At 43.0% G+C, this 128,926-nt stretch overlaps 8 protein-coding genes and 1 long non-coding RNA gene across 16 annotated transcripts; 6 read left to right on the top strand and 3 right to left on the bottom strand.

The window, feature by feature from the left end:
• Positions 1 to 2,107: 2,107 nt before the first annotated feature.
• Positions 2,108 to 4,141, top strand: LOC119023559 (potassium voltage-gated channel subfamily A member 3). The gene has a single exon (XM_037105601.1). The coding sequence runs from the start codon at positions 2,490 to 2,492 to the stop codon at positions 4,107 to 4,109; it is 1,620 nt and encodes a 539-aa protein (XP_036961496.1). The 5' UTR covers positions 2,108 to 2,489; the 3' UTR covers positions 4,110 to 4,141.
• Positions 4,142 to 4,236: 95 nt separating this feature from the next.
• On the top strand, positions 4,237 to 9,212 carry LOC119023560. The gene is made up of 3 exons (XR_005076291.1): positions 4,237 to 5,617; positions 7,579 to 7,653; positions 8,300 to 9,212. It is a non-coding gene; the product is annotated as an uncharacterized LOC119023560 (long non-coding RNA).
• Positions 9,213 to 16,947: 7,735 nt separating this feature from the next.
• On the top strand, positions 16,948 to 25,245 carry kcna2b (potassium voltage-gated channel, shaker-related subfamily, member 2b). Of its 4 annotated transcripts, none has more exons than XM_037105603.1 (3): positions 16,948 to 17,354; positions 18,274 to 18,415; positions 19,029 to 25,245. In XM_037105603.1, exon 3 carries the CDS (start codon positions 19,135 to 19,137, stop codon positions 20,626 to 20,628), a length of 1,494 nt encoding a protein of 497 aa, XP_036961498.1. In that variant the 5' UTR covers positions 16,948 to 17,354; positions 18,274 to 18,415; positions 19,029 to 19,134; the 3' UTR covers positions 20,629 to 25,245. The 4 variants fall into 4 exon arrangements, with proteins under 4 accessions (XP_036961498.1, XP_036961499.1, XP_036961500.1 ...); XM_037105604.1 differs by having other exon boundaries at positions 18,210 to 18,415; XM_037105605.1 differs by having other exon boundaries at positions 17,984 to 18,411.
• An 8,812-nt stretch (positions 25,246 to 34,057) lies between these two features.
• Positions 34,058 to 50,063, top strand: LOC119023583 (potassium voltage-gated channel subfamily A member 10). Of its 3 annotated transcripts, XM_037105644.1 has the most exons (3): positions 34,058 to 34,330; positions 43,795 to 43,836; positions 45,882 to 50,063. In XM_037105644.1, the coding sequence occupies exon 3, from the start codon at positions 46,045 to 46,047 to the stop codon at positions 47,767 to 47,769; it is 1,725 nt and encodes a 574-aa protein (XP_036961539.1). In that variant the 5' UTR covers positions 34,058 to 34,330; positions 43,795 to 43,836; positions 45,882 to 46,044; the 3' UTR covers positions 47,770 to 50,063. The 3 variants fall into 3 exon arrangements, with proteins under 3 accessions (XP_036961539.1, XP_036961537.1, XP_036961538.1); XM_037105642.1 differs by lacking the exon at positions 43,795 to 43,836; XM_037105643.1 differs by lacking the exon at positions 34,058 to 34,330 and having other exon boundaries at positions 43,354 to 43,836.
• A 13,014-nt stretch (positions 50,064 to 63,077) lies between these two features.
• LOC119023544 (patatin-like phospholipase domain-containing protein 2) lies at positions 63,078 to 67,620 on the bottom strand. The gene is made up of 9 exons (XM_037105564.1): positions 67,413 to 67,620; positions 67,088 to 67,320; positions 66,620 to 66,685; positions 65,861 to 66,073; positions 65,371 to 65,431; positions 65,060 to 65,284; positions 64,394 to 64,511; positions 63,781 to 63,903; positions 63,078 to 63,276 (listed from the first exon to the last, which is right to left on the bottom strand). Exons 1-9 carry the CDS (start codon positions 67,618 to 67,620, stop codon positions 63,078 to 63,080), a joined length of 1,446 nt encoding a protein of 481 aa, XP_036961459.1.
• A 3,675-nt stretch (positions 67,621 to 71,295) lies between these two features.
• Positions 71,296 to 77,453, bottom strand: etv7 (ETS variant transcription factor 7). Of its 2 annotated transcripts, none has more exons than XM_037102645.1 (9): positions 77,173 to 77,453; positions 76,793 to 76,940; positions 76,519 to 76,683; positions 76,278 to 76,436; positions 74,396 to 74,503; positions 74,118 to 74,255; positions 72,542 to 72,684; positions 72,354 to 72,454; positions 71,296 to 72,253 (listed from the first exon to the last, which is right to left on the bottom strand). In XM_037102645.1, exons 1-9 carry the CDS (start codon positions 77,203 to 77,205, stop codon positions 72,109 to 72,111), a joined length of 1,140 nt encoding a protein of 379 aa, XP_036958540.1. In that variant the 5' UTR covers positions 77,206 to 77,453; the 3' UTR covers positions 71,296 to 72,108. The 2 variants fall into 2 exon arrangements, with proteins under 2 accessions (XP_036958540.1, XP_036958539.1); XM_037102644.1 differs by having other exon boundaries at positions 74,396 to 74,527; positions 77,173 to 77,452.
• A 145-nt stretch (positions 77,454 to 77,598) lies between these two features.
• Positions 77,599 to 80,302, top strand: zgc:194242 (uncharacterized protein LOC100005854 homolog). Its single transcript, XM_037104996.1, has 4 exons — positions 77,599 to 77,902; positions 79,071 to 79,327; positions 79,429 to 79,609; positions 79,722 to 80,302. The coding sequence occupies exons 2-4, from the start codon at positions 79,073 to 79,075 to the stop codon at positions 79,916 to 79,918; spliced, it is 633 nt and encodes a 210-aa protein (XP_036960891.1). The 5' UTR covers positions 77,599 to 77,902; positions 79,071 to 79,072; the 3' UTR covers positions 79,919 to 80,302.
• A 250-nt stretch (positions 80,303 to 80,552) lies between these two features.
• On the top strand, positions 80,553 to 113,443 carry ube2t (ubiquitin-conjugating enzyme E2T (putative)). 2 transcript variants are annotated; one of them, XM_037104995.1, is made up of 7 exons: positions 80,906 to 81,079; positions 81,345 to 81,453; positions 82,068 to 82,137; positions 82,560 to 82,665; positions 82,789 to 82,887; positions 83,514 to 83,597; positions 83,929 to 84,199. In XM_037104995.1, exons 2-7 carry the CDS (start codon positions 81,345 to 81,347, stop codon positions 84,043 to 84,045), a joined length of 585 nt encoding a protein of 194 aa, XP_036960890.1. In that variant the 5' UTR covers positions 80,906 to 81,079; the 3' UTR covers positions 84,046 to 84,199. The 2 variants fall into 2 exon arrangements, with proteins under 2 accessions (XP_036960889.1, XP_036960890.1); XM_037104994.1 differs by lacking the exons at positions 83,514 to 83,597; positions 83,929 to 84,199 and adding an exon at positions 113,013 to 113,443 and having other exon boundaries at positions 80,553 to 81,079.
• LOC119023223 (leucine-rich repeat-containing G-protein coupled receptor 6) lies at positions 84,275 to 125,137 on the bottom strand. Its single transcript, XM_037104993.1, has 18 exons — positions 123,659 to 125,137; positions 109,375 to 109,446; positions 102,658 to 102,729; positions 100,721 to 100,792; positions 96,867 to 97,082; positions 96,614 to 96,685; positions 93,373 to 93,441; positions 92,840 to 92,911; positions 92,622 to 92,693; positions 92,171 to 92,239; positions 91,697 to 91,768; positions 91,356 to 91,421; positions 91,170 to 91,241; positions 89,912 to 89,983; positions 89,021 to 89,146; positions 87,547 to 87,701; positions 86,674 to 86,754; positions 84,275 to 86,562 (listed from the first exon to the last, which is right to left on the bottom strand). The coding sequence occupies exons 1-18, from the start codon at positions 123,901 to 123,903 to the stop codon at positions 85,307 to 85,309; spliced, it is 2,931 nt and encodes a 976-aa protein (XP_036960888.1). The 5' UTR covers positions 123,904 to 125,137; the 3' UTR covers positions 84,275 to 85,306.
• Between the last annotated feature and the right edge of the window lie 3,789 nt (positions 125,138 to 128,926).

The following is a 128,926-nucleotide window of genomic DNA, read 5'->3' as shown; positions in this document are numbered from 1 at the left end:
TTCAAGTTGGGTAAAGCCTTCAGGGGATAGATGAGATGCAACGTCTCCAACAGCCTCCGCATGCAAAGAAGGCGGGTTGGGAGTTCCCTCACATTTCCCACATTGATGGGCAACTTCTCAGATTAGTCCAGTCATCCGACTCTCTTTTAATTTGATCAGGAGGAAGCGGATGCTCATGAGCAGCAGGCAGAGTTATCCATCACAATTAGTCCAACGTCTCTTTCCCTCCGTTTGGCGTTGTGATTCCACCACTTGTTGGTTTGTTGTCTGAGAGTGTGTTTGCATGCAAAGAGCGTGACGGTAAACACTACAGAGTGTGAACGTCTGAGGAGCGAGCAGAGAGCTGCTGAAACGGTTTATGCCATTTGCCAACTATTTGATGTTTTCTTTGCGGTGAGGAATCGGCCAACCTTCATGCCTGCGCTCTCTCATTTTATTATAAGCTCACAAATCCACCACCACCCACCCACCTACACCTCCCCACAGACACACACACACACACAGGGGAGTAAACACAAGTGTCTGGCATTGGCAGTACTTCTGAAGACCTTCGTGTCAGATTGATGTCCTCACCTTGGGAGACTGTCCTCATTTTCTCTGATGCACTGTATATATGTGTACACACACTCCAAATACTGACCATACAGGTTTCAAATACAGTATGGTAACCTGTTTGACAATTTCGACCAGGCTCAATTAAGGACGTGCAGCAAACGTCCCCAGCAGGACTTGGAACAGCGTCATTGCTGTTCTTGGTTCCCATGGTAACTCTGATGTCACTAGGGCACCTAGACATAAAGAAAAGATTGACAAGAGGAACCAATAAAATTTAAAAAAGTAGAAAACAATGAATTTTCTGATTAACTCATGAGTAACTCGGCATTTGAAAGACGGCAGCGGTTGCGCTGCCAGATTTCTCCAACCTCTTGTGTTTTTCACCGAGCTTTAGTGCTGCTCACTGCACTGCTTTGTCTCCTCCCACACGGGTTGACTTAATCAGTGATTGTTTCTGCCTGCAAGAGAGCTCTGCCACGGAAATATTTTTGTAAAAAAAAAAAACGTCAGAAAAAAAAATCAACTTTTGGTCTCTGGTAACTTTCTGTTGGTTTTTCATTTCAGGACCTCGGACAGCAGCACCCAGGGGTGTCGCTTCAGAAATATCCCTGCAATTTGTATCACTAGACAGTAAAATGATTGTTCGAGGAAGTCCCCAGAGAAACAACTGATGGCTAAGAAATCTTCTATCGATTGATATCTGCCTGCAATGTATCACTGTTGCACTCAATTTTCTTGCCTTATCTTGTACAATAGTGATGAAACGTGGGGTCAAGTGTCCATACACCCAGAGTTGGTCTCTTTAAGGCTTTAAGACACTCAGCGCAAAGTTGTAAAGTTGGCCGGACATTGCTGACAGTCCATGAGAGGAGAAACAGGTCAGGTTTAGGTGGTGATGGTCAGGATTACTCTCTTTCACTCTGCCTGTGTGAATATATCCAATCTGTCACAGGACCAGCGATGTTGTGTACCGTCCTCACCCTTTTGACATTCACAAGATTGGCCCTTGAATATTACATGGAGGAAGTGTCCCTCCATGTCACGACCATCAGGGTTTTCTTCCGGATGTGGTGCTCATACTACATATTTGATATTCTTCCTGATATTGCTTTTTGCTTGAAAAAGACACGTCTCTCTCTCACACATCGACCTGTTTGACCTCTCTGCCGGCCCCGCCCTCCCCACTTGCTCCTCTTTGCTCACTTAAACACGTAGCATCACCCCTCTGTGACTCAAGCATCAACTGTACCTCTGATCTCCGATGCGATGCCAGTCATTAAAACCCTCATTTTTGCGCGTAACGAAGAAACCGACGTTACGTTTAAATTCTGTTTCCAAGTTCTTTTAATCTGACCGCGATGGCACACCCAAATCTGTTCTTGGATCAGACAAAAGGCTGTGCGTAATGGCGCAACTCTTAAGGCTGTCCCGGAAAAAAAAAAGAAAAGAAAAAAAGAAAATGAGGCTCTGATATATTTATGAGTAGCCTATTTGAAAATGTCCTATCTGTGGGCAAGTGACCTTGTTTAAAAAGAAGACGGATTGGACTCGTCCTGCAAGCGTGTGTGTGTGTGTGTGTGTGTGTGTGTGTGTGTGCTTGAGCGCGTGTCTACAGGACGGAGAGAGGGGCAGAGGGAGGCGGGCACGCCCAAACGATGGTGTTGAATGATGCCCGTCTGTTGCTTCTTGTGTACATCGGTGCGTCCTGCGATTGGCGGAGGACAGGGAAAGGTACCCAGCGCTGGCGCGCCGTGGGCGGGTGGTAGGCTTGTTTATAAACCCAGATCTCTCCCTGTGGGCGGGAACAGCAACAGTAGAGAGTGAAAGTGAGGCAAAAGAAGAGAGAGAGGGAGAGAGACGGTGGAGGAGACGAGGCTGTGGCGGCGGCTGTGGTTGACCGGGGTTCGCAGAGGGGGCGAGGCGGCCGCCCCTGTATGCGTCTTCAACCGCGCATGGACGACCACCTCAGCCTCCTGCAATCACCCCCGCCGAGCGCGACCAAAACCCGGGGCGACAATCTGGTGAACCACGGATACACCGAGACAGAGGCCGACGTGATGACGGTTGTGGCGTGTGACAACATGCTCGAGGAGTCGGCGGCGCTCCCGGGCCACCACTCTCTGGACCGATACGAACCGGACCACGAGTGCTGCGAGCGGGTCGTCATCAACATCTCAGGGTTACGCTTCGAGACGCAGCTCAAGACTCTGTCCCAGTTCCCAGAGACGCTGCTGGGGGACCCGAAGAAGAGGATGAGGTACTTCGATCCCCTCAGGAACGAGTACTTTTTCGATCGGAACCGACCCAGCTTTGATGCCATCCTGTACTACTACCAGTCCGGCGGGCGCATCCGAAGACCCGTCAACGTGCCCATTGACATTTTCTCTGAGGAGATCCGGTTCTATGAGCTGGGCGAGGAGGCTATGGAGAAGTTCAGGGAGGATGAGGGCTTCATAAAGGAGGAAGAGCGGCCGTTGCCGGAGAATGAATTTCAGAGACAGGTGTGGCTGCTTTTTGAATACCCAGAGAGCTCGGGTCCCGCAAGGGGCATAGCGATAGTGTCTGTCCTGGTCATCCTCATCTCCATTGTCATCTTCTGCTTAGAGACACTGCCGGAGTTCAGGGACGAGAACAGGGACCCGATCACCATTGCGCCTGTGATTAACGGCACGCTCCCGTATTTCGTCAGCCCCTTCTCAGACCCGTTCTTCGTGGTGGAGACGCTGTGCATCATCTGGTTCTCCTTCGAGCTGCTGGTGCGCTTCTTTGCATGCCCGAGTAAAGCCACGTTCTCCAAAAACATCATGAACATCATTGACATCGTGGCCATCATCCCCTATTTCATCACCCTGGGCACAGAGCTGGCAGAGAGGCAGGGAAACGGACAGCAGGCCATGTCGTTAGCCATTCTGCGCGTAATTCGGCTTGTCCGGGTGTTTCGCATCTTCAAACTCTCGCGTCACTCAAAGGGGCTCCAGATTTTAGGACAGACTCTGAAGGCCAGCATGCGTGAGCTGGGCCTGCTGATCTTCTTCCTGTTCATCGGTGTCATCCTCTTCTCCAGCGCTGTTTACTTTGCTGAGGCAGACGACCCAGAATCGGGTTTCAACAGCATCCCGGACGCATTCTGGTGGGCTGTTGTCACCATGACCACCGTGGGGTATGGGGACATGCACCCCGTTACGATCGGGGGGAAAATTGTGGGTTCTCTGTGCGCCATCGCCGGTGTGCTGACCATTGCCCTGCCTGTACCCGTCATCGTCTCCAATTTCAACTATTTCTACCACAGAGAGACAGAGGGCGAGGAGCAGGCACAGTACCTGCACGTGGGCAGCTGTCAGCCTCTGGCAGACACGGAGGAGCTGAGGAAGACTCGCTCCTCTTCCTCACTCAGCAAGAGCGAGTACATGGTGATAGAGGAGCACGGGATCAACAGCGCGTTCAAGCAGCAGCCCAACTTCCCCACCACCAACACCGCCAACACCACCACCACCGCGCAAAACAACGCGCAGAATTGTGTGAACATAAACAAAAAGATTTTCACCGACGTGTAGCCAGTGAGTCACGGCCCCGAGCGCAGGAGGGTGCAGAGGGTGGGGGGGGGGAGGCGAGCCGAGGCGAGGCGAGGTGAGGTGAGGTGGGGTTTTTTGGGGTGGGGTGGGGTGGGGGGAGTGTCAACACACAGCTGGCTCTGTCGTTGCGCACCACCAGCGTGTGTGGAAGCAGCGTGTGGATCAGATGCAGAGAGAGGCAAAACAAACAAACAACAAAACCCATGTCTGCTCAGAGACGCCGCTTTGTGCTCCATTCAAAGAATCAGGATTTTTCCATTTCAGCGATCCGAATTCATAATTCTGTCTGGTTCCATTCGCGCTTGGAGAGAGAGAGAGAGAGAGAGAGAGAGAGAGAGAGCTCCCCGAGGTGTCAGGCCTACTATTCCTCTCTGAGTGAGGACCTGTTGTGCAGGGTGCAACAGCCCACGTGTGACCACAACAGGTAGTGGTAGAGGCTTTCTAGCTGTGAAAGATGAGTGCACATGTACGCTCCTCGGCGGACACTCACATTGTATTAACATGCGTTATGAGTCGTGATTCAGTCAGTCATAGCCTGTGTATAATATTCAGAATCATTTAGATGTGTGTGTGTGTGTGTTTAAACACCTGTGACGTCTGAAAAACACAGTTCTGCTTATATTATTCAATTAGACCGTTCTGTGCTATGCCTTAATTGTGCGTTAAAGTCTAGTCCAAATGCTACTGTCTTTTAAACAAAACATAATACTGTCCTGATAGGCTTTTTAACGCGTAAACGGCACCATACACACACACACACATGTGGCCCCGTCGACAGTTAGTGTGTGTTTTCATCGGGGCAGGACACACGTGAGAGAGGAAAACACAGCGCGCGCGCACACACACACACACACACACACACACACACACACACACACACACACACACACACACACACACACACAGCGATCAAAGATGGCGCGTGCTTCTCTTTGGATGCCTCAAATATAGCCCGCTGTGATGCAGTCTCCATGGTGACGGTCGTTTCCTCGGTAACCCCGGTCACCGTTGCCATGGCATCCTTGTTTCCACAGTAACCTCCCAGATGGCTTGGAAGCTAAATCGAAGATCCTCATCGAAACAGGCTTTAATAAGACTGTTTTATTTTTTCCTCGCGTGCGTAAAAAAAACACGAGCCCAACCATACCCAGCGCCACTATCGCTCACCAAAGAGCTCGGCCCACTGGCTTAAACACAAATTGGAGTAAAAAAGAAAGAAAGAAAGAAAGAAAGAAAGAAAGAAAGAAAGAAAGAAAGAAAGAAAGAAAGAAGTCTGTTTACGAATTGCCACAATGAACTGAAAATGAACCGGGCACAACTCAGAGAGGCGATGATGAGCCGGGAGAGAGAGCGATAGATAGAGAGAGGATGGAGGGGCAGCAGCGCGTGAGGAATTATGAATGGGACTGGGAGCGCATTGTGTCTGGCTGTCTGGAGTGCGCTACTGCGGGCGCCCAGCAGAGGCTGCTGTTCTCCCACTGATGAAACTGGTGAGTCTTTTTTTTTTTTCAGCACTGTCATGCTTCTTTACCATTAGCCACGAAGCCAGTGTTTTTTTTTGTTTTGTTTTTTTTCTTTTCTTTTTTTTTCTTTCATGTTTGCAGATTTACATCAGTGTTTCAATTCAGGCAGGTCAGCCCAATTTGGAGTGTGACCCTGAACAAAAGAAAGGGCATCACCACACACAGGTGCAGATCACATGGAGTCCTTATGATCCATGCATAGGTTTTATAGTTATTATAAAACATGATGTAAGTGAAAGATCACTGTGTTTTTTTGTTTGTTTGTTTTTGTTTTTTAATCCTTAATACTCAACATTACAGTCTCACATCAGTTGAGGGTTTCATATTTAGGCTCCCCGTCAGCCTCAGTATGTGGGCTTTCCTGGGCCTGATGCTCCTGCAGTGTTCCCAGGTTTTCTTAACCTTCAGCTGACTTTGTTCATGACACAATAAGGGCACAAACCGCGTGCACCCACCCAGCTGGCCTCAGCGCTGCCTCCTGGTGGCCAATCACCATCTCCTGCCAAAAGAACAGGTGGCTGCGCCTCACTGTGTGACCTCGTTCTTCTCTTGCCATTGACATCAAAGAGACACAAAGGTCAAATAACCCCGAGATACCAGACAGCAAGAGCAAACAGACTGTTTGATGAACAGATATTGTTTAATGAAGGCTGTATATTCTGTGTTTTATTTGCTGAAATGGTAAATTATGACTTGTGTGCTTATAACAACTCCAAAAAACACTTTTGGATGCTAACCCGCTGAAAACCTGCCCTTTTTTCCCTGCAACATAGACTTGTCTTGCTGCTGTCCCTGCAGATTTATGTCTAGATTTATGTTCCATATCGTCTCCCACTGTGATTAACTGATACAGGCGGTGAGAAGGAAATAAAACCTCTACAGCAATGCTATGAATTAGTGCGACTTGCATGAGCACATGTGTTGTGTCGCTACACTAATAATATTTATACCTCTGCAGTCATGGCTGAGTAATAATTAGGGCGGTCTCATTAGCTGGCTCAGTCTGAAGGCAAAGTGGGAGGTCCCACAGACCGACCTCTTCACTGATTATTCCCTTTCAGTTTTGACCCCTGACCTTGACCTCGTATTTTTGTCAGTGAAAACATCCATACAAGTCATCAGTTAAATGGCCAGCTCATTTCACAATTCGCACAAAAGCGCCAGTGAGGGGAAACACTGGTCTATTGATCAGTGAGCGGGATATATCACAGAGGAGATTTGTTTATTATCCAATGAGATTGGTCAGTCTGGAAGCTATTCTCATGGCCTCAGGCAGAATGGATAGTCAGAGACAGAAACAAAGACGTAGTGAAGTACATTACTGTGCGATTGCACGCTCTTCTCTTCAGTTCTTTTTCTGTCCACATGTGCTTGTGTGCATCTCCGCCGCTCGCTTGAGTGTTACATTTATTTCTGTCAAGGCCTAATTTCCTCTCCTTACCTCTGCGCCTCTTTCTTTATGTTTACTACTGTATAGACGTTTAGTTGATGCTCTGATTCAGTGTAATTTGCAGTAAGTGGGTCATTAGGATGCACATCTACTTCACCCAAGGACAGTTTAATGGGAAATGAGGCTGACAGAGGAAATGTTCCCCTTCGTGTTACAAGATAGTCTCTCTCCTAAAGTTAAAAAGTGCTTCTCTCCTCTCCTCTCCTCTCCTCTCCTCTCCTCTCCTCGCTTCTAATCTACTCTTCCCTTCCTCCTCTCCCTCTGAACTATCGGTGTTTACAGTTTGATTTTTGCATGAGTGATAATGAGACAGCAGGGAGAAAAGGCGCAGCCTTGCGTTGTTAATAAGACCACCGAGCTGTGTGATGGGTCTGGCTACGCTGTGTGGCTCTAACAATTTTGCTTGTTCTTTTTCTCCTCCTCCTCCTCTTCCTCCTCCTCCCCCTCTACCTCATCTTCCTCTCTCTCTTTCTCCTAGGTGAAAGTTGTTGAATTTTTTTGCACAGATCTCCTGGAAATCCTGATGATCCCAGTTAGACTGCCTCTCTTTTAGGTAAATAGATTGTATTTTGGGGAGGGGACAGTACAGCCCAGCCGCCAGGGCAAAATGTTGGCAGTTAACGTTTCTGCAAACCACCATGTCCACATTTGTAGATGTCATAGGACGTGTACCATACCAACATTTCTATATAACATTTGCATTACATGTTTACGAGCTGACTTTCATACCTTGAGGTGAAGGGGATGGTGGTGGACTTAAGGTGACGTGACTGGAAGTGTTTCAAGATTTGAGTGACCACTAGATATGTTTTTAAGGAGACCATTTTTAAGCTATGTTTGTGGCGACAAATAATAGATATAGGAATTTGTGGCAAACAAAACAGGTATTTTAAGCAAAAACGTAATGTCCTCCCAATCCTAAATACGTGTTTTTTGTGCCTATACCTAGCTAGAAAGTAAGTGGGGTTTTTTTTCACCTTTTTTTCTTTTCTTTTCTTTTTTTTTTTTTTTTTACCAAATTTTACCTAAAGATACTTGAGTTGTAACATATTGAATTGTTAAGTTTTAGCATATCCATGGTTTGCAGAAACATGCATTGCCAACATTTATTCTAATAATTGAGAGTGGCTATGACATGGGTGAACTGTCTCATGTTAGAGAGGTATAGATTCCCCATTGACCTTTTTTCTTTCTTTTAGGAGCGCAGTGACTGTGGTCTTCCTGTTGGGCCCGGTGGGCCAAAGTTAAGAGTTGAGACAGAGCTCCCACTGGATCAATTTTAACTTCCCTACCCTCATCCTCCTGACTCGTGTCCTCAAACCTGGCATTCTAACAAGCGGTGCTTAGCAGGTCTCCCCCTCCGGAGGATCACCACTCAATCCAAAATGCAACAAAATGCAATCGCAAGAATAACAGATGCATAAAAATATCACACGTACGGTTTTGTAGCTGCAGTTTTCGCGACTGCTTCTTTTTCTGGAGACAATACGTTAGAAGTGGAACCATCACAAGATCAGAAGTGAACCAGGCAGTGACAGAATTCAGCTGGAACTGTGTTTTGGACTCTGACATATCTCCATACTGCTTTCTATATACAATTCAAAAGGACAGATACAGGAAACAGCCAGCAATTTGCAAAGCACATCTAATTCCTGGACTTTACACAGATTTCTACATTTCTTCTGTCTTCATACTTCTGGGTAATGATATTCATTACGGACATTAACTGACAAACAGCTTTTTGCTTCGAGTCAAAAGTGGCAAAGTCTGAGGCCACCTGTGATTTGCTGATATGAAACTGTGATACCAATCAAAGACTGTTAGCCATATGCCTTTCTTAGCTCTGTGTGCTCTGTATTGCTAATACGTGAAACACATATGTACGTGTGCTGGTCGCAGCTATTCCCCTGACACGGAGAACAATACAAAGGCATGCACACACAAATGCAGACACAACAAACACACACATGCCTGTGAATAGCTCTCTTGTATCCCAGAGTGCACAGGTGTCTTTTCGGGGACGGGGTAGAATATTGTCAGGGGAAGGCTGTGTACACTGGTATTTGTTCTGTGTTACTATGTTCCGTCTTTAACATGACCCATATAAAGAGATTATGAGCTGTAATGTCTTTATTTGCAAAAGGCCGCAGCCTGCGTTCACTCAATTACTGAGGTAATGGTGCTCATTTGTGTCTGGGAGAATATCAAGGTTCAATTGCTGATCACTGACCTGCGCTGAGTGACTTTCTACCATGTTGCAAACGACTAGCGACATTTGAAACTGCACGACCTCCCCAGTGTGGATGTTTCTGTACAGTTAATCCACATCAGTCATTCCCCTCCGTTGTGTTAATTTATTGTGAAATTTTAAGTAAGGGCTGATTGTTTATACAGCAGGGCGCTAGATCAAGTGATTGCAGTACATTCATAATGTAAAAAAGAAATGCTTCAATTGTTCAAAATTACTCCAATTTCCTAAGTTAATTGAGGCATTAATATCCATTGACACATAGCGTGCAGCAAATGTCAGTGTTAAATAAGTGTTTCCCATGTGGAGCCTCACACAGTGACAGCCATTTAGAAGCGGGCAACGTTGTTTGGCAGCACTTCAGAAGGCCCATTACAGAGAAACACTCACACAGAACAGAGGTCTCCTCTGGAGCTGTGCTCGACCGACAGTACAAGACAACTTCTCTTTAACAGGGTGTGTAGGCCAGTTCTTCATGAAACCGTACTACAGGACAATAGAACAATAAGAGACACTATTCTATCTGACAGGACTGGGGACCCTCACAAAGTGACATTCTTTGAGGAGTGAGCAGCGTCGCTCGGCTTGCAGCACTTTAGAAGGCCAAATCCAGAGAAACTATCAGCAGACAGAACAAGACAACCTCTCTCTAACAGGGTGAGAAGGCCAGTTCCTAATCAATGGGACTACGGGACAATTAGAATGATAAAAGGCACTATTCTGTCTGACAGAAGGAAGGGGGGCCCCTAAGACGGGACAGCAGGTCAGGGGACCCTCACATAGTGACATTCTTCAAGAAGCGATGAGCGTTGCTTGGAACAGAAGTCCCCTCTGTGGTTGTGATCAACAGCCAGAACAATACATCCTCTCTTTAACAGGATGAGAGTGAAAGTGTACTGCAGCAAGATGAAATAAAAAGGACATTGTTCTGTAGACAGAAGGACTGGGGATTTGTATTTGGCTTGGAAAAAGAAATGGTGATTCCCAGCTTTTCCCAGAAGAACATAATCTCCATTTGAAACAAAAAATCCAACTGGACCTTAAAGAGAGCTGAACTGTGCATGAGCCCAGTGGAAAACTTCATATCATGCGTGCCTGTGCAGAGGAGATAAATATTAACATTCTACCAGAGGTTTGCAGCCATCACGCTGTCACCCTGTGTACGAGCAAGTGTGCTTTATTGCTCCAGAGAACCCTGCAGCTCGCTAGTAACTCTGCCATCCCTCTGGGCTATTGTGTGTCCGCGAGAATCAAGCTGCCTTCCTTTAAGGCATATTGTGATGTCGCGGCACGTCCGGACTCAGTGTTTATCATTCCAGCGCAATTATCCCGCTTTATACTCTTTCTCTTCCAGGCTCGTTGCCCGTAATCTTTCGCTTACTAAACACGCTATTTAAACATACAACCGAGATTGCAGAAAATACCCGTGACATCATCGAAGCTCACCGCCAGCCATGGCGCTACATCAGGAAATCTCCATAGCAACAAGGGAGAGTTGTTGGAAGGTATAGAAAGTGGCCACATAGAACAGAATCAGCCCTCTACAGGTGCAGGCTTGAAGCTCTCAGCACAAACTTTTGCAGCTTCCATGTGGAAATGATGTCTGAAAGGGATGGGTGCTGCCATTCTGAACTTCTCTGCTTAGTACATTGTGTTTTATTGTATATATGTGCGTGCGTGTGACTGGCAAAGGATAAGTGTCTTGCCTCAAAGGCAGATTGGGTCACAACGTGCAGTGACTCCTCCACAACTCTTGAGCCAAGATTTGATTACTGTAATTAAACTAAAACAACATAAAGGATAACAGGTATACAAATACCAAGAACAGCTGATGATGAAAGAATATATTAAATGATTTAAATATTTAAAGCAACATTATGTAGAAACTGGTTTATTATGTGATTTGGCGCCCTCCCACAGTTTCTGCTTGCAACACCACTGTTGCAAATATAAATCCCAGGTCTGTAACAACTTGTAATGAGTTCATGATACAATATTAGCCCATCATCACTTTTTAAATGATAACTTCGCCCAAAAACATAAAATCACTCTAATGCAGAAGATCAGTTTTTGCCGCCACCTAACGTTTCTGTAGCTTCGCAGAAAAACAATGTCGTAGCATTCTGCTAAACAGCTGAAGTAGATCAGGACTTGTTTTAAACCCCCCCCCACACACACACACACACACACACTAAAATCGCTCCATACAGCTCATCCAGTGTAATCCCAGTCTGGGGAAGCCCCAAGATCCAAAATGAATTGAAAGGGAAATTATTTACATCGTCAGTGTAAATGCTAAATGTTCCACTATGTTAACCAGTTAGACACTAATTCTGCCTGTCTCCTGTTTGTGGCTGAGAAGGTGGGTTTTAAAGCTTTCTTGTTTAAAATAGCTGCCCGCTGCAGCAGACAGCAGCACTAGGAGAGCAGTGAGAGTGAAGAAAAAGGAACATTTTTCTTCATCCAAAACTAAAGATGTCATTAAGTTTTAAAGCCCTATGGGACAATTATCACATTTTAAGTTATATACAGTAGATAAATTGGATTTGACTTGAGCTGATTTCATTGAAGACCCTTTAAAGGCTTTTCAAAAAATCTATTAATCTTTTAATAAACCGCTTACAAAAAAAATAGGCATATGCATGATTACAAAACATACCTAACAGAACATAAGATTAAATGTTTTCAAGCTGTCCTCTTGCCACCTTCACCTTCTTTCTGTGACATTCAATGGAGTGATCTTTACACGCTCACGAGCGGAGCCCCACTATTGGCAGCTGGGAGGGATGGTTGCTAAGGAGGATGATGCTGTTGCTAGTGCTTCGGCATAAATCAGATTACTCCTGGATGCTGATTGGCTAGTCACTTCAAGTTTCTAGCCACAGGAGACACACGCAGACATATGTTCGATACAAGCACAGAAAAAAAAACAGCAATCTCGGGCACACACATGCAGGCACCGCAAAAAACATTCGAACCCGGATGTTAAGACGTGCTTTTTTTCCCCTAGCTGCTGGGAGGAGTGATCGGCTGCCAGTCATCTCAGTTTTTGCTGTCACAGCAAACAGACAGATGGTGGAGAGGATGATCGTTCGAAACACACACACAGACACGGAGGGAGAGAGAGAGAGATTCTGCTGCTTGACTGAATGACTCATCACTCTGTCGCTGTGACCTTTATACGCTACCCCTTCCACCTCTATTGTGCCATCCCTCCCCGTCATTTTCATTTTCTGCACACCTCTAACCACATTTCCTGTCGACTCTGTTAGTCCCCTCACTCCATCTTCAGCCAAACTTTCTTTCCTTTAATTTCCTTAGCGTGACTGCACATTCATTCAGCATTGGCCAAGACTCATTGTCAAGGATACCTCTGCATCTAGCATAGATATTCATATACCTCGTCGTCATGCCGTGTGGATGTTATTAATACACTCAAAACTTTCCTCTCTGAGCTAAGCCACACCTCCGGAGTTACTGTCGGTCATTGATTTTTCCTTGTTTTTCGAGCGGCTGACAAAAACAACAGAAAGTGAAACCGCATCGAGAATCAATAGCGGAGTACTCTACTCCAAAGGTAAGGACACATATCTCATCGTGAAAGCGGTGATCATCATCGGCCTGGCTGCTCTCAACAGGCAGGTAGAGAACCTCCAAGGTTAATCTCTAAATATAGCCGGGACCCCGGGGGGAGACATGCAGGGAGGGAGATAAATGAGCGGGAAAAGAAGGTTGATGGGTCAAAAGAAGCTAAAGCGGGGATTTAAGTTCCTTGGCAGGTTGTCACGGAGGAGAATCCCTGTTGTGGAGTGCTATTTGGAGGCAAACATGGCATGCATGTTCGGAAAAGGGGGTGGCACGTGAAGCTGTCATGCAGTAATTTAGCAATATTAGTATAATAGAGACAAAAGAGCCACGCTGTGTAACAGGGATAAACAGAGGTTTAGTTTCCTGTCTTGCAGCTTTTAAGTAACATGGAGTTTTGACTTTGTATGAATATGGATGTGAGCTGGTCATGCCGATACAGTAGCTTATTAAATCTGTGTGCGTACCCTATGTGTGTGAGTGATCACCTGCTGCAGCACCAGCAGAGGTCACCCAGGAAAAAGCTCCTCCCCTGCAGTCTGCTGTCAGAAGTTGGATCAACACTCCTGTCTCTCCACCTCCCTCTCTCCCTTTCACATGTTCTGCTGCAAAGAGAAGGGTGGAGGTTTTAGGTGTGCAGATCTGCTGACTCACACACCGATGCACAAATATACTAATCATCTCGACAGAATAATTTGTGTGGGACTGCGGTGAAATTATTCTCTTAGTAAATTAATTGAATGAGTTGATATCACAGGAATGATGGGTTTCCGTGCAACCCCTGCATTTCCTGTTGCGTATTCGATCCAGAAAAAAAAATATCAGTGTCCCCCCACACAGCTTGCGCAGATTTGAATTTTAAAACAAGGTGTTTCGTACTGTGAAAAAGTTCTCAGACAAAGCAGTCATGTGGGGTCATTAGTTTGAAGGCATTCTTAAGTTTCTCTGTGTGGTTCCATTTGGTCTGCTCGGCTGAACACAAAACAGAATCAATGGTGCCACTCTGAGACTTGGCACAACCTGAAGGTGAGAGGGAACTGGAGACACACAACTGAGGATCTCAAATGATTACAGGGTTAATGGCCCTAAAAAGTTTGGGTCAAATTTGTGCCAGCAGAGGGGCAAGGCAGGGGAGAGGCAAAGGCAGGCACATTTTTTAAACCTGTCATACAGACAGTATACTGTGCACCGCTCCTGCCTCAAAATGCTTTACATGTTCATAATCACTGGCCTAATAATGTGGGTTATTTGTCACATGACACAAGATGTTTAGTTACTGATTCACGTTTAAAGTCTTTTGGTTATTAATATTATTTATATTTGAAAATTCTACTGATGTGAACAGTGGAAATTGAAAAAAAGTTTGGATTTTGTAAATGTTTTCGTTTCAGATGTTTTAAAATTGAACAGTGAACACTGGCAAGGGGAATTTTAGCCTTGGACACCGACAAACTCAATACTCAACTGAAAATCAGTCGCTTGTCTAGTGCAGAAGAGAGTTGGTCAAACACCAAGTTCGACACAATTTTTCTCTTTTAAGAGCCACACACACGCAGCACATAGATGTTGACTGAGGAGAGACTGCCTCCCCTTTGAAATAAAAGGAAACAACACATTCAATTGTAACAGTCATATGATATCTCTCACTTTCTCCCCAATAAGCCTAGTAGTGTGCCAGAGTCATATTCTAAATCAAAGGACGAGTCCAAGTCCGAAACTTGCAGGTAATACTGGCACTGGACAGTTAAAACACAACACATTGGTCAAACACTGTGCTAGTCTGAGGCATAAAATATGCCGCAACCTGTGAAAATGCAACAGTTGCATTTAGAAAGCAAGAGGCTGTTAATCAGTGTGCTGAGGAAGCCAAATTGATATTTAAGTCTACCAAGGAATAACTACCCTTTACCAAATATGAAGGCCAAATTGACCTGCAAAGAAAGAACGGCGTGAAATTGAACTCAACATATAATAATTCCAGCTGGGGGCCACTGTGCTCCTAGTAAAAAAAGTTAGCCTGGAGCCCTTCTACCTAACTAACTAGTCATGGTTATAAACTTTACATTTAAACATGAAATGTTAAGTGTATGCAAACTGTAAATGCCAAATAGTTAAATCAAACATTACAATCATGAGAGGATATGACTCACCTTTCCCCCAATCCCAACAAACTCAATCCAACATCCTATTCTCTTAGTGCCCCTTGCTGCTAGTAAAACTGTAATAGATGACTGCTTTGAATGTGGTGGTGGATGATAAATCATTACACGGCTGACACCCAGCATTGGATATTGGTGGCTGGGTTCTTAGCTTCCCTGCATTTATAATTGGACCCTCTTCATTTACATTCACGGACGATGAGGATTAAAGAGTGCCCGGCCATCAATCAGCCCGTTTATGTAAAAGTGTCAATAGCTCCTCATTGAGACCTTCAGCCTGAGTAGCAGATTGGTTATGAGCAGAGTGAACTACTGCCGCAGTCCCAGTGGTCCCATGTCGCCATCTTAATCAGTCTTTTGACATTTCAATCGGTGAAGGATTGCATATTATGCTGAACCTGTCCTTGGGCAGAGCAGGGAGAACACATGAGGAGGAGGCCATGTGGTGTTTCTCCTGTATTCTTTAGGGAGTTGTTGGGCCTCTTTTTCTTTCTCGTGTGATTGCCGCTCTCTGCCGTAAGACATATCTGGGATTTCACCTGGCCCACTTTCAAGCAGTGGAGGAAACCTTCGCTGTGAGAGCTGATCCGGTAATGTAATCGTTGGACTCGCAGCATAAACCTCATCTTGTTTGTGAGATCTGCTAGCATCGGTCCTGTGTGTGTTAGAATTTGTGGCTGCATGTGCTCATTAGGTCCGGGCAGTTATTAGCAGACTGCGATACAGTATGCAGGTCTGTAAATGAGCACAGAATAACCAGAGGCTCAACAAATTATACTAGAGCCTGCCTCTGAATCACGCAAACACTGAGGACCCCACAGGCAGCAAACACATTTTATTACCTCTGCAGAGGAGCTTATGTTTCCACCCGTGTCTGTTTATTTGTTTGTTTGTTGGTTGGTTGGTTTGTCAGCGGGAATACACAAAAACTACTGTACAGATTTCCAGAAAACTTGAAGGGAGGACAGGTCTCAGCCCAGAATAGACCCCATTAACTTTTGCTGCAGATCTGGATAAAGGGACAGATCCAAGGATTTTGTTCTCACTTTCTTTAAAATTGCAAGAAAGGGTGTTTCTTAACAATTTCTCAGGGATTAATTAATGGGTCTGGATGAAAAAATCAGGCACATTTAGTTGGCGAGTATCTATGAGTGACTACAATTTTATGTGAAACCAAATAAAAATCTGAATCTAGTGGATTTAAACATGTTTCAATTGACATTAGATCAGGCTCGATTGAATTAAAGGTGATATGTGGATGTGATGGAGGATGTACCTCTGCTAAGAACAGACCCCAATGCATTTTTAAGACGCAAGATCGTAAAAAGCTGGCATTATATATTCAATGTTGCTGGATTTTTGTGAATTTCTCGGGAAACATTGCATGGATCTTGAATTTTGGTGAAGCAGTTACTGGTAGTTTATAATTTAAACTGATATCGGAGTTTCACTCTGGTTTGGTTAGGCTTCTGGTAATATGTTATGTTCCACATTCGTGCAGACAGAAGAAAGGAAGCACAAAAACAGACAGGGATGCATTGACACATGGGCCTCAAGCCATTAGAAACGGGAAATGACTCAAAGGGGTCAGGAGGCGGGTTGACCCGGGATTTGACCTGTTCACAGGGTGGCCACAGCATGCACAGAGGGGATGCCTGCATGCTGCCTGCACAATCCCTCACTCCTTCAATAAATCGCCCCTGGTTTTAGATCAAAAGCTTCTCCCTTTGTTTTTTCTGTGACTTCTCTTTGCCCTCACATCCTTGCAGGTCAACAGAAATCATTACATTGTTGGTGATGTCAACTGATGCACTAGAGAGGAGAGGAGCTCTATTCCTCACCCCGCTGTCCCGCTTCTACCTGTGCGTGTTGTTTCAGTCTGTTTTTGTCCTCTCCTGAGACGCGCGTGTTTTGTTCAAAACGCCGTTTCCACCCCGCGGCGAGAGCGACGCTTCCCCTTTAATGTGTAGCAGCGAGGACAGGAGTGTCGGGGATGGGGCGAGGCGCGCAAGACGGCTCTTTTAGTATGCGCTGCGATGCCCGACTGCAGCCCACGCGTCCCAACTATGGCGAATTATGGTGAAATATGAGCGTCGTGGGAAGAAGAGATGGTCGTGAGGAGATGACACAGACGCTGGACAGATTGGTGAAACAAAGGGAAGGAGGAGAGCTATGAAGGAGCGGACTCACGACCTCAAGGCACCTTAAAAGAGGAGACAAACGGAATAAATGTAAATGCGTCTGCGCACCAAGAGAACCAGGGTGAATTCCTGCATGCCATTATCTGAATTAACGCTGTAGTCTGTCAGATGATGCTATGCTGCTTTGCTGTTAGTGCATGGAGGTGGTGGTGAGGTGGTGGTGGGGTGGTGGGGGGGATCTTGTTGTGGCTGTGAATGATCCACACAGGAGAGCGGCTGCGAATGGCTTGAGCATGTCTGGCACCTGCCTCTCCAAACTAACTCACCCGCGCTCGCCGGTCAACTCCCAGCACCGACATGTAATGTTTGAACATCCGAGTGCATGAACTGGAACTTGCTTTTGTTACCGATTTACGAGAAACGCAACAATAGTTGTTCAAAACATTTTTTTTAAAAAAACGCTGTCAGAGGAGCTGCGTGATTCCATGGAATGCGTTGTGAACATACGCCTCCATTTGTTACTAATGTGCATCACTGGTGTTTTCATTTGGATAACACCAGTGAGTCAGAAAAAAAAAGAAAAGATGATGCATTCAGGTGGAGGAAAATGAGAGAATAATGTTTTAACGAGCTAATAATAATAATAATAATAATAATAATAATAATAATGATAATAATAATAATTTAGATGAAATGTGAGCGCCTCACTGACAGCTGAAACCTTCCTCCCTTCCTCCCTTCCCTCCCTAGTAAGTCTCTGCAGACATCAGCCTAGAGGATCACCTTTCCTGTTGATGTAGCAGCATATTGTTTTTTTTTTTTGAAGTACGGGGGGCGGCATGATTCGCTGGTGCCAGCGTTTTAAGGCATACACCACTTTATTCACACACCACCAGCACCAGCACCACCACCATCACCGTCGCCCGCCGCCAGCTTCAACCTGTAGCCTAACTCAGCATGTATCTGCTGGTCACAGCTGAGGGGAGGGAGGTAACTTGTCCCCCCCCCCCTCTGCCACTCCCACTGCTACGTTGCTGCAGAGCCGGAGGTTCGGGTGATAAATGGCCAGTGGGAAGGAGCTGCTCTGACTGAGGAGGCCGACTTTTGAGCGGACACTTTTCTGCTGGGGAACTCTGTGTGAGGACACGCTGTCACCAGACCCGCGAGTGTCAGAGCGAGTAGGTAGGACTTGTTGATTTAGTTTCTTCTCCTTGCCTGCCAAAACTCTACCCAAGTATGATAACGTGGCTGTATGTCTCCATACACACACACAATGAACTATTCATTTGATCAGTGACTTTATCAAGTGTTACTCAGCTTTTGTTTTGTTTTTGTTTTTGTTTTTTTTTTTGGAGGGGGTGTTTGTCATATATATAGAGAGAGGAAATTCATCTCAGAGATCATATGGAGCACTCAGCACATAATCAGATTTGTTGGTTGTAATTGCACCCTGTGAGAGCTGATACAGTATTACTGGGCGAGCTTATTGATCCTGCATCCTCATATGAGAGAGAACTCATAACCTAATACACATAGACACAACGGAGCCAATTCTCTCAAATGGTTCTGCTCCCTGCCCGTTTTTTATTTTCTACCACCCTGCTCCTGCCTATCTGCATTTTCTGGGAATTACTTTCACTTTTGGTGTGTGCCAGGATCTTGTGTTTTGATAAGACGAATGTCTCAGAAATGCAATAACTTGCAATAAGTCGTTGGATTTGCATGCTCAAAATCTAAATGAACATTTCGGTATTCATTATTGCAGCTTCTCTCTGCTCTTCTCCCTGTCCCGTAGCTCACCACAGGCAGATCTGCCTGCACCCAAACCAGAGCCTTTATCTCCTCGTGGCCCAAAGTGGCCCCACCCTGTCTGAAACCTGCAGGTCCCATCTTCCTCCAGAATGACAGTTGCTACCAGCGACCCTGCGGATGAAGCGGCGGCACATCCGGGTCAGCCTCATGACCAGTACGACCCGGATCCGGATCATGACTGCTGCGAGAGGGTCGTCATCAACATCTCAGGCTTGCGCTTCGAGACGCAACTCAAAACCCTCTCCCAGTTTCCCGAGACGCTTCTGGGAGACCCCAAGAAAAGGATGAGGTATTTTGATCCTCTCCGGAATGAGTACTTTTTTGACCGGAATCGACCGAGTTTTGACGCCATTCTCTATTACTACCAATCAGGAGGGAGGCTGCGCCGGCCTGTTAATGTGACCCTGGACATTTTTTCCGAGGAGATCCGGTTTTATCAACTGGGTGAGGAGGCTATGGAGATCTTCAGGGAGGATGAAGGTTTCATTAAGGAAGAGGAGCGGCCTCTGCCGGAGAATGAGTTTCAGAAACAAGTGTGGCTGTTGTTTGAGTATCCAGAAAGCTCAGGTCCTGCCCGCATCATCGCCATCATCTCTGTCATGGTGATTCTTATCTCGATCGTCAGTTTCTGTCTGGAGACGCTGCCGGTTTTCCGAAATGACGACGAATACAATTATCCATTCCAGGCCATTTTGAACGGCACCTTTATCTATGAGGGCTCAAATTATTTCACAGATCCCTTCTTCATCGTGGAGACACTCTGCATCATCTGGTTCTCTTTTGAGTTCCTGGTTAGGTTCTTTGCCTGTCCCAGTAAAGCTGGGTTTTTTGGCAACATCATGAACATCATTGATATTGTGGCCATCATCCCTTACTTCATCACCCTGGGCACAGAGCTAGCAGAGAGGCCAGAAGACAGAGAAGCAGGACAGCAGGCGATGTCTCTGGCGATCCTCCGCGTCATCCGCCTGGTCAGGGTGTTTCGTATCTTTAAACTATCTCGTCACTCCAAGGGGCTGCAAATCCTGGGACAGACTCTGAAGGCCAGCATGCGTGAGCTTGGCCTCCTCATCTTCTTCCTCTTTATCGGTGTGATCCTCTTCTCCAGTGCTGTCTACTTCGCGGAGGCAGACGAGCCAAACTCCCAGTTCAGCAGCATCCCCGAGGCCTTTTGGTGGGCCGTGGTTTCCATGACCACCGTGGGCTACGGAGACATGGTCCCAACGACCATCGGAGGCAAGATCGTGGGGTCTCTGTGCGCAATTGCCGGTGTGCTGACTATTGCCCTGCCTGTGCCTGTCATTGTGTCCAACTTCAACTACTTCTACCACAGAGAGACAGAGGGAGAGGAGCAGGCACAATATCTAAGTCCAAGTGTGCACAAAGCCAGCTCAGCTGACGACCTAAAGAAGAGTGGTCGGAGCGGCAGTGTGTCCTCTCCCAGTAAGTCTGACTATGTGGAGATCCAGGAGGCCGTGAACTACAGCACCGAGGACTTCAGACTCGAGGGCATGAAAACAGGAAACTGCACCCTGGCCAACACTAACTATGTGAACATTACTAAAAAGCGTACGGATGTGTAACGTGAGGCACTGTAGATGCTGAGCTCTATGGAGATTGTAACAGGGAGGATTAAGGTACGACTCCCTGTGTTGCCCAACGCACGGTTCCCAGAGTGGGAGTCCAGAGCAGATATGTGAGATAAACGTGGAGAAAAAAATGTCATTGGAGAAGACTTCATGTTCTCCCGTATGCTAAGGCGCATATCATAGGACTGCCACCCGTCTCATTTAGGACATTGTCAGTGTCTGCATGGTGTTAGTCTTACCTGTGTGACAGTAGTCGTCCTGCTCGCATCAGTAGCCAAATAGTAGCCTAACCAGTAATAATCAATATTAACAGTGTAAAGGGATCAGTAGTTTCTAACTTCTTGCTCAAACTGCCTAGAGTTGATGCACGATAACAAGAATTAAGATCAGCATAACCTTTATTTTTAACCTATTAACTTGTGATCATAAAAGAGGCCATACTATCAGCACTCGTGAGCAACTTCAATCTGCGGCTCAAACTGCCAAGGTCCCGACTCAGAGAAACATAAAATCAACTAGATCGCAGCTGATCTGTCAGGGAGAGTGCTGAATTTGAGCAGCAGAGAGCGAGCGATACTAATATGCTTTTGGCCAACCGGTCATTTGTTGCTTCCGTCTGCCAGAGAAGAAGCACTCGCGTCCCTCCCCAGGCCCTCGCTAGATATCGCCTAGTACAGGCCAGTGGTCTCTGTAGACGTAAATGACAGCGCTGTGCTGTGATTCTGGACCACAATAGCGCACCACCTTCTTCTTCCTGCCAGTTCTCCTTGATGAAACCCAAGTGGATTTACAGTTTGTACACTCTCAGCCGTGACTCTGCCTTTCTTTATGGTTCCAGCCAGTGCACGCTCGCAGGTGAACAGAGGAAATCTCTCCCTTTTTTTAGACATGTTACTGTTGTTCATTTGATTTGCTGAAGTATAGCTTTTTTTTTTTTTTTTTTTTAAATGATAAGATGAATGTGTGCTTCTCAACTTCATTTTTGTCCAAGGTGGACAGACAGATAGTGAAAAAAAAGTTCTCTGTAGAGTTCTGAGTGAGTGCCTATTTCTCTGTCCCCTTAACTGCACCGTTAAGTGTCTCTCCAGCTGCCACGTGGGTCCAAGTGTTCAGTTTAACACCGCTGTGCAGCGTTAAGTATCCCTGTTACTGACTTCATAGCATTCCATGTTTGTAGAAACAGATGAAAATGAGATAAAGCGTAAACTAGGGTGAGATTTTGGTTTACTTTCAACACACGGTTCATGGCAGATAAATTAGCTAGTTTTATGTGTTCGTAATAAGGACACAGCTCACTGATGATTAAAATTGATCTATGACACCTTTTAAGGTCCATGTATTGTCATTCCGGCAAAGTCAGCTTTGTATTTTTCAGTCCTGCTGGAGAAGCAACTGAATTGCTCTTACCTAATTGAAAGGATAAATCACTTTAGCCTTTCATGCCTTCTTCACCATTAACAAAAAAAGAGAGAGAGAGAGAGAGAGAGAGAATTTGGTTGCTATGTGCTCTTCCTCATGCTAATGGAAGTCGGGGGAAAGTTTATTAGTCCATGAAACATTTCTGGACCTTCACAGCGGCAGTGCAGCATTGTCCTTAACAAAGAAGAAGATTGGGTCTTGTCTGAAAATATAAAATACAACTGGAAAAAAAAAAAGAAAACAGACGATGGGTCCTCACAACCCTGACTTGCAGTTAAACTAGAGCACCCCTGTCAGATGCTCTTGCTTTTAGCCATAATTTCTTCCATTGGTCTCCCGATTGCACAGTGACATAAAACAAGCAGGGTTTTTTATTTTTTTATTTTGTGGGAGCCCTCCACTCAGCTCAGTTTGCAGATGAAACAGGTCCCCATTCAAAACTTCACTCATCTCGCTGCAAGGCTTCAGCGACATTTGACCCCTGCCTCATTTGCTTGTCCTCCTGCCTCCACTCTGCAGACTATAATCCAGCATCAATTTATTCTTCCTCCTCGTCTTTTTGTTCTGCGAATTTTAGATTTTTTACTCTTTGATTTTTGTGGTAAAACAAGTAACTATTCGCTAAGTCAGTTTTTTAGGAGAATGCTGCAACGCCGTTTTGTGTTGAAGCTCCAGAAATGTTGTGTGGACTAAAAAAACCTCACCCGACTTTCAGTCCGCACGCAGGTGAGTATATGATGACTGCATTTTGTCATTTTTGGGAGAAATTAGTCGAATTTACCTGCCAATGGACCAAGTAGAAATGAAAAGAATATTTACATTATTTCACTGTTGGATTTTAGAGTGTTTCTGTCTTGAATACCTGGTGACCGGAGACGGATGCGCAGCCACCTGGCAAATTGTATCTTGGGTTTGTAAATGATATTACTGTAATTTGTGTGAGTATTTCTAGTGTCTATTTTTTGCTACTCAGTTCGAACAATCATTCCATCGCCTGCATTTTGCTATGTGTCCTTCACAACAGACCTGCTATTGTAGCGCTGCATGAACTATTCACTCTAGAATGAAGTAGTATGAATAATACTTAAATAGCAAAGTTGACATACATATATTCCTATAGCTATTGAAGTACTGGTGCTATGTGCAATATACTGTATGAAGGATGTGTCATGCTTTCCATATGCTTCTTCTTGCCATTGGTGTCGGAAATACTGTCGATCTATGTGAAGCGGAGAGGGTTGTCGCTATTGTAGGGAGGCTTGGGAAACTACATCTGAACTAAAATCTCAGACAGGAGAGGAAACAGCGAGCCACATTGACTCTCGCACCTATGATCCACAGCTCATACAATAACTAAGGTACTGCTCCCTTCAGCTTTAACGTCTTTGTAGTCACGGCCCAGTAGCTGTCTTACAGTGAAAGCACAACAACGAGATACTATCTGCTGCCAGCCCAGTGGATGCACACAAATCCAAACAGTCAGTCAGTCAGTCAGTCAGTCAGACTTTTTGCTCAGCCAAGTGTATCATAATGCTCCAGGGGACTGTCTGAGTGCCCGTTTCTCTGATGTATAGGTCCATCATGCTCGGTGTGTGCTGTTGTTTGTGCAAGTGTATGTGTGTGTGTGTGTGTGTGTGTGTGTGTGTGTGTGTGTGTGTGTGTGTGTGTGTGTGTGTGTGTGTGTGTGTGTGTGTGTGTGTGTGTGTTTGAGAGACTGAGGAAGACAAAGAGATTGCCAGAGCAACAGAGGGCTGAGTGTGTAGCTTTTAGAGACAATGGGGTAGCACTGCTCTTCTTGACTCAAGGCTAGAATGACTGTAGTGCTCTGTATACTCTGCTCCACCCAAGGCACACTGTTTACAGCCTGTTTATATATTCCACAGATGCATACAGTACATTAAACAAAGACTACTGAAAAGGAATGCCAATGTAATGCTCACATGAGGTGAGATCTATGAGCATGTGTTGCTGCACTATCAGCCACGGCCAGCTGCTGGGTATAAAAGAAAGGAAAGGTTGAGAAGGGAGATATTTTAATGAAAGTAAGACAAACACTGCCCACAACCTCCTTTGCTGTTCTTGTATTTTTCTAACCTCTTCTCGAACACCTATGTGACTTTACGTGGCTTGAAAACTTTGTCTGTACTGCCGTCTCTTCCTCTCTCGTTAACCAAGCACACTACTGAAGTGACACTATGTCAAGACAAAAAAAAAAAAAAACAGGACAGCACATCAGGATGATCTGAACTAAGGAAAACCAGTCTTTTGATACCGGACACACCTTTACGGCCACATCTGCTGTCAGGATGGATGCCTGTGGTTCTGTCGATGCCACGAAGTGAACGGACTTGAGCCCACTGCTGGTGGTGAACGCACGTAGCCATGTAAACAATGTATGTAAGAGTTTGAACGGCTGCTTTCAATGATGTCTTAAAAGCTTCAGCTTTAAAACGAGCTTCTGCCATGTACAGATTCCTGTGTAGCAGGGAATCGAAGTGTATGCTTGCTGAATTAATCCTAAAAAACTAAAGTTGTATAGTAGTTGGTGGATTAACTCTTAGGTTTTATATGCTCCAGGGACTAACAGTGGAAGTGTATTAAGAAATCCAAAAGCAAATATAATTTCTATGAGAACTTAAACTTGTTTGTGTCATCAGACGCTGTATAATTGAACTGTTTGTTTTTTTCACTGTCTTTTTTTTTCTTTTTTTTTTTTCTATTTGAATGTCATTATCGGCTCACCTTTGAGCCTTGCACAGTGCAGGGGCTGAGGCTTAACCGAATACACATGCAGCCTTCAGTCAAATGCATTCTGTCTGTACTGTCTTAATACATATTTACCCCAGGGCGACCGCCTGCACTTACTCTGCTTCCTCCTCTTCCTCTAACTCCTTCAGCTATTTGCCAGTCTCAAATGTGTGTGTATGAGGGTGAGACAATCCTCAGCCTCTTCACTGTATTGCGGTCATGGTGGCACTCAACTATCTGTTTAAAAAAAAAAAAAAGAAAGCCTGTGTTTTTCTACTATTGTAAGGAAAAAGACTGAACCATTAAGCAGATTGTCTGTTGCTACACATGAAGGGAAGTGTGGATCTGAATACAAAGAGATACTTTCATCAGACAAAAGAATTGTAAATTATAAAACGATGATGAACAATGATGGTCTTATCAATAATAACACCTTTATGATAACCTCAAGCTACTGTTGTGTCTTTCTCATGCATTTCATATTTCATGAAGATTCAAAAACACAGAAAAGATCAGTTTGTCTCAACGTGTTGCTGATGTAATCATGCCAGCTAAAACTAGCTGCTGGGCTCATTGATTATCAGCATTGCATTATACTTTGTATGTCCAGAAACAAACAGAAAATTATTCCATAGTTTCTTTTTCTTTAGTTTTTTTTTTCTTTAACCTTGATTAAACCAGGAAAAAGTCTCTCTTTCCAGAGAGTCCTGGACAACACAGCCAGTTGAACAAAATCTGTGTTTCTGGGTCGGTCTGGTTTTGCTACTGATGTTTCTGTCCCTCTGGGATGGAGCGTCACCCACTGAACATGCACATGTGAAAGAATGTATTTATTTTAACCAAAGACAAATGATCAAATGAAATGTTTACATGGTTATTAGGTGCTGATATTTTCTCATCAAACCGATTATCACAGGTTTACACATTCAGATTGGGCCAGATTGCATCAGCTTCTTCTGACTAAGGTGGCTGTTTGAATGTAATCCAAGAATTTACAGTAGATCCTGTGGCAAAACATTGCAAAGTCACTGAATCATGAACAGTTTTTAACATATCCGTACTCTTGCGTTCATAAAATATTCATCCTTGATGCTCCTCGGGCAAATCAAACAAAAGCCGCTCGAAAGACAAACCTGAAAGTTCCATAAACAATGTAAATTGATGAAACCACCGGTGGAGCCATTACCGAATGTGTATGTGAATCGAATATCGACCGTCACGTCCTCAATGTTTTTGTGTCTCGCTCCTCTCCTTAAGTGAATCTGATGCTCTCTGCGGTCTACTCTGAAAGCGAAGTGGTCTATTTATAAAGCCAGCAAGAGAGGAAGTGAGGCTGAGTGTGAGGAAGAGCGAGGAGAGCAACAGCTCTTGACCCCTGGTGCAAAATAGAGTGGGACATGTACAAACATTTTCTCTATCAGTGCCGTTTCATAGAGTCCAACACTTCCCCTGGCTGCTGGAAATGTTTGTCTCTCCTCTTGTCGTCTCCCCCGTCTGCTCTCGTCACTGCTGCTCGAGTCTGCTCTCTCTTTCCCTTTCTGTTATTTGCCCCTCTCATGTTTCATCTCCCACACGTTTTCTCTTGTGTTCGTCCCTCTCCAGCAGCGCTAAGCACCAAAGTAATGCACAATGAGTGATCTGATTCTCCTCTCAGACGTATATTAGGGGGAGTATAATGCTCCCTCTGGCCGTCTCAGTTGGCCGGGTTCCGGTATATCAGCTGATGACAGTGGCCAGGCAGCTTTCCAAGATGACTGCTGGGTATTGATCCACTGATTGCTGTTTGATTAGAAATGTCTTCAACATGGCTTCGTTAAAGTTCTTTTTTAAGGCAGCCAGACAGCCAGTGTTCCATCTTTATCCCATGTCTGTGGTTTATCATGTTGTCAATGTGTGTGAGGTTAAAGGATAAGTTCATCCAAAAATGAAAAATGTAGTTGTCATCTACCTACCCTTTATGCAAAAGGGAAGTCGGGTGAAGTTTTGTAGTCCACAAAACATTTTTAGAGATTCACAGCAAGACAGCATTGCAACATTCTCCTAAACAACTGAAGTAGAAGAGGGTTTGTTTTAAAGGAGACATATTATGCAAATGTTCAGGTAATTACATTTTTCTTTTCTCTTCTTTTTGATTTTGCAGAAAATTTACATGCTTTAGTGCTAAAAAAAAAAAAAAAAAAAACGCCAGTTTTTTCACACTGTCCAGTGCTACAGCACTATATTCCCCCTCTGTCAGAAATGCTCTGTTTTAGATCCTGTCTCATCTGGTGCCCCTGTTTTAAAATCAGTTCTAACCCTTGCTTCTAGAGACTTGGATTACACCGGAGACAATTTCTGTGTTGTTTTGGTTGTTTTTGGGTTTTTTTTAATATATTTTAAGTAAAGTTCTCATCTCTCAGTTCAGCTGTCTGATAGAATGCAGCAACACTGTTTTGCTGTGAAGCACAAGAAATGTTTTGTGGTCTAGATAATTTCTCCCGACCTGAGCAAATTCTGACAACATAATTTGGGTGATTTTGTCCTTTAATCCCAGGTCTTGTCACGACTAACAATTTTATTTTGTCGGCAACGATTTACAAAATAATTTAAAGTGTCCTTAAGAAAATACTGATATGAAATATTGCTAAAAGGTTTTCCCAACCAGTTTCTCTCTTAACTGGATGTCAGTTTGATGGACACAAGTGCACTTGTGTTTGCATGCTTTATGAGGCAATATCCAATAGACCCAGTAAATGCCTCACATGCTGTGAACATTAGCCAACTGAGATATGAGTTGATTTATAGACCAATTCATAGTCAAGTTAATTGCCTGTCAACCTGAACTTTATTTGTGACACACCAGGTCCCATAGGGGAAGCCTGTGTACGTCCTGTTCACACATCTGTACATTCATTCATATGCATGTGCATGTTCATGTGTACGTGTGTGTGTGTGTGTGTCTAGAGTAGGGGAAACCCTTTTTTTCATCACTCCTCCCCCAGCCGAGGATGCCCCCTGTATTAACCTCCTCTATAAATAGCCCTGCAGCAGGTTTCCTTTCTGTATAGGGAATATCTCCTTCATGTTTAGGTAGTTAGACTGCCAGAGGGCTGTGTACGTGGCACAGTTTATATATAGGTATAGTGGAAAATTTAAGATTTTAAATTATACAGTAACCCAGATGCAGGGACGATGCGAGGTTAGAATATGGAGTGAAAAATAGCGGGGGTGGAGTGGGAGCGAGGCTCAGACTTTGGGAATCAGAGGAGGTGGATGAATGAGGAAAAAAACAGCACACTGGGAGAGCTTCAGCCTGTCAATGTGTTTAATGAGCTGAACTGATTTACGGGTCCGGCCCACATTCTATAGGCTGCTCTCCATCATATACCTTTACTTACAGCCACAGACAGCAGCACTGCGAGGGTCTCCCCTGTTATCTGGTCTCCGCGGAAGATCCATTTATAGCACAGAGTATCTGTTTTACAGTTAGCTGTGTTTGACAAAGTGATTCCCACTATTTAAAACGCAAATTTGAAGTGATACTGAATGGGATAGACATTATGTATAATGAATTCAGCATCTTGGCGTTAAATCCGTATGCAGCTGACTGTCAGTTAGTCCAGTAGGTAAGGACACCAATTCATATATATATATATATATATATATATATATATATATATATATATATATATATATATATATATATATATATATATATATATATATATATATATATATATATATATATATATATATATATAACCTAAATAGATTGCCAGGATATCACATTTCATACTTTAGTACATTGAATTCCATAATCTTTATGAAGTGCTATTTGTACAGGCGACTTTCAATTTTACCACTTTTGCGTGAGTACGGCTTCAGAGTACTTATACAACTGATTGATTAGCACAGCAGTGACCAAGACTCTCAAAAATCATGCATGTTAAAATAAAGGAGAAAAGGAAACCATGCCGCACCCAACGTTGCTTTTCCAGCATTTACTTTGTTGCAGAATAGAAGGCAGCCAGCACTGTCTGAAGTGCAGAACCTTAGCTACCCTGGAGATGACCTCTGTGCCTTTTCTGGCTATCAGACTATGAAGGAAAAGATGCCAAAATCCTACTCGGCTAAAGGGTACCAATTAAAATAGTGATTTCAAAGTCCTGCGAGACTCAGTGTGTGTCCAGACTGACAAACAGCATGACTTCTGCTAGCCCTGTGGCTCTCATGAATGGCCTGATGCAGTGAACTTGCATCACAGGAAGAAAACACATCACGATATTAGGCTTGACGCTACATCTCTGCATGCAGCAGCGTCTCGGCTGAGTGGACAGAGGGTAACCATTCCTTTACCACAAACACACTCCTCCATCATTTATTCCACTTTTGTTATTCTGTCCACGAGCAGGCATGTGGAAAGCTAAATCTGGGATCCTTTCTCTCTGTTTGCAGTACAGGAGAAGTGTTCAACGTGTTTCACACCTTTGACACTGTGTGCATGAAATCAGTTGTGTCACATTTTAGATTTGTTGCATTAAATGCTGTTAACAGTAAGTGTTCAAACAAGGTGGTCCCTTTATACATGACAAGCAAGCCCTTCTTTTTCTTTTCTAGAGGGGTGTCTTTAGAAGAGGAAAACAAACACTGAAAAAAGACGGAATAAAAGAAGTCAACAGAGAAAATGTATGACATAGCTTTCTTATTTTTCTTTCATTGTTATAGAATGGGACAGTTGTTTCAGTTTTGCTTTCCTCGTTTTATTACAGTAAAGAGAAACTGCTCTGCGACTGTCAATATCGGTTAACAGCTTGGACACGCTGTTGCTAAAACATCTCAATTCCAGTATCCAAAAATAAACCCATTTACATGAGGGCAGAGAGATTTTCTTCTCTGATGTTTAAACGTGCTGATGAGCGTCAAGGATTCTTTCATAGTTCTTGTTCTGTCCACGTTGTGTGTGTGTGTGTGTGTGTGTGTGTGCATTTAAGTACAATAATCCTCACTACAGTGAGGAAACAGGCAAATGATACCCACTTCCTCTCCTCTCTTTACCTCCACCCACTCATTGCTCACAGACATTATATGGGGGGCTTAAAATATCTCAACCGCATAAATAATTCATAAATTCAAAATCCATGTTCTACAATCCCCCCTGGTCTCCATTTTGGTTTTCCCTGTCTCCCTTTTTCTCTCTTGGAATGTATATTCTGTCCATCTCCAGGTGTGTTTGTGGATTTCTGTGTCACAGGTCCCAGTTTGCTTTATCTGGGCGTGAGCATCAAGTAAGCAGTGAACTTAGTAAGGACACACAGTCATCTTTGAGTGATTGTAGAGATGACCGCCCACACAAGATAAACACAGATTTGCAAATGTAGACACACAAGCTCACTGGATACACACACACACACACACACACACACACACACACACACACACACACACACACACTAATGGTCTTCATACCTCTTAGTGTATTGATCAAGCATGCATCAGACGTGGATTACATAATGGGCTGGTGATTGAGGAGCATTAGCAATCAATGCTTACTTAGCTTTGGTAACTGTATCTATAACTCAAAGGTTCATTTACTCTGCCTCCATCTTTTTGTCCCATGGTTCAAACATCCAACCAAAGAAGAGTGAGGGTATAATTTTTTAAATTATAGCTGTTGTGTTGAGCAAAAAGCACACAAACCGAAGACACTATGGCAAGACAGGAAGATGTGACAAAGAGCAATTGTTAATGAGCTAAAGCTTCATGCAAAAACAAAAGGCGGGTGATGATAGCAAAAATCCAGGCGCAAAAACACAAACCAGGTACAAACCATAATGACAAGAGGAAGGTGGCAATAGCTAAGTCCGTAGGGACCTAGCTTGGGGACTTGAAGTTCGCTGACTCAAGTCCAACTTTGACCAAAAAAAGTATGTTGGAGAATGCTAGTTCATATCCTGGGCATTGCACAGTCAAGGTGCCTATGTGTGGCAGCCCCTTCACTCATCTCCTCTATACAATGCATGTGTGTAATGTGAGTCATTATAATGGTATTGAGGGGGGGAAAAATACACAGGACTGAGGAGCAACATGTACAAAACCAACAAGGGTGATGGAAGAGCACAAGCTTAAATGCACAGGGGCTGAATTTCAAATACAAAAACAGGAGATAAAACAAGGAGAGGCTTTCAACAAAAAGTAGGAAATCACAAAACAAAAACTCAGCATCATGACCACATCATCCTTTAAAGGTTCGGTGCTAAATATTGTGTTTTCATCAGTGTTTGATTACCTTAAACTAAGAATCCTGTTTTCTCAGACAGAGCCTTTGTACCACAGGTTCCAGCGTCCTCCATGTTGCACAACCATGTTGCTGCAGAAGCCCAGAAAAATCACTGCTGCTATAGAAAGACACTTTCTCATTTCATCACAGTCTTAGCAGCCACTGTATAAAAGAGTGAGATGAGGGGTGTTTAGTTGGTTGCAATCTGCAACCCCACCACTAGATGCCACTGAAACCTACAGGCTGGGACCTTTAATGGGTCACAAACTTTTTTAAGAAAATCTGTGATACGGCTTGAGAGAGACCAGGCAAGAAACAGGGGACAGGAGGCTTGAAACCATACCAGTGACGGATGAAGCAATTTGCTGAATTAATGCAGAATAATATGAACGAGTAAGCTGTTTATTCCCCCAGGAAGAAATACAATATAAACCAGAAGCATAATTTAACAGTCTTGCGCAAAATCTTCCCTTTTCTGTTCCATTCTCGTGAGCTTTTGTCTTTGTAGTTCTGCGTTTGGCCTACTTTTTTAGTGATTCTGATGGGAAAGCAGAGCAGAGACAGAATGTTGGCAGTAGCAGTTTTGGGAGAAATTGGGAAAAGACAGACGAGTGAGTGAGCGAGTGAGAGATGAGCAGGCGATCAGGCCTGTTAAGACATGCAGAACTGGCTTCCTGGAAGTCGACGTCCCTGCTCGTGAATATGGAGCGAGGTGGTGGAAACGCACATAAACAGGCAGAATGATCCAGACTTGTGTGGCTGTGCAGTAGAAGATGGGCTAAAGAACTAGTCTCAGGGATGCATCTTGAGAGCAACACATATGCTTTTCATTCAATATCTGAGAGTACTGGGATGGCTCCTGTTTCTTATCTGAAGTCCTGGTTGCCTACGTCTAGTCTGGCTTATTGTATTATCATTAAAATCTGACCCGAGCCTTTCAAGAGGAAATCCACAGTCCAGCAGCATTAAACAACTTGTGTAGGCAGCTAAGAGAGATGGGCAAGGTCTCAATTTTCACGTTCACACACAGTCTGAACAAAAACATACATTAGGGGAAGTAGAAAATTGATAGAAAGTGCAAAAAAAAAAAAAAGACTCTCTGTGAACAAACTGTGTTCATTGCCACCAGATGCCTGCAGAGGGCAGCCTGTCCACACTGTGGGCTACTTGACATGTGACCGTGTACCATACTGGCTCAGTCAGTCAGGAGCCAGACAGTGGCATCTCTCTTCCCCAGCCAGAGGCTCCAGGGGTCAGCCAGCGGAGGTGTACATTTAGAGGGTGATGATGGCAACTTATGACTGTGAGCAAAGCTCAAATCAATCCTCCACAACCACAGGAAGTTTACACCTTTGACCTGCATGGCCCTAATGAAATGCAATATAGGTACTTACTTATGCAATAAATACAACAATGGAATGGAATGTACAATAAGACCATGTTAAAGGAAGGTTCATTATCATTAAACAACACTTAGATGGCCACATGTGTGGGTCGCAGTAAAAGTCCCTCTGCTTGCAGTAAAAAAATATTTTATACAAGCAAGTTCAACATAAGAGATGAAGAACACAGCCAACAATCCTCTGTATAGTTCTGCAGTCAAATATTGTCAGTTTACAGTCTTTAAAAAGGAGAACTCCACTCCAATCCACACTGGTTTCACATTTCAGAGTTGGTAAAAAGGTGAAAAGTAGCAGAAAAACTGTTGTTGCTCCGCAGAGAGATGCACAAAGTCTAATAAATGGCCTCAAGTGATGTTACTTGAGTGGGCGTTGGTTGGGGCAGAAGACGAAGTTGAACATGAAGAGAGAGGTGCGATGTGTGGACTGAGGCTACCCACCGTTTATTTCATTTGGTTGTTTTCTTCCCAAAAGTTACCAAGAAGGGCTTGCTGGGAGATTTGTTTGACCAGCGGCGTTGCTTGCCCCCAGATGCCTTTAACAATCTGCAGACGTGCATCAACAACAGCGAGATCAGATGAAAATGTCAGAAAGTAAAGGAGGAGCTGAAAAGCTTAGAGAGAAAATGAGGCAGGAAAGATAACTTGGTAGCTATTTGATTTGTGATTTTCTTTTTCATGGGAAAAAGTATCAAAACAACACATTAAGACGTGACATCTGTAGGGGTTTCTGGCGGACTAACATGCTTTCCTACATCTGGAGAACAAGATTTGGAGGCCGGGGCATCACTGCAGCACGACAGTACCTCATTATAATGTTGTTTTTCTCGCACATTTTACCTTTGACAGAAACTTGCAGCTTCTTATGGCTTGGATATCGCACTTATCCATATTGCAGTATCAATATTTCGACATATTGTGCAACTCTAAAGGAGCACAATGATAATAATACCAGCTCAGAATATGCATTCAGTCATGAAAATATATGTTTATATTTATTTAGTTTGTTTTGATCATTAAAAAGTAAATCACTGAAGATCTAATCAAATTAAAATGTATTCCCCACAACTACACAGTGTAACCTTAACTGTGGGTGATGTACAGAAAGCATCTGATTAAAGTTAGACTGCCTCACATTAACTCCAGATGTGCTCTGAAATGCATTTGTGCACAAGGAGGAGGACAGTCGGGCCCCCAACGCTGGAGCCAATTTAGACAAGGAATTGCTTTGCAGCCCTGTGTGGGTAACATTAGCAGCTGCCTTTGCACACATGGGCACTTCAGCATTGTTTACTGTAAAGACAGACTTGTGAGCCTGTAATCTGAAATACATTTAGATGCTCTTTGCTTCAACATTGTGGTTAGAAACGAGTAAAGAAAGATATTATGGCTGATGGTGGTCAAGAGAGCATAAAGCAGTCTGGCAGAGGTTAGGAAACATCCCTTTTTTAATCTCCTTAGTCCCCCCCTCACTCTCTCTCTCTCTCTCTCTCTCTCTCTCTCTCTCTCTCTCTCTCTCTCTCTCTCTATCTATCTCTCTCTCCCTCCCTCCCTCCCCCTGTCTCTCTCCTCCCCTCGAGATAAAGCGACACAGCTTTGGTTGGAGGACGAAGAAAAACAGGGATTTTGCGAGCGGGGAATTGGCCAAATTAAACGTAATCATGCTGTTGTTATATCACTCTCACATCTGGCCCCTGGGTGATTGGCCGGGGCACCTCCGCCGTGCCTGCTGTCTGTGCGGTCAGCCCCGGGGTGACAGTGACAGGAAGCGCGCTGTGGTCAGTCGATCCAGAGCGCACTAACCATGCCTCCGGCGCGGCCCGGAGCACCAAACTTTCACCAACAGCGTCTGCGGGATCGTCACGGTGCTGAAGGTAGGCCGCTTTCCTCTCCTCCAACCACCTGTCGGAACAAGTGCTCCAGGTCCCTGTGTTGGCGCTCATAGTGCGTTTTTTTTTCTTCTCTTTCTTTATGCATCCAGCTGTTGCGCAGCTGCACGAGCGTGGCTCCTGTGCGTCTCCTGCCTGGACCACAGACACAGCACAGCTTATATCTGTCACTTTAACGCTTTTAGCTGACTTTGTTCCACAATTAAATGGGAAGGTGAAAAGTTATGCAAACAGTTTAGAGGGAAAGGACGTGCAGCTTATGCGTTAGAATCAAGAAACCTACAGATTTAAGAGTCTATTAAGATCCATCATTGCCTGAATCATACATAACACAGTTATCATGTTTGGTGCTTTATTTTTGCCCCCTTTCCATCCCAGTAAACCGAGACTTGATCTGGCCGATAATCTGAGCTGATATTCAGCATTTGTTTTTCGATTATTCAGATATAATAACTGAATTTAAAATGTGCGAATTGGGCTCTGATGCAGCATCCTCCTTTTTTCGGAATCTGCAAAGTAACTAACAATCTAATAAATGTTGTGGAGATGAAGTTTAAATTGGAAGAAAATGGAAATACTCAAGAAAAGAACCTCAAATTGCTGCTTGCTACTTGTGCTACAAATAGTGCAGCAGCACTTCAGTAAACTGCTTTGCCTGGAAGTTTCTTTTCATTAATGGTTTTTCTAATGTTTGACACGACAAGCTTCTTTTTGAAAATGTACATCAGTTCAAAATGTTGGTCTCCTTTATTACTAATAATCCGTATCTGAATTAGCCCTGAAATAAGCATATTCCTTCATTCCATGTTGTTAACTACCAACATTAAAGTGTCTTAAATGTTCTAACATTCCTGTTCTTTTGGTTTGTTTTTACATAACATTACATTAATTTGGATGATGCTTTATCCAGAGCAACTTAAGAAAACTTGGAAGATAAAATAGAACACAACAGAGTGGGACCAAACTAATATAATGTAAAGTTTCCAAAAGTAGATTAAATAGAAAAGAAAAAAGTCACACATGTAAAAATACTAATCATACTGCTAGCCAATCATATCTTAAGAATAATGGGGTGGCCAATCAGATTTCAGGGCTGGCCAATGCCACCCCAGACCCGCCCTTCTGAACCCTAATTTTTAATTATTGTCAAAGATGCTCAGGATCAAGGAAAGCTGGAACCTCACCTTGCATTATGAATGTAATATTTAATGAGTGTAGGCTATCATGCGTATTTCATGGGTAAACCTTGATCTGGAAAGAGGCTGATATAACAAAAGTAAGAAGGATGTTTAATTTTGACACGTATGAGAAGTGACACCTTCGGGTGAAGAACCCCTTGTATTACTTCCTGCCTCTGTCTGGCCCCTTGACTGGAATAATGCGACCCCAGTTTGACTTAATATTTAATGCCATGTTCTTTTTGCCTTTGTCTGATGCAGGCGTTCATGCAGCCATCTACACATACATCCTCTTTAATTAAAGTTCGGTCTGATTCCTTGAATATTTAAACGTCTCATTTACTCCCTCATTCCTCCTGGAATCGCTAACAACTCAGCTGAGGCCCTCCATCTTCCACCCACCTATCATGGCACGCACGCACACTCCATTTTGTGATCCAGTCACACTCTTAAAGTTGGAGCAAAAAGCAAACAATTGCTATCCTTTTACCACCATCAGCAACCAAAAGCCATAAATCCCTATATTGTCTTGCTGAGCACCATCAGTGGTTACGTTTTCATGAACTGCACCAGTAAGCTTGATGCTTGGAGCCCTTCCACACCGTTCAAGTTAGCAATCTGCTACGGGTAGAGAAAGTCTTTAGGGATCAAAACTGGTAGAGTATGCATATGGTTATTTAGCAAGCAGATGTGGAGATTCACTCAATATGCATTGTGAAATCTGTTATCTGTGTGTGTGTGTGTGTGTGTGTGTCTGGATAATGTGCACGTGTGTGGCTTGTTTGTGCGCCACCTTAGATTAGCGATATGTAATGGAGAGTCAGACCAGATGGCCATATTTTCCTCGTCTAGATCTGGCACAAAAAAGAGCTTCTAAAAAACCAACATAATATTCCTGTAAATGAGACGGATTTAATCCCCACTGTGGAGAAGGACGGCCGGGGCGGGGGTGGTCTGCCCAGTAGACGGTGGGAGGGGTGAGAGTGAGTCTGCTTCACTGCTTTTGAGGTCAAATGAAATCATAACATTTGACCTTTTGACGGTACCGGAGGTGTGCTTCGGCACGTTGCTGTTGCTCGTGTAGGCACAAGCAAAGGTGCACAACATGGACTTGAAATATAACTGTGTTTTATGCTGCCTTGCTTCATCAAGAAATCCAGGAACGTGAGACGTCTATGACCAAAATGATGTAAATGTTCTCCATTGTGATGCTACCACGGTACGATGTCATAGTCGTGCTTCTGCTGGGCGAAGTGTGAGTGCGCCCTAAGAGAAGCAACTGTTCACTTGAAAACAATAATGGCAGCTCCTCAAGAGTTTAGTGCAGGTGCTGCCATAGCAGAAGTTTTATCAGAACTGGAGAGTGTATTTCATTGAAAGAGGATGGTAAAGATGTTTTCGCTCTTCTCTCTACCGTCTAACAGTCTGATTGACCAACAGGCACCACTGGTGGTAGTGATAGCACTTTGCTGCTGTAGATCTGATTGGTTGAGGTTAGCCCATGATAGCTAGATATTTTAATTTTTTTGTTCAGTCCCTTTCTTTTTCCCAAAAAAATTCTAGTAGCGCCTTTCCAGATGGCTCTGTGTAACAAACCATCTGGCACTTCCAGTTTGCAAAAACACTAATTTGCTCATTGTTTTTTCATTGAACTGCATTGCCGTGTACTTTTCACCAGGCATTACGCAGTAGCCTGAACAGCAACAACTATTAGATGTTTAACTTCTGCTTAGCGCTGAGTGAGAGGCAGGTGCTGTAGATCTGAAAACTAGTTAATGAAGAATTTGGGGAAAGGCTTCAAGTTGTAAGCCCAGGTGAGTTGGAACATAGAAAAAAAATCAAACTACTATTGAAATCTTTTGATTTATTATTTGTATGATGACCCTGTGTACTTGCCCTCAGTGTTGTCAGTGTATAAAGATGGCCCATGTGCTGTTTTTAGATGCCCTGTGGGAAGTTTTTGATTGGGCTGTACATCGTTGGTGATGTTGTTGTTTTGTGTGTGTGTGTGTGTGTGTGTGTGTGTGTGTGTGTGTGTGTGTGTGTGTGTGTGTGTGTGTGTGTGTGTCTTGTCAGAAGGCCAAGGGAGGATTTTGGTCCCAGCTGCTGTGCACTGGGACTTGGCCTGGAGCCTACAGACACACCCATGTCAGCATCAGTGACATCTTATGAATGCCTCGTGGCTGCACGTAGACCACAAATCTGCTCCAGATGCTACAGATGTCTGGAGCAGGGATGGCTAAAATGGGTGAAAAAAAAACATTATTTAATGTCAGCTCTCTTCAGTTCACCATTGAAACTGATGCATTTGTGAACAGTTTAAACCTTGGAAGCTTAACATACTTCAGTCACTCTGGGCTTTGGTTAATAATCAAGCTGCGGTTTCTCTCAGAATTATCTTCTTCATTCAATAACAACACAGAGACACACAAGCATCCAACTTCACATCAAGAGCTTTTTACATCAAAGAGAATTACAAGTCAGATTTCAAGCTGCCTCTTAAGTCTCCACAAAACTGTGACAGGTGACATCATACTGACGTAGTAAGGATGGCATGGCACTGAATTTTAATCTGCACAGTGCACCAGGGGAGGAGCTGACAAAACTGTGTTTGTGGTTGTTCAAACAGGTGAATATATACAGAATAACTAGAACATATTCCTTTAAAAAGTGTTTTGCCAGATCTTTGCTCACTTTTCTCTCCACACACACACTCAAACACACACTACAGGACAAACATCACCTCATATGACACACGCTGAAGATCATTGAGGGGCCATGTTGTGTCTATTTTTAGCTCCATTAATGAGAGACAGCACTTGGCTCCGGTCGTACAAACTGAATTACCAAATGGATATTTTTTTAATTCATATTATAGTAAGTGATTGAAAAGCTCACGAGTGGGACGAGGTGATGGTATGCTAAAAAAAAAATCTGTTATTCCGATAATAGATGTGTGATAATTAAAAATACATTCTCAACTGCCATCTGTACGGCTGTCTGTCACTATGACTTCCAGGAGAGAGGCGAAGAGAGAGGAAGGAAGTGCACGAACGTGGCTAAATGTCGCAGGAACTAAACTTTGAAACATTAACTCGTCTCATGTCAGAAAGACTTCATCTTTGTCAGTGAGGCCCATGACCCCATGCTACTTCACAGTGTGTCGGCATTTTTGATTGTGTCACCAGTAGTGGCAGAAGATTTATAGTGTGGCTTTACAATGAATGAAAATAGCTATGAATGCTTAATAATTGATAATGGCCTCATTCTTTTCTTAGAAACCGTTTGCTCACTCATTCTCTGTGTTGTATCTGATGCATCAAGAAGCGGTATTATATTTATCCATGTAAGTGTGTGTGTGTGTGTGTGTGTGTGTGTGTGTGTGTGTGTGTGTGTGTGTGTGTGTGTGTGTGTGTGTGTGTGTGTGGAGAAGGGGGGTAACCCTCCCTGTTCATGTGCCTATCTGTGATGGCTCGCTGTATCTGTGTTGATCTGACGGAAGAGATCCCTCGGCTTATAGCACTGAGCTGCCCAGCCTGTATTAATCTGCTTAATAGGTCCAAAACTCTGGTCCAAAAATACCAGCTCTGTGCCCTCACACAGCAGGAAACCCCACACCACATCACAGGAGCATGTCAAAGGGTCCAACATACAGTACAAGTTCAGTCGTACTGTATTTACTGTAAACTGAAGTGAAAATGTCTCCCCTCGGTTCTTTACGCAGAATAGAACGTTAACGCCTACACACTTCTGTGAGCGCACTTAGCCGATACACTGACTGAGCTCAGCTGCAAACATCTGGCACGCTGCAGATTTATTCTTGTGAAAATGAATATCATTCTGTAAAGTATGTTGGACTTCAGACTACAGTCATTTAAAGGTGATTGACAGCTCAACAGTAGAGTGCAGCATGGGCTCTAAATAAAAGTAGGGATGCTGTGTAAAACGTGAGTAAAAACCAAATGCAGTCATCAGCCGGTGTAGTAATATCACACAGTCCCTGTAATTCACAAAGATGTGAACCTACCCAGCCTGCCGAAGACTTCCCTTTCATACCCAATCACGAGACTATCACCTGTTACAGATGAACCTGTTAACCAGGTAAATCGGGTCTTTTTGAGCATTCACTACAAGTGTTCATATTAAGTGTGTGTCTTTATAAAAAAAAAAAAGGATTATCAAAATGTCACATTATGTTTTATTTATGGTTTACACATCATCCAGACTATTTAGGGACTGGGGGTGGAAATAGATACAGAACAGTATGCTGTTAATTCAGTACGATTTAATACATCAGTTGCTGAACCAAAATCAGGGTTCTGCTAAATAGGATCTGGATCTAAGGATATTCTGTGATATGTTTCATGTTCATGAAACCCTTCTCTGAATATGTATAACCGTATTTCTGACTTGTGTACACTTCTTGAGGTTGTGTTGAAGCGTATCATATACACTTTATAGTTTAGGACAGTATTTAGTGCAGTATGGTATGATATACCTCTGTGCAGTACAGTGTAGTGTATCAGTAATACAATGAACACAAGAAATCAGAGGGGATACATTAACAGTATTTAACAAAACAGGTCAACTTGGATCAATTGTTGGACTTTTATGAAACCTCTGACGTCTCAGATCTGAGCCCTTAAAACAGCAGCGTTGCTCCCCAACTAACAAACTTGACATTATGTGTTGGCTCTTAATGGGGAGGAAGCATATACCTGACTTAAATCAGCTTACTTGGAGAGACACCACGTCTGCATTAAGTGCAAACACTGCGCCTTTACCACACCTCCTGAGACAGTAACATTGGTGTTACAACTGTTTACATTGCAATTAGCGAATTATCAATAAAAGCAGAAGAGGTTAAATGCTAGCAAATGTCACACAATGTTTTGAAGTGTAGGGTAAATATTCGTAATACATGTAAATGCATTTTTTTGCCAACCTGCAGGGAAAGGATTGCCTCCCGGTTAAGCTAGATCTGCCTGAACATCTGTTCATGTTTACACACCGCGGTGAGCTTACTGAAATGTACAGCAGCTCAGCGCAGCATGCAATATTATATTTATGGTGCGGATTCCCTTATTGTCCCACTCAGAGCTTTTTTCCCAGCCAAATGCATGCATTAGAGCATATGGTTCTCGCACTCTGACTGCCCCGTGGGTATTAATAGCATGGCAAGAATATTCGGACCACCGTGGGTTGGCTTGGGCCCCATATGACACCTCTTGTTTTACGCTGTCCTAACACGAGTCAAGGTGACAATGCCATTGTAGAAGCTTTTCATCCTCACAGCTTCAGAGCACAGCTGCTGGAGTTTTTTGTTTTTTTTTCATGCATATGTCAATGTATTGGTACACTTATCCTAAGTCATGTCATGTCATTGTCCGTAACCACTTTATCCCTTTTTCAAGGGGTCACGGGGTTTTTGCTGGAGCCAATCCCAGCTGTCTCTGGGCAAAGGCAGGGTACATCCTGGCCTCATCCTACATAGCTATACATTTTCAATTCCTGTAGGTTTTTCTTCTTTCTTCATTTAATTAATAAACTAATGTATATTATGTATGAGTCATGGAATCTAAAAACGTTTATCATGTGTATTCTATCAATGCACAATCTCTTGGACTGTTTCTGTCTAGTTTTATTTATTTTTGTTTGATTGATGCATTTGCGCTGATGTGACCAGGCGAGGATCAGGGATTTTAACTCAAGGGCCAGAAGGGGACCACAGTTAACACGGTGCAACTTGCTATTATGCGACCGGTAACATTAGATTGACAATCTCTCCATTTTTGTGGGCAGTCAAAAATCATACAGGTAGTTAGGTCCCTATTTTGCCTCTTAGGTGCAGGTGCAGGTGCAGTGGTGACCTTTTATACCAACAAAACAAGTATGGATCTTGAATAAACAACCATACCCCATTGGTCAAAGAGAAACAGCTAATTACATTGATAAACTGTACATGCAAGGTATATGAGTTTATAAATGGGAGCGTAGTGGACTTCACTACAATTCCTCAGCGGCTGTATCTGCCACAAGAGTTAAAGACGGCTGGCAGACGGTAAATAAGCTGATCCCTTAATGAAACAGCTGATCTTGTAAATTGCAAATAGTACATAGCATCTTAAATCCAGTGTCCATATGTTGGAGGTGAAGAGTTAATTTATGTAAGATGTGCCTTCTGGCCAGATGTGGGAAAAAGGCATCAATGTCATCTTAAGCTCTGCTAGGGTTAACAACCTTGGGAGTTAACGTTGCCATAGACGTAAATGGAGAAAATGTTGTTTGGGATTGTTAACACCAGTCACAAGTAGGATCAAAATAACTGGAGATGTCACAGGGTCTCCTTAATGACACTTGTCACCACAACCATGGCTGGAAATTGTCCAGAGGTCTCCTTAAAAATATCCAGCGGTTCCACACTTAAAAGTGTTTAAATGCCGCGGTGCCGTCTCAGAAATATCCGGTGGTTTCACATGTTGAAACAAAATCTGAAGCAGCCATCAGATGTGAATGTATCAGTGGTTTGCAACTGGGCTGTCAAAGTAGGTGCATGGATTTCACTTTTTTACTGTACTTTACCATTTTTCATGTATGTTACGCTGAAGAAAACTTTTCAAGAGGGATGGGAGAGCAGGAGGTGAAACAGCTGAAATAAGAAACCACCAAGCTTCTGAGCTGCAGGTATCTGTAAAAGTGTGCTGTAGAAAGATACTGTAAGTACCATTAACACAGAGATCATGCCACCTCACTGCGTTATACTCACTTTAACATATACACATACTAACTTTTACATATATACATGCTCACTTTTACGTACACACACTTAATTTGCACACATATGCATTCTCACATACTGAGAGTATGTATGTATGTGCAAGTGATGTATGTATTTATGGCCTTAATGGCTTCCCATATACTGTCTCTCGTTATCACAGACATGGTTCAATCACAAACTAATACAGTGATTTCAGGTTTTGACAGTAAGTAAAGCACATAGAAAGAACAAAGAATATCAAGTCTGATTTGACATTGTATTTTTACACCGTGTTGCCAAAATGCATTGATTAGTAATCATTTGGTTTGGATAGTGTTAGTGAAAGGTTCTCATACCAACACTGTTGTTGCTGAAAAGCTTAAAAAATAAACATAAAAAAATAAACATAAAAATAGAATAATAAAACTAACATCCTGGTGTGGGTACCTTTAATTCAGCAATCAAATTGAAGGGCATAAAACAGGAATTTAATGAATCTCACAATCACACAAATGACACACAAAAACCTCCTTGAGAGGACCAGTTGTTCACACATGCTCTAGGAATCATAAGGGTGGCAGCTCACCTTCCGTGCCTGTGTGTTTAAATATATTTTACAACGTGAGGACAGGGAGGTATGTTCGAGTGTGTATCAGTGTCGCCCTGAGGAATTTGACATAAAATCATATACAACAAATATACTTAGGGGTGCCCTTAAGGGATTAAATGTCCCCTTTTTTCTTCCTGCTTCAGTGACACAAGATATGAGACTGAACATCATTAATAATGCATGTTCACAAGGCGTCCAGCTTAGATGGGGGATTATAGTTAAAGAGTTGAAAGAGGTGATGATATCGGAGCTCAGATGAGTGGAAAGTGAAAGCTGGGGAAAGCTGTGTGGGGGTGAGAAAGGGTGCTTTCCCAGGGACATGTCGCTCTCTCATCGGTCGTTCTTTCCCTGTCGTGTTGAACATGTTAATGGAGTTGTTAAACATCAATTATTTATTGTGATACTGTAAATCAGTCAGTTATGGATACGGCCTCTGTGTGTGTGTGTGTGTGTGTGTGTAGGGTGAGTGAGTCAAGCATGGACAGATCTGAGGATCTAATCGCACCGTTCCAGTCCAGAGGGCTTTGAGCACAACATCCCTGAGGCCACTGAGCGACGGCGTACACGTGGCCAGACAAACACATTCTTACACACACCTGCAAAGAGAAAAAATATCTACGAGCATACTTAAATTGTGGATATTTATCACCAAATTTGTTTGTTTACTGCTTTTCTTTGTTTTGCTGTGGCCTGTTTGCGTGCTTGTGTGCATGTGTTCGCGTGTGCACACGTTGTGTGCATGTGGCCTTTGCCCCAGCTCTAGTTTCTACTCCAGCATAAGGTTACCCACTGTAGTCCGTGATAGATTAGTCATTCTGATGCCAATTGAGGAGGTAGCAGGAAGCTGCAGGAGTGGCAGAACCTGTGGAGGAAACGTTTTATGTCCTGTTTTTGTTTTTTGCAGCATATTGCACACACAGGGTCTGTAGGCTTCTTGTGAGGAAAGGTAAGATGTGTGTTGCATGTTTATTACTCTGTCTATAAGCTTATCTGGGAAGTTTATACTGAAGGCCCCATTACCGTGTTTCTTTACCGTGGACAGAACAGATTTTTCTACATTGCAGCTCATGAAATTCAATCCCTAACACAGAGAGCACATTTCACAATCTCACATTTCTTTCTGTTTTTAAGGGAAAGCAAAATCTTGACCTGAACATTTCACCCCCACCAGGTCTGAGGTCATTTGAATCAGTGCGACCATGTTTTGAAAATCATTTGTCTCCCCTGGAGAGTCGGCACAGTCACTTGCCTTGCCATTATTTTCAGAGAGTGGGCAGTTCTGTTCGCTACATTAGGCAAAATTAAATATCGATGGCATGTTATTGGAAAAACATTAGGAGTTGGTCAAGCGCAGCAATATAATTGACTAAATTAGTTATGTAGGTATTGATCTTGGCAGCATGCTGGTTTTCCAGCTGCTATTTTTAGGATCGTGTAAAAGTTGCCGGTTGCTCAACCGATCAAATGACTTCATTCTTGGTCCTGTGGTTCAAGAGGAGGGGTTAGGAGAGGAGAGGTTCATTATATTATTTTACTTTTTGTATGGCTTTCGTCAAGTGTTGCAATGACAATACTCTTCTAACCTCTTCCCAACATCTTTACTAGCTTTGTATGCATAGTCTTTCACATTGTTTTAACCCTGAGTCATCATCTGTTCCTCTTGATAACCCACCCCTCTCTCTCAGTCATGTCTGCTCCCTCATCATCTTGTCTATCCATCCACCCACGGATCAACTCCCATTCCCTTTTTTTGTCACTCTGGTGCTTTTTTGCATTCCGTCCTCATCCCTCCCACATTTGTCTTCCCAACAATTTTCACGTCCTCCTCCTTTTCTCTTTCATCGCTCTCTCTCTCCCTCTGTCTCTCCTCCGTCTCCCAGCAGGATTGGTATCACTAGCACTGGTTTTAGGCGGTGACTCATCTCTGGAGTCTTTAATTAAACATCTGCAGACGTCAGCGCTCGGCCACACACACACACGAATGCAAACACACATGGACAGCAGACGGACATTACACACAAACACACATGGACAGCAGAGGGGACACTGCGCATGGACACACAGATGCACATTCAGACAAATGCATTCAGATTAAAGCATGCACAGCTTCAATTCAGTGCGATCTTTATGCTGGGGGGAAACTCACAGTGGGTGGGGTGAATCTGAGGTCAGAGGCACATTGCACGTGAGGGGCTAAGTTGATTTCTTGGAGAAATGATGTAGTGCAGTGCAGTTTGAATGCAAGCCCCGGTGTCTGGAGGAAGCTAGGCCCCATGCTATCGCTGTGCAGCCAGTTAATTATGCACTAATGTATGCACAGCCCCAGTTACCCTGCACTACCCTCCTCGCCGTCTACCTGCATCTGAGTCATTACAGAGTGTGTACTTTGATACCCTTTCCCTTGAGCAGGTGTCATATTTGTGCGGAAAAAAAAAATAATGCACGTGCAAATGTATGCCAGTGAGAGCATGAACTAGTTTTAATTGTTTAGTAAGAGATACCATGTGTGTACAGTAGTAAATATCATGTGCCTGCCCTCTAACAAAGTGATCAGAGAACAAACATAGCAAATAAACAAGTCCTCCATTAGCTGAACTTACATCTAAATACTTAGTAACTGTCTTGTTTTGTTTTGTTTTCCTTCTTCACAGTTACATTAGTCATGACAGTGCCCCCACAATAACCGACTGTGAAAACAAGCAGCAGGGAGTTTTCTACTATGTCAAAAAGCATCAGATGAATTCTTACAACTGTTGTCTTCTTTTTTTCCATCTCCCTCTTCCCTCCTCTTTCTTCCCTCCTTTCTCTATCTCCCTCTCTTGTCCATCCTTCTCACGTGCTGGTTTCGAGAGAGACTGGTATCTAAGAAACAAGAACACATGATAAAACGTGCTTTCTGACGTCACCTGATTGCAATTAACACAAAACAAATCCCTTGCCACTGACAGCAACACACTGAGTCTCTCCCTCTCTGTCCCTCTCATTCTACAGGTATTGGAGGCGATCGAGAATAAGAGGGTTTCCTGCTTTCTGTAAGTGCTGCTGATAACTGGCTGCTAGAACTCCGCTGCTGACTCTGGTGACTGAGCCGCCTATCTGTCCGTCTGTGTGTTATCCTGGGGTCCCAAGGCTTTGCGCTGGCTGAACCGCAGCCATGGAGGTGGCGCTGGTAGACTTTGAGAGCCTGGATGAACTCAATGGCAGCCTGGAGGATGAGGTGGACACCGATGCTGACGAGACCACGTGTCTCACGGTGGACATACCCCCTGAGCACAGCAGCCTGGACAGCAACTACCATCTGCGGGCCGCTCAGCGGTCCTCTACGCCCCCCCTCCACAGCTATGTGTCCTCCTGCATGTGGGAATCCACCTCATCGTCGCCCACTCCACATACACAGACACTAGCAATACCCCAGTCCCCAACCATGCCAAGTCCGGGCAGACAGGGGCGCAGTAGCTGCGCCAGTATGATCTCCAACTGGAAATTGCTGCTAAACAGTGAGGGCACCAAAGAGAGTGAGAAGATCTTCAGCCGGCTTGCCAAGGAGTGCTGCGAGGATTTGTTTGTAGATAAACGAGGGCTGGATGATGGAGACCAGAAAGTCATCATTAACATTGCCGGACTTCGTTTTGAGACACAGCTAAAAACTTTGGACCAGTTCCCTGACACACTATTAGGAGATCCTTTGAAAAGGATGGACTACTTTGATCCAATGAGGAATGAGTACTTCTTTGATCGGAACCGACCCAGCTTTGATGGGATCTTGTATTACTATCAGTCAGGGGGCAAGATCAGACGTCCAGCTAACGTTCCCCTGGATGTGTTTGCCGATGAAATTCTTTTCTATGAGCTTGGAATTGAGGCCATGGAGCAATTCAGAGAAGACGAAGGATTCATTAAGGACGTTGAGATCCCTCTACCTGATAATGATGTGTATAGGCAATTCTGGCTGCTGTTTGAGTACCCAGAAAGCTCAAACGCAGCCCGAGGTGTTGCACTGGTGTCTGTATTTGTTATTGTCATATCCATCATTATTTTCTGCATGGAAACGCTGCCAGAATTCAGAGATGACACTGACCAAATTGTGCCCACGGCAGTTCAGCCTTTCAACCAATCTGCATTTTACACTCCCGTGACTCCATCTGGTGTGAAGCCCACAACTTTCTCTGATCCCTTCTTCATCATCGAGACCGCCTGCATTGCGTGGTTCTTCTTTGAGCTGTGTGTGCGATTTTTGGTCTGTCCGAGCAAGAGGGAATTTTTCCACAACCTCATGAACATGATTGACATTATATCCATTATCCCGTATTTTGTTACTGTGATCACGGAGATGATCACGACGCCACAAGAGAGCTCAGGACAGAACATGTCTTTAGCCATCCTGCGTATCATCCGCCTGGTCAGGGTGTTTCGTATATTCAAACTCTCACGTCACTCCAAGGGGCTGCAGATCCTGGGACAGACCCTGAAGGCCAGCATGCGTGAGCTTGGCTTGCTCATCTTCTTCCTCTTCATCGGAGTAATCCTCTTCTCCAGCGCTATCTACTTTGCTGAGGTAGACGAGCCTAACACACAGTTTGTCAGCATACCTGACGGCTTCTGGTGGGCTGTGGTTACCATGACTACAGTCGGCTATGGGGACATGTGTCCTATTACCATGGGGGGTAAAGTGGTGGGCACCTTGTGCGCCATCGCAGGTGTGCTCACCATTGCCTTGCCTGTTCCCGTCATTGTTTCCAACTTCAACTACTTCTACCACCGAGAGACGGAAGCAGAGGAGAAGTTGCCCTTGACAGATGCTGCTGAACAAGCCATGAATGCTGAGACAGATAACAAAATCAGTAGTAGAACCTCACTAAATAAAGCCAATGGCATCTAGTAAAGTAACAAAGGGAAGGAGGACGTAATTTACAGAAGTGGGACATTTCCACAAAGCAGGAAAGACACATTAAAGAAGAAGAGTGGTACTGTTGAAATTAACTGCTCGGATATCCCTCGACTGATGGTCTAATGGGATCAATAAAAAGAATATATGTACTTAGTGTTTTATAATAATGTACAGGATGTGCTGTACTTACCTCTTTTGTGTCTAATATGAAAATGACACATTGAAGTAGAGGAATTCATTATGTTTATATTCAAGATTGTATGTCAACATATTTCAAGTCTACTTTGTGTTACAACTCTTCCTTGAGTTGCATAGAAACAGGTCATCAACATCTCGCATTGTCATAATTCAACAGTAAATAATGATTGTTTAAGTTTCTTATATAATTTTGGTTTATTTTCATTGTCCATTGGCCATTAACCCTGTTATTTAGAACATTTTTCCCACCGGCTTCACTGAGATTTTCACAGTGCCTCCCGGGGTAGTAGACCATATTCACACAGTGGCCATTTTCTTGTGACATCACACCAAGGGTGAAAAAGCCTAAATGTCCTACTGCTAAGCTCCAGGTTGCAAGACATAAATGGTAACTGGGAAATGACTGAATGCTAACACGAGCTAATGGGTTATCATATATGTCATTTCACCTTGAAGTAGGGCGCCATGTCCATCCAGATTTTCATCATCATCTTTTCAGTTGCTCATCAACCGAGAAGCGGTGAAATTATAACTATTTCTCAGATTCCCTACGCTTTTATGACCTGCAATTTTGAAACACAGCAGCATAACATTATCCCAGCATTTTAGCTTCACACCCTGAGTATGACGTCAGAGGAACATGGCCGCCATGTGACTGTAGTCTGTTAAGAATAGGCCTGGGACAGGTTTAAACCAGTTGTGTTTAATGATAGTCAAAAAGAAAAAGTTAAATTTGACAACCAACGTTTATACAATTACAGAGCTGCTACTTGTAATGACCTTTATGCGGATGCCTCATCAGATATTCAGGACGATTCATAGATGAAAAATGTGAGCGACAGGTTACATTACTCTGAGCATCTACATAACAGTGTGTGTGTGTGTGTGTGTAGCATCTGAAAAACGATTTTGACTTTTCTTTGTGAACATCGCTTGAGGCAAATGTTCAGTTGGCTCCCAATAGATGCTGCCACTGTCTGCAAATAACTGATGGCCAACTTATAGATAGGTAACTTGTCAGGTTGTAAAAAAAAAATAGCGGAAAAAAACCAAGCTCATTTCTCCTGTATGTGTTGTCAGTGAGTGACTTGTGTCTAGATTGTAGCCCTGCTGTATTTATTTATTTATTTATTTATCATGATTCTGTTGTATTTATTCATCCTTTTTGATGAGTAGCTTGGGTAAGAATCATCCACTGTCATTAGCAGTCTGACTCTACAGTATGTATTATAATGGAGTGCCTTAATTTATGTAATGTTGAGATTCTGCTGAATTTGCCATACATAATCTTACAGTAATACCTACATGTGTATCTTGCATATATATATACTCAGTATTTTTTTGATTTCAGCTCGGTTGAAAATGTAGAAGTTGTAACCTTTCTCCAGTCTAGCACTTGTTTGTGAGAGCTAAATGCATTCTGACCTGGCATACAATTTAACACACACAGTGGATCCTATTTGTGTATGATGTAGATACTATGCTTCAAAATTTGGGATTTCACATAAAGTAAACATTTCAGTGACACCATTATCAGAAAATGTACCAAGAAAGTGAAAGAGAGAAGGAAGAAGCCAAAGATGTCTGCTGAATAAAGGGGATAAAGGGAACTTGTTTCAGGGCCAGGGGATATTATAGGCCAAAATGTCCCATGATCCATTCTGTTTCGAAGGACTGATTATAAATGTAGCTGCTGTAGCAGTGTGATCTTCTAGTGGCACGTTTTATAAATATCTATTTTTTAACTTGTTTTCCAAGTAGAGAGAAATCTTGAAAAGTGAAAAAAAAGAGGCGTGCTCATTGGGATCCAGGAATATAATTTTATCTGGTAATAGCTTTAGCTCGGTGTCATGTCTGAATCTCTGGGTAAGCATATGTGTGAGCTCCATGGTGATGACGACAGTACAGAGTCAGTTTTTACGACTAGTCGAGCCACTCGTCTGTAAACTCACTGTTGTACAAGAAGTTAGGAGGGTTGCATTGTCATGGCTACAGCAGATTTATCACACCAACAAGACCATTACACTGTATTTGTATTTGTATGTATGATAACATTTCAGTATACAATTTACTGTAATGTACGCAATATATTCTGGGATTTTAAAATCACGTCTTTTCATGTCTCCTGCTCTTTTTGTAGAAACATATCCGACTTGGTGATGGGTGATTTAATTGGGGTCAGCATCCTCAGCTGGAAAGAACAAAATGGTCAAGGTTAGGAAAAGTTTCTAAGAAATTATGAGTCGGTGATTTCCCCAGACGTGAACTGAGTGAGATTGTGTGTGTGTGTCTCCATTGGTGTCTCCCTTCAGGGAAGATTCCATCATGACACTTAGTAACTTGTCTCTGCTTTCACACACACACACACACACACACAAACACACACACACACAAAGAGAGAGAGAGAGAGAGAGAGAGAGAGAGAGAGAGAGAGAGAGAGAGAGAGCGAGCGAGAGAGAGAGAGAGAGAGAGAGGTCACATCAACAAGGCTTGTGTGGCAGTGCAGTAACTGTATAACTGGAAGTCTTCCAGACAACAACAGGATGCCAGTGTCTGGTTTACACGGAGTAGCCTGCTAGCTCTCAATGCTAGCTAGCTTAACCTGATACCCGTCTCTCTGGACTCGCCTCAACACCTCGTCTCAGGCCAAGAAAGTCTCCATTAATAATACACGCTTGCAGAGGAACTCCACATCATTTCCCTGTTTTGTTGATCACATAAAGAATATCGCATTTACCAGCGGGATCCTAAAATAAGCATTACCGACATCATATACCGAATGACAAGGAACATTCAATTTTGCATATTCATGATAGGAAGCTGGTGGGCAAAGTGGAGGACACATTTTTGGCAGGCAATAGTAATCAGAGCACTAATAAGATGGCGTCTGAATGTCAAGAAGAGGAAATGCTTCTGCCTCACAGACTCAATGTAAGACATAACCTTAAATGCAGCATTTCAGTGAGATAACTAGGACTGTTCCGTTGGCAGATAATTTTCACTTATTTTGAATACATTTGTATTAAAAGCTTTAAGGGTAAAGGTCTATATACTGCATGTATTATAAGTTAGAGGCTGAATATCATATAACTCACACTGAGAGATACAGAAGCCTCAACCTTGGTCAACTCAACCAAAGTTGTTTTTCCAGCTATAAGTAAAAGAGATTGCATTCGCTCCAGGATAACCTGACAAAAGTATCCCTGGACTCAACATTATAACTAAATAGTTATAGGAAATGAGGGTCATCCAAGGACAAAGAGTGAAAACAGAGCTGGCACTGAAAAAAGAGAAAGGAGGGGAAAATGACACTTCAGCAAGTAGACAAGAGCAGAGTTCACACGCTACCTGGTCTCTGGTAAAGGTCTGGCAGCCACATAGATAGGTTACAGTTAGGGGCGGAAATAGGTTACAATTGAAATAGATCTCTGGCGCACACGCATATATCCGAATGACTGCACACACACACAGTCTTAAGGAAATACAGTCCTAATGTGATGTCCTAATGCTGGACAACAATTGTAAATTGCACAATTTGAAGAACAAAAAGAAAAACACTTGTTTCTGTTCCAAGTCTTCCCCTGAAAATGACTGTTTTATTTCAGATTCACAAAAGCTCTTTTTTTCTTAATTTCTCACTTGTGATGGCACAATGTCACATCACGCTCCAGAGAACGCCCTGGGGCCACAGATACAAAATGTGTTCATTAAAACATAATCAGCCAACTCATTGTCAGTGTTGAGCGTGTTCAGCAGCACGGAAAAATGGAAATAGTGTGTGTTGCAGATCCTTGCATTTTATGTCAGCTGTGCTGGTTAGTGGTATATGTTTTTATCTGTAGTTTTATTGTAAAAGCATACATATTATTTTAAAATATCTGAAGCATATAAGTATGATATGAAGGGTCAAAGGACTAGTTCTTTTCGAGGACACCACCTGCTCATCAGGAGCAGTAAATATTCATACGCACGTCACTGGAAGAGCCAAACCGGGGCTCAGTATCTCGCCCAAGTAAACTTTGACATGTCGACCACAAGGGCTGGGAATCGATACACTGAGCCTTCGACTGGTGGACGGCCATTCTACCTCCTCGGTCTGTACGGAAACCTGAACTAAAACCCTGTTCTCTAACTTAGTGCTCTCCAAATTGAGGTTTCAACATGTCAAACAGAGGTGTAACTAATAGCCTTGTGACAGTAATTTGCATTACAATAATTGCTGGTTAGGAGCTAATGTTAAAAGCGTCAACCAACACTTTTATCAAGTTAAAAAGTCTGCGCTGTCTCGACATCTCAAAGAAGATGTGCAGCTTTGTTGCCACAAACAATTCTGAAAACGTCATTTCATCTCATTTAATGTATCCAGTGGTTTGCCTTGTCTCAAACAGTTGTTTCTTCAGCACCCACATACATATGACAAGTACAAAGTTAATGTATGCTCATACATTTGCAGAAACATAAGATGCCAACATTCAACTCTGGCTAAAGTTGGAATCTGATTTACTGAGCAAGAGTGCTACAATGAAACGTTGAAGTAAAACAGATGACAAAATTATGGGCAAATTTGAAATATGAAGGAGCATTACTTAGTTTTCCCAGAGCTAATGTCTTTCCTCTGCCTATTGCTCATAATAAAGTGCATATATCATCTTTACACACCATGTAATCCTTCACCATCCAGCATTTTATTCATGCTTGTAATTTTAATTTATTCCACAGGATTTACTCAGTCGTAGTTAACAACAGGCAATTGTTCAAAGACTTGACAGAAAATCTTAATATTAGTGAAACTGTTAGTGAAACGTAACAGATTGAATCCTTGTCCGTTATGGTGCTCTAGGTCTCAAAGCGTGCAAGAACAGCTGCATTTTGATTAGAAACACTGTTGAGCTTCAAACTCGGATTTAAAAAAAAACCCAAAATGTTAAATCCAGATATCACATAATATCAGCAGCGACTAAAACAGCTTTTGATATTAATCCGGGTGTCTCTTTCTGGTGATTTATCCAGTGTGTGTGTGTGTGTGTGTGTGTGTGTGTGTGTGTGCGCACGCCCGTGTGTGTATCCCTCATTCACATGGTGCTGTAGGGTTTTAACCACAGCCAATCAGTCTGCCTGAACCCCTGGCGAGGTTGGGAAGGTCACTAAAATTGTATTCAATTACCGCCACTAGACACCTCATCAAAATTGTAATCGGTAATGTTATCCAGGGATTACCCAAATTTAATTATCGATACTTCCAGATTACTTTACGTTGTTGTATAGTTAAATAACTTACAATAAATGCAATTATATCTGAAGTGACAGATTCATACAAATAATCAAGACTGGGGTAAACTCACCGTCTGTTACATTTTAGAGTGACAAACACACAAGTGTTTTAGGAATTTCTGAGTGCTCAAAGTAATCCCTTTATAATCTTAATAATACAAAATACAAATCTGAAATGACATTTTATCTTATTTTGTGTTGTACTTGTACTTCTTTTTGGGAGGGATTTGTCAGTCGCCTACCTTCAAGGGGACTTAACATGTACATGCATACATGCACTATATCCTCCACCGTGCTATATATGCACACAGCACTCCCGCACATGTATATAAACCAGGAGCTGATTGGAATTTAAACACATAATGAGATCGAGAGCAGAAGCCAGCAGCAATGTGTTCATCGGCTGGTGCAGGTGCAACAAAAGGACAATTTTAGACTCATTACCCTGTTCGTGACAGAATTATCTTCTGCATGCAGTGTTAATCTGCTGGGGAAACAAAGCAAATGATTGTTTGGGCTTCCACACGCACACAAATCTAAATAAAAACATACAGTTTCACATGTTTAACCCATTACCTAAATACCCATCTGTGCCAAAAGAGGATTGTTGTTTCTTATGGTGCCTGCCAATCTGGTTTGGCTGATGGATATTTTATCTATTGTCCATTCCATGACATGTTTTTACTCAATTGCTTCAAGCACCTGTTAACACTGAAGCTGCCTTTTCAAAACACTTTATATATTCGGCATCAACAACATGCATTTTGGCTAAACAGTTAATCTCATAATGCACTTCATACATAAAATCACATAAAACTATCACATTGCATAACACCGGCAGCACTTCTAATTTCAAAAGCTTACATTATCACTTGTAACACACTGACCTAAAAGCACTAACAACAGGAAGCGTTACATAAATGATGAACTGATGAACGATTTGCTTCGTATCCTTTATCCTATTCTTTATCTTTACACATCTGCTTGTGTGAAATTAAAAAAAAATAATAAAGGTTGGAAAAATCCTGAAATTCCCGCCTGCCAGACAGTACTCAAGTGCAAATGAACTAAACGGCCCTGTTGACTTTTTCGAAAGGTCTGTTTGCGTGATCTCAGGGTTGAACCTGCCCAGTGGAAGATCCCTGTCAAGTGCTTAATAATGCATGAGATCGCTCCATCATTAACGAGACGCTTTGATGGAAAGTTCCACATCGGAGTGAGAGATATGAGGAGCGGGTGAGATAAAAACAGACAGAGGAGGGCACAATAGGTATACGGGACGGAGAGAAGGTTTGTGTGACAGAGGAAAGAACTGGCACAGTTTATTTCTGTTTCAGCTACAGGGCCTCCCTCCTCTGCTGTGTGTCATGTGTCCGTGTGTGTGTGTGTATGTTCATCTAAAATTAACTGCCGTCTGTCATCGTGTCCACATACACAGAGGGGACCCAGTTTGCAGATTTTAATAAACCAGTGAACGAAACACTAGGATTTGTTATATGTTTAGTTCATTCTTCACATAATGTTCCTTCACATTTGGATCCTAATTAGCCACTTGAATATTAAATGTGTTGTTTCCAGTGTTGGGGAAGCTACTTTGCAAGCATAGCTTGTAAAACTACATGTAGTTCAGCTTGGCAGTAGTTTGAACAAACTACATTTCTACCCCAGAGAAATGTAGTTTGTAAAACTGCTGCCAAAAAAAAGTATTAGCGACTACTTATACTCACTATACTCATTTAAATAAATCAACATATGGTGTATATGAAACAAAATGTAATAGCCTACAAAAAATTCACATGCCAGTAGAAATATGCCTCTCAACTCAAGTTTTATTTTTTAAAGAACAAAAGCTGACATTTTTGGTCGACATCGCAGGAACTTCAGTGGCACTAACACTTAGGCACTAGAACTAGATGCCAGGACAGAATCGCTTGTTGACATAACACATGAGCAGTCTCTCAAAGTTTTTATCAGACAGCCGGTTCCGTTTGGCACTAAAAACATCTTTACCAACACTAAAAAGCCGCTCACATGCTGCACTGGCTGGGACACCAGTGTTGAACTTCACAAACATTTGACATTTTGGGTAGAGTATGAAAAGCATTTCATGGGGACTCATCTGGTGACTTCACAAGGGCTTCCACCTCATCCACTTTGTCATCAAAGAAATATAAAATAAAATGTATATTATATAGTTCTTTTTTATATCTATAAAGAAAATCATGTTGTTGGACAAAATTGTAGTTTGTAAATTGAGTAGTTAAACTACAAAAAAAGACCCAGAAAGTAGTAGTTGAAAAAAAAGTTAAAAATACGAATGTAGTTTTAGTTTAACTACCAGCAAGTTACAGCAAATTGTCTGTCTGTCTGGATGCAGTCCAATTACCGAGAGAATGTTGGCGTGTATGTTACTGCATATCACGTTGTATATGTTGAAACCTTTTTCAGTGTTTCACCTTCACATTTTTATTTTTTTATGTTTCCACTTTACAAGTTTGAAACTTTTTTTGTAAGGGCAAGGCATTAAAAAAAACACCCGCTGAGGGTGAGGAAAAGATCATGTGTTGCCTTAAAATACCCGGTTTTGTTGTAACTACGACAGCAGGAAAATGTCTTATTGTCTTGCTAAAAATACCCTCTCACCCAGAAGCCATCTGGCCTCACCATCACTCCACCGCTATTCCCTCTGACTGATAAGAAAGTCAGCTCAGATAGCCTACAGAAAGTAATATATTGTAGAAATATTAATAAAAACAAATAAAAACCTATCCATGGTTTGCTGATAAGCAAGTATTTTGAAGTATCCCAACTTATCTGTTTTTATGTTGTTCTTTTAATAATAGCAGTAGAGTGAATTAAAAGAAAGGAAGGCCAAAAGTCTACGAAAAATAATGAATCATCTCCGGCTGTGTGTTCAAAATAACTGATATTCCAAACAAATAAAAAAAATAAAATAAATAAAACCCTGCTCTTAAAAGTACATTGAATAGAAGGTCAGTATGAAGATTCTATCAGTCCTAATTTACGTCACCGAGGTGTCTGTAAACAAAACCCTTTATCCACAGAAACACTGTGTGAGAGCATGTGAGGCCAGCAGATCTTGTTGTGTTTGTACTGGATATGAAAGCATGAAACTGTTTATGAGGTTTGCCTTTGAAAGCAGGATGTCCTAGTAAGAGAGACATCACTTTTTGTAACTTACCCTGGAAAGAGCAAAAAAACGGGCCAAGATAAACAATACTCTCGACTGTGCAGCGGAAAAAGTTTTGCACTTCCAGCTCTGAACAGGACTGTTTGTCACCGCAGCCGGTCATGAGATGGACTCGAGCGATAACATCTCAGTCTTATCTTTTATGTTTCACGCTCAAGTGTAGCAGGCTGTATTTGAGTAGAACAAGAAGGATAAGTCAGAATTACTTTAAAAAGACGTATAACATGGTGCATTGCTGTTGTTACTGAGAAATAAATATAGCAAAGGAAGGAAAACAAACCTTTTCAAGTTACAATGATGTGTACAGACGCTTGCACCAGTTACCAAACTGCAATGCAGCATGATAGACTACAAATAGTATATGTATGAGGTATATATTATTAATTATTGCCAAATTGTTCAATATGCACAAAAACACTGATTTTTAGCAGTAAAAAGATCTGTGTATACATGCATTTAATCCTGAACCAACGCACTTTACACTGTGGCACATTACTCACTAGGAAACCTTCTAAATTAAAAGGATGATTAGATAAAGTGATGAGATGTCAACAGAGGAGAGAGGTGAAGAAGTGAAGAAAGTCTGAATTAAGACTAATGGAGAGCTGCCAGTCCGCTTTGCAAGGAAAAAGATACGCCTTAGCGTCTGGCATCATCACCAAGACTGCGTTTCTTCATCTTATCAGCTGGGCTCTAAATTTGGAAGACGGAGGAGGAGGAGGAAAGGCTTAGAAGCAGAAAACTGTCAATCTGTTGCTGTTTATTACTCCTGCCGAGGGTCTAAGAGATCCACGTGGGACACACACACACACACACACACACACACACACACACACACACACACACACACACACACACAATGAACTCATTCATTAAAACATCTAAGTTGTGCTCCCTAGTGAAACCTGGCAACATCTGTTTAGGTCTGCTTGATTGATTGGACAGAATTAATCTAAATTATCCCTTCCAGATCCCACAGATTACCCACGTTCAAGACAGACAAACAAACTCAGCAGGATAGTTAGTCGGGCATCTTAAGGCAAAGAATCTTCTAGAACTTACCCTTTTTTTTTGGAGTTGAGATTAAACTACAAAGCAATGAATGTCTTTATATCTGCATGTTATTTGCACATCTTGTCAAATGTTCCTCAGATCTGCTTCACACTTTTCAGGTTCATTACTGGCGCCAAAAGGAAGCGCGGTGTCGAATTTGCCGCAAATTTGAACAAGTGACAAGTTCAATATTAGCTAATCTTGAATTAAAGCGAAACTCTCGCCAAAAAGCAACTGAAGCTTTTTTTGTGATTGAATATGAGTCAAACCTTCGCGTAAAAGCATTATTACGATGAAAGGGGCACTTTTAAAATTTACCGTAGTTTCGTTTTCAGGTCAAACTCATTTTCAATAGAAGAGCTATGGGCATTTTTACTATAGCATCAAAATCGTATTTTTAAAACACTGAGAAGTCTCGACACAACATGAAACTTTGCTCGTAGTATCACCAGGGTCTCTACCCATTGGACACACAACACAAGCATTGAGAACTTTGTTTGTGTACACCGAGTTTACTAAAAAGAAAGTTTTTGAACAACTCACGTTTGCAGACGCTTGCTCCGCTAGCCGCCGTCCTGCCAGCCAAGAAGCATCGATTTCCGGATGCAGCTTAACATGGAAGAGAGTTTATGGAGAGACGTAGGCAAAATTGAGGTTGGTGCAACAACTTGCTGCAGTAATGAGCGGCAATGAGAAAAAAACAAAAGCAGAAGGTTAAACAGATCTGGATAGGTGAGGACACGCAGTCAACACAGTTTCTGTCAGCAGCAGTATGTTAGCACACGTAAGCTTTAAGGGCTAAAATGTTTGCCAGAAACACCCTCGGTTGCTCTTGGACGCCTCTATCTCGCTGCAGCTTGTTCCTGGCTCCTCGTCAGCCACACAACTGCTCTGCTCTTGACGAGCTCTTGGATCGAAACAGTTCGCACATAACGTTCGGTGTTCACAGGAGCGAGTGCTGATTTGCCTCACATCTGCTTTTTTGTTGGCAATCTCCAAAACTCTTTCAGCAAGTGGAAAATCGAGGCCAAAATGTAGTAGTAGTAGTAGTATGAACGCTCTGAGTGCTGTGGCACTTTGAGCTAAATGCTAACATGCGTCTTATTACAATGCGTGTTATTACAATCACATGCTGAAGTGTTAGAGGTCTAATGTTAGGATCAAAGGTCCAGCTGAGGCTGATGGAAACGCCATTAGTTTTGCAGGTAAATATAATGAAACAATAAATTATAGGAGAGTCTAAAAATAATCTGAATTAACTCAGATTCAGTAAACTTAGATACTGCCATATCTTTAAAGATTATGTGCATGTGAGATGAAGATATGAGATTAAAGAAATGATTCCTATCTGTGTGTTTGTGAGTGAGATGAGATTATGTAGGATTGTGAGGGTTAAAAAGCATTTAGTGGATAAATAAATACTAGAGTTACTCGTCCGCTATTCCACACACGCACTGACACACTTAGACATGCAGATATACACATATAGAAATATGCACAAACTGAAAAAATACTTACAGCATGGTAAGGGTTTGTCCAATATCAAGCACAGAAAACGTCTCTAACATCTAAATCTCAGTGCCATGTGCATGTGGACAGACAGACGTGTATTTTGGAGATAACAGGGAGAAATACTGACTTCAAATTGGCCAAAAAAATGTGAACAGAAATAAACAAAATGTAGACGTGGTGACAAATCATAACGTAACATGAATAATCTCATGTTGAGGTGTTATTCCACCACAAGCCTCCATAGCAGGATGAATGCTCCACAGTAGATTTAGTTTCTCAGTAAGGGCCAACTGGGGTCAGGTGCTTTAACATGTGGCGTGTAGCCTGACAGTGAACTACCAGCCCTGAGATTAAAAACCAACACGCACTACAAAACTGTCAGATCTTACTGTCTTGCTGACATATCCTTTTTTTTTTAAATTTCCCCTCCATTTCTTTTGTTTGTCTTTCACTCAAGTTGAACTGGTCTCCTGTGCAGCACAAACTACACTCTTCCTGCCTTATCCTGCTTGTTCTCTCCTCGCCATCCTAGGGCATAATCACCTGAAAGCCTGTTTCATACACCTGCAGTGTGGGAATTTTACATATAAATGAACGTCACTATCCAAGCCAGCCTACAACATGCTGGAAAATGGGTGGTTACATCAACCCTAACCTTAGCCTCTCCGTCTGTCCATCCTCTGCTCACTCTCTCGCAGCGACACACCTTTAAAATGATAATGATGATAAAAAAAGAAATCACCACCAAAAATGATGCGAAAAAAACAACGAACAGAATGTCTATGTGTGTTCATATCACCTAAATACTCTCTGTTTACCCTGCTGCCAAAGGGGGATTAATGAAAAGGTCATTAACTTTTTAGAGGTATCATCATCAAAGAGACAGAGAGCAGCTTTGGGTCTAATTTTAGTCATGTCAGTCATTTCCTCAAATCAAATTTTAATGGCATTTAATACAATAGGAGAGGAGAGAATTTATGATTATTTTTTAATCAACAGAATTTGCTCTTTTTCTGAGTATCCTGAATGTATGAACCCCTGCGTGTTTCCGCTGTACAGACGCCACACAGCGTCCACTCTCCGTCTTTACAAAGCCAGCTGGTTGCCAGCTGACTGGCTGGATCAGTGGCTGGTGTAGGACAGCAGCAGATGTGTGTGTTATCCGTATGATCCGTCCACACTCATTATATAAGAGGCTCTCTCCGCAGGTAACAGGCCATCTGTATGAAAAGGACATGGAGCGCAGGGATCAAATGATCCTCTCCAACACATGTTGTGTTTCCTGCAGGAGTGTAAACGGTGGATTAGCTGATAAAGTGTGTACTGTATCTGGTGAAGCTGAGGGGTTATGAACTACAGTGCCCCTGGTTCAAGCTTATTTTGGCTAACTGTGGAGGAGCAATTTTAGTTAGGTATTCAAGTTATTCATCCAAAGTGACATGTGGACTCTGTCATGAAAAACTGCACACATCAATTTGTAAGCTGCCAACACCTAGCTGAAAAAAATTATGATTATAAAACTGTTTAATAGAAGTGTAAAAAAGTTGTTGTACCTGGAACATGTTTGTTACCACAATACTAAAGAGAACAAAAATCAATACACTGCCATCACAAAAATATTTTAAAAAATAGTTATTATGTTATTGCTGGTTTTATCAAACGTTTAGTACATATATACACATATATACATACATACATATAGATAGATAGATAGTGTAGTATCTGTGTGTTTTCTACACATCTTTGGTTACTAATTGTTTCTCCTCATGTGAGTTAAGAATACAAATAGAGTGGATTTACAGCTCCAGGGGTCAGAGTGGTAACTGTGTAAGTGCCAAAGGTTATCAGGTGGCAGACCAGGATAAAGCAGTAAACCTAAGATTGACCCCCACGCCAGATGGTGGGAGATGCTCAAATGTTTGTGTTTGTGCCCGTAGAAGAGCAGGAAACCCACTTGGGTCATTTTGGGGACAAGACATGAAGTTGAATGCAGCCAAGTTAGATGAGTTACGAGGGAAACAAGTCAACTCCTCTTTTAGTCCATTGGATAATTTACCAAAGTGACCAATTAGGAGAAGTGGGTGTGTGCTAGAAAGGGACTCTAAAAACCCTCGCACAGGAAGAGAAGGAGGGGTGGCATTTGGTAGAATTCCTAAGATCGAAGGCGTAGGAGTTCTGATAGGGCAAGAGGGCAAAAACGTTTGGCATTACTTTGCCCTGTTTGGAGAACATCAGATGTGGGGCCACACTCTGCTCGGACGCTCGGCTAACCGAAGTTTGTCTCAATAAAGACTGCTCTATCATTCCACCCAGCCTTGCCTCCGCAGAATTCTTTTATCAACATACTACATGCCGACACCTTTGAGGAAGACAGCCCAGAAACTACAATAGATAGATAGATAGATAGATAGATAGATAGATAGATAGATAGATAGATAGATAGATAGATAGATAGATAGATAGATAGATAGATAGATAGATAGATAGATAGATAGATAGATAGATGTGCTCCACCTTGGTGTTCAATGCTCCATCTTGTGGATAATTTTTGAAACAGCATCTCAGAAGTCCAAGAAGTTTTTTGTCAACATCAACAAGAATCTCAGTGGTAAAATAAGAGAGAAATGGGAAGAAGACAAAGAAACTTTAAAATTGTGAACTGTTCTAAGGCCCTCCTAGACACTATTAATGTTACTTTGGATCTTCATCTTAAAAGAAGTTAGAAAAAAAACTGAAATACCATCCTCACAGTATCTCAAAATAATGTATTTTTGGCCAATCCATATTTATATTATTCCACCCCATCCTTTGATTGAAACAAAGAAGAAAAAAGATCTAATAATGCCATAGTCTGATGTGTAGTTAGTCAGGTGTTGGATTGTCATCATGTTTGTCAGCTAAAATGAATTGTTGAATTTCAGAGAAACAGAAACACCTTGTACAAAATAAACTTGAGAAGCACAATTTATTCATCTGCAGAGTACAGGAGAACAGGGTTACAACAGCACATTAATATTGGTTACAAAATGAGACAGTAGCACTTAGAATGGATTCTTGTGTCTCACTGGCAACTTTTGTCAGAGTTCCCAGAACTTCCTGCAGTCACTTTGGAAAAGGAATGCTCGAGACCAGTGACACATCACATCAGTGAACAGCAGCAGTAGGAAGGTAGTAAATGTTTACACTCAAGGGGGACAAAGAATGAAAGAGCGCAGTGTTCACATGGCACATCACAGGACTTGTTGACACGTCTACTGCGGAAATGAAATTAGAAAGACACTGTATGAGCCACCCTGAGGCCACTCTAAGTATTTTTTGCCTTGGACGTTCCGCAAAACGTTTGCCTGACAAATTATTGATGGGATTTGATTTTTCACACAAGTCAGCTGCTGAACCACTAGCTAGTTAGGTAAGCTGGAAACCACATTAGACTTTTGGAGACTCAGTAATGTTGCCTGACAACATTGCATTAGTACAATTAATAATTGTACTTTTGAACTTTGTTAAATCACCAGTCATACTGCTGCCAAGGAGCTATATAAAGGCTACATAATAAAATTGATTTGATTTGATTTGATGTTTAGTAACAATTCGTTTTCAGAGCATGAAACTTTAATCTCAGCCCCATTCAACCCTATTGCCTAAAGTGTCGCATAGCATATCTTTACAGCATTGCCACAAGCATATCTCATGACCACACAATATCTGTACATGCGTACATCATGAAGAGATTCTTTTGACCAGCCCATGCATTTTCACCCTATACCAACTTCAGAACAAACTGCTTATCCTCATGGAACACTTCTATCATAAAGAAACGTGGGAAAAGTTTCTTATTTTACCACACTGCTGTTAAAACTGGGCCTCTCTCTACTGATCCATCAACAGCACAAAATCATAGCATAACATTTTCACCAGCTGACACTAAAACAATAAAGTGAAAAAAAAAACAACAAATATAAACCTTTGTTGCACAAGTTACACAAGTAAACAGCATTACCATTTCTGTTTAGTGAACTATCAAGATACAGATGAAAGATAAAGATTCTGGTGTCTACATACAATGTAATTCTGGTTTCTTGTAATCCTGTGATGTGGTGACAAACTGTCTGCTTTGACTCCGATGCCTGACATCTTTCGAATGGTCAGAAGACGGAGCCTGATGGACAGCTGTAGCATTCCTCTGCCCTTTCGGAGACTCGTATTTTGCTTGAATTTTCAACCATTCCAACAGAAGCACGAAGGGCATAATCCTGAAAAACAGAGATAACCATTAGCCCGCTGGTCGTTTTGCTATAAATAACGGCGAGTTCATAAATTCAATCAGAAACGGGTGTTCAGACATTCACAGTTTCAGTGGTCAGAGCATCCTCTGTACGAAAGATATATTGAGTCATGAAAGTCATTTGAAATTAAAGGTCCATATAAAATTGAAAATTAAGAGACATAATTAATTGTGCTATTTCACAATGAGCAATCATACGGCTGTGTGTAAGTACATTTTTAATAAAAAATTATCATGATGATGTGTGTATATGAAAAAAAAGTCCATTTCAAACGCAGAATTTCAAATGGTACTGCTCAAACTGACAGCATGCACTGTAACGATGGAATTGAAAATGGCAATGGAAAAATAAGACGGGGAAACTTCAAATGTGTTATTAGTAAGAACAGAACCCAAAGGTTAGTGGTTAAATAAGTAAAAAGTACTTCAGAAAGTATCACACATAGCTTCAGTAATTATTGAGCCGCCCTACCGGTCATTTATGTTCTTCTTGAGGCTGCAGATGAATATGCTGTAGAAGAAGAATGTAAAGTGTCTCATGGCATGCCACGCCCAGAACATCACCTCTGGCACCTGGCTGGACAGCAACTCCAATCTGAGAGACAGAGAGAGGGAGGAAAGATATGAGTACTCAAAGAAAATACAGCATATTAAAATGCATTTCTTCTTGCTAAACTCATATGGAACCACATCTATAAACAGTGAAAATGATGGCATAAAGTTACTCATTAACAGGTGAGCAGTACAGGGACATCCTCACCCAGTCACACACATTTAAGTTGACATGTGTTAAAAATGGATTATATTTAGCATCATGTCACGTAGCAAAAATACTATGACACCAAAACTATGATTCCTTTCTCATGTAATTGTTTACATCAGTTTAATTTCCTGTGCCACACTAAAAAGAAATGTTGGGAAATATTTGCTTGTTTTTGCTGTGAGTCAGATGCGAGGATCCACTTCATCAGTAGCTTACATCACGTATTGGTATAATATGGCTGCTTTAACTTGTACAAAAGTTCAGCTCTCACATTTAGCGGTTGGGTCCGTGTCATGTACTGTGTGTTTAGTGAATGTGTTACCTGTGCCTGCACTGGAGTACAGTGTAGAACGACAGGGTGAGAGGCAGGAGCAGGTAGGAAAGGACTTTCACAGGGAGTCCAAACATGCCCAGATAGGTCAACCCGGTGTCCAGCAGAACTGAAACACATGTGACAAGGGATATAACCATATATTTCCCGACACTGCGATAAAAAAAGAGGTTGTGATACCGGCAGGGGACTGTGACATTATCTACCAGCCTATCACATGCTTATTTTGCTTGTACAGTTCATGGATCTAACAAGGGTAACCAGTATGAATGCATTTTAAATTGCTTCTCGTCACTGTATGGTTCTGTATGAGTGGCGGAGATAGCAATCATACCGCTCGAGAAGACCCGCCCGACCCCTCTGAATTGGTTGACGTTGTTGGTTTCGCTCTCAGTGCTTCGTACTCAAACTGTTAACTCACACAGACGCTCCAGTGATGTCTGTGTCTCAGCGGTGTTTGAGATGTAGTAACACCAACAGTAACTGTTCTGCTAAATCTGTATTTACAGACCCTGCATAAGAAACTTGGGACAGAGTTTAACCTCAATGTATCTAATTCAACATTTTTTGTACATCTGAACAGGAAATCAGATCAGGTGGTGAAATGCTGCATGTTTAATGTGTGTGAGTGTGTGTTTGTGTAAGTGTGTGACGTACCATTCTTTACCACCTCAAACTGGGGAAGAGGTTCTTCAGTTTTGCAATTTCCAGTGGATTCCTGCTCGGCGGAGCTTCTGCAGGCTGTTAAAGTTGTCAGTGTTGCGGCCTCCCTTTCTGCTTTCACCTGCTTCTCTTCATTAAAGTCAGTCTTCACACGCATCCGTGTCTTGGTTTGGTCGCAATCACTGGATACACTGTGCATCATCATGTATGGTATAATTTCTGCAAACAAGGGGGAAGACGTGAGGCAGAGTCAGACCGAGTCTGCGTCAGAGGAATGTTTTTATGTATAGAAGCACTCGACCCACCGTTGGACGCAAGGAATTGAACGGTGTCTTTGTAGCCGCTGTCGTAGGCTTGTTCCAGAGTCTAAATCGAGGAAGGTGCACACAGAGAACAACATTTCATAAAGTCTTCCCTTAGAGGATCTATTTCGCAGTATTATTGTTGGGCAAGTGCATTGATTCATCAGATTTCAAACATTTAGGTTGGCTGATATACTTATTTGTCATTGGAGCCTCATATTATTTCACAAAAATTATAAGCTCATCTTTCAGTCCCAACTGTTATCAAACAAAATTTAATTTTCCTGCACCACATTTCCAAAAATCTTCATTTTAAAGTTGTTGTTTTTTTTCACCTAGGCAGATGCCAATATACTCCAACACCCATTCCACAAAAATTGGGACAAAAACCCGATAAAATCAGAATACAATCATTTGCAAACTAACATTTTGTTTTACACATTGTCCCAACATTTGCAAAGAGCCATCTGGTGGGACACAACAGGGGTCTGACCTCCAGAGCCATCGGGTAGAGAGCGTTCAGGATCCTCAGACTGTTCGCCATGTTGCCTTTCAGGGTGGTTCCGCTCACCACCATGTCCCACATGCAGGGTGTGTCAGCAGGACAGATGTCCATCTCTCCAGAGAAGGGAGACACCGTCAAGATGGAGCTGCGGGGTACAGGCAATACTGGCTGCATGCAGCTGAAACCTCCGTCCACATAATGCTGAGAGATATGATCACATACGTTAGATTATGAACCAGTGGTTGAAGTGTGGTTAAAACTAGTAACACGCTATGAAAATGCTCCACTACAAGTAAAGGTCCTGCATTCAAGATTTCACTCAAGTACAAGTATTGAAGTATTTGTATCTACATTGTGCAGTAGAATGTTCCCTATCAGTGTTTCACTATCATTATCTGATATTTCTGGATAAACATCACTGCTACATTCATGTGTGTTGCATGTAGATGTTTAGGTTTTAAAACTACTTTAAATACTGTTGAGCAGTCAAATCCACAGCAATGCATCATATTATTCATCTTTTTAGCTTGAGGGTAGGAGAATTTTCTCAGCAACATTTCATCCTTCAGTATATCACAAATCCAACAATCAAAATCGAAGATTTTACTGGACTGGAAAGGTGTGAAGAAACTGTAATCTTTAGAGTAACTGGTAACTAAAGCTCAAACGTTCACTTTAGAACTTCAGTGACTTGAGTAAATGTTACTGATATTCAACCGCTGATATTGATGGCCGTCAAACACTCACCACTCCTTTAATAGACGGAGGCAGCATGCCACAGTATCCAGGCACAAAGCAGCTACACAACAAAGCCTGGGAACAGCATGGGAATAAAGATGGTAATAATTGGTGATAAGTATCATCATCACTGATAATATTATTCCATTTCGCAATAAGCGGTTGGTCAAGAGCACCTGATACAAATTTTGCGTTCACCTTGTTAAATAGAGCGACCTGTCATCTCTTCTCTCTTTCTTTTTGGATGTGTCAAATGAAAATATTAGTTGTCGATTAAATGCTTCTTGGAAAATAGCAGGATATTACTACTGAATATCATTGGGGCCATTGTCAATACATTTTGAGTCCAAATTTGCAGGTCACTTCAAAGAATCTTCAAAAATGTTTCTGGTAAATGAAAAAACAAAAGAGTTTCTGGACCTTAAATGAAGTGTTAGCACCATTGTTACCTCTAACCTGTTCAGGTGACATACTGACCTGTAATACATCCTCTTTGGACTGGAAGTCTGACTTGATAATGAGCTTGCTATCGGTCAGGCGGGTCATAGCCACAGCAAGGCGTCCGTTGGCCAGCTGGTGTGCATCAGAAGGAAGATGTTTCCGTAAGATCACCTCCAACCAGTTGAAGATATTGATTGAGGGGTTTAATGGTCCAAGTGTAAAAGCCTTCATTTGTTTGACAAAATGTAGCATTTCATCCCGGATACCAACTGTAAAACAGAAGACTCTAAGTCAGAAACAGTGTTACGTGCAATGGAAGTAAATTATGTAAAAAAAAAAAAAAAAGGATAGAGTCACTAACCCGGGCTCATTTCACAGACTACAGCAGCCGCAACCAGAGACCCAGCAGATGCACCCAGGACACAAGGTGCCATGCTGAGTATCCACGGTGCGTGAATTAGGAAGCACTGGGCGACCCCTAACTGGTAGGTGGCCATGAATCCAGATCCGGAGAAGGAGATGCATGGCGGAACTTCACGATAATGACAGCTAGAAACTCCCGGAGACATTTTCACAAGGGTTTCGAACTCTGAACTCTCTTTTGATTGTAGACAAAAAAATCTCCTTCTGTTTTTTAAAAGTAGATCAAGTCGAAGCCGGCTGTGACGAGTAGTTATCCTGGGAAGACTGGAGGACTGTCTCACAGTCCATGTTTTAAACCACCCTCAATTAGCCATACTATATTGGTCATGCCCATGTGATATGGCACACAACATTCTCTCACTCAATGACTTTTTGTCCATCTCTGGTCTTATTAAAATGATTTTGGGTTTGCTTGACCTACACCGGCTTTCCTTGTGATGCTATTGAATTAATGAAGCCCATGACGTCTAGCAGTGCTGGATGAAAACTAAAGACCACATAAAGTACCTATCAACAGAAAAAGGGGTTTTTAGCTGCAAGAAAAATACTTTATTGGAATGCCACAGTAACAATTTTCAAATTGACAACAACAACAGCACTATGTCTACAACTGAGTTAGAACGCGAGCATTGAAAATACACTGCAAGTACAATACCAAGAAAGTCTTCAGTCTTTTTAGATTTAACAAAATACTTGGTTGATTTTCCTGAGTAAAGAAAATCTTTGATTACCGTATGTTTTATTCTTTTGTAGTTGCTTGTTCTTTTGTCTTTTTTCTGTTACCTAATCAAGGAATAGGGTGCTCTTTCTGTCTTACACATAAAATCCAAGGGCCTCCAGGCCCAATTCCCCTCAGATTCCAGGACCCAACACAGGATACTCTGATGCACAGATCCAGGTTCATTACTGCTCATACAAATAGGAGATAGCACACTCAACTCACATACATATGGCTTCAGAACAGGGTGCTGAATTTCTCTCATAGTGAATAAACAAGAAATGCCCTTCTTCACTCTGTATTCTGGCAAAACCACAGTGAAACTACACAGGTGTGCTCATTACAGGTTAGCCAAAAACTGCAGAGTAGATAGGGAGCTGCACCTTTCTGAATAAGAGCAAAGGACCACGCAGGGTCCCATATAAACAAATCTCAACAGAATAGAAACTAGCTGTGTAACAGAGACCACACGGCACATGTTTGTATCACAGGAAACAAATCTGCTCATCCAGTCCCTCTGGAATCAGAGTGTAGAGGAAGGGTATTCAGTAGGCTTCTCCCTGGAGCAGGACTGTGTCCCTGTTACCACCCCTCTGTGGCAATAAACAATAAAGTCAATAAAAAAGCACTTTTGCATTGTGCTGGGTCACGGTGATGACAGAAAACTGCAGGAGACAAACACTATATAATACTGTTAAGCAAATGATTATCAAATTATACAAAATATATATGAATTTGAGTACTTTCAGTGACCCGTGTATATTCAGGTCTGTTTGTAAGAACTTCCAAAGGCTCAACTTTTTCCCTCCAATCCATAAACTTCCCTGAAACCTGTGTAAACCTTGAATGACAGAATCGTTAAAATCTTCACCTGAGTGTTGGTATAATTAAAGTACATCAGATGTATTTCATCTATATTAATACCATGCACCACTTTTCATACGTGTGTCACTTGCTACATACAATGTACACAAAGTAAAAGAGATATCTAACCCTTCTATTATGTTGCAAGTGAAACTGAACCACTTTAAGTTTATTTTCATTATTCTATGCCTTTCCTTAACAAGTGTAAAAAACATTTACTATGAAAATGGGTCTCTCCTACAAACATTACACTCATACAGTGTAAGCACTGTCAGAACTTGACATCATGAGCAACGGAAGCAAAAGGACAACGACCCCGGAGGCTCTGGAGCACTCATCTCATCTGGGAAACAGAGAAGGAAGTGTCTGAAGATGATGACCATCATGAGGTCAATTCTGATTATGCCAATGGAAACTGCTATTCCTATTCATCAAAACATGAAGTTCATGTCAGCCAAAGGTGAAATACAGCAGTCCCTCTTACAGCAACGCTGTCTGCAGAAAACAGCTACTCATTTATAGTCCCTAATATCCTGAACATTGACTTATCAAGGTTAACTAACTGACTAATTTGGCTGACTAATGACCTCCACACCAGTGTTTAAAGGCTAAAAGTTATGTAAAACTAGTTTATGTATATCAGAATTTGTCTTCGTTAAAAATAAAGACTGAAGATTGAAGATGTACTTTTTATGGAAAACAAGTGAATTATCCTAAAGGAACCAGGTGATCTCTGAGAGGTGGAAAACACTATCGCACTAAATACTCACAGAATTGTTAGTCATTATATTAGTAGTGAGGTAAAAACAATGTTTTTAGTTTGACAGCTTTTGGATGATTCAACAAGCACCTGGTGAGGTTTAGGGTTTTTTCTCAAAAAACAAACACATAGTAGAACTGGATCACAATGTATTCATATATTTAGATATAATTAATTAAATGTCGCTTCTAGAAGAGCAACATTTGACAGCAAATTAACTAATATCAATAATATCTGAATATAAGTTAGTCCTCCTGTCCTCCGGACCAACTCTCATGTCAGATCAATACAGTCTTTAATAACTTCGCCCCAGGGACTGTGTCACATCTGAAAACGAGGAGCCGGAGTGAGGAGGGACATTCAGAGGTATTACATCATGGTTTAAGGGTGTTGCTGTGGATTTGTGTAGCTATCTCATCCTTGGCCAGTCTCTTAAAATAACATTAGGAGTCTTGTCGATCATCCCAGCTTGCTTTTGGGTTGTTAGTACTGCTGCTGCCTCTCGCTGTTAGACCTCAGTGCTGCTGCACAATCAGTCGAATCAAGAGGACCTAAAAAGCATTTTGCTTTGTTTGAGGTGACAAAACATTCAGCGTATTTTCGAGTTGAAGATTTATCTTGTTAATTGAGGAAAACATAATATGTGTAGTTCATGGCACAATTCAAACAGGATCAAAAATGATTTGCCCCCCTCCAAAGTTTTTTTCCCGTAATACGATCCCATGGGGTTCACTGGAAGGGCCGTGACTTTGGCTCTGTACGGAGCCACACATATGAGGTACTAAAAAGCTAATTCTTCAACTTGAGAAAGTCACAGTTTATCGTAAAACCAATTAAATGTAAAATTGTGAAAATACGTAATTGCAAAGACTACACAGCCATCAGTCCTGTTAGTGACGTCGTCTCGTTGAACGGTCACCAGAATCCGTAACTTATACACTGTCGAGCTGCTCCTGAATATTAGCAGCTCACAGAGCTGATGAAAGGCACATAAATCCATCTGTCAATGTGAACAGATTTATTGTGTTCGGCTTTTTCACTACCTTTTGTGTGCCAAGTTGCCGCCATAGAAATTATTGTGTTTTTACGCTGAAATGTTTTGCTTTACTGTTTGCAAAAGGGGCCACACATTTCTGCAGTGTAGTCCCTCATCAGCTGATCCACTGGGTCCTGCGCTACCACAGCACCCCCTGCTGGTACAGATAGCAGCATGAGGGCACAGGCAAGTATGAGGACTCTGAATGTGTGTAGTTTTTCTTTACATATTCTTTGAGCCTGCAAATGCTGTAAGCAATGTTATTAAAGGGATTGTAGTTCTGACCATCTGTGTTTTTCTCTTGTTTTGTTTTCTTCAGTTTTTATCTATTTTTCTGAAAGTAAATTACTATTACTGACCATCAGTAATAAAATAGCACTAAGGACACCTGTTCTGAGAGATTATTTGAGTGTTTGAGTATACAAATAAACACAGTTTGGAGGCACCATTCAAAATATTTATTTTATAAAGCAGGGAAAATGTTGACAATTAGCCCGCAGGCTATTGCAAACGTGAAACTTAAAAAGACCTCAACTTGAGGTTAGTAAAGCAAACTATTTGTAAAATAAAATGTAAAAAAAAAAACTGTACGACTTGTAAAAATTGGCATTCAACCAAGCAAGTCGAACAATTTTTGTGTGACCACGAACAATCACCAAACGATAAAAGCCTGAGAAATTTTAGTTCCTATGATTATCTGGCTGTTTGAGTATTGATGTAATTTCTTTCACAGTTTTCCTCATCCCTTGACATTAGTGTTCGCTCTGATCACAGTGATAAATACAACGATTCACAGCAACATTAAAAGCAACCTCACAGTGCAAGAACTCCTCACAATACATAACAAACCTGACTCCCCAGAAAAGTTGGGATGCTGTTCATGGCGTAAAGAAAAGGACTGTTTTTGGAACATGAGTGTATTTTTTTCCTTTTTTTACAAAAAACAAAAAAATCAGTTTGAGCATGAAATATCTTGTCTTTGTGCTGTATTCAATTTAAAATTCAGTCGAAAGGTGTTTTTAAGTCCTTGCATTCGATTGTATTTGCTGTGCACGGTGTCCCAGCCTTTTTGGAATTGTGGCTGTACAGAACATTTGTATGTGAATTACATTTTGTGAAATCTGTATATGCATGGGTTATTTTCTGAAGCTCAAAATGCAAGGTAAATGCACCATAATCCTCTGTAATAATGTGTGTTATTTTATCGAATCCATTTATACATTTAATACACTCTTTTGTTTTTTTTTGTTTTTTTCCTATGGGGGAGGCTGTGGAGAAGCACGATCAGGGGAAACCTCAAAATGATCCTCGCTGAAATCATGTGCAGGACTGCTGCTGTGATCTGGGGACTCGGCGCAGTCGGCCAGCGGTTTCTTGATGTCCTGTGGGAGTTTGAGAAACCTAAAAGGGGGGACAGAGAATAGGCAGCGTCCATGAATGCGAATGTTGGGTTTTGGGAAAAGACAGAAGGAGAACAACAAAAAGGAAAGACAAAGAGGACCTGAAGAGGAGTTTTTGTCCTCGCTCCTTTTTGATGATGTTCAGCTTGTAGTAGTGCCGGAGAGCACGGGACATCTTCTCATACGTCATATTGTCTCGGTTCTGTAAAAAAAAAAAAAGGAATCACACATTATTGAGGGCGGTTTTTTCTTCTTCCGTGAGATGAACCAGACAGACCTGGGTGCTTACCTTGTGGTTCCCCCAGAGGCGTGCCAATCCGTTTGGGTCGACCACTCTGAACACCAGGCTGTCCTGGTCCTCCCACCTGATGTATTCCTGATAACGGTCATCACACAGCAGCTGATACACGTAGTCCCACAGCAGCCTGCACTCTGGAGATGATTAGAACAAGACAACACATGTTGCCCAAACTGTTAGTGCTATCATCAATTATTTGAATTTAACAGGGGTGGGAGGATAAAACGTATAATATGGTAGATGGTAGAATAAAAACATTCAACAATTTTTCCAGACATGCTTAAACCTGTCAGCACAAGTGAAGGCTGCATATGTCGCAATAAAGGTTAAATGTGTGGAAATATTTTCGATTCCAAACTAGAGAACGGCAGGGAGATGAGGAGGCCACCAAAAAATTTAAAATGTTGTTTCTTGACAAAAAATGGTTAAAGCGACTTCAGTTGCCTATGTTTTGGAGTTTTTAACGCATATTTTAATGATTATCAGGACAATCTTGACATTATCTTCTCTTTCGTCCCATGCCAAGCTTATAAAGCTTTATGTATCATAATACAACTCCATATCAAAGGTTTCCTGTCTGTGTTGTTCTTTGCTTTGAAGAACTAAGGCAGACCAAAACCGCTGCTGCATGATGAGTAAACAGTGATGTATGCCTCAATATTAAAAAAAATCTTGAGAAGCTGATATATCAAAGGCTTGGGTCTGTGAGTTTTTCTACCCTACCTAGTAGTCAAAAATGTCTTGATTTAAACGGCTGTCCAGTTTTCTGTCATAAGTATGCGCTTTTGTAGTGTCTGTGTGTTTCCTACACATCCTGGGGTTTAAAACAATAGTGAATAGGAGGAAGACAGGATGAGACGGGACCAGATGCTCCCCTTAGACAACTGCGGGAATGTGACAGTGTGAGGGTCCCCACAACCAGGAGCCCTGATCAGCCCTGAAGTGGGCTTCAGAGGTAAGTTACAGGAAGGAGCCCACACCGGAGGTTAAGAGCTGACTCAAGGTATACATTGTCATTTAAGTGTAGAGAGACCATCCTGTCCACTTTAGCTGACATCAGCAAAGTTAAGTAACGCACACAAGAGTTATTTCATAGAGGATGTGAGGCAGACCCATCCTTCTCTTCTTTCCCATTGGATAGATGTACCTTGAACCCACCAAAGTGACCAATTGGGACAAGTAGGCGGTTATGGAGAACAGACTTTAAAAAAAAGGCCCCCACACCAGAGAAAGGGGGGTGGCACTTGGTAGAATTCCTAAGATCGAAGGCGTAGGAGTTCTGATAGGGCAAGAGGGCAAAAACGTTTGGCATTACTTTGCCCTGTTTGGAGAACATCAGATGTGGGGCCACACTCTGCTCGGACGCTCGGCTAACCGAAGTTTGTCTCAATAAAGACTGCTCTATCATTCCACCCAGCCTTGCCTCCGCAGAATTCTTTTATCAACATACTACATGCCGACACCTTTGAGGAAGACAGCCCAGAAACTACACTTTCTCTAACCCAAACGTCATTGTTTTTGCATATTTTACAGCTGAATGCTGTCAATGAACCAACTTGAAAGCTACCGGGGAGGCGGCCGTTGGCTTTGTGCAGTGGGCTCCTGGGCTTCTCTCTGCTGGACAGGTTGAGCGGTTCCTGGACGATGCCCTCTGTTTGTGGAGGGGCTTGGTTGAGGGGCGACGTGGAGACATCTGCTGATCCATCTAAAATAGAGAGTGTGAAGGAAAGATCCAGAGAGCGACATAGAGTGGAAAAAGCAAAATCGAAACAAAAAGAGAAAAGGGGAATAATGACATCCGCGGGGGAACTTTATTTCTTAAAACTGTCCTTTCTTTATACCCACTGGTGTGTGTGAGCGGAGCAGGGTAGGCATAAAAGATCATGGGGCGATCTCTGAGAGGTGACGTGGGCTCTGGCTGGCTCGTCATGGCGGTTACAACAGCTGCCGACACTGCAGTTGTGAAAGCCAGGGAAACTGTTAGAGAGAAATATGAGGAACTGTGAAAAAAGAGCTAAACAGAAAGTAAAAGAAAACAGTTTTTACGTTTGCAGCTAAACTCAAAGTGGCCATTTCACTACTCGCTTGCAGTATGTAGAACAAAGTGTCAGATCTGGACTCTGGAGTTCAAAGATAATTGGTTTCCAGGTAATCATGGCACACCCACTGGCACAAGTCCCGTTCCTTTAACGGAAAGTACCATTTTTTATGGTCTGGTGAAACAAAGAGTGTGTGTTTGTGCTCCTCTACCAGAGGCTAAAATGCCCTCACCGAAAGTGCAGAGTGAAAAAAAGTCATTTTACTCAAGGACTGTCCTTGTGCTTCTTGGTGATCTACATTTATCGAACGATTGCAGCTGCAAATACATTTTTACATGCAACACATTGCAGGATACACATGAGGTGGCTCGGTTCATCAAAATGTAGCGAAGACATTAAAACACCGCTCACAACAAGTTTTATTTCCATTTTGTACACATAATAATCCATGCCATTTTGAAAATGTGCCGGTTCTCACATGTATGGAAAAAGTGATAATTTGACTTGCATGTGGTTTTCAGGGCAGCGTGCATTAACATTAGGGAGCAAGAATTCAACGGATGTATCGTCAAATCCAATAAATATTGGTCGGAGGAGAGAGCAATGAATTCCTGCATGATTTGCTTGCACATGTGCAGCACTTACCGCTTCTCTGATCAGGAAGTCTTTGCACAGTCTAACCTGGATAAACAAGTTTTATTTGATACGCAACACCCTCGAGCAATTATCTTGCACAGTGTGATTGTGTGCGCCCACATCGGAGTACTGGAACAATATGACCTGGTGTAGATAGTTTGTTGTCCTGATCTTTCCTGTATGCAAGAGCTAAATGCTTAAGTGTGATTGTCTTTGTTTTGTTGAACATCGGCGCCTGCTTTGTCGAACTCAACTGCCAGAATAAACATTGCTGACGTATGTTTGTGCAAACCACCGATGTGTAAAACTTTCTTGCTAAAACGTTAAGGGTTCTTTGGGATCAGTGTTAACTTTTATCTTGCTGCAAAGCTTCTGGTAAGGTTTGGGCACAAAAACAGCTTGGTTAGGGTTAGGAAAAGAGCAGGTTTTGAACTTTTTCTGTTGCCGCAAACACGGCTGCAGATTGTTCAAAGTCTCCTTAACGGGTAACGGGCAATTTTACAGTTCTTAGGGAATGCTGCATATGTGAAAAAATGATTATACAAGTGTTGCGGCTCAAGAGGAAGCTGCACGTAATCTGATAAATAGCCTCGAGTCACGTCACTCAGCAGCTCAGCTGCATTATGGGTGATGCAGCCACAAGGTTTTGAAAAAAGGAAGAAGAATGCATGGAATAAATAAAAAACAAAGGTGATTTGTCTTGATTTTTTCTTTGATAACGTGTCGAACAGTGTTGTAGAAGGGCACTGCCTGACAAGTGGACTGCTTTTCAAAATCTGGTGCCTAGATTACCCGCAATACGACTCAGCCACTGGGTGGCCATGCAGTGGTACTCCCCAAGACGTGTAAAAACACTTCACTGTGTAAAATCGGTGGAGTCATCCCTACGAATGTTGAGTCTCATACTGCAGTCGCTGGCTTGGCCGCCCTCTGCCCTGTAGCTCCACCCCCTTCCCCCGCCACCTCAGATATGGCTGTTGATAGCTTCTGCAAAAACTGAGTCTCTCAAAATGAAACTGAGTCTACCGGATTTACTCCTTGACATTACTGACCTTGGCTGTCACCGACTGTGGGAGGCTGGCCCTCTTGGACGCTCTGCGGGGGGATCTGGCAGCTCACCGGGCTCTGGATGTTCCCGGTCGCCTGAGAGGGAGTCATTGCACTCCTTCTTTGCTGCTTTACACACTGCAGGATCTCATACAGGACATCACCTGTGGAAAAGAAAGGGGGTGCACATCACCACACAGTCACATAAGTGGCTGGCACGCGCTCTCCTTCTGCACTCAATCCCACCTGAGCTGGGACAACGGCGCCTGAAGTCCTCCTTGGTGAGCAGGCACAGGGCTCGACCGTTCATCTCAAAGCGTCCCTTCTCGGGCCGGCGCAGAGAGTACTCCTTCTGAGCCCAGTGGAGCCAGTGTGCAACGTCCTCCTTGTCCCACAGAGATGGGTTTATTCCTGGAAAACAGATGCACAGGTCAAAACCCCCACTGTGACAGGTGGCGTCTGTGTCTGCTTTGCTGCAAACAGTGAAATCCTCCTCTGGGTATGTCAGGGTTTGACTCACGCAGCCGTCCTGGTAGATGCCACAAGTCCTCCTGAGTGGGAGGACTGACCACAGGAAGCTGGGTAGGGGGAGAGTGTTGCACACTGAGAGGGACGTTGACTTGGCTTCCATGCACTACAGTCACAGGAGAGTTTGCCCCGTTTTCTTGCTGCATAAAAAGACAAACAAACAACCAAAAATAAAACACCAAAACATGAATATATTCACCACTTAATGGCAGCAAAGAAACAGCAATGCAGGGAGACTTTAAAACATTTTTTTTCTTGGAAAGCATTCCCTAAGATTGAAAGCTGCAAATCTAAAAAATGAATAAATTAAATCAAACATTTAAATGACGCCGTTGTGTTCTCTGTAACATGAACTGTTTGCTCTGAACTTACCTTGATCAAAGGTGGCGGGGAAACGTTCTCCATGGAAATGTCCTCTATCTATTCGACTGTACGGAAGAAACGATTATTTCCTTGACAGCAAACCCACGAGTCGTCCCATAAATGAAACTAAGTGACGGTCAAACCTCCGGGAAGTCCATTTCAAATGGAGTAATATATAAAACACTCGATTAAATAAAACTCTACTATTTTCATCTTCGATCCTTCCGGGAAATGAAAACGAAAGAAACATAATCCTCTAGAGGGGGGGCGGGTGTGTGTGTGCGTGTGTGTGTGTGTGTGTGTGTGTGTGAGCAAAATTGGCTTATTGGAGGAAGCGACCGCAGAAGACGCTTCCTAAAAAAAAAAAAAAAGAAAGAAAACCAAACTCACACAGTTCTGAGTGTTTATAGGAAAGCTGCTTCAAACATTGGAACATCTCTTTCTGTGTCTTTTATTCACACTATGGAAATAACTGACTGAGGACAGACAGTGTGTGTGTGGGTGGTGATTTAGGTGGCGGTGTCAAATGAAAAAATAGCAGGAAGCGAGTGAAAGACACTTTAAAAAAAAAAAAGATTTAAAAAAAAACAGTGGGAGTGTGAATAAATGAGTGATCCTACAGGACAGAGTTCGCCTCGGAGCTCCTCCTTCTCCTCCTGCAGCACTGACTGAAGACCAAACACACACGGCCGGATCACACTGTTACACTGCAGGAACACGCTGCTGAACAACTATATAGGTAAGGAGTCCATCAGAGAACATGAGCAAGCACAGCTGACGGGGCATTTATCGTAGTTCAAGGCGATTCGACGCCCCCAAACACAGCGCTTACAGAGAAAACTTCCACCTAAGCAGTATAGTGAAGTACCACAGGGGGGCAGTATCAGCCAGGTCAAAGTAGGGGAAATGGACTGATAGTGATAGTAGCCTATTTATAATGCACGGTGACAAAATGGTGATGATTATAATATTAAAGTGTCTACAGGAACCATAAGATTGACACAGAGAGCCACGCCACTGAATAAAAAGGCCCCCTATGTTGAAATATCTGGATCGTAACTGCTCATTACTTGAAAATCTCGCTGTGAATCTTAAAGTTTTGATTTGATTGTGGACTGGGGAAAAGAAAAAAAAAAAAAAAGATAAGAAGACATAGATATATTTATACACAGTGGCGCCCCCCACGGGGTGGACAGCGGGGGCCCCAGCCCCACTGAATAACTTTTCCACTGCGATTGCCCTCAGTTGCCTTTTTAGTCACGTAGGCATAATCTGCTCCTCAGTAACGCGTAGTTTACATATACGTTTGTGTCTGCTGACCCGTGAATATATGGACTATGACCCCAGCATCTTAACGCATGGATAGAAACTTCCTGTTCAGCCATCGGGGGGAATTATAGAGCGAAAAAAAACAGCGGTACATCTAGAGGGACTGTTTGTTTACAGTAAATCACTGATGTTTATTTTTCACAATATCTTAATACTCTTAATGCACTTCATTTATGTTTGTTTTAAAAGTAGGTCTGGTTGTTCAGGTGTCAGAAAAAGTCTGTTATGACCAACAATTAAAATGTTCTTAATCTAATTTGTTTTGTCTTTTTTAAATATGTCTTGATGCAAGTTCTTTTTATGAGCACACTTTTATAACTACTTTAAAAAGTGATGAGGACAAAATTGGTCATTCTAGAAAAGTGGTGGGAACACGTCCCCAGCGTCACCTCTGATGCCACCATGTTGTTATGCATTGTTAACACTAACAGGAAACCAGTGCTTAGTCAAGATTTGTAAACGCTGGGTCACTGACTATGCGAGCTACACCCATTTGCATTCTCTGGTTGTGAAATAGTTTTTGGATCCATCTGCATTAACCTGGACCCACATGTTTTTTTTCTGTCATATTTTTTCAGTGATGTGGGCTGAAAAACTGGGCAAACAGTTGGGCCACCCAACACGATCAGTAGCAGGGTGGCTGGTCAGTAGGTTTCTCACAGCACGCAACCGGATCCTTGAGGAAAATGCTGTGAAGCTGAGTGGGATCCAGCCAGGGGATACAGTGCTGGAGCTGGGTCACGGCCCAGGACTGGGTCTGCAGTCAGCAGCCAAACTGCTCACAGAGCCCACAGGCCACCTCATAGGGGTGGATTACTCAGAGTACATGCATCAGGTCAAGTATAAATACTGACAGAGTGGAAGTCAAGTCTGTTTTTCACATTCATGTTGATGTTTGTTGGAGTTTCCTGAAAGGTTTTCCTCCTTCTCTTACAGATGGCAAGTGAGCAACTGAAGGATCTTGTTGCCAGTGGGAAAGTGACCCTGCACCACTGTGACGTAGCAGCGATGCCTCTTGCAGACAGCACTGTGGACAAAGTTTTTCACTGTAACTGCTACTACTTCTGGCCTGACCTCAGGAAGGGAGCCGCAGAGATACGCAGAGTAATGAAACCAGGTAGGATATGACATTGTTACAGTAAGCCGGTCCTTACTTCTGCTCGACTTCTACTACTTCCTTTGATCAGTTACCTTATTTTTGATTTTCTTCCCTCTGCAAAATGTCCCAGGAGGCTTGATGGTGACCACAATGAGGCTGAGCAATGTGGCTGCTTTTGCAGCAAAGCGAGTGATGCCAGGAGAGAACTGGCGCCCGGAGGCCTACATGGCAGCTCTGAGAGACTCTGGCTTCGGTGACGTCAATATGGAGGACAAACAGAGCAACCACACCACTTTTCAGGCTATTTATGCCACTGCCTTGAAATAAGATTGAAATCGAGTTATCTGCTCCCTCTGTAGATTTAAAAGGCTCACCATAAGGTAACACAAAAAACACGATGATTCTCGGTTTCAAGAGAATATACGCTAATGAGAACAATTATGAATATGTTTATATTATCTTTTAACATTTCTGCTCCTAAATGCCCCTATATCCTACACACTGGAACTTTTAATGGAAGTGATATAGCCTTTTGTTTTTAATAACTGAATAACTTGAAAATGATGGTATGAATTTCATGAAATCAAATAAAAGCAAAGTTGAAAGATGTATTGCTGCAAAATACAAATACTATTGCAATGCATTAATTGAAGTGGTGAGCACTGGTTACAACATTCCAAATTACAGACAATAAATAAGCTGCTCATAAAAGTGTCTCGGTGCTACTTTACAATTGTTAAAGATGATAAACTTACAGGTATTTATAGTAGCCTATAGATGAAAAATATTGTGTTATACAGGAGTGATTGCAGTGATAGAATGCAAAAAAGTAACTGTACTACTAATGTACAATCACGAAGCACTTGTACTTTACTTAGTACTCAGAAAATTACTTTTGACACTTGAGTACATATAATATATCATACTGAAAAACTAACTTTTAGTGTTATTCATAGGGTGACCTTTACCAAAATGATAATTTAACATGATATCTTTACTTTTACTCAAGTGTGGCTTTTACTTTTTACAGCACTGGGTGGTTGTACTGTGAGTAAAATAAGGGATAAAAACAGAATTATTAACAGTGGCCTTGGTTTAGACACAGATACATTGATCAAATAAAGAATAGAAAACTCATCCATGCCAATTTAGTTTGTCCAAAAATGTTCACATCAATCAAGGAAGAGGCTCTGGCCTCATTGTTGTTTTTCAGGCAAGTGAGACAGGTTCATGTTGCAACCACATGTAATAAAGGCAATGCTAGCAATCCGACGACAGGTGGCGCTCGTGTTCCGGCTTGGTGAAAACTCGCCTTTAAAGCGAGAGAAGAAGAAACTAAGCGCGGGCGGTGTTGATGACGTCGGGAGAGGGAAATCCAAAACAGAGCTTTCATCGCCTCCTCTGTGACGGTGGTGTGAAGATAAGAAGTGAAGTTTAGCTGGCGTTTTACATTGTGAAGTGGACGACAGTTATCAAAACGGGAGAAAAGTAAGCCTGTGTGTTTTAATATCGAGTAGACAACATCTTGTTTCGACCGTGGTTTGGTTACTCACAGAGACAACATGTTACCATAAGCAGTAAACGTAAACGTTAGCTAGCTTGGAGCTTCTAACACGAAAGCTACCGTTTGAATTAAATTAAGTCAAACGCAGCAATGATGCTAACTAACTAAACTTTTGAGCGAATGTTTTTTTTTTTTTTTTTTTTTTTAATCAGTTCAAATACTTAAGTAATGTCATTCGTCTGCTTATAGATGCAGAGGGCTTCCCGTTTGAAGCGTGAACTACAGATGCTGAGCACCGAGCCCCCTCCCGGGATAACGTGCTGGCAGGCCGAGGAACGGATTGACGACCTCCGGGCACGTAAGTGGTCTCAGCGCTAAGGCCTTGAAACTGGGGGGGGAAGAAAGAAAGACCAGGAAGAATTTGATGCACCACATCCACTACTCAACTATTCCCACTACTTGGAATATTGCAGTATTTCAATTGATTGTGTATTCTTCTGACATATCTGAATTTTTGTTTTGTGTATTGGTATTTGGTCCCCACAAATAATGCAACACGTTCAGTTTGACTTTTATTGCATATCCATGCACGTGCATATATGCACCCATATCCCAATATCTCAAATTTATTTTGAGTGGTAGTAGTAGATTGTTTATCCCCACAGCAACACTATTTAACTCGAGCACTACCTGATCAGTCACTTGATCCACTCACTTGTTCGCTTTTTGTAAATATGTTATTGTTTTTTGTGAATACGTTTTTTTTTCTATTTATTTTATGTTTAACTTTACGTATATTTGTCTGCTTCTTTGTCCTGTACCTGTGCATCTTGAGCTGTTATAACAAATGAATTTCTCCGCTGTGGGATAAATAAAGACCATCTAATCTAATCTAATCTAGTGAATGTGACAAGCTAAATATTTGTTTCAACTACCTGATAAAGCTTTATTTCACACTCTTCTGGTTTACAGAGATAATGGGTGGAACAGATACTCCATATGATGGTGGACTCTTCTCCTTAGAGATCAAGGTCCCAGAGAGGTACACCCCTCTTTTCATTTCTGACTTTGTACATTTTTTATTCCTTTCCTCACCACCTCTCCTAAGGTCTTAGTCCCTCCCACCACAGGTGTGAGCAGAGTAGGCAAGGAAGAGACACACAGAGAGAGTTGAAGCACAAGGCATTTATCAAAATAAGAAATCCATGTTCTGGGGCCATCATTTTAAAGAGATACCAATTAAATATGATGTGTGGCACAGCTGCATCTTGCTGTTTTTTATGGCCTACTGTTGAAAGGAGAATTTTAGGAATTGAGACATCCTTCAATATGTGGCACAGAGATCTAATAAGAGACGAGGAGGACACTCAAAGGATTAACACTGATGTGTTTTGTCTTCCCTTTCTATGTTATAAAGACTTACTCTAGTCTAGTGAGACTTACCCACTGTTTTCTTTCTCCTAGGTACCCATTTGAGCCTCCTAAAATACGATTCTTGACTCCCATTTACCACCCAAACATCGACAATTCAGGACGTATCTGCCATGATGCTCTCAAACTCCCACCAAAGGTTGTAACTGGTGACAAAAAAAATAGTTTTATTTCCCTCATCTGGCTTTTGTTTTGAGTGAGTGAGGCAATATACCAGCTAACATTAGAGTGAATGTTTTTTTCTTTTGTTTATTTTATTCAGGGTGCCTGGAAACCATCCTTAAACATCTCCACAGTCCTCACCTCCATTCAGCTACTCATGGCTGAGCCCAATCCAGATGACCCGCTCATGGCCGATATTGTGAGTCACACATAATCCTGCACTCACAAAAACCTACTTGTTGGATTACGAAATTGCTTTATTAGATTGTTTTTGGACAGCAGAATGGCTGAGAACTAAATGCCACTATGCTTAAAATTTGTACCTGGAAAAAGAAATGAGTGCTCCTTCCAGGATGCTTTCTTTCTGTTTATTACAAGCCAGAAGTTTTACTAAATGCCAAAATAACTCGTCTATATATCAGTCTGAAACACCTGTACTTCTTTTCTCAAGAGTACAACCTCTTGCAATCCTAATTGTTGTTCGTGTCCATGTGAAAGTTTACCCCAAAATGAAAAACTATCTTTTGGATACAATTGATGAGCTGTATGGAGCCATTTTTTTATGTTTTAGGACAAGTCTCCAACAACATCAGTAGTTTAGGAGAATGCTATTGCTGTAAAGCTCCAGTAATGTTTTGTGGACAGAGAAACTTTACCCAACTTTTCATTGACATTCTGGCGAGTAGATCGAAGCTGTATTTCAATTTTTTTATGAAGTTTTCCTTAAAAGTTGCTGTTGAGAGCATTTGCACGATCACCCTGTCATCAAGTCTGTATTTTCACCGCATACAACTGTAAAAATACGCTTACATTTTTCAAATGCAGTCATCAGAGTTCAAATACAACAAACAGCTGTTCACGGAGAAGGCCAGGAAGTGGACACAGGAACATGCTGTTCAGAAGAATAAGGTAAGTTCCTCTGGTGTATGATGATTGAAGCAATTTTCCACTTTTAAGTATTTTAATTTAATTATGTCCTGACCTTTTTGGGTAGGTTGCACTACTGTTACTGTTTGTCATGGTTATTATAGGTTGCTCCAGAGCACAATAGTGTCTTTCCTTGTGTTAGCTGTGTGTAGTTGTATATTTTACCCACAAGGTGGTGCTGTGCTCTCTCCGTTGAATGTTTCCAGTATTCACTGTCAACAAAGTGATACTATATTCTGTCAGTTTATTTGTTGTGGAGAACCATTGTTGAGCTATGTTGCCATTGTCTAAAATAGTGTATGTCTTTGTTCAGGGAGTTGTGGAGTGCAACAAAGAAAATACTCCAGATCAAAAAGCTTCATCACGTAAAAGAGAGACATGCGGTGTACAGCAGGAGGCGGAGGAGCCAGCAAAGAGAACCTGCATGTAGTTTTTATCTCAGTTGTTTGAGCCTCTGGTCTCTTTAGTGCAAATACTTCTTCCTTTTTATTATGTTTGCATTCCTCTCAATTCAGAAATGTCTCCATATTTATGTGTCATTTTTATGTTTATGTTGTGTTATTAAAGTTTATTTTCAACATTAATCCATCGTTCAGCTTCGTTGTTCAGTGTGGTAGTGTGTTTCACCTTTGCAGCGTAAGTAGAGCGGTTCATGTATATACAATATGAAGGTAATAATTTTATTCAAACATATGCGTACCAGTTGTATACAAAGTATGTACATCCTAAATAGCAAGGTTGTTTTTTGTTTTTTTTTTACAAACTAAGGATTTATTTCTTAATATATAAAATTATATATTTGCTGCATATAAAAAGGGAGACAAACATCATAAGGCTGTAGTGAGTCAATACCATGCTAGTTCAGAGGTAGTTACATTGTATGTACATATCGCTAGCCTACTTTAATGTCTGTAGAAAGATAGCTACATCCCATTCAGTCTTTATAACTGCTTCCCTCCGTGGGCAGAGTTACATATTTGAGACAAAATCATGTAAACTGTATGAAATTGAATGTGCCATCTGTTTCCTGTTGCATTTTGCTGCCACATATAAAGAATAACATTTTATAACAGCTTTTATACATTTGCAAAGAAATATATGAGATAACATTTCTGTGTATAAAAATGTTAGCTTACTCTGGTAAAAATGTTCTGGTGTGTCCGATGATGACTCCCATTCTTTGAAACAGACCTTAGCGATAGGATAGAACTTTAAAAAAAAAAAAGTAAGATGACTCCACTTAAAATATAACCAAACAATCCGTAACCTCTAAGCTGCATATCTTATCACATTTCAGTATAAACATTTAAACTTAAAATTCTACTGGTTCTACCTAAATCCCCCTGGCTAAACCTTTGATTTGTCTGTTGCTTAGATTTTCCATGCAGTTTTATTTGAGCTTTCTTTTTGTCATGCGAGTCCATGACTGACGCAGTCCACTGAGTAGTGTCTGAATTTGTCCTTTATTGTAACAGTCATGATGTAGTGTGGTGTTTCCTTTAATAGTCTTTACTGTGAAGGGAACTTTTCGGCACTTTGTTGTGTTCTCACAGACTTCTCTTGAGTACTCTACCCTCTCTGTGTGGACTCATTCTTAGGTGCTCAAGGATTGATGACCCGGAGCTGGTCTTGCTGCTGTTGTTTGATGGTCCTTGAGTGTCCGCAGCTATTCAGACAGCGAGCTTAAAGGCTCATGGATAAGAGGTTGCAGAGGGAGTCATGGTAGAGTGATACAGAGAGCGAGTTTTATGAATCACATCTTGATCCAAACTCTTGACACATTCATCGTCGCTCAGGCTCCCTCGTTCTGTAACCCTGTCTCTATCTCTGGCAGTGGGAGTGGGTATCTGGCATGGGATGAGAGGAACAGAGGAAGTAGTGGAGCAGTGAGAAAACCTGACTGGATCCAGTCGGGGTTGGAGTGGGGGCACCCCGCTGTAGAGAGCATCAGTATCAGCAAGCGACACCTGTGTCGACGAATCAGAGCAGGAGCTCTTCTCTGTCTCCACAGAAACCAGTGAGTCCAGGGTGCGGTCCCTGCGTAGCTGTGGACGCGCTTTGGGGTGAGGCCAGAAGAAGAACTGGGAGTGATCTCGTGTGAAAAGGAGGAAGAGGAGGGGGTTGAGGCAGGCAGGAAGGGGCTGGAGAAGCAGTAGGACTGATTTTAGCACCTCCTCCCCCAGAGAGAGGAGACCCAGGAGGGAGCAGAGGGACAGGAAAGCTACTGGTACATAGAGGAGGCCATTGGTGAATATTAGCCAGGCAACATGTTTGATCATAGCACAGTCCCACAGACCCTCACACTCTCCCCTAAGTAGCTCCCAGTAGAGGCGGATGTAGGAGCCAGTCACTATGAGCAAGCACAGGGTGTTCATCATAATGAGCGCCAAGGGAAAGCCCAGGGAGGAAGCCAGCCGAGAGGATGGCGGTGGCAGGGGCGAGGGAAGGCAGAAAGGTGAGGAGCCATACTCCCCTACCCCTACCAGTGGAAGAGAGGCAAGGGTGAGTGAAAGAGTGAGGCAGAAAAGTGCACACGTGCGTACACTCCCAAGGGACGGGGACTTTCCATAGGCACGGGCACATGTCACGCTTACGCCACACTGCACAGCAGCCAGAGTCAGCAGCAACACACTCGCCTCAGATGCAAAGACCCAGACCCATCCTGTTGCCTGACAACCAGGACCCCCTTCCCAGCGGGCACCATGGTGACCAAACTCTCCCAGGGTTAGAGCATCCACGAGGGCCAGGGTGAATGTACACACGCCTGTAAGCAGGTTGGAAGCACCCATGCAGGCCACAGTGAAACGGAGCGGTGACAAGTAGCCGGGTGAGCCGAAGAGGGTCAGGAGCAGGAGGGAGTTCCCCAGAAGAGACACCAAGGAGATGGACCACAAGCCCACACGAACCAGCCAGCTGCCTAGCAGAGAGTCACAGGGACGGAAAGGACCTGCAAACATAAAAATTGTCAGCTGTGGATAAACAAACTGAATATGCTGAATTCAATTCACTCAACTGATAAAAGCTTGAAAATCATCACAGAAGGTGTAAGTTCAGTTACCTGGAGTGGGTGTGCATTGGACACTGGTCTGTAGTTTGGATTCCTCTATTTCCAGTTGAAACTCCTCGAGGTCAGGGTCATCTGGAATAAGGGATTGTTATGGTCAACAATCAGAGATCCAACATAGTTTTTTTTAATAGTCATGAAAACTAAAATGAAAAGTAAACATAAGCATGAATAAAAACATTTTGGGGTTATTTCATAGGAAAGTTGAGTTTTGAGTCTCATTGCCATCTCAATACATGACCATAACTCTGGGTCCGACCCCTCAGTGTCAATATGTTGTATAATGTCTGTTCAGCCTGTGTGAGGTTTTATGACAGCTTACACAGTATATGCGTGTTAGATTGTGGGTGGCACTGGCTGCAGGGGATTGGTGCAATAAGGGAGGTGATCTAACATTCCTCTGCGATGAAAGAAACACAATATTTATAGACTATAATTGGCACTTGCGTGAAATTTCATCACTGACACTGTTTCTCTAACAATTAAAGATGAATAAATTTTAATCAGTGATATGTCATGGTTTAATCGTCTTTTGTTATCGTTAGCCTTTGGTACACCCAGAATTTGTTTATTTTCATCTTTAATGGAGTTGGAATAACGGTTTTAATTTCAATTTAATTGTGGTTTATTGGTATTTATATTTTATGGCTGCCACAGGAATGCATGGAAGGGTCAACACTGCCAGGTAGCTGCGGTTTCAGCACGGCTCTAACATGTTTCAAGTGGGCCTGTGTCAGTAATATCGGAATGAGCACATACGGGGCTCGGATTTCCATCTATTGCTGTACCCCTCATCAAAGTGTGTACCATGTGTGTTATACACTGTGTATATTCTCTCATAGATACCGTAACTGCATGTTTTCTTACAATGTGTGTCAGCATGGAGAGGGTACATGGCTACAGTCCTCTTATGAAGGTCCTCATCAGTGTTGCTCTGCTCTGTGTCCCACTGGCTGGCTGGCTTGTAGCTGTCACAGGAACCATACACACAGCACTGGTAGGCATATGGCATTTCAATTACCCTAAAACAAACAGATGCAAAAGTGTTGACAACAGGCCAGGAAAAAACAATGCATAGCAGATGGCTTAACAAATATACAAACAAAACCTTCAGACTTGAATGATGTTCATTTTAATGTGAGATTGAGCATTACTAGCTCGGCTTTTAATGACAATGTGGGAAATTCGCATTAAAGTTTCAAAGCTCTTTCAAGTGCTTACACACGTAATTAAATTACAGTCTAACTGTAATCGTAGTTAGAATTACTCATCAATGACGGTGGGACAAATACTGACACGGCAATACAGTGTATAACTTTTGCAATATGATTATTGATAAACTGGCACCAAATATAGTTTTTCTGTTGTTTGTTTTTAAAAGGTGCACATGATTTATGCAGTTTCCCCTGACTATTTGACCTGCCAGACTCACTACTTTATTTAAACAGATTGAAAAGAATTGAGTAATCCACAGTTGTGTCCTTCCCATCAACATTTTAACTTCAGAACTGACCAGGATATCTCGTTAGATGACAATGTATGTATCAATGCAATGCCATCCAGGGAAGGAAAGCTTACAAGAATCTTTATACGTCTCATCTGGCTCCATTCATTGGGCAGTATCTACCCAAATTGTGTGTGTTCAATCAAATCCAATGTAATGCATCACATTACTTTAATTAAGTAGTTCAAATTATTATAATAATAATAATAATAATAGTAATAATGTTAGTTTTAAAAGTCTGACAACTAATCTGTAACCTGTAAAGTTTCCACAGTAATCCTGTTAACACTGCTCATCTTCTGTAGGGAAACTGTCCGTTTTCTGACCTCTGGATCAGCTTTGCAGTGGATGTTTGAACCCAAACATGTACTGTGCATGCGCAGTGTTTACGGAATGGCTCTTTGCCAGCAGTTCTGTTTTGGCGATGTTCTACAGTTATGCCGACATTGCCACTTGATCACCTGCCATCTCTGATGCCTTTGAAACTCACTCTCCGTTTTTAACTTCACTGCAGCACCTTTCCAGGCCTTCGGGGATCTTTGTAACAAGAATTAACTTGCTGCTGACAAATGCTTCCTCATTTTTTTTAGCTTAGCTCAGGAATGGCTTGCAGGGAGACAGTGTGATTAGTTTATTGTCAACTTTGGATGCTTTCGGTAAATTGATGATATTAATAGAAAATTGTGAGATGAAAGATAATTAAAGGGAAGGGAAGTGATCCATTGTTTATTACAGCCACAGGTTACACACCTGGGTAAGTTGTCACCTTAAATCAGTCTGTGGTGAGAAAACAAAAATAGTTCACTTTGAGGACGCATGACTGTGGCTGTGTGTTACCTCATGCGTGGGAAGTGATCAGCACTGAAGGCCTCATAGAGCTCTGTGTTGCCCCTCAGCTTAAGATGAGTGAGTCCCCCCAAACCTGCAACAGGTACTGAGCTGAGACGGTTCTCAGTCAGGTCCCTGAGATAAATACAGACAGAAATAGAGGGGGTGATTGATCATTATGTTTACAGCATTTAGCAGATGTCTTTTTCCAATGCAACTTACAGTAATTCATACATACATTCATACACTGATGGTGGTGGCTGCCATGCAAGGTGCCGACCAGCAAATCAGGAGCAGTTTGGAGTTCAGTATCTTGCCCAAGGACACCTCAACATGCAGACCAGGGGACCCGAACCAGCGACCTTCCGATAACAAGATGCTGGCTCTCCCCCTGAGCCACAGTCGCCCATGATCAGGCCAAGTTTATAAAATGATTTTCATTGCGGATTTTGCCGAGGGTCATCCCATGGCAACAAAAAAGCCTTGTCTCTTAGATATTTTAAACTGTTCAGACAACGCTCTCTATCAGATAACGCTTCCTTTCTGATGTAGCGTATCTGCTTGTTTAGCTAGGCATACTTCAACCAGTCTTTACACAAAGAAGCAGTTTGTATTGGCATGACCTGAGATGAGTCTCCTGGCCACACAGAGGGGGTGTTCACATAACAAATGCATATCAGTGTTCTCTGTAGACTGAGCCAAAGACAACAGGTTGTCTGTGGCCGCACAGTCAAGTGTGGAGTGTTTGTGTAAGGCAGCAGCACTGACACACAGCTTAACTTTAATTAAAGATGCACAAATCTGGCATGCCTTCTAGGGGAGAAGAGTGACACCGCAGAAGGACCAGATGAAAGGTAGAAGAGTCTTTCAGTGACAGTTATATATCTTCCGTTTACTCACAGTTTGATCAAAGAGTGAAGTGAGGTGAAGGCATCTGGGTGGATCCACTCGATCATATTCCAGCTCAGATCACTGACAGAGAAAAGAATCAAAGTGAAATGAAATGGACCGAAAGGTACTGGAATTACACACTAAATGTTGTATGTCAATCACCGCTAAAAGGTTGTAGCTGTACCTGGTTTGATCTTGAGCAATGCTGCACAAACCTTTTGGCTTATACTTAAAATTAATCAGTGTCTACCTGTGACACCTCATCATATTATGAGGGAGATTCCCTCCACAGACTTAAAATTTAAATTAAAAAATGAAATATTTTGCGGAGTTGCAAAGAGATAAAACTGTCTGTTTTTTCACAAGAAAAAAGTTGTTTCATAATTGTGGTTTGTTGTTTCCCATCCTGTTCATCATCTGATGATCCCTCTTTTGAACTCTTTCAGGGGTCCTGACCCCGAAGTCAGAAACCACTGATGTAGATGATGAATTTCCAAGAAAATAATGTTGGAGAAAACAGTGTTGGAATGTAACTAAGTACATTTACTCCCTAAACTATATTTTAAGTTTCTTTTGGTAGTTGATTTTTGAGTCTCATTCCCGACTCATACTGATGCTTTCTGGTGGCAGCTTATCCAACCTGGCCCCTACAATCCCAAAGGTTCAGTATTGCTATGTTAACAACAGGAGCTTTACTTTATACATCCACAGAGGTGAGGTAAAGACCACGTAATTCCAAATTTGGTGATTTTGAAGTACAATTTTTCTTACAAAAAAGGATTAAGTGTTCCTTTAAAGGTTTAGAAAATTCCTAGCTCATGGAAAACATTGTGGTTCTCACAGGACAGCAGTAAAATGAAACATGCAAATTGATGCAACAGTAATACTTATCCAAAAACCAGGGATGGAATTAACTAATTATAGCTGTATTTTACGAGTCTGTATTACTTAGTTACGATTAAAATCATAATTGGGTGCAGTTTGAATGAATATCTAAACCATTCATCTGCGTCTTTGTAGCCTTACAAGACAATCTGATCACAAACGGACCAGTGAAAACCAGTGTTGACAAAAACACAAAACTGTAACTGATACTCATTTTACCACTTCCAAAAACATCTTATATAGTGTTTTTGTATAAGATGCTGATACTACATGTCTTTACTTGAGTGAATTTTTAAGTTTAACAGAATAGTATATGATCTGAATACTTCTTCCACCACTTGCAAGAAAATGAACGTGAATGTGACAACAAAGGTAGACTTACAGTGCTCTTAGAGAGACAAGTTGCTGGAAGGTGCTCAACTCTATCCTCCTGATCTGGTTATGCTGCAGGCCTCTGTTGAGATGAATACATATAGGCATACATACTGTAAGTATGATGCGAAATGTGCAAAGGAGCAGATTTTGATGCATATTTGTTTGCAGTTGTGTTGGGGTTTGAACTCCTCACATCTCCTGCAATGCAGAGCAGTGGTAAAAGCTGGGCAGATCCTCTATCTGGTTGTAAGACAGCTCCCTGCAACAATACACAAAGCACACATAAACACAGTGACCAGCTGTGGATTTATAGCGTGGGAAATTATGAGGGTGACAGGATTATTTGGGGGAACAGTCAGCTCTGTGAGCAAGACGATATAGTAGGACAATAATTTGAGGGGGAATGGAGGGTGATTGGATTTCATAGCACAATGATTGTACAAATGCTTCGGGGCACAACTCTCCACAGTTTGGTTTCAGTTTTTGTACCTCTTGCCCCCCCCATCATTTGTGCGTATGTGTGTGTGTACTCACAGCACTCTGAGGCGAGGCAGCTGCTCACATAGATCCAGAGGGAGAGCTGAGAGACCGGCTCGAGTCAGCGTCCTATAGTGAAAAAGAGAACCCTCTGATCATTGTTGAAGTGCAAGCAAGCGAAAGGATCCCCCAGTCGAGTGAGTCTAACTTGGTCAGACAGGGAGCTGTGTAGGTCCGCCAAACCTGTCACTGCGTGGCATAACTAGCCTACCCCTCCCTATCTATTTTCTGAATCTCCTGTTCTTCCCTTTTCTCTGTGAGAATCCTAAAACACACATGTTCACTCTTTCTGTTTCTCCTGGCTCCCCTTATCTCTCTCTGCTCTTTTATCTCTTTTGTCCTTGAACTCCTGGGATTGTATCTGTGTCCTCAACCCTTTACATCTTTTCACATTCTTTGTTGTTGTACAGTATGTGGTGAAGGCCTACTAGGTGAAATAATACTGTGCATGTGGACAAAGGAGACACTCACAGAATTTCCAGGCTGGTGGTTCCTTTCAGATCAGGGAACTCTTGAATCTGTGTTGCTCCGTTAAGGGAACTGCAGTTGGAGAAAAATGTCAGAAAACGCTCTCTCTTACTTTTCCTCTCTCTCACTCACTCACACACTCACACACACTCACACACACACACGCACACAGACCTTGTCTAACAGCTCATTTCAGCCATCAAACTTCTCCTCCAACATCAACACAGGCTGCTTTGGCTGTCTCACTCGACATCATAAGTCACACCATTCAACATGTTCTTACAACACACTCTCTCTTACCACATCAGCACGCAGCGCAGCAAATACGCTAACACAACATCATTCAGTAGGCCATTACACATGTCCACTCAACTCTCACTGCTGGGGACGGAGGATGATTTAAACAGTGTTTGGGCTAACTCACTGGAATGGTTTTTACTGACCACATACTCACAGTGTGTGCAGCTTAGGTAAGAACTGGAAGGCGGATTTTCCCACAGACTGGATGGGGTTCTCATAGAAATGACTGCAAGGAGGGAGAGAGGAAAAAATGTTTTGGACATGATCTGATTCATTTGTTTTTGGTAATGAGTTGTGTTGTACATAACATAGCAATTACATGTGTATCCAATACAGTACATGCACATTGTAGCATTAAGTGTTTAAGCTCACATGGTTTGGAGCTGAGGGTTTCCCACAAAGGCCCTCTCAGGGATGGCTTTGATATTGTTGTTATGGAAGCCCCTGCAAATATAAAAACACACAGTTAGTCAGATGGCCTATCAATATGTTTCTGATTTTGTGTGTGTGTGTGTTTGGAGACAGAGTGTGTTTGTGAGCGAGAGGCAAGTCATGTGTCCTCATGTTGCACCTGCCGTTGCACAGCTGAAAAACATTTTTGGATAAGTGAGACGTAAACATGCACACATACACTGTATCTGTGACACATATGCACGCTGCGAAACATCTGCTGAAGCCGGGGGGAAACATGGTGTGTGCGTGCGTGCGCGTCGGTGTGTACGTGCAGGCGAGCGGGTGCGTGGGTGTGTAAGCAGCACCTGCTTAGGGCGAGAGAGATTGTATCCGAGTGCCACATTAAAATCACTTAACGGGATTACTTGGGATAACGCAACCATGATAGTCATGTCAGGCAGGTGTGTTTTGTGTGTGTGTGTGTGTGTGTGTGTGTGTACGTGTGTGCTCACAGTTCCTGAAGCTTGCTCAGTGTCCTGATGGCCACAGGGAACTCCTGTAGATCATTGTAGTTTAAATCCCTAAAAGTGAGACACAAGACAATTAAGAGTCTTAATGAAAATGATATATAGAAACATTAAGATGGAGGTTTCACTTTCCAGCAATGCAATTCATAATTCACCCATATATGTTGTTCTGTGTTTGAGAATGTGTGTCTGATTGCGCATGTATATGTAGCCATTTCCTCTCCTCTGTGAGAGGCTGACAGCTGTAGAGCGTGAAGTTAGGATGTGACCCTTGACCTTTGCAGCTATGACCTGATTATTTAGGTCTGTCTCTGATTACCCTCCCAGGAAACACTGAATCAAAACAACCGTTGCTATAGTCGACACATTTCACCATGCAGGTGGCAGGAGACGGGTTTTCACTGTTTGTTCTGTCTGTATATTGTGAGTACATAGTGGCAGCTAGTGACTCAAAAAAGGGAAGAGTGTAGTCATAAATTTCTCTTTCTATATTATAGCCTTATTAATTACAATAAAAAAATAAGTCACCAAATATAACAAATATTGGTTCAAAGAGGGAAGCTGTACAAAGACCTGAAAGCAGCTGGCAATTTTTTACTTCACTTTATTCAGCCTGGATACCTGGAATTAAATGTAGAAACTGACAGAATATCAGCACAGTATTGTACTGAGTAAAATGTAATTGTCAAAAAGAGCATAAATAACAAACAATAGAGGGCAGCAGTACACCGTTGCAGCTTATCGTACACCTAATCTCAAGAAGAAGAAGAAGGAAAAAAAAATGCATTTTCCTTGTATAGTTGTTGTTACTACAGCAGCGCTTGCAGGCTGTAATATTTCCCTGTAAATAGTTTGAAGTTCACATTCAAGGTTTTGGACTTACTAAAAGATCTTACATTCTGCTTTAGCAAACCAACCAGCATGTCTGTAAGGAATTTCTGACACAGCGATTGATTGACGTTTGGCTAACACTAGTACAAATTCTAAGATTCACTGTCTCAACTAAGACAGTGAAAAAAGCCCAGTTATCTCCAAAAACGACTTCGCCAACTAGCTAATTAATTACATCAAGCTGTCAATTAAGATGTTGTGCGACTGTCGGCTGCAGCTGCTGCAGGAGATGTGGCTTTTATATATTTGATCTTTGTCCAGGTGCGTCTAGCTCTCTTTACGACATTACTCTAAAGATGAGCTCTCAGGTACAGATATTTGACACTGATTGATTTAACGTGAATGTGTAGTAGCACTGTTGTTCAGCTATATTCTTAAAAGTGCCAAGTTCGGTAGCCAACCCTAACTGTAAGTATGATTGTGTGCATGTGAAATGTGTGTAGAGTGCATGTGAGTGCATACAATGGAAGTCTATTGCCATATTAAGACATGTTCCCTGGTATGTGTGCTATCATTATGGGCCTTCCAGGTCAAAGGATATCTGAAAGTCAAAGTCAACTGGATTTATTTTTATTCTTTTCAAGTATAAGACAGCAAAAATGCCTTTGATGGAGTACTTCTAGATATGAATGTGTGTTTTTCCCCAAGCAGCAGCGAATGTTGTGAAATGTGTGTCTGTCTGTGTCTGCTCTATCTTGTTTGCATATGCTGCTAGGTTTTCCAGCAGTCCCCTGGATGGCTTCTCGTAGTAATGATTTTATAATACACACTAGGGGTTGGGGAGGGTGGTGGTGATGCAGATGGTCTCTCATATTTCTCATAAGTGAGGCCGCTGTGAGAGATTAACCCCTCATACCAGCACAATCCCCACGTCAATGACACCTGTCATCTTATCCCGCTGAATCATCTGTCTCTCCTTGCTGCTGACGGTCCAAACACTTTAACACACACTATTCTGGTCCAGAGAGCTCCATCTCTCTTTTTCTCATTCTCTAGTTTCCCCTTCATCCCTTTAAGCAGGGCTCCTCTGACTTACACCCTGTTCCCTCTCATTTCCCAGCATGGATAATGGCTATTAGGTTGAGTGTTAAGTTGGCCATAGCCTTGTGAGAGCACAAGCAGAAGTAGTACTTGCCTATCTGCCCACACACATGCACATAGAAAGGAACGCATCATTTTTTTTACACTTCAACAGGTTGTTAAGCAGCATGCCAGAGACAGTGTTTTCATCAGACCACCATGAATTTTTTAGGAGACACAGTTGCACTTTCTCTAGCTTTCTTTTTTCACCTCTTCATATGACTCCGTCAGTTTCCTGTGGTTTCCACTTTGGTGTGCGGGTAGGATCTAGTTATCGACACTACGGCACGTACACTCAAACAACTCTCCTGTAGCCGCACTGAGCCATATTTGACCTCAGCGCTGCTTAGCAATTACACTCACAAAACAGAGGGATCTGTGATGTTGCTTCAAGGTAATCAAAGAGGAACTTTTCATCTTCACATTCCTGTCGTTCATTTGTTGGTTGTGGTTTCGACAAAGCGTTCAAGCACCTGTTAAAATTACCAGGATATTAATCATTATGACTGCATGATTTACCACTACAGTTCATTATTCTTTGGCACGCGTGGTTCGTTTGATTTATAAAAACACTTCAATTTCAGGTGTTCCAAGAAACACTTTCACACACAAAAATAAATGTCAGACACACGACGTGGTTAAATTGATGGCTTTGGGTTTTATTACGCTTTTGAGCTTACATTTCATCGAGATCTCTTATATCTTGGAGTCATTCTAAGGCCGTGGGTCCACAGCAAAGGGGAGTAATTTACTTTCACTTTATTCTGTCCGTGAGTAACATAATGACAGAATGTATGGAGATTGTGGTCATGAGTTTTATATACTTTCTCTAATTACACACCCCGAAGCAAAGGTCTTGTCAGATGTGGGACTCTGGGACAAAATGTTATCAAAAGGGGGTTCGTGGTCTAATTTGTGTCAGTCAAAGGGTCCTTGGCATGAAAAGGTTTGAGAACCAGTTTTTCTTAAGCAAGGTAATTTTCATAAACACTATCGTACTGAATGAATGTTGATACTTGCTGATGCTTTGTCATCAAAAAGCCTGCATCAGTGTTTGGGGAAACAGTGGAGGTACTCATTTGGGCCTATGAGATTAAATCACTTTAGTGTGTGTGTGTGTATATGTGCATGTGTGTGTGCATGCGTGTGCCTGTATACGTGCGTGTGTGTGTGACAGTGGAAAAGTCGTGGTTAAATTTGGGGAAACTAAAGGCGTGCGCATGCATTTGTCTGTATGCATGTGTGTAATACTCACAGTGTCTCCAGACTGTGTAAACCTTCGAAGCATCTCGCGTCCATGCTCTGGATCTTGTTGTTATGGAGATGTCTGGAAAAAGGCCACAAATATTTTTAAACAAATCAGAGATTACCTCCTCAAAAAAAACCTTTTTTCCATGCTGCAATCACCACCGCCCTGCTCTCAATCAACAGAACAAATCATTTCTCTGGTAGGCTGAGAAGAACAGACACAGGAGAGCATTAAGTAAACAAATCAAGATGTCACTTACAGTACGACAAGGGCGGAGAGGTTGGTGAATGCATAATCAGGAATGTGTGTGATCTGGTTGAGGGCCAGCGTCATGGCCTGCAGGGAGGGCAGGGAGTCCAGGGCTGTCACTGGGATCTCTGTCAGGGAGTTGTCGTCCAACCACAGGTGTCTCAGTGAGCGAACCCCTCTGAAGGCCCCTGCCGGAACCTCAGACAACAGGTTAGCATCCAGACGCCTGCGGGGTGAGATAATCACACAGTCTAATGTCGGCTTTTGTGCATGTGAATCCATGCATGTGCGTGCATTAGAGGTTTATTTGTGGCGCTGAAACACCTTGGCTTACAGGAAGGTTATTACGAGAATTAGGCATCCTTAATTCTCCCCCTTTCATCTTAACTGCAGCTTCTGAGAAGCTCCTCATTTGTGATTTATTCCCATGCTAAATAAGCCACGTCGAGCTTCACCAGTACAGACATGTATGAAATGTAAGATGAGAAAAACACAAACGTGTAGGAACAGTTGCGGCAAGTCTGTTTTATTCTACTTCACTTTTTATTTATGTTGAGTAAAGCCGACTTCCCTCAGTGTCTGGAAAAGGGGGGAAAGTGATGGAGGGAGGAGCAGTTAAAGATGCATCTTCAGCTGTTCTTCCCTCCTTTAGTCTTTCCACTGGAGTCCTGCTGTAGCCATCAGTCCCCAACGTTTCCACCACTCATACACAAACGCAGCTCCTGAAGAAAAATTAATAACACCAGGCACTAGGGGTGTTACGATTTTGATTCTAAGTCAGTAGAAATAAACTCTCCCATTTGTTCATCGAAATCAATAGCAGTCTACTAGCACATGTCTGAAGAATGAAAAAACACTACAAATATGACACAATTATTTTACCAGTAGTCTGCGCCTGTACTTTCAGTTAACTGTGTGCACAAAGATTATTGACTGACTGTTACTATTTTCAGAGATTCTTTAATGATATATTTGGGAGGAGGATTTACTTGGGTGAAAATTTAAGGAACCCAAACTTTATTTTTTTTTATCTTTTTTGGTTATTGTTAGATAACCAAAGGCTGGTATTATCTCTTGAACACTTTTGGTAAATATGATTTAATATTGTCTGACCATAACCTAGGGAAAACCATCAGAATAAGGTTAAACTGTTGAAGAATCGAAAATGTAAATGACAGTTCTTCAGGCATACAACCAATGATCTGTTGATCTTTAAAGATCCAGATGTGAAAGTCAAACCGAATCGTAAATATAGAGAATCATGATACTTTTATCAGGCACACACACGTACACATATCATACGTATTCTCAGGCAGTTAGGTTTAAGAAATTTCTCATACATGTTTACCGTAGTTACAAATGGGATACTAGACATAGATGTACACGTATAAGATTATATCCTCTGGAATCACCCCCTGCGCTTTCATCTCTTTAACCAAACCCAACAAACCAACCAAACCCTTGTCCACTTGCCCCTTTGGTGTCCCTCAACTCACAGGCAATGAGTGTGGACTGTGACACACACACCCCACATAAATGCACCCAGGCATACACACTGTCCATAGTGATGAACGATCCCCTCAGGGCAAAGTTGACAAGCTGAGACCACTTCCTCCTGCTATTCTTCTTTCTTTGGCCCTTCACACTTGTTCATTAATCTCCTTTTCCTCCCTCCGGCCCCCTCTCTCACACTCACATTTTGTTTCTTACATCTTCATTGATGCACTCCCGGCCGCCGCGAACCCCTTTGCGGCGCACTCCTTAACTCTTGTTCGTCTTTCAAACATCCTCCCTTATCAATCTTCCACTGTGGGTCTTTGATTCTCGCACTACAGCTCCTCCTCAGCCTCCCCACCCCTCGGAGGCTTCACCAAACAAACAGCATCATCAAAGTGAAATCTGAACTTGAACTCTGACCTCTGGGCTTTTCTCCCCAGGGAAATTTTCCATCAGGAGAGGCAACTGTATACACTGGCAGATGCTCACACACAAGGCAGGGAAACACCCTCCAGCATACATGTAAATACACATGAATGAGCATGCTCGCACACACAAATGGCTTCAAGAAATTTTCATCTTGTCGACTTCCTGAGCACACTTTTTTCTTTTAGTGCTAAACATCGTCTTTGTGCATCCTGTGCTCTCCAACTGTGGACATTGTTTGTCCCTGACCCAAATCGCAGGATGAAAGCTACGGAAGACCCTTCAACTTTCTGGTTTGTTCTCCAGGGCAAAATAATAATTGCTCCTCTGGGTGGACCTGCCAGGTCTCCAGAAGGTCCAGACAGAACCAGGAATGTTCCACGGAAGCCAATAAAGCAGCAACTATTTCCTGTCCGTCACATCAAAGTCTGAGGAATTACGGGAGAAAGAAATAGAGACAGAAAGAGAAAGTTATCTTAAATGAGCCAGGAGATCTTTGGAACCTGCCGCCGCTGGTTCGATTCTCCAGATGGCCAAAAGTTTATATGACGGAGAACTTGGAGGAGCACATTTCACTGCCATTAAGTCAAATCTCCTAAAACAGGGAGGTTTTTTCGATTAATAAGGATTGTGGAACTCATCATCGGTGATTACACTGCTTGACTTGCGGGTTGGGACCCAAAGCACATCTCTCTGCTTCTGATGGCACCAAACACTGTGTGTTAAAATTAGTCTGTTCCAAACGATGGGACAAATTTCTTCAGTCAGTCTCGGTTCTCTGCTGACAAAAGGATTCTTGTCCAAGATTAAGATGTGATTTATTTTGGGTTAGACCCTCCTTTCTACATTTATACCAATTTAAAGCCCACGTGCTGTCTGAGGTGCTGTCTCTCTTTTTACCTGCCGTGTTTTATGTCAGTGAGAGGCGCCGACAAGCTTCATTCTCCAAAGCCCTTCCAGTAATCTTTCTCCGGCAGGCTTATCATTACTATAATGACAAGGTGCGTCTCTATACACTGGCTCTGTGTGCACTGTGTGCGTGTGTGTTTTAATTTCTTGGGTGCATCTCTGTGTGAAGAAATTGCAAGACCACACACACATACACACACATAGACTGAAGACGTAGACAGAGACATCATCATGACAGAAAATTGTGAGGTTAGCTGTTCTCTCACACAGCCCAAGCTGAAGTGCTGCACATGTGCGCAGATGTGCGAGTGTGTGCGCAGCCTTGGTGTGTCGAGGGAGAGCAGGCCTGCTTTCTACCAGACAGGGAAACGCTGTAGGTGGTAGAGGAGTTACATGTGCACGCCCCTACTAAGTTACAACTCCAGCAATTTTTAGTGTGCGATGAAGGAAATGGCTTTATGGATATTTACACAGAATTATTAATTTGGAAAGCAGGGATGTGGAGTACGTGTGTGGTACAATGTCGGGAGAGACGGGTAGGGGTAAGGAATTGCAGATTAGGTGGTCCACATGCACCCGCCCAACATATTCGCGCCGACACGTACACACATACGCACATACACTGACCCCACAGATGAGACAATTATGCCACCAAACACTCTCATTAGCCAGGGGGATAGCGGTGTGGGTGGTGGGAGAAGAATGGGGGAGAGGAGCGGAGGAGGAAGAGAGGGGGAATTGATGGAAAATGGGGTTGTTTCACAGCTCATTGGAGATGCTCTCCCCGACCTGCAGTGTCTGCTGTTTCCCTCATGGCTTCCAGATGCTACCATGAACTGCACTGACACAGTAAGGCTGTGACTCTTATCGTCAGACAGTACAGCACCGAGCTGTTGGAGTCTGTAATATGTCAGTGGTACTCTATACCTGCACTGCGGTTAGAGTGTGGGTGGGTGGCCAGGGGATGTTAAATTCCCTGCTGCATGAAATAAATGAGCTTGATTAGTGTGTTTAAGAGAGAGATGGACTCACAGGGACAGGAGGTTGGGAAGGTCCCACGGAGCATCATCAGGAAGTCTCTCCAGCTGGTTGTTTTGCAGCATCCTGAAAGTCACACACGGATGATTCAGTTATAGGTGTAATACGTCATGGAGTGTGTGTGGCTTGCATGAGGGCACATCAGGCAGAACAAATAATTCCATCGCAAGGGGAAATCTGACACAAGGAGGAAAGGGCCAGTGAAAGCTTGAAGAGAAGCAGAGAATGTGAAGGGTAGAAAGAAATGAGAAAGAGAAGCTCCTTGGGTGGGCTGCTGATGTCATTCTCAGAAGAATGGAGCAAAAAGCGAGGAGGAAGTGGGGAGCAAACAATAGTCCTCTCTCTTTCCTCTCCCTCCCTCGCTTTCTACGCCTTTCTCTCCTTCTTTCTTTAAAGTTTTTATCGTTGACTGTTGTCTGACAGTGGCACACGAGACGTCTGCCTTTATCGTGGCATCATGGTGCCACAATACTCAGTCTGTGAGTGTAAGGCCTTTTGTCAACAATAGTTAACATCTTAGCTTACAGTAAAGTTATCATAATACAAGACAGTCCCATAGGTTAGTACAAGAACAAGACCATTTTTATACTAATTCAGTTATTAGTGAGTGCAATGTTGGCCTGGGATGTCTTAAGATGTAAAGAGCATATTGTATTTATCTGCGTAAGTTTCGCAATCCAGTATATTTCACAATAGTCTCCTGTGTAAGATGCGATGATTGCTTCAGTGTAGAAAAAAACTCAGGTTTGAGATGATCGGGGGAATGTTTCCACTGGGATGATGATGCCATGATAAGTACATCGAATTGAGTCTTTTCCTGTTTCAAAGAAATTCCCTACGGGGAGCTTCGCTGTACTCCACTCTGGGTTCATAACCTTGTGTGTGTGTGTGTGTGTGTGTGTGTGTGTGTGTGTGCGCGCGCACGTCTGGGTGTGTGCGACTATCAGCAGGAACTTAGTAGTAGTTATTCCTCACAAGGTCAGCGGTCCATTTGTGTTTGACATGGCCTGACTTTAACTAATATATTGAGGAAGGAAACGAACAGCTCAGCTGCTCTGAGGTCAAAGAAACCATCCAAAGTTTGCTCGGGTGTTTTAATGTGAAGCTTGAGCTCTTGCAGACTTGCATGAATGCAGCATATGTGTGTCCTTCTGCAGTAATGACATAATAGTCCAGGATTCATGGCTGGTTTGCTCATTCTGTCTCGGCGAGTTTCACAACACAAGGTGAAAGAAGATCAACTTGTGCGCCCGGTAATCCCCCAGATTCCCTCAAATTACAAAGCACGATTCTTTGGCTAAGTTTATATTTTGTGGCATGCCTGCTCAAACTTTTCTCAGCCAGGGTCCAAAAGGAATTGTGTTGGTTGCCAAAGCTCATGAAAACCTCCTTAATACCCTTGTCTTGCACCCGCTCGAAATTCATTATTAGATGCCTCACAAGTCAGAAAGTACCATGGTCTTTATGGTTGCTTTGCAAATTTTTTGCGATTTAATACTTCACGGCAGTGCTAACAGTTGGTGGCCATGGATCATAAGGCTATGAACACACTCTGAGAAATGGGGTGTTGAGAGAGCAGCTTTGAATGGCGTTTTTAAGTGATTTTTTTGTCACATGCTGTAATCTCGGTGGGTGGTGTGACTGGGAGGTCCCTGCATTACACCTGTGTGTGTCTGTGTAAGAGAGTGTATGTGTATGTGCATGCTTGCAACTGAAACTTGTTTGGGAATGAAGGAACTGCAAGCAGGGCAGGTCTCCCCCAGCCCATAAACTTTAACTACAGTTAATGATGCATGGCCTGTGTGTTTTATTCAAGGCGGGAGCACGACTCCATCCCCCCAGAATGCTGGAGTGCAACAACCCACTCAGGATGAGGACCGAACCACCAGAGCGGGATAGGGTGGGAGGGAGGGAGGGAGGAGGTTACTTACAGAACTTTGAGGTTGTGGAGACCCTGGAGGGCGTGGCCTGATATATACCTCAGCTGATTCCCTGAGATACGTCTAGGAGAGAAAGAAACACTGAGATCAAAAGGGAGAAAATGAAAAAAAATAAATATAAGCTCATGCACAGAAGAATTAACAGGTCTCGTAAGGGAAGTTTTGCCTTTTGCCTTCATCTGAGTTTTTGGATTGGGCTGCAATATGACTTCATCCTTGAGTTTCTGCTTTGGGGTTACTGTTGGGGCAGTATGCAAATAACAATATTCTATTCCCTTCAGTGTGGTTGCTATTGGCCCAACGCACACCCTGAAACCTTAACCAATTCTGGGAGTCCTGATGAGTGAGTAAAGACTCAATTGAATGAGACTGAGACCGGGTTCAACAAGTGCAGCGTCAAAGTATATTGGCTTGTGTGCATGCAAGTGTGTTTACGGCAAGGTGTATACTACGTATGTGCACATGGGCGCATGTGTGTGCAGTGTGAACGTGCATGTGATAGTTTCCATGTCCTTGAGGTAAATTGGGCCCGTTCTGAGGGGCCTTGTGGACAGCGAGGGAGAGAAACCACACACATTCACACAAGCAATCCAATCAGTTTGTTTATCAAACACAGCACCTAATGGTCATTTGTGAGTGTGTATAAGATGTCCAAATAAATAACGTTCAGTCCAACTGAGTAACTCTCAAGGTCACAAGCTGTAAGCACAGTTTAAACACAGATTTGCTCTTCACAGCTCAAGACCACCCACTTTTATTAAACACACACAAGTTAAAAGTTACTCATTGGCATCCTCCTCCTCACACCGGTACTATACAGGTGACATTTACTTGACATTTCAGCCCTATGCTAAGCAGCTTGCCTCTGGCCGAGTTGCTCCATCAGTGCCAGGGTATTGAAATATTGATTTAAAGCTCTGCCTGCTTTTCCAAGCAACTATCATCCAGATGGTAATGGACGACAGCTCCCAGCAAACTCCCTCTGACATCTGATACTCATGTCAACATGTCTCAGTCTTATTACTGTGCAGTGGCAAACCACACAACCCCACGCATGCCTGCCAAATCTCACACTCAGCCCAGTTTAGAGCTCTTATGCAGTTTGTATTTATCAAACACACACACCCGCACATACAGATAAATGCACACCCACATAAGCACTCTGGGATACATAATGGACTGATCGTTATCCGAGCTATTGTGTTGCCATTTAGTCATGCCTCTCAAACCACAGTCAAAACTCATTCAAACACATGATGTCTCAATATAGAGAGTTGATCTGCAGCCCTTTCACCCCCCAAAAAATCCAAGTATCATTCTTATTTCAAGATAAACAAGTTCAACTGACTCTTAGATCAGATTTTCACTCATAAAGAACCTGTTTACTGTGTGGTTGTTGTCCCACAGAGGACGGTCAGTCTGCTTGTTCAGTACCATTTCAGTCCTCGCAATTGCAAAAGCTGGTCACCGGGGACCAGTCCAATAGCTTCTTTTCCAGAGAAACTTTCTCAGTAGGCCTTGCTGAGGTCCTGACACCGGTAAAATAGATTGAAGTCTCATTCTGCTAAGACTCCTTAAGTGCCTTATTCTGGTTTGTGTTCAAACGCAATGATTAGTTACAGACGCGTTGGAGAGAAAAAAAGATATAGGTAGCACAAAAGAAAAATACATTTCCTTTCACTTGGGGATGAGGAGGGCCAATAATTGAGAGTTTCAGAAAGCAAACATCGTGGCTATGGTATGATGTGCACGTTCAACTGCCAACCAGCCTTTCTCTATTAGCTGAACCATTGGAGCCAAAACAGCATTAGAGTGGAATCATTGCCGACTTCATTTGTCAAATGGGTAATTATGTCGAAAGTGAAGATGGATATTGAAAAAGGAAAAGAAGTGTTCAGACTTTCTTGATAGACATCAACAGAACACTGCCGGTTGCCACTGACCAACTGTTTCCATGATATCAGTGAGTGTTTTTTTGTGTGTGTGTACGTGTGTGTAAATGATCGCACGTCTGAGTGAATGTTCCGCACTCAGCCGCCTGGTCGTTCCACATCAATCTCATTCTAATGAAAGGCGCCTTGCTCTTGTCAAACCACGGCTCCAACTGTTTTTTCTTTTAATTTGATTTGGGGATGGTTCGAATTTTTCTTGGCCCCTGGACAGCGTAGATACAAAATTCCACCTCAGCATTATTCAACTCCACTGAAGTGATTTATAGATAAAAAGAAGAAAAAAAAGAGAGGGGCGGTGTAGATCAAACGCAAGGGAGAGAAGTGGGGTAACAAAGGTGAGACCACCCTGATATCTGAGCTGATCTGTGAGGGCTTTACCGAAGCATACCAACTGCTGATTATCATTATGTATCACCATGTCACATTGCCTCGAAATAATAAGCAAAAAGAGGGATTAAAGACCGAGACATTGAAGACAACATCATATTTTGGGATGCTATCTCGGGTAGTGATAGGACGTCATAGCGGCAGCAGGGCTCGAACGGTTGATAGGAGTCACTGATGAAAGAAGTAGGAGAGGATAAACAGGTCTTATCAGAGAGAGGGTAGCCTGTGTGTGGGTGTGTCTGAAAGTATATGCATGTTTGACCTTCTTCACCCTTTGCTCCATCAATAGAAACGTTATCCCTACTTCTGTTCGGAGGTTCAGCCTCAGGGGTCAACCACTTAACCTGGCGTTAACCTCCAAAATTATTGGAGTAGAATATAGACTGTGGGTGGGTGGAAAGGTATTTGTGTGTGTGAGAGAGACAAGCAAACAAAAAACACTGTTGGCAACAGTAAAAGGAAACGTTTTAATTGGCCAAGATGATTCCAGCTGTGTGGCATATCAAAACAACTGATATTATTCCAAATTATTCCACAGTAACCTCTTCACCCTCACCTACGTCATTCTCCTGGCCTATCAGCAGACGATCTTATCATGGAGGGGAAGACAAGCAGGGCCGCGCTGGCCTCCACTCAACACTTCTCTCACATTTGTTATACTGTTATTGTTTGGCATACTGTTATCAAGTTATACCATGGTATGAAAGTTCACAATTTTCATACCATGTACATTTGCTTGATTATATAAATGTATGAATTCTACCATATTATTGTTATCAAACAGAACCATATGGGAAGATTTTCCTTCATAGGGTAGCTGGGTTCAGCCGTAGAGATAGGGTGAGGAGGTTGGACATCTGGAGGGAGTTCGGAATAGAGCCACTGCTCCTTCGTGTGAAAAGGAACAAGCTGAGGTGGTTCAGGCATCTGATTTGGATATCTCTTGTGCATCTCTTTTGTGGACGAGACGAACTGGGAGGAGATCCCGGGGCAGACCCAGAATTCGCTGGAGGATTTTTCTATCTCATCTGACCTGGAAATGCCTCAGGATAACCCAGAAGGAGCTGGAAAGTGTTGCTAGGAACAAGGATGTCTGGAATAACTTAAGCCTACTGCGACCTGACCCCAAATAAGTGAAAGAGTATGCATGGATGGATTTCAAGTTAATATCAAGTTTCATGTCTGAAATTTCATGTCTGAAGGCATAATTATAATGAAGCGCTTGTTGAACCAAGAAACCCTTCTGTTCTCATTCCATTAAGGGTCATTGTAACTGATGACAATGATTATAATAATTGCGTAATACCCTGATACGGTGCAATGGTAATCGTAACATGCAAATCTCATACTGTTGTAGCACTACTCATAAGGCAAGATCAGCATGATCAGAATTTCGGTCTTAAGCTGATAACAGCTTACGCCGCACTCTCTCTAGAGTTTCTAACATTGTGCATCAAGTGAAGCAAAGCCAATGTTGACAGAGGGTTTAAATAAACCCGATGATCATTGCACCTGTCAGGCCATGTTGAATGGGCAGAGTTCAGCTCTGTATTTAGGAGGTGAGTGACGACTGCAGGTAATGATAAGATGAGCATGAGAGACTCGACCCAAACGGCTGATTACGGGGGAAGTCAAAGGAAAAGGTAGAGTGAAATGTGATCTCCGGAGGTACGGACAGTGTGGACTTTGATACTGATGATAGGCGGAAAGCGCCGTTGCCTTCTAAAGTGGTTTTCAGGAAGGGTGACAGTTTCACCTACAGTTAAACCACCCTCCGCTGGTTCTAAGCTGCAATTAGATCAACAAAAGGTGGCACGTCTTTTATATTAGAGCGGAACATTTGATGAGAGGGGATGACTTTGATATGTCGATGAGTATCCAGTCACTGAGTCTGTACCGCAACGTGGGCATTGGTGCCCTCTCATTAATCTATAGACATGCAGTCTGCCTCTCAGTCGCCTTTCTTCAAGCTCCGTCTGACTGACAGTTGCGTGCAGGTTTGTGTGATTAAATTAAGAGATGATTTACAGATCAAAGCACCGAATGAAGGCTTAATGAGAGGGATCTGAGATCAATAGAGTACAGTTTAGTAATGAGGAGTTAGAGGTAGAGAAAGAGCTGGAGGGAGGGTTAATTACACTTGCGTCTTATTATCAATATGAATGCCTCATTGAATCAAAGGGAGGCTCGGTACCTGCTTCATGAATGAATTTAATCACCTTATGTAAGGTTCAAAGGGATTACCTGTTTTCACCTTGACACTATAGAATTCAGCAAAGACATTTATGTTTATGAGCCATGCTTCAGAGGGATACTCTATGTGGCTCATAAGATTTTATTTCCTCTCCTCCCCATGGTGTAAAACAGGATGAAAGCTGGACTTCTTGCCATAAGCAGATTTGTTTTGGTTCGCTGGAACATGAAGCGAGCCAAAAAAGGGAAGAAAGTCGAAAAACTTGCAATAGCCTGCAGTAAAACGGAGATGGGGGTCTGTAAGAATGAAGTGGAAAGGAGCGCGATAGAGTGAGTGAAGGAGGGCAGGCAGGGAGGTAGAGCCCAACATCAAACAATTTATCACTCTACCAGTCACAACCTGCCTGGCCCTCGCCTCTCCCTGCGCTACCAACAAGTGCTGTAGACCCACATCAAAAGCTCTCGCTCTCAAACCGACCGTGTTTGTGTTTAGAGCCGTCGGTTTGTTTCTCTAAGCACTTTAACATGTCGCAGTTACAATGTGTTTACTGTAACCTGCTCTGGCTCATCTGCCTAACCCCTCTTGACAGGTGTGGATGACAGAAATGTGCCTTTCCCTGCCTTGGAAACATCATCATCGACCCAGCATGTTTCCAGAAATGGTCAGCAGGCTATAAAAATTGGCTCTAAGGCAGGGAACATCCTCCTTGGAAGAGTTACAAAGCAACAGACATCTCCATAAAGTGTCAGAACTTGAGAGCGATATGGAGGAAGCAAGATCAACAGGGCTGTAAAACACTGGGAGGATTGTGTCTGGACAAACACTGCAGGTGGAGCTGCATCCAAAACCCCCACCCGCCTTTTTCCCCCATGCAGGCAAATGTCAGCATGGATGTTCAGCATCACTCTGCGCTGTGTGGTTCTGATTATTACGCCATCAGCAATATCTGACCTTTCCCGGTTTTATTGTTTTGTACGGCGGCAAAAGTTCAGATGAGCAACGCAATAAACGACAATAAATCACTGTCTTAGATTTAATTCTCAAACTTTAAGGTGTCACAAAACTTCATTGTTCGGCTTCATTCTACTGCTCCAACTGAATGGTTTCCATGTTAACCTTTTACTTTCATCATCATTAGCTCATGCCTCACCGGCTGCAGCTGCAAGAATTAGTAAAGAAAACAGTGGACTGTTCAAACACCTCATGCGCACACATGCACGCACACATACACACACACACACACACACACACACACACAATGCAAGGCTTCAAAAGTAAAAGAATCAGGTGAATGCTGACATACACACTCTAAGCCCACCACGACTTACACACACATTCAAACCCTTGGGGCATATCTGCGGACAGCCTTTGTCAACCCGAGACCAAGCCGCATTCTGCTGAGTGGTCAAACCGGTATCGGCCAGGTCGACCGCATAACGTTTTGTGATTTTTCTGCGGCGTATGAACTTTCATCAGCCCTGTGAGAATGAAACCAATACCTTGACTGGGGTGCGTCTATAGCAGTGTAGAGATTTGTCACAGTGGCTGAGTCAAATTCTTTGCATAGTTTAAAATTTTGTTTAGTTCGTTAAATTCAGTTTTTAATGGGAAAAGAGACTGTATGTTAAAGCATAAAGCATGTCCATTTCTGCATTTAACTCATTTAGTGTATTGTCACCTGTATCATATCATTTCAAATGTTACCTATACTTAATGTTATGAACAAGAAAAAACATAAATCTTTGCTCTTTTCATTTTCCCCCAATCCTGACCTGAACTTCTCCTATAGTGTGTGTTTGTCTTGGCTGAGACCTGTGTCTATGTGTGTCCTGCGCCTGCTGAGCTATCCAGCTGAAACAAAGTCAAGGAGGGCAAGAAAGCAGCGGCTTGGATGCTGAGCACAGAACCTGTCCTCTAAACGCTTTAAGGACCATATATTCACTCTCCGAGTGAATATCAGGTTCCCTTCGCCTCCCTCTTTTGTGCAGCCGACCCAAGATCTCCTAGCCTATTGCTGCAGGCACTTTCTTGGTAGGAGAGATCAGAGGCAGGCCAGAGTCATCAATCCCCATCACCGAGGTCTGCGCATATCAGCGACTTGGGGAATAGCTGTTTCTTGTCATCTGTGAGTTGTGACGATGGAGGTTTATTAAGTGAATGATTTTCTGTACTCACAGTTCCGATAACAGGTGCAGTCGGTGGAAGGCTCTGGGCTGGATCTCACTGATGTTGTTCATGCTCAGGTCCCTAGGGAAAGAAAAGGGGCGAGCATCAGTATCAAATTATCAATCAGTGTAAAGCTTATCGATGTCCTTTGAAGACACTCAGGACATGTAAAATTACAAATGTTTAGAACGCATACTTCATCTGGCGATCAGTCATTTGGAGCGGGGAGTAGTGTGCAGAGAGAGGTTAAAGAGTTAGGTGGAGAGGTTGGAGGACGAGAGGGAGGAGAGGGAGATGGAGAAGAGAATTTTCCCCAATGAATCATTGTTGGGCAGCTGTAATTTCCTCCTCGTCCCAGTGACTCTTTCTCTTTTCCAGATGTCTCACTCTACCTTCTCTGAGATGTGACCCCTCAGTCTCCCTCCATATCTATCTCTCTCTCCCCCTCCGCCTTTCCCTCTTCTTTTCCCTTCTTCCTCAGGTTCCTCAGGAGACCACCTCCTTTCCCCCCTTTGTCCACCGCTCTAACATAGACACACTCCATTTCTCGGTGTCTCTGACACACACACTGACGTGAGAGGGTGTGTTGGGAGGTGAGTGTTGACGCAGCTGCGTTGCGGTCAAAGAGGGAGAGGTGCAGGATGCTCGCACACTCACACACACACAACCTCCTTTTTTCACACTTCACACGGATAGTATGAGGACAACTTACGTGTCAGCCTTTGGTAGAAAACATACATAACCCTGTGGCCCCAGTCATGTAAGGTCATCTCATTGATAAACACAATGAAAGCAAAAAGGGTGTGACGTCACCCCTTCTTTGCTTTCACGGCCCTTGGGGTCTCGCATGAGTCTTCAAGAGGCTTGTATGTGCATGTGTGCCTGCAGTGTGTGTGCCTGTGTGTGTGTATGACACTAACCATTGCTCATAAAGCCAGACCACCGGGCTAGCAAGTGTAAACTGTGCTCTCAGAAGCCCTTTGCAGTTGGGAGTTTTGACACACTCAATGTTTGTTTGTCAAGTCAGCCAAGCTGACGGGGGGCTGGATGAATTTATCCGCAGGCGCGATCTCTATTCGGCTTCAGGAGAGATGTGGAAAAAACACTGCGTGGCAATACTGGGTCACCAATTTGGGTATTTGAGCAGCCTGTCACATTCGGCAGTTATGACAAGACAAATTTAGTACACCAACAGTTTTGGTTGAACAGTTAGTCCCATTGGGTGCTGGGATGTGGCCCCTGAGAAGTTGTGCTCTCACCTTGTGATGAGCCTGCAGTGTTAGCTGTGTCCTCGAGGAGAGGAGCAGATTTTGCAGGTCAGATAATTATGTAGCGTTTTCACAGGCTTTGCTGACATAGAATGTTTTCCTTATGAAAGCATAATAATTGCATGTTAGTTTACTTCCATAGGAATTTCCTGCTATGGATGCCCCCTTCTGGGAGGTCCGACTGCAGAGAGAGGGATTCAAGGTATTTCTCAGGGACACAGAGGCAGAGTGGGTGCTTTCGATTAGTGTCGAGCGCAAACATGGATATTGCTTTTGTTTGTTATAGAACAAAGTTTGGCATTAATCTGATCACAGTTACTGATCTTAACTTCATTGAATGTTTGACAAGCAGGACCCCATATTGTTACCTCCACCAAGAGGTTTATGTTTCCATCCATGTGTGTTTGTTGGTTGGTTTGTCAGGTGGATTACACAAAATTAACAAAACAGATCTCCATGAAACCTGGATGAAGGATGGGTCTCAGCCCAGAATAGACCCCCATTAACTTTTGGCGCAGATCCAGGCAAGGGGATGGATCCTGGATCTTTTGTTTCTCACTTGCTTTAACACAGGAATGGCATCATACACAGTTTTGAAAGTGGTGAGGCATAGTAAGAGCTGATGATGCACCATAAAAGATAACAACAGGCCAGAGAAAGAGACAGAAAGAAAATGCTTTGCAAATGTTTTAGAAGGTATGGGACTTTAGAAGGATACGCACTATATAGTTTATATGTTTATTATATGGTGTGAAAAAAACTTAATGTGTCCACATTTGTTTACAATAAAATCTCTACAGGGTGCCTTTAATTTACCTTTGAAAAAGACAGTCTCAATTGGACTTCTCTATTGGTTAAATAAATGTTAAGCAAATGAAAATAAATGACAAAGCCTATTTTTATGTCAACATTATCTTCTTATCTAATACAGCCTTCAGTTTTTATTCTCAAGATCGCCTTGATTAATGCATGACATCTTAAACAAGTGAAGAAACAAATCAGTTAATATGGCAAATACACAATTCAAAAGCTCCCAAAAGGAAATATAGTTAAAGTCATTACTTAACTTAAAAAGCCTCAAGGTTCAGCACATATAGAAATAATGTGTGATCTATAACTTTTTCCCAGCCCTGGCTCCCTCTCAACAAAAGCCCTGTGTTGACGTGAATCAAGTTTGTCCCATTTTCAGCACAATCTGTTCCGGATCCTGGCGGAAATTTGCGAATGAATACAAAAAGTGTAATGCACCATACTGCTTGATTAAAGTCAGGGGTAAATATAAGTGATAACAAAGTTGCCTTGGAGATGACACTGCCAGAAGTAACAGTAAACCAGCTGACATAATCAAGACTGGGTGAAATCACGTAGAACACAGGAAGATCACCTCACGAGGCCTCATGAACAATACACACACACACTTTAATCCTGTTCCTTGTCTGTGTACTTATAATCTGCCGAGAAAAATATGTATTGGAACATTCTGGTGTATCATGAAAGCGTGGAAACACACACGCAGCTTCTGGGGATGCGCCCATGGATGGAGACAGCTCTCCATTATCTGGTCCTGATTAAAGAAGCCATAAACAAACGTTGTGTGAAGTCCATAACAGCGGCCTCACTCAGACAGAATAAACACATAGGAATGGAGAGAGAAAATGTTTAAAAATAAAGACACACAGTGGTGAGTCATGGGGAAAGGTTGAATGCAGCTCAGCTCGGCTGTGCTCTCCAACGCCGGGGAGAGAGAGAGAGAGACATTTCTGCTGTGCAGGCCAAGGCCTCCGCTGACAACTTGACGTATCGTTGGAAGGCGCTGCGCTATGGCTTGTTTTTAAAATCAAATAACAGCTGTGGCTTTTTTAAACCATGATAATTATGATTGATGACTACCACATGTGCATTGTGTCGGCTGGCGCTGCGACATGCAGATATTTTCAGCGCAAATAAACGGGCCGCAATAGAAATGAGAAAGGGAGCGCTTAAAGGTTTTGCAGGCTCTGCAGCGTATGGCAGTTACAATTAGAGCTGGGGTTTGTGTGTCCCCATTTTACAGGCATGTGAGTGCTGCGTGTGTGAGAGAGAGAGTGCAAGTGTGTGTCTTAGTATCTGTGTGTGCAGTACAATATTTATTTCCATTTATAGGTGACTGCGGTGTGTGTGGTAAGATGTCTGTCGCTCATTTTCACACCCCTATTGTTTTCCAATGAGCCTGCAGATGTGGTGGGTACAGTCCCTGGTTGCCTGGTTCACCACATCATACATGGACGCTGCTGGGGCATGGAAACGGATGGCTGTGTGGGGTTGTGTGTGTGTGTGTTTGAGGGACAGAATGAAAGTTCATGTGGTTTCTTTTCTTTATTTACTTTTTTTTTCATGCAGAATTTCTGCAGGGAACTGTCCTGCACTATCTTGGCCATCGCGGCGTCAAGAAAACAGCCCGTTTCGGCTCACGGGACGACACATCTCTCAACCGCCAGAGGCACACAGGCCATCCTCCTCCCCTCAGATCTCCATCTGCTGCTGAATGACAAACTAAAGACTTCCAAGCAGAGGATGCAGACACGGAGACCCATGCTCATCCCTCAACAAACACACTCACTAATATGCCTCTTAACTGTTCTTTTTATCCCCCTGCGCTTTGAACCTACGGAATGACTGACAAAGCCCACAGTGATCTCTTTCTGTTTTCCCTGGAGAGGAATTAGATTTTTTTTTTCATGTGTGTGAATGTAATTTTGTGTGTTTAAGCACAGTGACGTATTTGAAACGATTTTGCACCAATCAGAGGATTAAAAATATATTTTGCCGTCCCTGCTCCACACATCGTTCCATGAGCTGCAGATACACAATATGCTCTGATAGATCGTTCAGTGTGTGTTTGTGTGTGTGTGCATGTGTGTGTGCGCTTGTGTAGGAGAGGAAGGTTTGGCACAGGAAGAAAGGTAAAGCACTGGATATTTGACTGCTTTATGCTGTGATTGATAGGGTAACCATGGCGAGGAGGTAGTCTTAAGGGGGGAACGGAAGCATGAAGAAGCAGAGGTACATTTCCATTCATCAGCCTTGGCCCTTTTCTACCCACCCTCTCTTATGCCACTCTATCGCTCACTCTCACTCTTTTTCTCTCGCCATCTCTGCTTCGAATTTCCACTGAAGCATGGCGTTACACAGTCCGGTAGTTACAGTTATGTGATTTATCATATTTCCTCCCCGTCGTCAACAGAACTACTGAAGTATGTTATCGGCGCCGTGATCAAAGGCATGGTGTGTGTGTGGGTGTCAATGTGCCCCTAGCTCCGTTGTAGCCAATTTCAAACTGGAAGTGTTTCTGACAAGAGCTGGTGATTTAGCGCAGCAAAACAACTGGCCACATCACATGAGAGACACCCCTGTTTATGTTCAGTGAAGTATACGCACAGACACATGCACACACTTCGGGCTCCGGGCGGCTTTTGTGGGGTGGATGATGGACCACCCTGGTGGGTGAATGTACCCTCAGAGCGGCAGTCAGGTGTCTGGTTCTATCATCTATGCTGATATGCGTCAGTCAGACAAAGCTGAGGGGAGATGACTCAATACATTTCACTTGGAAGGAGTTGTCTCAGAGTAAAGGGAAAAAAAAAAAAACTTGTGTGCAATTTATGGAAAAGTTCCTGGCGTGCTGCTCAAGCATAAAATTGCATGCAGGTACAGTGCATAACAAAGCATGCAAAAGCATGTAAACGAAACAGGCTTACACCGTTGCCCTTGAGAGGGATGTTTTTCTCTTACGCTCACACAAAATCGAACCGTACCCTGAGGTCTTCCTGCTCACTTCCTCCTCTGCTCCCCCTCTCTTTCTTCTTGCCTCCCTGCCAATCCCTTTCTCCCTCACTCAGGTGGAGACTCTGAGCAAACAAACAGCCAATAATGGCGGTAAGCTCTGCACCTTTGAAGGCAGCTTATCTGTGACGAACATTAGAGTAATAGATCTTTAGTGGAAATCAACAACGTGAGCCTTGCCTGGAGGGCAGAAGTTCTGCTTTAGCGGTGCTCGAGCCACACCTTGGCTGTCTTTTACTGTAACTATGACAGTAATGTCTTCAGTCGGATTCAGCCCGTCTGATCCTCTCCGCTTAGTTCTTTGAAACAGTTAAGGCCACGATGAAAGAGGATCTTTTATTCCATACAATGCAACTGGTAGTCAATGCTCGGGTGCCGCCTTTAAGAGGGCCTAAATGGTTGTGTGCATTAGTGTGTGTCTGTGCGTGTGTGTGTGTGTGTGTGCATTAGTGTGTGTATGTGTGTGACCGAGAGAGAGAGACAAATGTGTGTGTGCTGTGTGCGAGGGTGAGGTTTGAGTGTGTTAGCTTTTTTCTATCTGAATAGACTGACTTGCTTTGGCATTCAGTTTCTCTCATGGTCACACATGAGCTTGCACACAGACACACACACACACACACACACTCACAACACACACACAAAGAATCAGGAAGGAGGGTACAATGCTGTCCTCCCCTCCTCCTTCCTCTAAAGATGTGTGTTTTTTTTTTCTCCCTCTCTCCCAGACTTCCTGGGAGGGGTACACTGCCCTTTGTGTCCAAAGGCACTCTCTCTTTATCTTTCCCTCTCTTATTCTCTCTTCCTCTCATTCACGGGGCACAAAGAGCGAGGGAGAGGGCGAGGAGAAGTCTTTCACCTGGACAAGGAGGGCCACGGGGAGGACTCGGCTACAAAGGAGCGCAGAAACAGAGAAGGAGGGAGGGTGGGAGGGAGGAGATAACAAGACAGAATAAGGGAGATGCGTCTGTGTATTTGTGTTCCCATGTTTTGTGCTGTTTTCCGCTTGCTGCGGTTTAGGGGAGAATGACAGGCGGATGTCTGGGTGGAGAGAGTGCGGCTGTTTAGTCTGAGGCCATGTCATGGGAAACATATTCATGCCCTCTGGGACTTATTCATACCCTGGTATACCGCGCGCACACACATGCACACGTGCACGTCCACACTCTGTGTCCGCTCCTTGTCCTCCCACACACACCCTGTCATGAGATGGAGGGGAGGGGGGTGAAAGGTCAAGCACTTCAGTAATGGAACAGGAAGTGTTGGAACAGTCGGCGCTCCACAACATACAACTGCCTCCAACATGTGGACAGGACTGACAGGCAGCTGTTGTGGGTAGGACATAGCTTTGGAAGGCAGAAAGGCATTCATAGCCCTGCCCATGGTCCAATAATCTGTTGTTTTGACGTGTCGATTTTTATATATGTTCGTTGTCCGAGAGCATTTTCCTGTTTCCCTCTAATTCGAAGCGAACAGTTTGTGCTACGTCGAAGAAATGTTTCGCGAGCACAGGACACATGCACACTGCAGAAAACCTTTGTCATAATGGCCAAAACGGTTACAAATTTCACCACTTTTCCACACATCCTGAAGAGGTATCCCTTACAGCGAGGTGTTCCTTTCCGCACGCTGATTCGAGGCAGATTCTCAGCAGTGGATACAACGGTAAATGAAACCCGATGAGTATTAGTGTCAGGCTCTATTATGACTTCATTTGGTTGAATGGCAGAAACAGGAGGACACTGGATCTAGTTAGAAGACTGCTCAAATCCACTCCTGGCTCGCTCCTTCCTCGCTGCTGAGCACACGGATCTGTGACCCGCTCATCTGCTCCATATATTTAACAGTACCCCCGGATAACATCTAGACCTGAACTTAGATCAGAGCTTGATGAAATCTTACCCCATACCAATGAGGACATGTGGCTGCTGTTGGTTTAAAGAGATTTAGTTTGGCCTCTTGCCATGCATGTAAAAAGTCCAGATTTCCTCTTGTGCTCCTTCTCAGACATGTAATAGAGATGTGAGTAAGTCTGGCTGCAGTTGTGGAGGCTCTGCAGTGGCAGAATTCCCTCCAGCCTTCCTTTATGGCAGATGGAAAATACACCTGTGAAGTGTCCAGTCTTAGCAAGACTTATACTATTGCCTCATGCCATCAGAGTGACCTGACTGCTGTTTCTGCATTCAGTTAACCTAACCCTCCAAAATTAAGAGTCCTTTCCATTCTTTCTCTCCCTGCTTCATTCATCTCCCCACCTTCTGTTTTCTACATCCCACCACTACTTCCACTTCGCTGTGCCGATCCTCTCATTTGCTGTGTAGTTGTGTGTGCCCTGAGGTGTGTGTGCACATGTGTGTGACATTTAAGTGTGTCTGCAATTGCCTCCTTTTTCCCCTTTACCTTGCTCCCGTCCCAGTGGTCCTTTCTCCTGGAGCTAATCCCTGCTAGCATTGCTGTATCAGCACTGTTCTGTGAAAGGCTTTGATGCTGCACAGAGGGATTGGATAGGGCATTAACCATCATTAAGTCAGTATGTGTGCGCGCGCGTGTGTGTGTTCAAGCGGTATTTACACACATACATCCATGCTCAAGCAATGTGTTTCCTTGTGTGTAACGTGTACATGGGGGTCTTGATGGTGCCTGCGTGTGTGTGTGGGTGCGTTGTTGGAGAGGGCATTAAGTATCATTAACTCTTACTAGTCATCACCTGCACGCTGCCAGCCCCACTTTAGTTGGCAGGCCTGGCCAGCGATCACACAGATAGGCAGACGGAGACAGACAGACCCATGTTGACGTACAGGGGGAACTTGGAGAACCATGTCCCACACACACTGCTATCAACACCCATGTAAAGACTATTAGGAGAGCTCGCTATCTCTTTTTTTTGTTCAAAAACAAATACAGGGATTTATTTAGGATATTAAGAATGAGTGGGAAAATGGTGTATAATGCAAAATCTTATTTACAAGAAAACACTCATGTGGGGACTTGCTGTCTGAAGTGGAAAACATATAAAACTAGAATGGCACTCAGTAGAGCGCCAAGTCCCAAAAGTCCCCTCTAATTCAATCTAGCCTAATCCAATATCAACCCTATGTCACTCTAAATTTGACATTGCTTAACCATAATTTGGACACTGGTAAAGACGTAGTAAAATAACACATGTAAATTCACTTTTGCATCAAACTAAGAAAGAGGAGAAAATATAGTGACAAAACAGACGACAGACAATAGACTACACTTCACTATACAAACCAGAAAACATGAAGATTTAAGATCAAGAGAAAGCTGAAGACATTGTGATGTAAAACAGCAGTGCTGAAAAAGGAGGGTTCCAGGGGGTAGGTCCCTCACAAAAAGTGGGGACGATCTTTTATTATAGATTATTGTTATTATTCCATCCATAAGTAACACAATGACAGACTGTATGACTATTTTCGTCTTGTGTTTCATACACTCATGGATGCGATGGGAGACCATGGGGCAAAAATCTTATCAACCGGTTGTCCGTGGTTTCATTTGTGCCGGTTTATTTATGTAAAAACTTTGAGAGCAACTGACATAAAGTTTGTGCCTACAGAGGGGCAAAAGAAAAAGAATATCTTCCTTTCTGAAGTATACTCTCTTCTAGTTGCAGGAAACTGAGAGCAAACTGGCGACATCAAATTCATTAATTAGATTTTTAACAAAAGTGTGGCATTTATTTGGTGAAAACAGAAAAAAACAGAAAAAAATCAAACAAAGGATTAGCCTTGGTGTACGTCTTGGCAGAACGGAAGCACTTAGACTGATACAAAGGACAGCTTGCACAGTCACAGGTCATGGCTGCACATGTGCATCGACACATATGCACGTATACGCTCCAGTACAGTTAGGGACATTTGTCGTGGCCTGGCCAGAGATTAGACAATGCCCTCTCTGTAGTGGGAAAGAGAGGGCTGGTGCAATTGCACAGATTCATGCACACACACACACATACACACACACACACACACACAAACATTCCCATGGATTCCCAGGGTTGGAGAGGGGCTGAATAGGAATCTGGGCCATGCAGGCATTCTGAATCCTCTCAATCAGAAGAAGCCCTTCACCCCTCGACCACACGTCACTGGGAGCACATTCCTAGCCCCTGTGTCACACGCGTGTCATGCTGCCATCACACGAAACATACAGATCTGCACATTGGTCAGTGGGCACGTCTGACCCTGACAAATACCAACTGTTATCCACTTGCAGATCCAAACACATTTTACCTCCACCTCCTCCACCCTAGTTCCCTTCAAGATCTTGTGTCGTGATTGCTTTCTGCTTCTTTCTAAAGGACAGGATATGGAGTGGCGGAGCACACTATGGCCTCTGTGTCTTCCCTGCCTGCCTCTCCCGAGGGAATCCTCATTGTTTCCATTGTCGTCGTCTACCTGCCTACCTGCCGTCTGTCCCTGAGCGACATTTAAAAGCCTCCCAGGTTGCTCTCAGGAAACCACAAACCGCTGCACTATCCAACGCTAACTGCCTATCCCTTTTCTCCAACACCCTCCTGGCATAAATATCACTTTTGCAGCAGGCCCGAGTGGCTTTTTTCTGCCGGCGGGGCCTCCGGGGATTTTAAGGAAACACTTCAGGTTTTGCGAGCAGGAAGGAAGGAACAAAAGAAGGGCGGATGGATCGGTGGAAGGAAATGGTTGATCTACTTTTAAATTAGAACAGATTAACTGTGATGACATGTGTCACCACTCTCTTCCTCTCCACAATCACAAGTGCGTAACTCTCTTCTCCAACGCTGATCGCAGCTGATGGCTGGATGGCTTATGGCCAGAGCTCCTCCCCCAAACTAACACACACACACACACACACCTTGAAAACATTTACACAGTTCAGCTCAGGTACACACCCTTCACTTCTCTCACTCTGCTGCCGTGAGCTATGTATGCCTTCATTTTGACTTTCCAAGACGCACACATCAGTGAGCATACATTTACACTTAGTGCTGCATGATTAGCTTCAACACCTGCTCTCTGAAGACACACACACACACACACACACACACACACACACACACACACACACACACGCTCGAGCACTTAATGTATGGATTCTTGGTCTATATGAAAGAGGCCAGAGGAAACAGGTGAGGAGAGGAGAATAGGTGTGGGGGAGGAATGATAGGCAGACAGAGAGAGAGAGAGCGAGGGAGGGGAGGGCAGTTGAGGCGGGGGGCTACCAGAGACGTCTGGAGCCAGGACACTGATGCTGGAGCTGATAGCTGCTGTATAGAGGACCCTCCACTGACAGTACACACATACAAACACACTATTTCTCTCTCTCTCTCTCTCTCTCTCTATTTCAGACATGATGTTTACAGTGTGACCCCCGGTCGCTCATGATAGGAATCATTCCATCAACATAATGGCTAAATGACACGCACACGACTGTTGCTGTCACGGTCCCCGTACAGGGACAGGATGTTGTATCCTGTGTGTGTGTGTGTGTGTGTGTGTGTGTGCGTGCTTGTGTGCTTGTGTGTGTGTTCCAAAATCGTCCGATCACAGTTTCTCTCTCACCAATTTTGAATCGTTTCCTTTCTCCTGGACAGTTTTTGCAGCTTTTCTTCATCCTGCCTCTCTTCATTTTTTTTTTTATACACTCTTGTTTCACCTTCACTGACTAGAAGAAAAAAAAATCCCTCAGCAGTCTGGGTGGTCTTCACACACACATGCGCACACACACGCACGCACGCGCACTCACACACTCCTTGGTTTTCCTCTGTCTGGTAATGCGCTAGCTGTGGTTTCCTGGCCTCGGCCGAAACACCGTTAGAAGTTCACCGCACTCACCGCTACCACAAAGCATCACCTAATCGCTGCTCAGCTCCAGTCACAGACCCACATACGATGCACACACACATTTTTCCTCTTACGCACATACTGGAGACCGCGGAGGCAGGATGGAGGATGTGTAAACATAAGCACAGAGGGGACAACCTTAGAAACAGTCTCACACCAGCCAAACAATGAACACATTAATCATTTTCGATTAAATATTTGATTGAAAGGTGCAACATGTAAGAACTGGCTGGCTGTCAAATTCATCCTCAAAACAAATAAGGAGCAGCATGTCAGCAAATGGAGCTGCTGTTGGAGAGTTCACTCAATTAGCCACTCAGCTAGTGTTTGTGACTTGGAACTCAGAGCACAGCGGAAGTGTTGGTGTTTACATCACTAGTACAGGAACTTTGGACCAGGACAGGCCGAGGCTAGCAAACTTAAAGGTCCACTTTCTAAAACAATTGATTTTCAATTCTCATTCCCAACTTGTCAAATGGATGCAGCCAACCCGACCCTGAGGAGTTGGGATTGATACTCAAAATTCAACTTTCTTACAAAGTGGACATCATAATGACAAAAGTGTTATTTCTCCACATTCTGTTGGTAATTTTAGTAACTCTTTGAATGTTTTACAACTAAGATTCTTACACATTACCCCTTTAAGTATGTTGACATTTGTCTTGAGGACAGCTGACTTATTGATTCTCTCTCACCTCATGCAGCTACACATGACAAAACCGACCTCACGTACTGTACATGGTGTTCTTTAACTCAACACACACACACACACACACACACCCTTGGGCACTGTCTTTCCTCTCTAATCTGATATCAAAGAGAAGGTCTCTTTCAAAGAGTCTCACATGACAGCTCATTTCATGTGTTGCCCACGGAAATGATTATTGTCATAAATCTCTACCCACTCTGCTGGAGTTGCTCGGAGCATCTTCAGAATAGCTGAATTCCTTTGCTGAGTAAACCTGTATTGAGCTCTTATTTTTTTTTTTTTTATCAATTGGTGTTTCATTATATTTCCACGTGCATATAGCAGCGAGGTCGTCCAGATGTGCAAATAAATGCTAGAAAAACGAGTGAATCATAGCATTCATAGCCTGGATTGCCCTTTTGGTCACTGCAGCTCGTACAGTCGCGCTCACTTTGAAGAGATCTCCGATGACACGGGTGAATGATGTCATATACTTTCACAGCGTTGTGTGGATGTGGTTTGTAATGTGGCCCGTTCCCAAGCAAATCCCTGTGACCTCGGCAGCCTACAGTATGTGCTGGGAGGCTAATCCAGCCTCCACAGCACAGCGGGGCGTGCTGGACACTTTGACAGATCCTGGTGAGGATTGGAGCGGCTCTCCGCTGTTGTAACCTTTTATCACCCAGGACGAAATGAGAAACTGTACCCTGCTGTGCTGAGCTTTTTAGTTGTGTGTGTGTGTGTGTCTGTGCATGTGGGCTGAGTTTTGTTTGTGTTTGATGATTTTTATCAGCGAGGTAAAAGAGAAATCTCTGATTCTCTTCTGTCTTCTATCTTCATGTGCTGCGGCATCTCTCCTGCTGTCCAACATTCCCTTCTTCTTCTTCTTCATCTTCTGCTTCTTCTTCTTCTTCTTCTTCACCCTGCTGCAGTGTGTGTGGGCGTGTGCGGTTGGTCGCTGAGTTTATTTATCTTATTCTAAATCAGCCCTCAAACGCACTAATTGGTCCAGTTCCACTGTTAGGTAACAAGGGGAAATGAACAATTACTCCTGAGTTTGTTGGGAATGATGTGTGTTTGTGTGTGTGAGAGAGATTGTGTGTGTTTGTGTGTCTGTGAGTGGTAGTTAAAAAGCAGTGTGGACTTTCTTAGAGGGACTTTCATGTCTTTAATTTAAGAGGAGGCTCAACACTCTCCCCATCAGATTCATCTCAGAGTCATCTCTCTTCTCATGTGAGTATGAGCGAGTGCGCTGCGACGGGCCCTGTTGTCAAGCCAACCGCCTGATGTTCTCTTAGGTAGAGTGATTCCTGGATGAGAGTAGGAGGCCGTATTTCACCCCCATAAAACCCTACATGTGTTTTAACTTCAAAAGGAACACAGCGAAATCTGGCGCTCGAAAGTCAGGCATCACTCACACAGAATTGTCTCCCATCGAGCCGTTCTCTACGTAAACAGTTGATCTTTCCTCCCCTCCCTCAGATTTTCTGTCCCACCACTCTTGTAATACTCGCACAGCCCCTAGTGAGCAACTGCTCTATCACACCCTGTTTCCTGGATTTGACTTCTATCGCTTCAATATCAGTTATCACAAAGTGTCTCTAATCTGTCCTCAGAGGCTTACGCAGTGGAGCAATTCGTCAGATCTGGCTGCACGCCACAGCAGGGTGGTGTAAGAAACTGCTCAGATCTCCTGTCTTTTACATGATATAAGTCTCTCATTGCTTGTGAAAAAAAAATCCTGGTGGGGGCAGTGGGCTTAAATCCTGTAGCTCATTATGTTAAAAACTCATGATGAGTAATGTTAATGATCATGTTTTAAATTTGTATTTATGGGGTGTCACTTCTCGGGCCAGCCTTTCAAACACACTCCCCACCAATCAAAATGAACTTTTCTTCAGCGAATGCAAAATTGAGTCCATCAAAGAGGCAATTTCATCAGGTTATTAACCAAAAGAAAACAAAGGTTTACATTTTTGTTTTTCAGGGTCACATGCTAGCAATTTCTATGTGTTTACACACTGAGGTTTGGCATCACAGATCAGTGAAATACAGATTAGTGGCATAAAACTGCTCATTAAATCTCACACACATTTAGACATCTGTGTTCAAACACTTCCTCTTTCAAACACATGCATGTGTCATGTGCTCGCACACTCACAAAGGCATACACATGAGCACTCACACACACGCACACACACACACATGCAATCTCACGCTGGGTCTCCAGTTGGCGCTCAGAAACCTGATACTGAAAGAAGTGGTCCAGTAATTTTGCCATAGTGGTCAACGCACTCTCACTCTCTCTCTCTCTCTCTCTCTCTCTCTCTCTCTCTCTCTCTCTCACACACACACGCACACACACATGTTCCCACTCGGCCCTGTCCGTTTTTATGTACATGCGGTTTCTGCTGCTGTTTCCTGGTCACACATCACACTGACTGCTGCCTTCTGTGCCAGCTCCAATTCAGCAGCGCGTGTTGTCTTGATTACAAATTAATTACCAGGGCAGATCTTTATTTATATATAGATTAATTAAATTGGCATTAAACCATGGTGAATGAAAGAGGAAGTGGAACAGTTTAGGAGGAGAAAGACTGAAGAAAAGAGTGACAGGAAGCAGTCAGAGCACAGCGAGAGGCCTGCAGGAGGAAAGTGAATCTGGTACTCACAGGTAAGTGGTGAGAGGGCTGAGGTTGGCTGGCACAGATGATAGTCCCAGCTCCGAGCAGTCCACCATGACGAAGATCCCATCTTCCTCACATTGGCACGGGGACGGGCACAGCAGTGCCGCCGACCCCTGCCTCTCCTGGATCCGTCCGTACCCCCACACTCCGGGGGCGGACCCCCAAACTCTTCCAGCCACGCAGAGGAGCAGAAGCACAAGCAGCATGTCTGACTGTCCACCTGTCTGCATCTACACCTGGAGGGATTTCTGCCTTGTCACGCTCGCTCTTGTCCTCTCTGAGGCAGACTTGATGTGACTTGAGTGAGAATGGTCCAGTGTTTTCCTTGCTTTTCCTAATACGCCTGGCTCTCTTCTCACTGCCTCTCTCCCGTGCAGGCTGTCCACACTGTCAGTCTGTCCCCTGTCACCAGATCTATGTCTTCATCACTTCACCTCTCAGTCACCACTTCATCCCCAGGCCTGAACTCTGCTGCAACTATTTCCCCTCGTCCCTCTCACTCTTTTCCCTTTCTCCTTTCTCACTGTCTTTCTCCCCTAAACACAGTCTCTCTTCCTCCCCCTTTCCCTCTCTCTCTCTCTCTCTCTCTCTCTCTCTCTCTCTCTCTCCTTGTATATATCTCTTGCTCTCTCTGTCTCACTCCTTACCTATTGTAGAAGGAGCGCATGAGTTGTGAATGAGCCACCCTCATTGGCCCACAATTTAGGGATGGGCTGGAGCATCTCCGGAAAGTAGGAGGGGCCCGCGATTCTCAAACTCTCCCCTCTGTTTCTCCCTCTCTTCCTCTCCTCGCTGTTTGCCTGGAAGCTCAATGTGAAGAGAAAGAGTGAGTGTTTGGTTTGACGAAGAGAGGGGGGAGGAGGTGGCATTACAGTACAGTGAGACAAGATTTCTCCTTGTGGGACCTTATGAATGGATCTGAGAGAAAATGACAGACAGTGTTTGGGGTAAAAAAAGAAAAGGAAGAAACAAGCTCTGGATGATCAGACTTCGGAGCAGAGTGTGTTGTGCTGTGTGAGAGAGATGCAGAGGGTCAGAGTGTGTGACTGGGAGTGACTGTTTGGAGGAAATTGGAATTCTGACACTTCAGCACCCCTCAGTCCCCAGAAAGAGCCGAATCCAGTGTCTCGTAAGTCACACCTTCTCAGGTTTCTGCTGCTGGAATGTCGCGATCGCACACACGCAGGAAACACACACGCACCCATAGAAAATAACAGGTTATGAGCGACCGGCGCGAAGGAGCCCACGTATCCATTTCACATGCACACACTCCGGTCTATAGAGAGAAGAGTGTGGATTTGTGAAGAAGTGTCAGCTGCCTCAGGGCTAAGGCCTATCTCTGTTTCATAGTCTATCTGCGCTCACTTGCAGGCTTTCTGCAGAATCTTGAAAATAATCTCATCCGGCCTCGCTTTTTCTTTTATTACAACACACAATTCCTGCTTGCGTGGACTTAGTGGTGCAATTAAAACTCTCCAGAGGACAACTGATAGTTGCGCACAGCCAGATAATGCTATAAAATTACTCACTGCCTCATACGTCGCACAATTAAACCTTCCACGCTTGTGCACCTGTAAGTAGGCAAATGATGCATTCAGTGATTATGTCAAATAAAGGAAAACTGGCTCGTGGTTCAAAGCAGCGCCGACTTTATTCAGAAGTTCCTTTTGTTGGATTTCAGGCGTATCCCCCAGCAGTAAAAAGCTGCTGTGGGGAGGGGAGGTCATGAAATTTTCCCTGCAGAAGTATATCACAATCAAACACTGCACAGACAGACGATAGAGCTAGAAATTTGGAGGAAATCCTTAATGGGGTGGGCTTCAAATCGCACCCCATAACTCCAGTTTTGTTGATTTTCATGTTTTACCAGAAGGATTACACAGTCTTCCGCGACTTGATAAAAATTTCACAACCAAGCGGCCTCATGAATTCTTTTCAAACCCCACTGGATTAACTCAAAAAAATGCACAGTAGTCAATGTGGGAAAAAAAAAAAAAAAAACTTGGGCCACTCTCTCAGTTCCTGGAAAGCCGAGGCTGGAGGAGCTTTTCATTTTTGACAGCGGCAGTTTGTTACGCGCGCACAATCGCGCACATGCAAAGCCAAGAACAAAGATGCAACGTCAAAATTTATGACACGCAAATTCCCAAAACAGGCCTCGAAAAATGTTGAAACTAGACCTGGGATAAGTGCACGGTATGCTGTTTGAAAAATACAAAAACAATACAGTTATAAATGCCTTTGAACCCAGTTTGAGTTTGTCTACCCCTCCGGCCGGTCTGTCCGTCTCTCCGTCGCTCTCCTCTGTCTTTCTTTCTCCACCATTCTCTGTAGGCTGAATAGTTTCTCATTAATTAATTAACATTCCTATGCCACTGTGTTTTCTGAGGGGCCTTTGTTACGGCCCCACAAAAAGTCTTTGAGAGCCGTTCTTCACATAGTCTCTCTCTCATGCGCTCTCTCTCTCTCTCTCTCTCTCTCTCTCCCTCCATTCTCTCTTTTCTTCCTCTTTGTAGTGAAATGCCCGTGTTGCTCTCTCTGTCTATTGTCAGTTTCAAAATGTGGTGTGCATTGTTTTCAAGTTATATTTTGTCCTTTTCTTCTTCCTCTTCTTCTTTGCACAAGCACTCACAACCTCAGATGCAAAAACGGGCAGATATGCAGAGAGCTCAGACGAACACCTTGCGTGATCTTACAGTACACCCATGTTGCACACACACACACACACACACATTCCCACAGGCACACATGCACAAAAAAAAAAAAACATGCAGATGCTCTTCATACACCTGCAAACTCCACCTCTCCCCTTCTCAGGCGCAGCGCTCTGTCATCTTTTTAAATGCTCTTTAATTGTCTGGCCCCAGGGGAGCCCTAAAACACACATACTGTAAAAACTTGCATGTCTGGTCTCCTGCCTCTCTCTCTTTCCCTCCCTCCCTCTCTTTATTATGAGTCTCTCTATCTTTTACTCATTTTTTTTTCATCCTTGTTCCCTCAGTAACAGTCATGAAAACACCATTGCGCTCTGCAGTTTGCACGTATTTGTTTCAATCGCACCTGTTCTGACAGCTCTGATGGATGTGTGTGAGGTTAAATGTGAGTCCATGCAAATTCCCATATCTGTCTAACACTGCAGCAACTGATTTTCAGCCGACTAAAAATGCGTCTTTAGAATTAGTAGGAATAACGAAGATTGTATCCTGATGCAGAGGTCTGATATGTATTTGAATGTGTGCTTGAAAGCATTAAATGGAAAATATTCTAGGAAGTTACCGCCATCATCCACTGATTGTGATAGATTGTATTGATGTTACATGTTGCAGGGAAATCTACTTAGGTTAGCATGCTGACAAGCCATCCTGGTCCAAAGCTCCTCTGCACAAGTTGATCTCAGAGGAAAATAAGGTCCTAAGAACACTGTTCGAAGCTTGTAAGGTGGCAGGGTCCGCCACATATGAACAAAGTAAAACAGTATGTTTCTCTCCTGATTAAAATGCCTTCTCCAAAACTACACAGAGCAGCTTTCAAGGCATTGCTTATAACGTTTTCTGCGTTGGAATGACAGTCAACAGTGTGCTTTTGCTGTGTATTTACACTATCTCAAATGACCCAACAATGTTAAATCCTTGAGAAATCCATACTTATATAAGGTCAATGGCATCATATCCCTCTTCTGCGCCCTTATATGACCTCTATAATTATGTCAACAAAAAAACATTTTCCCATCAGCTCACACTGTGAAGAGGGGCTGGAAGGTACACTTTTTCGTGCATCACAAACACAACAAATGCCTTATTTAATCATCAGAATTTGATTCGTTCTGTCCAGTAATATTTGGAAAGTCTAGAAGAGATGCATGTTTAAACATTTTATCCCCATTTATATCAGTGGGTGGCTAAACTTTGAAAATAGCGGTCTTGGCTGGTCTCTGCTCATCAGAAACTTTTCACTTTTAATTATAGCTGTTTTGATGGGTTTCCATTTTTGCTAAAAACAGAAATTATATGCTGTTGAAGGCAATTAGCATATCTAGTTGATTATGACTCTAGAACTCTATCTAAAACATTTTCACTGCTGAAAAAGCACGTCATTTACCTGCAACAGTTTGATACGTAAAACAAGCAGCACATGCAGGCCCTTTGCTCAGATTGTTCAAAAATGCAACGCAGTTTATCGTATCAATCATGTGCTTTTGTTTTATGGATTGTGTAGACCAATACATCCATTGCAGCTCTCCTTGCATCTTCCTTTTTTTTTTCCAAGTGTTTTGACATCGCTTGGCCTGTCGGTGAGTATAGACCGTCATTGGGAGCCCTGGAATTGGTAATTTTCCCTGTTAGATTAAACCGCATCGGGAGCCAAAGTGTGCAACACTTTCTTTTCACTTTCTAGCTTTCCTTGTTCTGTCTTTGCCGGTGTAGGTGCCAGTACGCGAGGATTCTCGGAGCAGACAGGAGTGCCTCTTTTTGGAGTTCTCGGTCTTGATTAGATAAAGTGATCATGGATACCAGATTGTTTCTTTTCTTGTTCATTGCATGAGCAGGGGGAGGATACCATCTTGTTTGAATGATGGGACTCGATAATCTTTTTTTTTTAAGTTGATTGCAGGCAGGGAGAGAGAGATCGACTGCTGGGTAAGTAAGACTGACTTATAAGAAATCAGAGCTTGTCCCAACAGACGCAGTCTCAAAGCTTTCAATGCAATAAATAGACAATTAAGTCAGGCAGGATTTTCAGCTCTACCTCCTATTGCCTACATGGTTTTCTAGGATCATGTGTAGGCTACAGGGCTGGGGAAATGTAAAATGAAACTTTTCTTTGGTCTTTATTGTGTTTTAAATTGTGACTGTATTTTTCACAAATCAAAGTAAAGATATGTATATGTTCTCCTGGTTATTTTGGATAGGGCAGCTGTACAAGTCCCAGGCCTATTAGACCCACTCACAACAACAGGCATGGTGTGCATGCTCAGCAGGATGTGTTGCACATATGCTCCTTTTTCAAGCAAGGTGGCTCAGGTTCTTGTTTGGAGCCAGCACTTCACTGGAATCAGTTCTTCGCTTTTCTACAGCCAAAGAAATGGCTCCCGGCCAGGAGCCTTGCTGGTATAAATCTAAGAACTGCTCACGTCAAAGGATGAGGGCGGGGTTACTGAGGTCAAGGACCAACCAAAGTGCTTATGACCACCATTTTTAAAAACCATAGCTCATGAAGCATGTTCTGACTTATCCACAGGAGAAAAAACAAGAT

Source organism: Acanthopagrus latus, chromosome 7 (assembly GCF_904848185.1).
Source record: "Acanthopagrus latus isolate v.2019 chromosome 7, fAcaLat1.1, whole genome shotgun sequence".
In the NCBI taxonomy this organism is placed as follows: domain Eukaryota; kingdom Metazoa; phylum Chordata; class Actinopteri; order Spariformes; family Sparidae; genus Acanthopagrus; species Acanthopagrus latus.
The sequence above is the reverse complement of the archived record's forward strand: the minus strand, read 5'-3'. Positions and strand labels throughout refer to the sequence as shown.

Bases quoted from the DNA above. Each gene is read 5' to 3' on its own strand.
- LOC119023583 (XM_037105642.1), top strand. From the start codon at position 46,045: ATGGAGGTGGCGCTGGTAGACTTTGAGAGCCTGGATGAACTCAATGGC.
- zgc:194242 (XM_037104996.1), top strand. From the start codon at position 79,073: ATGTGGGCTGAAAAACTGGGCAAACAGTTGGGCCACCCAACACGATCA. The intron at 79,328-79,428 runs GTCAAGTATAAA...CTTCTCTTACAG, and splicing joins ACTCAGAGTACATGCATCAG to ATGGCAAGTGAGCAACTGAA. The intron at 79,610-79,721 runs GTAGGATATGAC...AAAATGTCCCAG, and splicing joins ACGCAGAGTAATGAAACCAG to GAGGCTTGATGGTGACCACA.
- LOC119023544 (XM_037105564.1), bottom strand. From the start codon at position 67,620: ATGTCTCCGGGAGTTTCTAGCTGTCATTATCGTGAAGTTCCGCCATGC. The intron at 66,074-66,619 runs GTGAGTGTTTGA...CATATCTCTCAG, and splicing joins CTCCGTCTATTAAAGGAGTG to CATTATGTGGACGGAGGTTT. The intron at 65,432-65,860 runs GTCAGACCCCTG...TCCTCGATTTAG, and splicing joins TCTACCCGATGGCTCTGGAG to ACTCTGGAACAAGCCTACGA.
- etv7 (XM_037102644.1), bottom strand. From the start codon at position 77,205: ATGGAGAACGTTTCCCCGCCACCTTTGATCAAG. The intron at 76,941-77,172 runs GTAAGTTCAGAG...CTTTTTATGCAG, and splicing joins CCCCGCCACCTTTGATCAAG to CAAGAAAACGGGGCAAACTC. The intron at 72,685-74,117 runs GTAGCTTTCAAG...AATCATCTCCAG, and splicing joins AGCCAACGGCCGCCTCCCCG to AGTGCAGGCTGCTGTGGGAC.
- LOC119023559 (XM_037105601.1), top strand. From the start codon at position 2,490: ATGCGTCTTCAACCGCGCATGGACGACCACCTCAGCCTCCTGCAATCA.
- kcna2b (XM_037105603.1), top strand. From the start codon at position 19,135: ATGACAGTTGCTACCAGCGACCCTGCGGATGAAGCGGCGGCACATCCG.
- ube2t (XM_037104994.1), top strand. From the start codon at position 81,345: ATGCAGAGGGCTTCCCGTTTGAAGCGTGAACTACAGATGCTGAGCACC. The intron at 81,454-82,067 runs GTAAGTGGTCTC...TCTGGTTTACAG, and splicing joins GATTGACGACCTCCGGGCAC to AGATAATGGGTGGAACAGAT. The intron at 82,666-82,788 runs GTTGTAACTGGT...TATTTTATTCAG, and splicing joins CTCTCAAACTCCCACCAAAG to GGTGCCTGGAAACCATCCTT.
- LOC119023223 (XM_037104993.1), bottom strand. From the start codon at position 123,903: ATGCAGACAGGTGGACAGTCAGACATGCTGCTTGTGCTTCTGCTCCTC. The intron at 109,447-123,658 runs GTGAGTACCAGA...TTCTTTCCCTAG, and splicing joins AGCCCTCTCACCACTTACCT to GGACCTGAGCATGAACAACA. The intron at 100,793-102,657 runs GTAAGTAACCTC...TGTGACTTTCAG, and splicing joins CTCCACAACCTCAAAGTTCT to GATGCTGCAAAACAACCAGC.